This window comes from Eutrema salsugineum, unplaced genomic scaffold (genome assembly GCF_000478725.1).
Source record: "Eutrema salsugineum unplaced genomic scaffold, Eutsalg1_0 scaffold_2, whole genome shotgun sequence".
Classification (NCBI taxonomy): Eukaryota; Viridiplantae; Streptophyta; class Magnoliopsida; order Brassicales; family Brassicaceae; genus Eutrema; species Eutrema salsugineum.
In genome coordinates, this window is record NW_006256829.1 from 8,227,924 (window position 1) to 8,359,300 (window position 131,377).

General features: G+C 36.1%; 32 protein-coding genes, 2 non-coding genes and 2 pseudogenes across 43 annotated transcripts; 18 read left to right on the forward strand and 18 right to left on the reverse strand.

Moving 5' to 3' along the window:
* The first annotated feature begins 7,963 nt into the window (after positions 1-7,963).
* On the forward strand, positions 7,964-9,890 carry LOC18018511 (zinc finger protein CONSTANS-LIKE 3). The gene is made up of 3 exons (XM_006400829.2): positions 7,964-8,388; positions 8,524-8,682; positions 9,662-9,890. Exons 1-3 carry the CDS (start codon positions 7,999-8,001, stop codon positions 9,833-9,835), a joined length of 723 nt encoding a protein of 240 aa, XP_006400892.1. The 5' UTR covers positions 7,964-7,998; the 3' UTR covers positions 9,836-9,890.
* Positions 9,891-11,846: 1,956 nt separating this feature from the next.
* LOC18018512 lies at positions 11,847-14,752 on the reverse strand. 2 transcript variants are annotated; one of them, XM_024156181.1, is made up of 6 exons: positions 14,281-14,752; positions 14,071-14,145; positions 13,882-13,962; positions 13,522-13,715; positions 12,221-13,428; positions 11,847-12,123 (listed from the first exon to the last, which is right to left on the reverse strand). In XM_024156181.1, exons 1-6 carry the CDS (start codon positions 14,713-14,715, stop codon positions 12,005-12,007), a joined length of 2,112 nt encoding a protein of 703 aa, XP_024011949.1. In that variant the 5' UTR covers positions 14,716-14,752; the 3' UTR covers positions 11,847-12,004. The 2 variants fall into 2 exon arrangements, with proteins under 2 accessions (XP_024011949.1, XP_024011950.1); XM_024156182.1 differs by lacking the exon at positions 11,847-12,123 and having other exon boundaries at positions 12,235-12,423; positions 12,500-13,428.
* Positions 14,753-15,145: 393 nt separating this feature from the next.
* On the forward strand, positions 15,146-15,706 carry LOC18018513 (histone H4). The gene has a single exon (XM_006400831.2). The coding sequence runs from the start codon at positions 15,206-15,208 to the stop codon at positions 15,515-15,517; it is 312 nt and encodes a 103-aa protein (XP_006400894.1). The 5' UTR covers positions 15,146-15,205; the 3' UTR covers positions 15,518-15,706.
* Positions 15,707-16,482: 776 nt separating this feature from the next.
* LOC18018514 lies at positions 16,483-19,707 on the forward strand. Its single transcript, XM_006400832.2, has 11 exons — positions 16,483-16,739; positions 17,125-17,209; positions 17,348-17,541; positions 17,675-17,757; positions 17,959-18,004; positions 18,300-18,356; positions 18,435-18,489; positions 18,573-18,673; positions 18,764-18,827; positions 18,906-19,039; positions 19,273-19,707. Exons 1-11 carry the CDS (start codon positions 16,653-16,655, stop codon positions 19,435-19,437), a joined length of 1,071 nt encoding a protein of 356 aa, XP_006400895.1. The 5' UTR covers positions 16,483-16,652; the 3' UTR covers positions 19,438-19,707.
* A 256-nt stretch (positions 19,708-19,963) lies between these two features.
* LOC18018515 (THO complex subunit 4A) lies at positions 19,964-21,745 on the reverse strand. The gene is made up of 5 exons (XM_006400833.2): positions 21,484-21,745; positions 21,112-21,261; positions 20,778-20,846; positions 20,533-20,693; positions 19,964-20,448 (listed from the first exon to the last, which is right to left on the reverse strand). The coding sequence occupies exons 1-5, from the start codon at positions 21,649-21,651 to the stop codon at positions 20,271-20,273; spliced, it is 726 nt and encodes a 241-aa protein (XP_006400896.1). The 5' UTR covers positions 21,652-21,745; the 3' UTR covers positions 19,964-20,270.
* Positions 21,746-21,840: 95 nt separating this feature from the next.
* TRNAV-AAC lies at positions 21,841-21,914 on the forward strand. The gene has a single exon. It is a non-coding gene; the product is annotated as a tRNA-Val (tRNA).
* Positions 21,915-22,193: 279 nt separating this feature from the next.
* Positions 22,194-23,812, reverse strand: LOC18018516 (uncharacterized protein At4g02000). Its single transcript, XM_006400834.2, has 2 exons — positions 22,989-23,812; positions 22,194-22,479 (listed from the first exon to the last, which is right to left on the reverse strand). Exon 1 carries the CDS (start codon positions 23,735-23,737, stop codon positions 23,078-23,080), a length of 660 nt encoding a protein of 219 aa, XP_006400897.1. The 5' UTR covers positions 23,738-23,812; the 3' UTR covers positions 22,194-22,479; positions 22,989-23,077.
* Positions 23,813-24,883: 1,071 nt separating this feature from the next.
* Positions 24,884-25,660, reverse strand: LOC18018517 (histone H2B.11). The gene has a single exon (XM_006400835.2). The coding sequence runs from the start codon at positions 25,568-25,570 to the stop codon at positions 25,118-25,120; it is 453 nt and encodes a 150-aa protein (XP_006400898.1). The 5' UTR covers positions 25,571-25,660; the 3' UTR covers positions 24,884-25,117.
* Positions 25,661-28,365: 2,705 nt separating this feature from the next.
* LOC18018518 (actin-depolymerizing factor 3) lies at positions 28,366-30,174 on the reverse strand. Its single transcript, XM_006400836.2, has 3 exons — positions 30,024-30,174; positions 28,893-29,158; positions 28,366-28,795 (listed from the first exon to the last, which is right to left on the reverse strand). Exons 1-3 carry the CDS (start codon positions 30,024-30,026, stop codon positions 28,645-28,647), a joined length of 420 nt encoding a protein of 139 aa, XP_006400899.1. The 5' UTR covers positions 30,027-30,174; the 3' UTR covers positions 28,366-28,644.
* A 2,490-nt stretch (positions 30,175-32,664) lies between these two features.
* Positions 32,665-33,576, forward strand: LOC18018519 (probable histone H2A.7). Its single transcript, XM_006400837.2, has 2 exons — positions 32,665-33,032; positions 33,123-33,576. The coding sequence occupies exons 1-2, from the start codon at positions 32,823-32,825 to the stop codon at positions 33,360-33,362; spliced, it is 450 nt and encodes a 149-aa protein (XP_006400900.1). The 5' UTR covers positions 32,665-32,822; the 3' UTR covers positions 33,363-33,576.
* Positions 33,577-34,217: 641 nt separating this feature from the next.
* On the reverse strand, positions 34,218-36,958 carry LOC112086822 (nucleolin 2-like). The gene is made up of 7 exons (XM_024156761.1): positions 36,901-36,958; positions 36,761-36,776; positions 36,612-36,653; positions 35,740-35,825; positions 35,443-35,622; positions 35,162-35,328; positions 34,218-35,056 (listed from the first exon to the last, which is right to left on the reverse strand). Exons 1-7 carry the CDS (start codon positions 36,946-36,948, stop codon positions 34,834-34,836), a joined length of 762 nt encoding a protein of 253 aa, XP_024012529.1. The 5' UTR covers positions 36,949-36,958; the 3' UTR covers positions 34,218-34,833.
* Positions 36,959-42,729: 5,771 nt separating this feature from the next.
* On the forward strand, positions 42,730-43,496 carry LOC18018520 (probable histone H2A.7). Its single transcript, XM_006400838.2, has 2 exons — positions 42,730-42,989; positions 43,080-43,496. The coding sequence occupies exons 1-2, from the start codon at positions 42,780-42,782 to the stop codon at positions 43,317-43,319; spliced, it is 450 nt and encodes a 149-aa protein (XP_006400901.1). The 5' UTR covers positions 42,730-42,779; the 3' UTR covers positions 43,320-43,496.
* Positions 43,497-43,541: 45 nt separating this feature from the next.
* On the forward strand, positions 43,542-44,528 carry LOC112086825 (glycine-rich RNA-binding protein 3, mitochondrial). Its single transcript, XM_024156770.1, has 4 exons — positions 43,542-43,721; positions 43,953-44,021; positions 44,122-44,228; positions 44,339-44,528. Exons 1-4 carry the CDS (start codon positions 43,625-43,627, stop codon positions 44,408-44,410), a joined length of 345 nt encoding a protein of 114 aa, XP_024012538.1. The 5' UTR covers positions 43,542-43,624; the 3' UTR covers positions 44,411-44,528.
* LOC18018521 (cold-inducible RNA-binding protein) lies at positions 44,516-45,158 on the reverse strand. The gene is made up of 4 exons (XM_024156771.1): positions 45,123-45,158; positions 44,974-45,043; positions 44,798-44,904; positions 44,516-44,638 (listed from the first exon to the last, which is right to left on the reverse strand). Exons 1-4 carry the CDS (start codon positions 45,156-45,158, stop codon positions 44,516-44,518), a joined length of 336 nt encoding a protein of 111 aa, XP_024012539.1.
* A 669-nt stretch (positions 45,159-45,827) lies between these two features.
* LOC18017300 (40S ribosomal protein S15a-1) lies at positions 45,828-47,416 on the forward strand. Of its 2 annotated transcripts, XM_006400842.2 has the most exons (5): positions 45,862-45,940; positions 46,195-46,249; positions 46,380-46,529; positions 46,624-46,784; positions 46,977-47,416. In XM_006400842.2, exons 3-5 carry the CDS (start codon positions 46,397-46,399, stop codon positions 47,073-47,075), a joined length of 393 nt encoding a protein of 130 aa, XP_006400905.1. In that variant the 5' UTR covers positions 45,862-45,940; positions 46,195-46,249; positions 46,380-46,396; the 3' UTR covers positions 47,076-47,416. The 2 variants fall into 2 exon arrangements, with proteins under 2 accessions (XP_006400906.1, XP_006400905.1); XM_006400843.2 differs by lacking the exon at positions 46,195-46,249 and having other exon boundaries at positions 45,828-45,940.
* Positions 47,417-48,137: 721 nt separating this feature from the next.
* LOC18017301 (gibberellin-regulated protein 10) lies at positions 48,138-48,788 on the reverse strand. Its single transcript, XM_006400844.2, has 2 exons — positions 48,590-48,788; positions 48,138-48,489 (listed from the first exon to the last, which is right to left on the reverse strand). The coding sequence occupies exons 1-2, from the start codon at positions 48,675-48,677 to the stop codon at positions 48,302-48,304; spliced, it is 276 nt and encodes a 91-aa protein (XP_006400907.1). The 5' UTR covers positions 48,678-48,788; the 3' UTR covers positions 48,138-48,301.
* Positions 48,789-50,375: 1,587 nt separating this feature from the next.
* LOC18017302 (ras-related protein RABE1c) lies at positions 50,376-52,775 on the forward strand. The gene is made up of 9 exons (XM_006400846.2): positions 50,376-50,613; positions 50,738-50,815; positions 51,112-51,184; positions 51,291-51,391; positions 51,714-51,779; positions 51,904-52,001; positions 52,095-52,157; positions 52,258-52,350; positions 52,459-52,775. The coding sequence occupies exons 2-9, from the start codon at positions 50,743-50,745 to the stop codon at positions 52,540-52,542; spliced, it is 651 nt and encodes a 216-aa protein (XP_006400909.1). The 5' UTR covers positions 50,376-50,613; positions 50,738-50,742; the 3' UTR covers positions 52,543-52,775.
* LOC18017303 lies at positions 52,763-55,057 on the reverse strand. Of its 3 annotated transcripts, none has more exons than XM_024155857.1 (6): positions 54,924-55,039; positions 54,573-54,676; positions 53,537-54,472; positions 53,376-53,441; positions 53,098-53,296; positions 52,763-53,011 (listed from the first exon to the last, which is right to left on the reverse strand). In XM_024155857.1, exons 2-6 carry the CDS (start codon positions 54,573-54,575, stop codon positions 52,947-52,949), a joined length of 1,269 nt encoding a protein of 422 aa, XP_024011625.1. In that variant the 5' UTR covers positions 54,576-54,676; positions 54,924-55,039; the 3' UTR covers positions 52,763-52,946. The 3 variants fall into 3 exon arrangements, with proteins under 3 accessions (XP_024011625.1, XP_024011624.1, XP_006400911.2); XM_024155856.1 differs by having other exon boundaries at positions 54,573-54,709; positions 54,924-55,024; XM_006400848.2 differs by having other exon boundaries at positions 52,864-53,011; positions 54,573-54,672; positions 54,924-55,057.
* Positions 55,058-56,157: 1,100 nt separating this feature from the next.
* Positions 56,158-56,923, reverse strand: LOC18017304 (zinc finger protein ZAT12). The gene has a single exon (XM_006400849.2). The coding sequence runs from the start codon at positions 56,847-56,849 to the stop codon at positions 56,361-56,363; it is 489 nt and encodes a 162-aa protein (XP_006400912.1). The 5' UTR covers positions 56,850-56,923; the 3' UTR covers positions 56,158-56,360.
* A 2,220-nt stretch (positions 56,924-59,143) lies between these two features.
* LOC18017305 (subtilisin-like protease SBT5.4) lies at positions 59,144-62,787 on the forward strand. Its single transcript, XM_006400850.1, has 8 exons — positions 59,144-59,218; positions 59,313-59,422; positions 60,019-60,116; positions 60,214-60,378; positions 60,688-60,784; positions 60,886-61,423; positions 61,506-61,600; positions 61,680-62,787. Exons 1-8 carry the CDS (start codon positions 59,144-59,146, stop codon positions 62,785-62,787), a joined length of 2,286 nt encoding a protein of 761 aa, XP_006400913.1.
* Positions 62,788-63,076: 289 nt separating this feature from the next.
* Positions 63,077-65,235, forward strand: LOC18017306 (methyl-CpG-binding domain-containing protein 7). Of its 2 annotated transcripts, XM_006400851.2 has the most exons (6): positions 63,077-63,412; positions 63,747-63,899; positions 63,990-64,088; positions 64,306-64,503; positions 64,596-64,730; positions 64,823-65,235. In XM_006400851.2, exons 1-6 carry the CDS (start codon positions 63,209-63,211, stop codon positions 65,015-65,017), a joined length of 984 nt encoding a protein of 327 aa, XP_006400914.1. In that variant the 5' UTR covers positions 63,077-63,208; the 3' UTR covers positions 65,018-65,235. The 2 variants fall into 2 exon arrangements, with proteins under 2 accessions (XP_006400914.1, XP_024012173.1); XM_024156405.1 differs by lacking the exon at positions 63,747-63,899.
* Positions 65,236-67,323: 2,088 nt separating this feature from the next.
* LOC18017307 (protein UPSTREAM OF FLC) lies at positions 67,324-69,615 on the reverse strand. Its single transcript, XM_006400852.2, has 4 exons — positions 69,237-69,615; positions 68,886-68,955; positions 67,944-68,792; positions 67,324-67,664 (listed from the first exon to the last, which is right to left on the reverse strand). The coding sequence occupies exons 1-4, from the start codon at positions 69,469-69,471 to the stop codon at positions 67,550-67,552; spliced, it is 1,269 nt and encodes a 422-aa protein (XP_006400915.1). The 5' UTR covers positions 69,472-69,615; the 3' UTR covers positions 67,324-67,549.
* A 16,334-nt stretch (positions 69,616-85,949) lies between these two features.
* LOC18017308 (transcription factor MYB59) lies at positions 85,950-87,197 on the forward strand. Of its 2 annotated transcripts, none has more exons than XM_006400855.2 (3): positions 85,950-86,135; positions 86,253-86,382; positions 86,493-87,197. In XM_006400855.2, exons 1-3 carry the CDS (start codon positions 86,015-86,017, stop codon positions 86,968-86,970), a joined length of 729 nt encoding a protein of 242 aa, XP_006400918.1. In that variant the 5' UTR covers positions 85,950-86,014; the 3' UTR covers positions 86,971-87,197. The 2 variants fall into 2 exon arrangements, with proteins under 2 accessions (XP_006400918.1, XP_006400917.1); XM_006400854.2 differs by having other exon boundaries at positions 85,968-86,167.
* Positions 87,198-88,515: 1,318 nt separating this feature from the next.
* Positions 88,516-90,655, forward strand: LOC18017309 (very-long-chain (3R)-3-hydroxyacyl-CoA dehydratase 2). The gene is made up of 9 exons (XM_006400856.2): positions 88,516-88,731; positions 88,815-88,900; positions 89,062-89,109; positions 89,208-89,296; positions 89,379-89,432; positions 89,704-89,771; positions 89,873-89,919; positions 90,007-90,104; positions 90,341-90,655. The coding sequence occupies exons 1-9, from the start codon at positions 88,670-88,672 to the stop codon at positions 90,455-90,457; spliced, it is 669 nt and encodes a 222-aa protein (XP_006400919.1). The 5' UTR covers positions 88,516-88,669; the 3' UTR covers positions 90,458-90,655.
* Positions 90,656-92,839: 2,184 nt separating this feature from the next.
* On the forward strand, positions 92,840-93,746 carry LOC18017310. The gene is made up of 2 exons (XM_024156863.1): positions 92,840-92,881; positions 92,976-93,746. The coding sequence occupies exons 1-2, from the start codon at positions 92,840-92,842 to the stop codon at positions 93,642-93,644; spliced, it is 711 nt and encodes a 236-aa protein (XP_024012631.1). The 3' UTR covers positions 93,645-93,746.
* A 90-nt stretch (positions 93,747-93,836) lies between these two features.
* On the reverse strand, positions 93,837-95,136 carry LOC18017311 (annotated as a pseudogene).
* Positions 95,137-95,280: 144 nt separating this feature from the next.
* LOC18017312 (monofunctional riboflavin biosynthesis protein RIBA 3, chloroplastic) lies at positions 95,281-97,711 on the reverse strand. The gene is made up of 7 exons (XM_006400859.2): positions 97,506-97,711; positions 97,146-97,428; positions 96,833-97,054; positions 96,427-96,752; positions 96,204-96,333; positions 95,796-96,092; positions 95,281-95,641 (listed from the first exon to the last, which is right to left on the reverse strand). Exons 1-7 carry the CDS (start codon positions 97,559-97,561, stop codon positions 95,435-95,437), a joined length of 1,521 nt encoding a protein of 506 aa, XP_006400922.1. The 5' UTR covers positions 97,562-97,711; the 3' UTR covers positions 95,281-95,434.
* Positions 97,712-98,024: 313 nt separating this feature from the next.
* LOC18017313 (UDP-galactose/UDP-glucose transporter 5B) lies at positions 98,025-101,078 on the forward strand. 4 transcript variants are annotated; one of them, XM_024156322.1, is made up of 12 exons: positions 98,025-98,240; positions 98,304-98,444; positions 98,552-98,665; positions 98,757-98,849; positions 98,943-99,008; positions 99,090-99,188; positions 99,311-99,390; positions 99,543-99,655; positions 100,012-100,100; positions 100,357-100,443; positions 100,526-100,594; positions 100,728-101,078. In XM_024156322.1, exons 2-12 carry the CDS (start codon positions 98,337-98,339, stop codon positions 100,839-100,841), a joined length of 1,032 nt encoding a protein of 343 aa, XP_024012090.1. In that variant the 5' UTR covers positions 98,025-98,240; positions 98,304-98,336; the 3' UTR covers positions 100,842-101,078. The 4 variants fall into 4 exon arrangements, with proteins under 4 accessions (XP_024012090.1, XP_006400923.1, XP_024012092.1 ...); XM_006400860.2 differs by having other exon boundaries at positions 98,025-98,198; XM_024156324.1 differs by having other exon boundaries at positions 98,025-98,198; positions 98,308-98,444.
* Positions 101,079-103,721: 2,643 nt separating this feature from the next.
* On the forward strand, positions 103,722-105,923 carry LOC18017314 (exocyst complex component EXO70H1). Its single transcript, XM_006400861.2, has one exon. The coding sequence runs from the start codon at positions 103,886-103,888 to the stop codon at positions 105,776-105,778; it is 1,893 nt and encodes a 630-aa protein (XP_006400924.1). The 5' UTR covers positions 103,722-103,885; the 3' UTR covers positions 105,779-105,923.
* Positions 105,924-107,605: 1,682 nt separating this feature from the next.
* Positions 107,606-108,114, reverse strand: LOC18017315 (18.1 kDa class I heat shock protein). Its single transcript, XM_006400862.2, has one exon. The coding sequence runs from the start codon at positions 108,112-108,114 to the stop codon at positions 107,629-107,631; it is 486 nt and encodes a 161-aa protein (XP_006400925.1). The 3' UTR covers positions 107,606-107,628.
* Positions 108,115-108,885: 771 nt separating this feature from the next.
* On the reverse strand, positions 108,886-113,389 carry LOC18019331 (probable NOT transcription complex subunit VIP2). Its single transcript, XM_006400863.2, has 14 exons — positions 113,216-113,389; positions 112,617-112,696; positions 112,406-112,514; positions 112,144-112,319; positions 111,682-112,060; positions 111,021-111,215; positions 110,808-110,906; positions 110,401-110,489; positions 110,214-110,294; positions 109,699-110,109; positions 109,545-109,597; positions 109,411-109,452; positions 109,186-109,324; positions 108,886-109,103 (listed from the first exon to the last, which is right to left on the reverse strand). Exons 2-14 carry the CDS (start codon positions 112,629-112,631, stop codon positions 109,044-109,046), a joined length of 1,848 nt encoding a protein of 615 aa, XP_006400926.1. The 5' UTR covers positions 112,632-112,696; positions 113,216-113,389; the 3' UTR covers positions 108,886-109,043.
* LOC112086998 lies at positions 112,406-112,486 on the forward strand. Its single transcript, XR_002899847.1, has one exon. It is a non-coding gene; the product is annotated as a small nucleolar RNA snoR35 (small nucleolar RNA).
* A 2,367-nt stretch (positions 113,390-115,756) lies between the features above and the next one.
* On the forward strand, positions 115,757-118,962 carry LOC18019332 (probable receptor-like protein kinase At5g59700). The gene is made up of 2 exons (XM_006400864.2): positions 115,757-116,076; positions 116,254-118,962. The coding sequence occupies exon 2, from the start codon at positions 116,265-116,267 to the stop codon at positions 118,764-118,766; it is 2,502 nt and encodes an 833-aa protein (XP_006400927.1). The 5' UTR covers positions 115,757-116,076; positions 116,254-116,264; the 3' UTR covers positions 118,767-118,962.
* A 264-nt stretch (positions 118,963-119,226) lies between these two features.
* On the reverse strand, positions 119,227-119,835 carry LOC18019333 (histone H4). Its single transcript, XM_006400865.2, has one exon. The coding sequence runs from the start codon at positions 119,748-119,750 to the stop codon at positions 119,439-119,441; it is 312 nt and encodes a 103-aa protein (XP_006400928.1). The 5' UTR covers positions 119,751-119,835; the 3' UTR covers positions 119,227-119,438.
* Positions 119,836-121,813: 1,978 nt separating this feature from the next.
* Positions 121,814-125,761, reverse strand: LOC18019334 (probable LRR receptor-like serine/threonine-protein kinase At5g59680). Its single transcript, XM_024156053.1, has 13 exons — positions 125,655-125,761; positions 125,035-125,578; positions 124,383-124,858; positions 124,160-124,307; positions 124,004-124,075; positions 123,831-123,902; positions 123,668-123,730; positions 123,410-123,573; positions 123,057-123,310; positions 122,838-122,964; positions 122,683-122,748; positions 122,418-122,610; positions 121,814-122,318 (listed from the first exon to the last, which is right to left on the reverse strand). Exons 1-13 carry the CDS (start codon positions 125,734-125,736, stop codon positions 121,982-121,984), a joined length of 2,598 nt encoding a protein of 865 aa, XP_024011821.1. The 5' UTR covers positions 125,737-125,761; the 3' UTR covers positions 121,814-121,981.
* Positions 125,762-127,236: 1,475 nt separating this feature from the next.
* On the reverse strand, positions 127,237-131,265 carry LOC112086815 (annotated as a pseudogene).
* Between the last annotated feature and the right edge of the window lie 112 nt (positions 131,266-131,377).

Here is a 131,377-nt window from a genome sequence, read left to right on the forward strand (position 1 = left end):
GTATGGACTATATAATTTGCATATTGCCATTAATATTTTGTAGAATAAAACATTTTGTATTTTTTTTTTCAGATCCACTGACCGAAATCCATACTAATCCTTAAGAAATTCTCCAGTCGAACTGTAAAATACCAATTATAGAATTTGTCTTTCTCCAATAAAACTGCATATGGAACGCTATAATGTAGTTGTTGCATTATTCACAAAAATCTAAAAAAATAATAATATTTTATTGTTATTTTTATTATAATATAAATATTATATTATTTATCAATTGATTTAAACTTTATAATTACAATTAATATACTATTTTTTTTATATTATCATTACTCATAACTTTCATATTATATTATCATTACTTATAATTTTTATATTACTAAGATTACGTATAAAGGTTTATAATATTATTTATAAGAGTTTATAAAATTACTTTTAAGTGTTTAAAAGTTTTTTATAAGGAAAAAAATATAAAATTTTTTTATAAAACTATCATTATTTTGTTATTGTTTTGTCAAAATGTCTATATTGTATTAAAATTATATTTTCATGTAATGTTATAAATAATTAGTTATTAATATTATATGAATAATTAGTAATAATCAAAACTACTAAAAATAAATAAAATTTTAAATTTAATAATATAATAATAAAAATATTTTTTTTAGTGTGAGATTTGGTGTTGTGGTTAGAGATAAAAAAAAACCATTTTTCATCCAAACACCAAATTTAATACTATTCACAACATCAATTGATGTTTTGATGAATAGTGGTTAAAAATGATCTAAACTCCGTAAAAATTTGGATTTTATTGCCACTTAAAACGTTCACATATTCAACCATGATATAAATCAGTGTAAGAAAACTCTGGTCTTTAACTAACATAGTGAACTCTCAACCACAAAACTACCATGAATTTGTCCCGCTGAACCTTTTATTAATTACTCAAGTAATGCAGGACTGTAGATTCGAAATTAGGATTTCTGTGGACTTGCATGTGGTCATAGCCACCAAACTAATATATACTACCTTAGACGTAAAACCCACTCAGTAGGCCAAGACAAAAGGACGTAAAACACACCCAGTAGGCCAAGACAAAAGGACATAAAACATACTCTGATACATGTAAAACACAACAAACACTTAAAGATTCAAAATTTTACTACGATATTTTTGTATATATTCCTGCGAGAAGAAAAATTCAAAAGTCAAGTTTTCAGCATGCGGTGCTGAGAACATGATAATTTGAATAAATCTGAGTAGTCAGTAAAGGCAAAATTTCAGATACCATGGCTATATATAATTTTTTTCCGAACAAAAATGAAGCTTTAAGTGGTGATGAACGTTTTCACTATTAAAGCAGCACATACTTAACTACTAACATATTTAATCATCATTCATAATATTGTGTGCTGTTAGTGATAGAACCGTTTAAAAAGCTTTAGTCTAAGAGCATCTCCAAAAGACACTGTATTTTTAAGGTGTGAGAAACCTTATATTTGAGGTTTGAGGGTGATGCTCTCCAATGATAAACCTTAAAATGATACTTTAACAATATTATACTTTGCATTTTAGTCTTTACTATTTATAATTAATTAACTAATATCATAAAACTTTGATAAATAACTATAAAAATACATATTAAAAATATTGTAGGCAATATTAATTAATACAACTTTAATATAACAGTACATATAAATGATAATAAAATACACAAACTAAATCATATTAGTTTTGTTGTAGTATTTTTATTTGTGTAATATTTATATGTTCATGTAAGTTTATTTTTTGTGTTATTTTAGTTTGTATGAAATTTGCTTTATGTAATATTGTTGTTATGTATTTATTTTTTAATGCTATGTATTATTTTACTATTTGTCATTATTATTTTTATTTTATATTATCTTTTAAAATTTTATATGTATATATATAATTTATTTATAAAAATAAAAAATGGAATATTAATAAGATATTACATTAGGAGAGTTGAAATGATAAAAATAAAAGTTATTATGATTAATTTTAAAGCATATAACTGAAAGGACTGAAATACAAATAAAAAAAATGACACCTCAAATTTGAGGTATTGAACAGTGATACCTCAAATATAAGGTGTAACTGTTCAATACCTCAAAATTTGAGATTTTAAAATATCTCTTGGAAGACATAAAACCTTATATTTGAAGTTAGAAAGTATTTTTGAAAAGTGTGTGTTACCGTGTTACCCCAAATTTTGTGTGGCACACTTGTTGTAACACGTTTGCACCTTTAAATTTAAGTCAACAAATTTGTAAGAAGTTGAACGATTTACTTCCCTTACTATTATTGATTACAAAATTTCATGTAAAACAAAGTATGTTCGATCATTCGAAAGTGTTAAAACCAAATTAGCTACTTAAAATATAGAGGTGTGATTTACACTCTTTTAATGATCATACAAGTGTTTTGAAATGTGTTGTTCCAAACTATCCATATTTGTTATGGTGTTCTACCTTTTTGTACACTTCTTATTCTACTGCCGCCATCTAGCTAGATACATAGATCGCCCTTTCTGCTATAGTATGAGTTAGTTTAGGATGTAATTTTTTCACGCAGGAATTTATTTCAAATACATAATTATACTTTATTTTATTTATCTTTTAACAACTAAAATTATATATAATTTTTCAACAAGTATTATAAGAATAAAAAAAGATATCCCCAATGCTATCGTAATTTACTTGAACCGTTGACCTTGTTAAAACAACAAATAGTTACAAATTTATAAGTGTTGGGAGTTAAATAACCAAAGTGGGTTACTGAAGACAGAAACTTGCCAAAGTAAACCAATAATTTCTCCATAGTGATACAGATACAAAAGATATACATGTATATACAAGAAACTTTCCTATTGGATCGTTAAAACTTGAAAGTTGAAACTAGTTATGAACCAACCATAGCATGAAACGTATAGTTTGGGTACATTATGGAACAAGGTTTACCACCAAATGGAAAAAGTCTTCGTTGCCATCGATTGATTTATAGATTTGCTTTTGCATGACCTTTCCCATCAACTTGTGGCGATTTTGCCCTTAAGGATACACAAAATGTGTTTCTAATAAGTCCCATAGTACATCTATCCACTGTAGGAATCGAGATCCTATGTCCTCGTAACGATTGCGAATTATTATCTATGTGGGGCACCGTATAACTGACTATTTTATACAATAACTGGTAAATTCATACACATATGTGTGTATATATATATAGGGAATGATAGTATTATGTAGGTTGTAAGCTAACAAACGGCGTAAATGGAAAGAATGCTGCAGCCAAAGAATAAAATTGTGAATTAAAATTTATTACATAAATTAAGAACAAACGCCAAATACTAGATTAATACAGTGTCTTTTTGAATCTTGAATATGATGTTGATTAACTTTGATATTCGTAAATTTGCTACGAAATATGTTATCTTATATTTGTCACAAATTTTCAAATTTTTTGTTTGTATGATCATCTGGTTTGGATTTTCTATTAACTTGCTCCAATCTCTTATTTACGAGGATTACATAGTTATGATTGATTATCATCACCATGAAAATCTTATTATCAATTATAGATTCTATAACTACGAAAACTTTTCACTCTTGCTGATTTCTTTTCTTGGTGACTATCCTTATCCATCTTAATTTTCATAGTCGAAAGACTAATCTAGAAACATTGACTCATAATTCACTAAGCTGTAGGTTTTCTTAGTTTAAAGTTAAAAAAACAAAAGCTTCGGACACGTTAACTGCAATTTTAAATCTTTTAGTATAGAAATCCTTTTATTTTCTTTTCGGTTTTTTTTTTTTTTTTTGCACTCAAACTTTGAGTTAGATTTGACGTAATAAAACGTTTGGCTTCCACCATACAAACTCTGAGTAAAATTTCAGCCAAAAAAAAAAAGAATTAGACATATACTTAGGATTCTGATTTTGGATTCTAGGTTTTGAAACGGTTATGACTCATAATACGCGTATACATATATAACAGGAATTAATTAGAGTGAAAATTTAGTGATGACCATATTTTTTATACTGTACGTATAAGCAAGACGAAGCATCTTTATTTAGATGATTCTGATGGACCTACATAGCCGATCTTCTACATGAAAATATGCTTTTGTTGGAGACCTTTTATCCCAGATTTGTAATAAAATGATCTAGTTGACTCATTAAAGGATTATTGAGCTAATTCACTCATTAATATATAGTGATATCGAAGGGACATACATCTCAAAATTCATTTTCTCAACGGACCCATATTATAAATATAAGATGAAATGGAGAAGAACAATGATTTCCCTTAATTCTGGGAAGAATACGTTTCATTGACAAGACTATATCTAAGTTTTTGGTGAAAATTATTGTTTATACTTTGAAAACTAATACTCATATTGGGTTAAGGAAAACATAAACCAAGTGTTCATGGTGATGATGGCCATTCAAATTGTAACTGACGTACATGTTAGCGTAAAATAGTCGAATAATCTATTTATATATATATTGTGAGCAACTAAGCATGTTAAAAATATAACAATCTTAATACTTTACTAATTAAATTTAGTTTTTTTTAGCATTTTATGATTATTCGATATAATAACTCTATTTAAAACCAAAATCATTTTGTTATGATCATCGAGAATAATATATTTAATATTAAAAAATAAACATAATCATTTAAGTTTAAATTGGGTTGGTTCAACTGGGTCGAATTGGATAAAGTTAAATCGATATCATCTAATATATGTACCCTAATTGTGGATCGAGAGTGGCTTTGACCAGAGTACTTTTGATCTTAAATGAGAGATGATATATAATGATAATGATATGCAGGCCGATCTAGTTACTGACTAAAACGTGTTCCTATTACAATATATTGGTATATATGCAGTAATCCTACTATTCGAATGCTATTCTTTGAATGTGATAATTCGTAAAGTAACAAATATTATATAGTTTACATTAGGATTAGGTAAAACATATTGAGATATTTGTTTCGATTTGTAACCTAAATTGATTTTATGCAAGGAGAATCTGGCTAATGTGACTTATTATGGATGGAAACCATGTCAAATTCAATTATACAAACAGCTAGAGCAGAGTGAATTGATACAAAAATCCATACGTATTTTACAGATTTGTTTTAGGTATTAATCTTACTTTAAGAAATTTACTTTTACCATGTTGATGATGTAATTAAGAGAAAATAAAAGCATATTTATTATTTTCCACAGTATGTTCTCCGTTCTCGTACTAATATATATCACTCTAAAAACGATTTTGAATTTTTCAGAAAAAAAGCACAACTGAAGTTTCACTCGGTTAATGATATTTCTTACTTTGGGTCAATGATATATGGGGATGTTCTTTATTTTTATTTTGTCGATATATGTTCACTATACCTGAAGTAATAATATTCTACTTGAAATGTTATATTATTTTAATTTGTTCGAGTATATGTATCGACATGATATACAAATATGAAATATGTATTATATAGCTCGGTTTATTTAACTCTTGAGTTTGAAGAAGTAAATTTGATTCTTTCCGTAGAGAATCCCATTTTATTGGGGGACCAAGTCTCTGACTAAAGTCAATTGCTATAGTGTTTAACATTTAAACAGGTATCATTATAAATAAATAAAATACAAAAAAAAAATACCTCGCAGGGCTTAATTCCTCTGTTTACTCTTAGATACATGCTCCAAGCAACTATACGGACTGTGGAAGAAGAGGAATGCAAGGCGACATGGCGAGCCTTTCTCTCCTCCGATCAAACTGGCGAAACTTCTTGACATAGCAATTCGTAACCGGCTCAGCACCATCAGATTCCAAGAGAACCGAGCATTTGAGGATAGATTCAAGATAGTTTTTTTTTTAATTAAACTCAAACTCAGAAATATTTGATGTAAATCATAATTTGATTGAATATATTTACATTCAATTCAAAAAAAAAAAATACTAAACAAAGAAATTGATACCTTTAAGCATTTAAATTATATTATTTATATCGCTGCAAACACAATAATCCTTACAAATTACATAAACACGATAATGAAAAATAAAAAATTGTAATATGCAATTTAACCAGTACGCTCACTTACAATAATATAACATCCGAGGCTTTAAAGATAGGACCACATACTCTAGTTCCAAAACAATGGATATACGTTTGATTCGAATACATATAGTATAAAACAATTAAAGATAAATGTCGGCTGATGTGTTGAGTATTTTTGGTTTTAGTATGGATCTTTTTTGGTTTTAGAAAAATAGTAATCAGAATGAAATTGATTGTCTGGTTGTTACGATTTTGATTCTGGTTTTGGTTTTAACTTCAACTTTGATCATATAAATGTTTTTCTTTGGTTTGATCAATGTCTCTCATATGTTTAACTTTCATAAAATATAAGTTTCGAATTGTATATATATATATATGTATATATATACCGTATATATTATTTTTTTCAAATTTGGTTAACATTTAATTTAAGTATACCATATATAAAAAAAAAAATTTCAATCCAGTTAAATTTTAATTTGATTTTTATACTCTCGCTGTTGTTTGGTCTGGCTTATTATCTGGACCGGACTAAACACCCATTTAATGTGAACACGATCAAAGCACATCAGTTTTTTTTAGGTTAATAGTGTTGATTAAATACATGATTAATTAGGTGATAAAGTAGATTTGAATGCTGCTCACATGGGTATGCGTGAAATACTGCTTTTTACCATCTTTTTGTCTCTCCTACATTTCGAGCTAAAAAGCTATGTCCTTTTTTTTATTAAAGAAAACAAATTCTGAACATTGTTCTTTTGCCGTTAAGAATGTTGCACGAGGTGTTATTTTATTGTTTATTTGTAAGCTTCCCAGTTCCCACTACGAATTTTTAAGCAGGACACCGCCGTGTATATATCTTAATTTGGAAGAATATATAACTCTTTAAAGATTCTTATAAAAGTTATATATTTCGACTTTTTTGGGCAGGATGATAACCCAACCTCTCAAATGAGAAACGATCATGAATTAGATATGATCGGTTTTAATGCCGATTCTTCCACAGGATCCGTATAAAAATCGTCGAGGGCCGATCAATGGCTTACCTCTTTGGACAACCTGGTGATCAATTGCATGAATTTGTTGCAAAATCATCCAAACAAATCTAACATATATTTGGTAAATTTTGAAGACAACAAAGATGTTCCAACATAAATCAAATTTCCACTCGCGCAAATAATTTAGCGAAGAGAAATGATTCTAGATGATTGGTAATTAAACAAAATGTGCTTTAAGTATGCTGTATGCTACAAGTTAACATACTTTTTTAAAAAAAAAATTCTGATCTAGCATCTTAAAGATAATATTAAGAATTAGAAATGTACTAAGATAAATAAAAGTATCGTAATAAAAAACCATACATTATACAACACCCGTTACCTTTTACTGTTGCAGTTGTTAAATCAGAAATATTTTTTTGCTAAATTTATTCAATTTTGAAATAAAGTATTAGATAGAAAGATAAAAGTATATCGTCTAGACAAAAAACATTTCTAAATGTTACTAAAAAATATAAAAAGATTTAAATATTATTTATAACGTTTAGTTATTTAGTTTCAACCCAATTATCCTTTTTTGACATTTCAGCCCAATTGTATCTAATTTTACTTCAAGTATGCTAAATGCAATAAACTTTTAACCCCAAAAAAAAAATGCTAAATGAAAATAATGACAGGTGAGAAGCTGACCTGAAAACGAGAGGCAATTCTTTCATAACTAAAAGATTCCTTCTATTATAGTCAGTCAAAAGAAGTCAACTGGTTAAGTCAGTTGACCGATGATGACGATTAATGACGTCAGCATCAGCTTCTGTCTTCTCCTTCCTCTGTTTAAATAGAAACCAGATCACTTCCACTTTCACTCACTCATCACACACACACAAAGATACATAAACACAACCAAAAAACGCCCGCCATGTGTGGATACGTCAGCACCTCCATAGCCTCCGGCGATTCGTGTCCATGTCTCCTATACTCCGACGACATAGTGGCTTCTCCTCTGCAGCCGCATGATGATCACCAACCTCAGTTCCTGCCTCCGCCGCCTCTTATGATGAGCCACCACTCGCTTTTCGTGGCAGAGACGGTTTCAGGGTTTGGTTACTTTGATTCCGGCATGAATGGCGGTGGAAGCAGCGGCTGCGACTCGCCGAGCTCGATGGGGAGCGGTGGAGATAGTCTTATTATGCAGAGGAGTGCGAGTAGCCATAATGGCTTTTTCGGTAATTTCGCGACGACGGCCCACGATTTCGTTAATGATCATGATGGGCCAGTGAGAAGGGCCCTTAGCGCCGGAGATCTACCCGTAAGTAATACTATATACTACACACTTGCATGACATATATTGATTCAAACCTATTACTCATTTACTCATGTTATGTAACTTATGTTTGGTAGAAAGACTGAGATTTTAAACGACTCCGTTTTGGTATGTGTGTAGAGGAGTAGCAGAAGAGAGACCAGTGCGGTGTGGAGTGAAAGCAATGCAATAATAGAAGGAATGAGCAAAGCCTATAAGTATAGTCCTGAGGAGAAGAAAGAGAAAATCGAAAAATATCGTAGCAAACGAAACCTTAGGAACTTCAACAAGAGGATTAAGGTAATTTTTTTTCATTTTTACATTTGTTTCTGTGTTTGCTTTAACATGTGTTGTGTGTTTAATTTTCATATGCATTTGAAGAATTTTATTCGCATATAGGAAGAGAAGTTATTGTAGCATATGTTTGGGTTATATGAACGAATTTATCTTTTAATTCATATTGTTCTTCAGCACATAAAGTTGCATGAACAACTTCCTATATATGTATATATATATAACTATATATTCAATATGTATATGTGTCACATGGAAACTTTTTAAGACTTGACATGTAGTTGTATTAAACAGTGACATGCACCTGCACATTTATTGATGCCAATCCTTTTATTTTCTAACCGATCATATATTTTCCTCTAATATTTTCCATTAATCAAGTAATCAACTAATATTGAATTCTATATATCTTAAATACAAGCATTCAGCTTCAGCCATCCGCCTTTTTCCGAATTTATTAGATAAAATTAATTTTCTAAGACACGAATTCACATTTACTACAAAATTAAATGGTTCGTTGACCAAAAAAGGGCTCAATATATCATATCAAGCATTCTTATCACTTCAAAAGTACACTGAGTTATATGAGTATGTGAATGAGAATTAACGTTATGTCACATCATATTTGGTCTTAAGGAATCGTTTGAGATAGACACATCAAACTCCACGGTTGCCAATTCTCCATTAATTATTTTTTATAATGAGAAGGTCCACGTATATCATAAACATTTCCCGGGTTACTTCATCGTGGAAGTTATTAATGTTGGAGATTTATTTCTAACTAGTGATTAAGAGTATTCATATGCGAGTGATTAAGAGTAACCGTTTCTCATATTCAATTAGATGTTTTCTGCAAAATGCTATAATTGTATGAACGATAGGCTATAACTAGTTACATGACTTACATCGAAACTTAATAAACGATGATGTAAATGCCACATTGATTTTGAGGCGGAATTAACAGATATATATTTTTCAAAATTAGTATGAATGCAGGAAGACCTTAGCGGACAGTAGGCCAAGAATAAGAGGAAGATTTGCAAGAAATGATGAGATGTCACAACAAGAACAAGTTGATGTTATTGAAGCCGTCGTTGGAGATGTTGACACGTGGGCATCGTTTCTGGACTCTTTCTCTGCTAATCACTTCCTTAATTAATCTCTTGTAATTATATTTATGTTTTTTTCTTTTCTTATACTTATATGTTTACATATGGCACTTTTAATTTGTTTTGGTTTAAAAGATTGCTCCATGTTGCTAAACTCATGTAGGTTTTTTTTGTAAATAAGAATAAAATATTTTGTATTTTGTTCGGAGATCTTGCTAAATTCTTGATCTTCACTGGCCTGAAAAAATTGGACGAGTGGTATATAAACACTTTGTCAATCTTATAGGCATGGCAAGGAGTTCGACCCTAAGTTCTCCAATTGGGTGGGATGCCTTTTGACAGAAAAAAAAAGTTCTCCAATTGGGATATTAATATATAGGTTAAGGCAAAACAAAACGATATTTATATACCGAATAAAATAAATAAATATACAACCTTTTTAAAATGTCTCTTTAATATTTGTTTCTCTGTTTCATTAAAAAATCGTTTTATTCAGTAATATATATCAAAATTTTGGAGACGACACATATATTAAAACACATATAATATAAACAACATAAAATTTAGAACGAGCATGTGGTTCTTAATCCTTCAAACTCTGATTATATGACATTTTCTGATTTGTATAAAAAATGTGTAGTACTTATGCACTAATTTAAGTATAATTCATGTGATAAAAAAAAAGAGAGGATTTCCAAAACAAAATTGCAGAAAGAATATTAAAATTCAGAGTTTGTAGTGGTGTAATTGTGTTGTTTGTATTATTGTCGCTTTTATATATATCCCACATTTAAATTTAAAAGTCGACATATGTGAGTTGTAGATGATTAAAAAAATCCTTTTTTTTTTCTTGCCAACTAAAGTCTAAAACATATTCTTCGTTTCGTATCATTATTACTTATATGGGACCGTAAATAGTTAATGGATAGTTTATTATGTTCCTTAATGGTTCGAATTTTCTTTTACCAACTTGATTACAAAAATAATCAGAAAGTACAAAGATGATAACTTTTAGCATTGAAAAACATGTAATGAACATGGTCATGTTACTTTGATGATTTCATTACTCTCACGTTGATTACTCATCGTGCTACTAAGTACTAGCTAGCAATCTCCGAAAGCAATCATGCATTATACCTTATAAATTTTTGAGAAACCAAAGAAGGTTCCACTGAAATAAAGTAAATGAAAGTAATCAACCAAATTCGTCGACTAAATAAAAATAATAATTGTATTTGTTCAAATGAACCATGATTAGGAGTGTGTAATATGAATAAACTAAAACGATTACCATAAACTTGATTGTCCAAAACAAAAAAAAAACTACCATAAACTTGACCTAATCGAAAATCAAATTGAATTTTGATACAGGATACACATTTTTTTTTAATAGAACCCCAACCAAAAAAGAAAAAAATATCTGAAAAATAAAAATACCGCTGATACTAGGTTGATTTGTTTTGAAAAATAAGGATATACTGTATGTGATTAAAGCTCCGCAGTCCGCACCCATTCTGTAACTAAACCGATCTATTACTACATCGGTTTAACTTGTTAATATTTTTCTTAAACCAAAAAACTCTTAACCGAAATCCGAAACTGAATACCCCACGTCTACGAAGTATAAATATCATCAATTTAAGGCATCAATAGTGATACAAAAAGAAACGATATTTGTCCTCGAAAATATCATGTGAAAAATCTGTCCTTTTGTTTTGTCGACATGTAAAGATCTTTCTTTAAAATAATAATAATAGACTAGAAGTATTAATTAGTACTTTCGGATAGAAAAACAGAGGAATGATAGTGCTAGACTATTAGTAATAACGTGAAGAATAATGCTTCTTGATTTAGTTTAAGCAAAGTAGTTTTGAAAAAGGAAAGAGAGCAGTCTTTCTTCTTTAGCAAAGGCTATAGAAGGAGATGTAGGCCCTCCGGCGACCATGTCCCCGACATTTGTCGGCCGGCGGTAGATTTACCGACTCTCCACATGTTTTCACTTTTTTTTTCTTTTCCTTTTTATTATTTTAATTAAAAGACATTTTCTGCCGTAAAAAAATAATTAAAAGACATTTTCTTGAACACGAGTACACGAAGAAACTTTAGAAAATAAATTAGAAATTTTCTTTTCCCCCACTTTTTTTAAGATGGGCAATAAAATCACGAGACTTTCGTGTGTTTAAACTAATGCACAAAACTTATCTAGCCTCTAAGAATCATCAAGCTCTTCTATGTTTCCCTCTTTTACTGATTCGTTTAAATAGATATTGAAGTAGAAAAGGCTTGTATAGCCGTAGTTGCGCTAAACGAACTCTACTCTTCTTAGCTCGTGCCTTACCTGCATTGTTCACCAATGGATTGACATAACATAAGAGTCCAAAACTTGCGTGCGCGTAATGTTAAGGTTTCCAAATGATAAAATTTAGATCTCATACCTGAGTTTGTGGCATTGTTTCTTTCAGAGTACTGGACATGAGCTTGATGTTTACTTTCGATTTCTGCCTCGCTTTCCTTCTTGTCTTCCGTTGCTATCTCAAAGGTGTTGTGGTGTTGAACCGATAGCTCTTCCCCAAGCTCTTCTGCCTTATTGGACTCTAACCTTGATACTTGGTCATGTTCTTGCTCAACCACCTCGGTACTGAGAGAGTTACCTGATTCTCTTAGCAAATCGGTAGTCTCAGAGGATAATTTATGAAGATTAATACTACTGTCACCTGTTTCATGCTTCTGGTCTTCCATTGTCACCTCCATGTACCCGTCGTGTTTTGCTTCCGAAGAATCATCAATTTTCATCCCATTATCAGCACCTTCAATGGATGCACAGTGCTCAATATTAGCATGACCAGAAATAGCTCCTTTGCTATCTCTGTCCACGGAGACTTCTTCATCATCAACAACAATAGTTTCAATAGAACTTTGTGGAATCCCGGAAACTTCATCATCAACAACAATAGATTCACTGTTTAAGTTTTCAACAGAACTTTGTGGGACCCCGTGACCGCTTTTTGATGGTGACATTGATTTATCTTCTGAAACCAACTCAGTCTGCATGTTAACATCAGGAGCTGCATTTGACTTTGTACATCTTACCAGTGTAAAGGATGCGGCTGCTTGATTTTGTACCAAAAGCCCCTGTCCCTGGGTGGTACTGCATTTCCTCAGGGGAGTAATTGTTCTAGGTTCCACTTTGTTGTCATCTTCAGATATCAGCATCTTAATTTGGCTAGTGGTTTCAATTTTCCGAAGATTATCCTCACATGAAGCTGAATCAGCCATACATACTTCAGGAACTTGTTTATTACTGTGCACTAGTGCGTCACTCATCTTAGCTGCAGGTGGCTGAGTCAAAGGTTCAGTTCCTACAATATCCTTAACCCGGAAACCATGTGATGGCAAGCCATTAACAACAGAGGTGAAATCAATCGCCTTGGAGGATTTGTGCGCCACAGCACGTGTGGCATCAAAAGCCTTTGCGAGATCAGCCAAAAGCATGTCACCTTCACCACTTGAGAGGGGATCCCATTTCATGCAATCTCCAGACAGAGGCTGTTCGAGGCTAAAGGTTTCACTAGACGACAGTAACTCAACCTTGACAGCTTCTTTGTGAAACCGCTTTTTCTTCAAAACCTTGGCTATCATATTCCTGAAGGCAAACCACATGTTCATACTCAATGACATAAAATTTTAAGCCCTTGTGCATCAGATAACACAATTGCTAGAAGAACTGAATACCTACCTACAGTTTTTTGAAATGGCAGCTTTAGCTCTTTCCGTAGAGAGTCCAAGCAATGACATGAGATTTATAACATCGTTTGGACCTCTAAGTTCTGTGACTGAAGGAAGGACTGAAGAAGCACCTTTAACTTCTGTGACTGAAGGAGCACCACTCGAGATAATCAGATTCTTCCCCTTAGTCCAATCCACCAGTAACTAGTCATGCCATATCACAAGAAAGTGTAAGCATATCAATAGAAAACTCTCACATAATCAACTCAACCACACAAAAAATTTCCACAGAAAGAGTAACACAAAATCATCCCTCACATTACAAATATACAATGTGATAATTGTGGCTTGATGCATCAAAGTTTCTCACCTTAGCATTCGATATAACTTGTCTCCTCTTCTGTGCATCCTTTAAGAGATCAGAGTACATGATCTCAAAGTATATCCCTCGCTGCCGATAAGAAAATTCATCAAGTTGAAGCAAGGAAAAACAATTAGATACACACAGATTCTACTATTAGGAAACAATGTCTAATCTTAGATTGCGAGAATCACAAACCTTAATAGCAGCTTTGACAATGGGATGCATTAATCGGAAAGACATCTTTGAGAAATCAATGGAAATAATATCAACCTACAAGCGGGTTTGAGGAAAACAAACAAGATAAAAGGAGTTATTTTCCAGCTCAAACTAGAAAATCTTCAATTGAGCTTCAAATACTGATTAATTCCACACAAAAATCTCAATCAAAGAGACAGAAATTCAAACCTCGGCACTCTTACAGGCATGATCGAACGTGTACTGATTCATCGGCCTAACTGCAACAATATCATAGCTCTTTAGAACCTGATTCCCAGAATTCAAACCCTGACACTGTGCATTATTCTCCACATTGACCGTGACGCGAGTGTACTGACGAAACGGAGTAGCTCGCGGGACGCCGAGCAAATCGCGATGGAATCCGACAGAAGAAGCTAATCGAGGAGCGGCCTTGACGAGAGAGCCAAGCGTGAGAAGAGGGATCGTACAGCTGTCCTTGTTCGACATCGCGCCTTCGATCGAACGGTTATGTGCGATCCCAACATAGCCCAGTTCCATGGCTTTCATGGCGAGCTTCACGCGCAATTTTTCTCCGACGACGACTTCCTTCCCGCCTGATGATGGCGGGTAACTGTACGGAATGCTTAAGTCGAAGAACCCCATTGCGAGCTTGACGCGCAATTTTTCTCAGAGATATACGGCGGAGAGATTTTCCGATAGGGTTTAAGCAATGGATTATTATTAGTCAAAAACTAACTACGACAGTTCGACGTGTCGACAATTTGTGAAACGGCTGCGTATAGGGAAATCCGAACCAAAAAAATCAATAATTAGAAAAATATACATATTGTTAAAGCGCATATTATCTAAAGCCGCGCACGAAAATCCCGAAGCTGAACTGAAGAAAACACTTGGTTATCACGCGGATCACTCTTTAAAGCCGTCGATTAAAAAGCATCGACGGCTCTTACGCCATCTCAATTTTGACAAGGATTGGGATCAAGAGCCGTTGGATTAAATATTAGATCTGATGGTTCAAAAGAAAACCCCTCTTGTATATAACCAACCGCGGTCCAATCATTTCCTCAGAAAACAATCAATTCTCTCATTTCATAGCAGCGAAAAAGCTAATTTTCTCGAGAAAACAAAAGTCATGTCGGGTCGTGGAAAGGGAGGAAAGGGTTTGGGAAAAGGAGGAGCGAAGCGTCACAGGAAGGTTCTAAGAGACAACATCCAAGGAATCACCAAGCCGGCGATTCGGAGGCTGGCTCGTAGAGGTGGAGTCAAGCGTATCAGTGGTCTGATCTACGAGGAGACACGTGGCGTCCTCAAGATCTTTTTGGAGAACGTTATCCGTGACGCCGTCACATACACCGAGCACGCCAGGAGGAAGACGGTGACTGCCATGGACGTCGTTTACGCGCTCAAGAGGCAAGGCAGGACTCTCTATGGTTTCGGCGGTTGAGGATTTTCTTAGATTGAGGTCGTGTAGATCTGTTTTTACTTTGCAATTTCCTCTGTAAGCTAGGGTTTCAAGAACAGAAATGGGGTATTTTAGTAAATGTAGTTGGAATCGATTTCCTTTTAGCTAATGCCTTTGTATTTCTTTTCGGTTTCTGTGAGGTTTCAACAATGCATTGGTAATTTCGTAAAATTTCTGTTGATTATCCTCAAATTTACAATTCTGAAGATCACTGCGCTTTGAACTGAGAATGTGACAATTTTTGCGAGATGTACACTTGTGAACCGTCAATCTTGCTTTTGCGACCTGTAATCGACGGTTTTTGCAGCAAAAATTTTGCTCCCACTAATGCTTATGCGGCTTAGGCTTACGGCTTACCATTTCGTTAGTTTGAGCGATCATTTAATTTGCATCAAGTCCAGATTATGAGCCCAATAAAATTCACTGGCCCATAAAGAACAATGTGCAGGTCGGATCAGAACAAGACTTCAGGTCAAAACTTTACATGTTTAGCTTTACAAACTTACTCATTGCCGCGTAAACTTTACTTTCCCTCTCGTTTTTTTTAGTTGGGATGATAAATATTTTACACATCCGCTTTTTTGCCGGGAGTGATAATGGAACTTGATCTATGAATAAAAAAGAAAAAAATTTGAAAGGTGATATGGTTTATATTGTCGTAGTGCATAACAAATTTTAAGAAGCTACAAAACGACATTAATCAAACTCATCCGAATAACCCATAGTGACGACGTAATTTTAATTCAGGAGAAAATACAGATAAATGTGTTTTACCATTTAAAAAGAAAACAAATTAATTAACCAGGGGCGTGAGGAGGTTACACGTGTTTATCAGGGTGACACGTCATCTATCGGGACCGGAGTTTAACGACGTCGTTTGAATACTTTCTTTATTGATGGATAAACAATATCCTTTCTATCGAGTTCACAGTGGAAGAAATAAAAAAAGCAACTACTGTTTTCAGAAATTGCTTCACGCCTCATCACGCCTTAAATTTAAATTCAGACCCCAATGATTGATTGATTTTTTGAATAAACTAAACGAAGACTCAATCATAATCGATCTCCTTGTCTCGATTGATCGAAGAGGTAAATTTCTTGGATCATTGTTTCTGGAATGGAGAAAGTTTCATCGCCGTCTTCTTCACGGAGGTCTGCTTATCTGGAAGCTCTTACGCAAGAGATAAAGAAGAAGCTTACACGGGTTAGCTCTCTTTCTTTTCCGCTAGAGATCGCGGTTTTCCAATTGTATTGATCTGTTTTTAATTTACCTTCTTCGAAATCGCTGGCTAGATCTTCGCATATGAAACATGCATTAGAGATTCTCACAGATTTTTGATTGATGATTGCGATTGAAGAAACCGGGTTTCAGAAAATTGGTTTAGTGTTTCAATGTGAATCTGCGGGTTGCGATTCTAGATATAAGTTCATGCAATCCGATAATTGATATCCATTATCGTCATGCAATTCAATTTTTTTTTTGTTCCTTTGATTGCTAGTTTTCAGTTACTCACGCCTGGATTTCTGGATTTGTTCATCTCGAATCGAGAATATAAATTTGGTTTTTGACTGTTAATCTTTTCTCCCAGGCTGTTGTCTCTCCAGCACAAACACGCAACTTGCTTCAGGACTTATTTGCTGATATAGCTCTCGAGGTCGACGAACGAGCCAAAGGTAACACTCTAGAAATGTGGTGAATTGTATCATGAATCAGTCTGCTTTCAGTGTTCTCGTTTCCTTTAGAGATAATGAGGTGAACAATGACCAGTAATTTACAATGGGAACTAACTCTTGAGCTGGAATTTTAAGCAGATGTGATCCTTAGCAAAGAAGAGGATGTAATTTCTGATAAAGCAGATGCTGATGGTCCATTATGTTTTTTCGACGTCCTTGCTGATTATTATGTGAACGTGTCTGAGAGAGGGAAGGATATACTTGACTTGATGGTGCAGCTGTGGAGCCAGTCGTTTGCATCACACATATTCTCTCTTCTGTTCCATAAATGGGTACTTTTTACCTTTACCATTTCGCTTCAGTGTTATTTTCAGTTCCAGAGTTTACTCTATGAAATTTGTATAGTACTCCGTTATTTTATCTACCGTGTTAATAATGTTAACATTTTTCTGTAATTCTTCTCAGCTGTTTGAGGTTCAGCTTGACAATCAAGAAATACTCTTGCGGTATTCTTCTGCCCTGGTGCAGGGAGCAACTAATGTATTCTGGTAAAGTCTTTGATCTTTGGCATCGTAAGATGTTAATCTTCACTCGATATGAATCGCTTGGTTCAATGTGTATACCTCGTTAGGTTCAGTCATGTACTTGTATCTGTAGTAGTTGCATTTGTCTATTATCTTTCCAAGTCTCTTCCTACATTCGATTGGCTCGCCAAGCATTGTGACAATCTCTACCCATTTTAATTACAGGATAGACATCCAGACAAATACAAGACGGTTCCAAACTCTCTTTCGGGTACCTTTTTTTCCTCTGATATATACATATATAGGGAACTTTGATTTATGAACCAAGTGACTATGATACTTAAAGTAGGGCATTTCGAACACTGGTCTTCGTGCTAGAAATGTAAATAACACATGCTAGAGATCATTCACATCCTCTTTCTATTATGTTACCTTGTTTGATGCCTCTGATAGATCTTTTAGGCAAAATATATTTCTTTGTACTTTTCGATCGGGTTGTCACTACCACACGCTCAAGTCGTCATGCCAATTTGCTACTGTAACTAACAGTCTCCGTGTTCTCTTAGTATCTTCTTGAGGAAGTTGCTTTGGAGCCTATCAGATTGAAAAAAATTCCTATTCAGGTAAGTGGTTCCTCTCTTTATTCATGACGGTTTAACTGATTTCAGTTTGGAGATTGACTCTCCCGTACTTAATTTCAGGCTCAGAGGGAACTGTATCTCTTGCTCTCAAGGTTCATTTTCTTTTACAATTCAGGTAGTATACTGTTTTCTAAAAACTTTTTGTTGGAACCAAAGCGTTTCTTCTTGTACCCTGACAGTTTTTTTTCTTTTTTCTAGTGGATAAACTCGACAGCTTCTTGAGGAATTTCCCAGAGTTTCCAAATGCTTTCTTGGTTGGAGGACCAGGAGATTTCCTTGTTATTGAACTTACTGATCAGGTATGAAGCATAGGCTTTGTGACTATATACAAAAATTTCTCTCAAGAATGAACCACATATCACTCATTTAATATGTTATTTGTGGTGCAGCTGCAAAAGCTGAAAGTTGAACCAGTGCTGCTACACTATCTTTCCCAGATGAAGATTCTTCAAGGTACCTTTCTCTCTTCTAGTTAGATGCTGCCTCTAACATGGAGTCAAAACTTAAAGCAATTTTGGATAACATCTGCAGGTATGGAACTGAGAATGACCACTAGCACGAGGTTAAAGGCATGTTTGTACAGTTTTACCTCTCCCGGAGGCCCAATGTACCCAACAAGAGCTGTTCGTCATGCAGCCTGGGATGCTTTGGATTCCCTCTTTCCGGTGAGTATTCCCTCTTTAAACCCACTGTTTTCATTGGAAGATCCAGCGTAGGAGTGCTTGTTCAAAGAAATATCATCTAATAGTTTAGGCCACCTCATAAAAATGTAAAAGCACCCGAAGCTAAGCAAAACAATCCCAAAAAAATTGCACATTCGATGTGCCAACTGTTGCAGTTAGATCACAAATATATATATAGGCTTGGCCTGTAACAATTTGATACTCTTGTCTTGCAGGTCGGGCGTTACCCGAGGCATCTCATTAGTCTATTTTTCAGGCTGCTATATCCGTGGTACTGGCCATCCTCGTGCTGGAACTTTGTGGTTTCTTGTATTAAAGCGGTACTATATTCTCTCGTAAGGCTCATCTTTTCACAGCGAGAAAAGCCAAGGCAGAGCTAAATAGCTTTTATGATGAAGCCTGCAGCAGGAATCCAATCCTTGTGTATATAATGTGTCTTTGGTCATTAGAGGCAAACCAGAGAACTTTACCTTCACCTGTATTGCTTTCTATGGAGAACATAATCCGTTTTGAGAGAGATCCCATAGAATAGCTTTTGACGTGTTCTGTTGTCATTGTTAAATTGTTATTTTGCTATAGAGGATGATGTATTCTGACCAAAACGCCTTTTTTATGTTGAAGGAATGAACATGTCTTCCTTCTGTTTTTAATTGTATTGGATGTGTAATAACCCACTAAAAAATTCACCATCCATCCATGGATGTACCAATTTGACATAGATGAAACAAAAGTGAGAAAGAAAAACTTAAGAAGTTCAACTTAAGACTCGATTAACATACAACGTTGAAGACTGGGTTCTGAAAATCCTCACGGGGAGCAACACTATTCAACAATTTTGTTCCAATGGCTATAAAGCCAAAAAAAAACTCGGTTTCTTTGTCCACCCAAATCAATCAAAACTCTTCGTTAATAATAAAAGTAAAGGGCATGACTTGAATAACTTTTTCCCATAAGAGATAAAATACAACTAAACGATCATAAACGGAGTCTTGTAACCAAACCTAACTAAATGATCCTTCCTCTGCCTTTTACTCGAGGGTATTAAGCTAGAGAACAATTCCAAGCTTTAAACGTAAGATCCGCAGAATCTAAAGAGTCATTCTAATGAAACAAATAAACAACACACGGCCATGAGGCTAAGTGACAAAGCCTCTGGCAAAAGTTTTCTATAGCTTCTCTGCATCTTGCGGTTCGAGAAGAGCAGTCACATTCCTCAGTTGGTCTCCATATCTCCCGCGTGGTACTTATCAAGATCTGCATCAAGATCCTCAGCAGATATCTTCTCTGCAGGTCCCTTACCAGGACGCCCTCCACGACCACCACCTCGGCCACCCCCACGACCTCCACCACGACCACCACTACGCTGTTGACCACCTCTCCCTTGACCTCCTCTGTTAAACCAGCAAGATATACACTTTCAATATACTTAACAAGATTGTATGTATAAATACATAGTGACCAGTGCATAATCTTACCGTCTTGAACCATTAAAGTTTGAATTTCCGGGTCTAGCAGTTTGAAGATTGCCCCCCAAAATCTCTATCTTCATTGGTTTTCCATCCAGCTGAACATCGTTGTACTTCTTCACAGCTGCGAGTGCATCGCCACGCCGAGTGAACACTACTTCAGCAGTTCCCTAATGGTATAAGTAGCTTACAAGATTTAGTCTTCAGGACTCAAATAGGTCAAAGATGTGCAAAGTTGAACAACAAAGGTGTACCTTTGATCTTCCACTCCTGTCAAAATGGACTGTGTAGCGTTTAAGCTCGCCGACTTCAGCAAACAGTTCCTGCATGAAACGAACCGATTCAATATCATTTGAAATATGTTCCCAAATGCACAGAAAGCAAAAAGCTAACGAACAATCGGAATAGATAATGCAAGAAACGGTACATGGAACATAAGAGTAAAAGTTTTGATTGCACTTTGAAGACAGATAAAAGTTTTGATTGCACTTTGAAGACAGATACGATCCTATATTCCAAAAACCCTAAACATGTGATTGCTAATGAGGCAGAGAATCGAAAGAGATGAGAAAAGAAGGAATTTGTCACCTTGATGTCTTCGTTCATGACCCCGTAATCCAAATTGGATATGTAGAGCTTCGTTCCAGTTTCGATTCCAGCGGAAGAACGGCTGGATCGGGGAGGGAAAGCTTCTGACCTATCGGAGTACATGTCGTGTTCCCAGGTGGACTCCGGCGCCTATACAACCAAATGAATCCGTTGTTTGATTTTTTGTTTTTTCCTCTTTGAGAGATTCATCAACACCAAAATCGATTGCTTGTTTTTTTTTTAATATAAAGAAAACGTCAACGAAGAGTCTAATTTCCATTATGAATCGGCAGATCTGAGAAGAAAGACCCGGCGAAACTAGAGAGAAGAAGAAGAAGAAGAAGAGAGAGCAGATGTAGATCGGATTTGGACCTTGGCCGATTGGTATGGAGCAGATCGGTTGGATTTCCGATTAGCGTTGTTGCGGCGAGTTGGACCCGGCCCGGATCCGGATCCAGATCCACGGGCGGGGCCTGATCCACGGGACTTACGGTTCTTGGCGATCATGTCGTCGAGAGACATATCTAATCCAGTCGCCATCTCGGAAGTTCTTCGATCGAAGTTTCCCTTTTGAACGGCGGAGGAGATAGAGAGAAAGGGACGACGAGAAAGAAGGATAAAAAGTCCAGCGAAAGTCTGAAATATTAGCCGACAAGGTAAAAGGGTTTAAATATTAAAATAAATGTTGTTTTTTGTATTTTATTATAGACGGTGATAAAGTGACAAAAAGGTTTCGTGGTGTAGTTGGTTATCACGTCAGTCTAACACACTGAAGGTCTCCGGTTCGAACCCGGGCGAAGCCAATTTGCAGTAAATATTTTATTTTTGTTTTGGTTTTTCTCTCCACGGCTTTGAATTACCTTCCGTGTCGTTTATTGAGATAACTTCCAACGAAATCAGAACTATGCTTCCGTTTTGATTAAACTCTTCTATAAAAAAATTCTTGAGGATATTAATTAGTTTGCTGAGATAGAATTTCGAAGCAACATTTTGGAAATAATGTCAATTAGTTTTTATGATCCAGACGAGCCAAACAAAAGTCTAGTCATGTTACAAAACAAAGTGATAATGTTCTAACAAAATAAACGTCAAATTAAATAGGAACACGAATCAAGCGATACAATAATTAAAAGCCTCTCATCACCCTTAAATTTAAGATCAAACTCATATACTCAAGCAATAGTCGATAAACACTACCAAGAAAATACAGAATATTGGAAGGAATTGGCTATGTTCTCTTGTAATTAAACATGAACGGGAACAGATGTATCCATTGTCTTCTTTTTGCTCCTTTAGGATGATAGAGAACTTGCAACGAGAATGACATATGATGCATAACGGCCGAGTGTTGTGATTGTTAGGAACCACCTTAATATTTGTCAAAAGCCAACGAGCCACCTTAATTACTGAGCTCTGTTCATAACTAATAAGTGGGAAGATAGTGATCATGCTCTCATATAATAATGAATTCGCTTGTGCTCTAATATTTTGCTTATAAATAGACAGTGGAAGAGCATAATGCTGAAGGCTACGTGTGATCTGCCTTCCTAGTGAAGTGGGAAGTCTTATTGCTGAAGAAACAAATGGGTTTGTGTTCTATTCATCTTATACGGTTCAATTTGTCAACCACAAAAGGAAATATATTTTCAAAAGCAATCACAAACCATTCTTAAACGTGATCCAAGTCAAAGAGAGTTATTAACATAGATACTCCTCTATTGTCTCCTTCCAAGATCGCCATACCAACTACTTAATTAACATACGAAATGTTATATCATCCCAAAAAAAACACCTACTACCAACGCATATAATGGTACTAAGCTATATACAGAACATTGCATACAAAGAAACTTATAAAAGACATTCATTAGACTTACTGCAAAACTCCAAATAGGTTCTTGAGGTTCTCCTTCTTGCTGCTCCTTAATTCTTATAATCGATTCCCAAAAACCAAAAGCTTCAATTTTCAGACTCGGTTGGTTCTAGGACGTGGACATAGAGCTTTGTGATGAGTAAGACTCCCACAAGCTTGACAAAACATCTTCAGCTTCTCATAAACAAACCTAACTTCAACAGGCTCAGCATATCTCCCAAAAATGACACGCCTCACAAAATCCAGATCTTTACTAACAACATCGATTCGAATCCGTGCTCTCACGACAGGCCCTTGGTTATCGATCTCCAAAACTTGACCTAAAAGAGAACCAATCTCTTTGATCACCTCAGAGTGTCTGTAATCCCAAGGGATTCCAAACATGTCGACCCAGAAACTGACGAACCGCAAGAAATCAGGGTTTTCCCGCTCGGTAAACCTATCGATCACCAGCATCCAGTCCTTGAACGTCCATGGCCCTTGATCAAGCACCCAGAGAAGGTCCGATTCTGATTCGAATATGAACTTTACCTCGGAGTTATAGACCAGTGTCATGCTTCTCACCGAGCCGGTAAATCGCCAAGCCTTTGGGAGTGCGACGCTAATCTCACGCGATTTCTGGATTTTGGGATTAAGCAGCTTGACGATGAGGCTACGCTGGTTTTCCTCATTAATCGCTTGCAAAACCTCCGGCGGAAACACGAATACGTCATCATCATCATCAGCTCCAGGTTCCATTGCGTGGTTATCCATTGAGAGACAAGTGTGTGAGATTAGAAACCAGATCGGAACAAAGGATCGATCACCAGAGAGAGATTTTCAGTAGAAAGAGTTATAGACGGGATCCATCCAAATTTAGGGTACACGATGAATAGTAAAATCTTTGTTAGAAATGGGCCGATAAGTTTACACATCTGGCTTTATTATCAATGGGCTTATGTTTTTGTTATCACTTATCAGGCACTGTTGAGTGATTAGTGAGGTGAAGCAGCCTGGAGTGTTAAGAGAGACTGAAGAAAATGATGAAGAGAGAACTTGTCTTTGGTTGGATGTTTCACATCTCTTAAGTCAGATGATCATATCAGCTGCAGTGTTTCACACCACAGACTAATTAAAACTTCTAAGTTTTAAGCAAGTAACGAGCACATTATGTCATGTAATATCATATACGGATCAATGATGACAATGAGAAACTTTCCCCGCTCACTCGTGAACATGTTGAAAAGAAGAAAGGCTACTCACTGAGCTTCAATATGGTTTTTTGTATCAAAAATGGGTATTGTATTGGCTTCAAAGTTCAAATTATCTGTTCTACTCGTGTTGCATCAAACAACAGTTAAAAGTTGCAATTTCTAATTCCACAATAAGCACACATCAAAGTCAAAAACATGTTGAATCATCGATGAAACATAAAAAAAAGAATATGACACACGGAACAAACGCGAGAAACCAGTACAAGCATTTCATTTTTCTAACAAGAAGATAAAAAGTTTTTAACAGATAAACAAAAGGCCTTCTCACCTAACCTAACAAATCTCCGAATAAAACACACAGAACAGAGCCAACAATAGACTTGAATTCGACTAAAGAATCCCAAGATTAAGACTAATAGTACAAGGCACAAGCGGAGTTCAGTCAAGAATCATTAGGAAATCGTAACAAGAATAGAAGTTTGATAATCTCTTAAATCAAACACCACTGAAAATTTGTGTAGCTTAGCCAATTGCAAATCTATAGTCATCAACGCCAATCAAATCAAAATGTTCAGCAGAGAAAGGGTTCGATGAACAGACAAATCCAATCGTAGCATCTCAGAAACAATTACTAAATGGGATCAATCATGAGATTATCAACATAAGTAAACACGAACACTCATAAACACACATTGAGCACAATATCTCGAAACCACTTTGATTAAAGAACCATGAAACGCATTACAACTACGATATTGGAGATTCAGACGATAGGATTGTGACTCAAAGGGCAAATATAGATTCCAAACATATCAATGGCAGTACTTACAAAACGTTAATTTCCAAACGAAACGATACTGAAACACTAATTCAGACATTCCAAACTTCATTAAACCTAAAACCAACGTTCCAGATAGATCGAAACCCTAACTCATACAGTTTAAGAGCTGGTGAATTTCGTGACGGCCTTGGTACCTTCCGACACGGCATGCTTCGCCAACTCTCCAGGAAGAACAAGTCTCACGGCGGTCTGAATCTCCCGGGAAGTGATGGTCGGCTTCTTGTTGTACCTCGCAAGCTTCGACGCCTCCTGAGCGAGCTTCTCGAAGATATCGTTGATGAAACTGTTCATGATCCCCATCGCTTTGCTTGAGATCCCGATATCTGGATGAACCTGCTTCAGAACCTTGAAGATGTAGATCTTGTAAGTCTCGATGCTCTTCTTCTTCATCTTCTTCTTCTTGTCACCGCCTGCACCAGCCTCCTTCGGGAGCTTCTTTCCGGCTTTTGGTTTCTTCTCCGCCAGAGCTTTCTCGGCTTTCGATTTCTCCTCCACCGGCTTCTCTGACGCCGGTTTCTTCTCCGCGGGCTTCTTCTCTCCCTTGGGCGCCATGGATTCTCTCTCTCTCTCTCGAGTTCACTAAGCACAAATCTGAGATCGAGTAGATTGAAAAAAATGCTTTTGTTTGCTTGATATCTACAATGGAATCGAGAGATTGCTTTTATATATATCGAAAGGATTTATATGATTGGATGAAATAATTTGACGCGGATCGATGCCTGCATCGTTGGATCGATTGTTTAATGGAAAGATATCGACGGTCTATAAGGAATCTTAAAAAGAAGGGAAAGCTCTCACACGTGACGATTCCTATTGGATACACTTGGTGGCGGGGACTGTTGACGTGTCGAGTTTGGCGCTTTAATCTCGTCCTGAAATTTTTGTTTCCTGCTCCCGCCTTTCTACATCGCCCCATGTAATTTTTTTTTTTTCCGGCAAACTAAATTTTATAATTAGAATAAGTTTACAAAGTCTGAATACAAAGATTGACATAACCATTTTGGTGAGTACAATTTTGAAGACTAGAATACAGAGTTTGACGGTCCACGTCTTGCCAACAAATGAGCTGGAGCATTATTCTTTCTCTTTGTATGATTAAATGAACAAATATCAAATTTTGTCTTCTAATGTAAGATATCGCTGCAAACATTATCTATGGAAAATTCTGAGGACTTATTATGGATAACACCAATCAGAATTTTACAATCTCCGTCAAAGACTAGATTCCTTAATCCTGTACTCCAAAGTTGTTGCATTGCAATTAAAAAAACTTTTGCCTCAGCTTCCAATGGTGAGAAAGTTTTACCAATAGAGGAAGAACCCCAAAAGCAATGAATTCCTTCATGGTCACGTACTATCCAACCAGTAGTAGCAAACTGAGTTACAGAATTAAAACTTGCATCAAAGTTGCATTTAAAACCTCCAGGAGATGGACGATGCCATGGATCTTGGCAATGTTGTTGACATAAAGTTTCACTGTTTTCAACAAGGCTTCTGACTTAATTTTCCGAAATTGACTCATTTGCTTGAATCCATTCATTTACATCAATATTTGCGTAATGGATTACACGTTCAGGTCTCACTCGTTGTTTTTTGAAGATTAAATCACATCTGGATTTCCAAATTCGCTAAATTAACCAAAAAGGTTGAAGTTTTTGGAAAGTTGATGGAGCTTGAGAATCATGAAAATCAATCAGACTTAAGATATTATTATCACAATAATCCTCATCTGTCTCGCTCGGTTGCCATGGACACTGGGACATTCTCCAAATCATTTTGGAGACAGGGCAAGTAAACATAGTGTGATTTATTGATTCTGGAGACGAACAACATCGTTGACATGTTGTATCCATAAAAATCCCTCTGGTATTTAATCTAGTAGATGTTCCAATTGCTCTAGATAAAATACTCCAGAGAAAATGTTTGAGTTTTGGCATAAGTGGTAGTCTCCAGATTTTTTCTTTGATCTCAGTATTACCGTGAGGAGCAACAATTTCCTCCATGTTTTCTTGGAAAGCTAGCCAATAACCACTCTTAACCGTATATTCTCCTGAAGTGTCATGGATCCAAACCGTTTTATCAGACTCTGAATATTGCGGGAGATATAAATCTTTGACAAGTTCCTTATCTTCTTCGTTGAGATAAGCATCCATCATTTCCAAGTTCCATGTACGAGGTGATTCAGTAATTAAAGATTTAACCAGGACATCTTCTTTTCCATGAACATTTGTGGTTGGTTTCGGTGGAATTGTTGGAATCCAATTATCTTCAAAAACACTAGTCGATTCTCCATCGCCAATGAGATGACGAGTTCCTTTCTTTAATAGTTCTAAACCATTAAGAATGGAGCTCCATCCATAGGACTGATTTTCTGACCCTTGGCTTTTAAAATTGAAGTGTCTTTGAAATATCTTGCTTTAAGAAGTTTGGCTAGTAACGTATTAGGATGTGTGAGAATACGCCAAGCTTGTTTAGCGAGTAAAGCGTCATTGAATTTTGTGAGATCACGAAATCCCAAACCTCCGTTCTTTTTTGAAAGCTGAAATCGTTTCCATGCAATCCATGAAATTCCTCGATTTTTATTTCCTTTCTCCCACCAAAATCTCATCAACAAGTTGCTTATTTCATCCGTAATATGCACAGGTAATTTAAAACATGACATAGAAAATACGGGCATTGAGATTCCTACAGATTTTATGAGGATTTCTTTACCCGCTTGTAATAGAAAATTTGCACTCCAATGAGACGTATGTTTCCTCACTTTGTCTATAATGTACTTAAACATTTCTCCTTTTTTACAGCCAAATTGTTCCAGCAACCCCAAATATTTACCGCCTCCATCATGTTTATCAATCCCAAGTATTCTTTTAAGTCGAATTTGAAGATCTCCAGGAATTCTTGAACCAAAAGTGATCACAAATTTGGATGGATTGATTTGTTGACCAGGCATTTGTTCATAGTTCTTGAAAATGTCGTGTATAGCTTTGCAGTTGCGATTGTTAGCTTGGCAGAAGAATAGTGAATCATCCGCAAATAGAAGATGAGTAATGGCTGGAACCCCATTTCCTATCTTTATTCCTCGGATTTTACCCATGTCTGAAGCAGATTTTATCATATGGCTTAGAACATCAGCACAAAGTATATAAAGATACGGCGATAAAGGATCTCCTTGCCGTAGTCCCCTTTCCGGAATGATCCTGCCTTGTGGATTTCCATTTATGAGGACTGAATATTCTACAGAGGTTACTGTCGCCATGATCCAACTGATCCATTGCTCAACAAAACCAAAAGCCCTTAGAACATCTGTCTACTATTATTAAAATTAGAAAATTTGCGAAGATGAAGAGAAGACAAAGTGTGCCAATAGGGTTTCATTTGATAAAGGGCTTTGGTTTCTTACACAATGGTAAAAGAGCACAAGCCAGATCTCTTAAGTTTTAAGACAAAACACTGTAAAGACAAAAAAAAACACATCGAAGACAAAGACCAAAGACCGATAAAATGAAGCTGTTTTGGTTGGTGCCGTCACAGCAAACTTTAAGAAAAAAGTATGTCACTAGGCAATAATAGGAAAAAGTTCGATTTTAACCGATTCTTTTTCATCTTTTTTTTTAAGGATTTCTTCCTCAGTTGGCTCGGCTTTTGAAAACATCAAGATCCATCTCAGTTGGATCAGTTGCTTGAAGCTCGACTTGAATTCCGTCTAATTCTCTCTTGAACCTGTCCTTAGAACTCGCATAGATCATCTTGCTTCTCACTCTTGCTGTGTCCGGAGACCTTGCCCAAAACAACATGAGATTTCTCTAAGAACTTGCAAAGAAGGTGCAGCGAGATAGACAGGTTTTAGATTAGCAGAGAGTAGTAAGTTACATACCATGCGACGAAGAAAATCTTGCTCTTTTGACAGTTCTCTGCAGTGACAAAATCAAAATCGAAAATGGCGTATCGGCATTCATCAGCTGGAAGACTTGCTGCAAAGTCATCATGGGATTGACCAGGCTCGCCGACTTTCTCTACAATCACTTGTTTCTGCTGCTCCTCAATCTTGTAAACGATGAAACGGTATGTTCGTTTCGCTTTCAGTTCCAGAAACTTCAGCTTGCAGTCGTCGTGGACTGCCATTCCTGATGCCGCATTAGCCTGTCACCGACGAGAAAAGAGACATTAAGATGCATCTCTCTTCCAAATCACACACACACACTAGTTTACGCTACATCAATATTTGTGAAACGGAATTTGTGGGTTTTAGATATGTTGTGGAACATTCAATCCAAACTAGCTCCATGCAGAAATTAAACATTTCTAGGAACAACATGTCACTGAGCCATGAACAGATATTGGTAGTGTTAATATCAAAAGGAACGCACATGCAACTTTCACAACATATTTGAAAGATGGTGTAGAGCTATCATAATATCAATTATGACTAGGTTGTAGGATTATGGATTATAATCAAATGACACCGTCCATCAAGAGAATCAAAACACATACGAAATGAACAATCTACACTTCGATAGTAGCAAAAGTAATCTAGAGAAGCGAAAATAATTAATAAGTGATCTATGATAGAATAATTTTCAATACAGTAAGACGATGGATTGTCACTGGAAAAGTGCTCAACAAACGATAGCGTAACCCTAAATTCAAATGAAATTCAACGGAGGAACACATGAAACAGCCAGATTTCTCCTGATTTTAAGATCAATTGGCTTTAACCGAAAACAATCACACTGATAATGCATAGTTTATAGTCCGATTCCTATCATAGATCAGTTCCTCCAGACCATACAACAAACGCAAAATCTCAGAGATCTAAACCAACGAACGAGTCCATCTCCAGATCTAATCGAATAAAACTTTGGGCGAGAACCGAGATACGAAGAATCAAAACCCGAGACGAAACAAAACGAAATGGAGCTCGAATCGATAAGCGCACTCTAAATCAAGTAGCAGAAATCAGAGAAAGAGATATATACGAGAGAAGGGAAAGATAAATCGAGCTCACCATGGCTGAATCAAATTAGTTTCAGAAGAAAAATCTTGCGGAGACGAAGAAGCAGGAGATTATGGAGTCTTTTGTTTTTCTTCGGTGTGCGTCTTTTCTCTTCCTTTTCCTCAGCTTTATGCGGAAGCTATAGACCGAATATATGTGTTTTTTTTTTTTTTTTTGCATCCGCGTTTTTGATTTTTTTTACATCTAATTAATTTACTTTATTTAATACATAGGCAACAAAGCATAATATATCAAAAATACATAATTAAATTAATGGTTAATTATAGAGAATCTTGATTTGATATAATCATATAATAGACAGGCAGATTATATCTTGAACAGATTATATTATAAAATGAAGGTCCAGTAATATATTGAATATAGCACAAATGCCCTAATACTACTCATACTTTTATTCCATTGTGTTTTAACTTATTAGTGGCCATTTTCACTCGGCCTAATGTATACATGACATAGTAAATGTTATGTAATATAGTAGTTTGTATAAGGCTTTGAACTGGTGATCATTACCGATCGAATAGTAAAACAATAATAGGAATGATGCACAGAAACACTAATGACACTCTGTTTTGAATGATAACCAGAGGTACGAGGACTAACATTGACTAATAACATATTATACATTCAATGTTACACCTCATTCTTTGGTCATCATTCAAATTTCTAGTGTCGTTGCTATGTTATTATATTTATTCAAATTCGCTTATGTAACTGATGCACGCAAACAATATATATGGAAACTATATACCAATGTGTTCAACAATTAATTTTATTCACTTTGAGTCGAAAAGAGAGATTATTATATTCACTATAAGAATTGTATGCTTAGTTTTCAAAATTTGTGCTGTTATTCTAAAGTGCTTTTCATGAAACTTAAACTAAACTACAAAATTCAGGTTTAGAAAAAAAAACTATATGCAAAATTAATTTTTTCGGTACTAGTTAAGTATTAAGTTGGAATAGTTCATAATTTATTGTTTATTTATCTTATCGTGGGGAAAATAATTAAAAAAAAAAAGAAAAGCGACCATCTAAAGGAAAGAATAAAATGAAAGGTCGAAGACGCATCTCTTGTCTTGGGGATCTCAGGTGGCTCCACATTCGACTCAACTATCATGATAGCCTGTGATGGAAGCCAGCTGAGTGGAGCTGGAAATATTCCATTCAAGCACTGCCACGTGGAATTTTGCAATTCAACTTCGACGTTGATTTTCCCGGAATAATAGTGTCTATATTTCTAATTTTCTACAATTTGTATGTTTAATGATGCTTACACGCGCTAAAATCACCTTTGTGTTGATTCCTTAAAAAAAATTATTAAAATATCGACTAAACTAGCAAAATGGTTCAAAACTATAAAAAGCAAACCGCGTTAATGTCTCCGTTGGAGTATATGATTAGAAGATACAAGTATACAACATTTTTGACTTCTTGTACTATTGTTTCTCGAGTCTTTCATTTACACTTGTACATTGTGGGTCATTTTGTAGCAACATTTAGGGTCAATGGAAAATTTTCATTTAAAAAAAAAAACATTTTTCGACACAACAAATATTTCCAAAGACATCTATGCGAATGTTGACGAACTTTAAGCAATTTCGATCCAGACATGTATACTTATTGATAGAATGAATCAAAATTTAGAACTAGACTTTGTAAGCGTTCGACCACCAGTTATCGTAGAAACCTAGTGTGTGGGAAAGTTTAATTAGTTTAAAACATTTGCTAGAGTTTCTGGTCGTTGTGATCTTATAGAAACGGTAAGAGTATAGTTTATAGGGTTTCTTAATTAGTTTTGATTTTCTTATTTTTATAAAAATCTAGTTTCATTATAATTGTGTTTGACGTGTTAACACCAAAGCATACTTCCCTTACTATGATCATTACTTATAATAACATAATGGATCTTATAACTTTTTGGATTACGAAAATCCTGACAATAGTACATCTCATTACCAAAGAATTTAGACATTACATTTATGCTAATGAGTCTTCTTTATTCAGCGATATAAGGCCTTTTTCAGCACTAAAAGGTATTCCCCGTCAGCATTAACAAGCTTCCACCAATAGGTCCAATACTGTTAGGAAAATGTATTTCAACATCAATTAAAATTTAGAAGTATCCAGTGATGAGCACTAAAGATTATCCTGACAACATCAAATCTTATTTTTCTTTCATGTCTTTTTTTTAGCATCCGTTGCCTCAAATATCCATATGTTCATACCATATCCGAGAGACTTTGCTATCCTCATTCGGATGTGATTTTGACTATTATGTCAAAACCTTTGTTAGCTCATATCCAAAGCAAAACAAAATTAGTTAAACTTGGATTACAGCTTGTCAATAAGCTAAAATTTCAATGACATAACGAAAACGTCAATATATATTGGTGGTTTACACTTTTCAGTTATCAAAATATAAATGAAATAATTTTGGGCTCCATAAGACAATTACCTCCCAAAGCGCAAATTTTTTAAAACGCAGACCAAACAAAAAACTGGCGCGTTTATAAAAAAAAAAAAAAACACAAAAAAAACTCGCGACGTGTCGAAAAAATATACCTTTTCTCATTGGCTAATCCATAGAGACGAGGATCGCACTTAATTGATTTTCCACCGTCGATAAGACTAGATCCAACAGATAGAAAAATGTGGCCTTTCTTTTTCCCCTATACCTATAAATCACAAGGAAGACCGCGAACGACAAATTACAAATTGCAAATCTCTAATCTCTAAATCTTTCTATATTCTCTGTAAACTTTCAATTAGGAATAGTCTTTGTTCTGTGCAATGGAATCCACCGGAAAAGTGAAGAAGGGTTTCGGAGGAAGAAAAGCCGGCGGCCCAAAGACCAAATCTGTTTCGAAGTCGATCAAAGCCGGTCTCCAGTTTCCGGTGGGGAGAATCACTCGTTTCCTGAAGAAAGGACGATACGCCCAGAGGCTCGGTGGTGGAGCTCCGGTTTACATGGCCGCCGTTCTCGAGTACCTCGCCGCCGAAGTAAGTTTCGCGGTTCTCTGTTAATTTCAGATCTGATTTGTTAAAGCAGCGAAATCATTTTCTGATTCCTAAACTTTGTTTTGATTGCAGGTTCTGGAGCTTGCTGGTAACGCTGCGAGAGACAACAAGAAAACGAGGATCATCCCGAGGCATCTTCTTCTCGCGATCAGGAACGATGAAGAATTGGGGAAACTTCTCAGCGGAGTCACAATCGCTCACGGTGGTGTCTTGCCCAACATTAACGCCGTTCTTCTCCCTAAGAAGTCGTCTGCTAAATCGGCTGAGGATACTGCATCCAAGTCACCAGCCAAATCTCCCAAGAAAGCTTAATTCATCTTCTCCAGTTTACGTTTTCATTCACCAGTTTTTTTTTTTATGTTTTGTATTGGGTATTTTGTTAGTGTTGGGGCTTGGTGAATGTAAAAATGTTGAAAAAGTCGAGCATTTTAGTTTAATCTTTAGGGTTCTACGTATTTCGGTTTCGAAAGTTGTTCAGATCCTCGTATTTCCTAAGTAACAATTAAATGATATTTCCATATTCCAATCCGATTCGTGTTCCCTGATACTACAATCTTAATCTCCTCTCTGTAATTGTCTTTGCCTAACTTAATAATTCAATCAAAGATGGTGTAGACAATCTAATTTGTTTTGATCCGTGACGAAACACATTTGAGTATGTGAAGACCGTGTGCAATTCTTTTGTTCAAGGTGAACGAGTCATTAGTAACACTCAGTTTGAATGATTCATTTCATATTAAGACCATGTACATCAGTGAACTCAGGGGTTCACCAGAATATAATAATATTTTTTTATTTATTTTAGTTTTTATTTTTTTTTAAATTAAAAAATTATAATTTTCGACAAATCAGGATGCTCCATTTCGGGATGAACTGTCTCTTCAGATTCGTCGGTGTCTCTTCAGTATTAAGCTCTTTTGTCTCAAAAACTGTGCCATGAACCCCTCTTGATCCTCTAATGTACATGCTCTAAGCATCTCACGACCATGTATAACGCTTGTCCAAGCTTACGATGGTCTCGATCCTAAACCTTACTCTCTTATCAGTTTTGTTCTACACAGAGAACTTTGGTACTGTGTAATACTCGCCGTGCTTGATTAAACTCATAAATAATTACTCGCCGCGATTTTCCTCTTCCCTTGACAAGAATTCCACCAAAACTGTATCTTGTTATTTCTTACATTGATTCTATTGTAAGTGTAAAGTGTAAACAACGTTAATATTGCATAAACCGAGAATTAATGCCACAGCCACAGATTTGAGGAGGACATTACTTTGGACTTTTATACTAGCAGTCTTGCTTGGGTCATAACTCGCATGATCATATCAGCATTAGTTATGAAATTTGAGTGATTTGTAAGTATGCATGGTGTTTGCAGATACGCGTTCCTAATCAAAGTGAACCAACATTTTATCTTAATTTGCAGATGGTAGGTGAGATTATATGCAATAGTATTTGTCGTTTGCTCGAATCTGCAGGGTGTTAATTGCATGCCGGGAAAAGAAGAGCACAAAAAACCAACAACGACAAACTTGAACCCAACTTATCAGTGAATCTGACTAATTAGGTTACTATATAAAGCTGAAAACAAAGTAGTTTTATGAAAGAAAAATATTTTACAAAAGCATAAATATATCATACGACAAACATGTCATAGACTCATAATGCAAGTTTTGTTGTAAAAACATAAATATGTCCTGGTCGATATATTAGTAAGTAGAGTAGCAACGACCATTACTTTGTTATATTCTGAATCGCATAATCAAGGAAAAAAAAACTTCTTTATGTACCTGCAGGGTCTTTTTGGAATTTAACGGTGAAAGGCTGTAAGCATTTCCCAGCCAAGCGCATGGACCTCTCACGAGAACAATAACCACACTTTGGAGAACAATTGTCTTTGAGTTTCCGCGGAGCATCCTTAACCTCAAGAGTATATCCTCCCAAAGAACTTCCATTGAGTTCTAACGCCTTGTCAACATTATTTTCCAGATCTATGTAAGCATATCTGTAAAATGAGAGAAACAACAACAACAAAAAAAAGAACTAAAATCTCTGCATTTACATTTAACTTGAGCTGTGACGAAGTTGAGGAAGAATTGAAGTCACAAACCCACTGCCACGGGGAACAAAAACACATGTGATATCTCCACATGAACCGAAATGTTTAACCAATGCGCTCTTAATATCATCCCTGGGAAGGTAAGGATCAAATCCATTGACGAAAATGGTTCCCCTATATCTCGATGGATTCACCTTTCCCTTTGAAGTTTCCTTCTCCTATAGAAACAGTTTGAAATAATTAAAGAAATCAACTATATAAAGTGTGAAGCAATCATCTCTCAAGCAACAAAAACAAACTAAAGTAAACACTTAAACAATAAAAACATATACCGGTAGATCAGGCTTTGGCAGTAACGTCTCCGGTACATCAGCATTTGTCAGTAACTTCTCCGGTACATCAGCCTTTGTCAGTAACTTCTCCGGTACATCAGCCTTTGTCAGTAACTTCTCCGGTAGGTTTTTTATTGTTTCAGTCATCTCTTTGATAGAGTCTTTCAACCTTTTGATTTCCTGCCAATAGAAATGTAAATAAGAAAAGCTTGCAAAATTAATCCTATTCATTATACTTTTTTGAAGACTGTTATCTAAATAAACCGTAATGGTGTGATAAGAGAGAATCTTATTCACATCAAGAACATCTTCTATGGTAGATGCCTGTCTATCTATATTAACGTCATGCGTAGCCATTTTCTTGGACGCTGGTACTTCTTTCCCTGAAACAAAACCAAGAGATGTGAGATAAATCCAACAAAAATCAAATGATATAACAAAAAACAACACAGAAAATCTTGAATTCGCAAAAACAAAGTTTCCTGTATAATTATTGATCAGTGCTCTTACAAGAATTCATATGAAAATAAAATCCAAACGTAACGGTTGGTCATTGTAAAAGTGATCGCTGGAACAGAGATGGATATCAAGACTTCTTAATCCGGCGATTATTACACTTTATCGAAAAGGACGATTCAGTTATTATCTGGTTAAAATTACATGTATTCTTATATTTGCAAGATGTGTATTTTCTTTTGAATTGTATGACCTAGTTTATGTTCTGTATTTGTTAATTTTATATTGCAAAAATATAGGAAGAATATTAGAAGTTAACAGTAGGTGCTGAGAAATCAATGGAATCATGGTGCAATATTCCAACCAAAAATGAGGAAAAACATAAAAAAAACTTACAAAAAGCGCAGGAAATTTTGATTCCAAATGAAAACTCCAGAATATATCTCAAATCAATATTATTACAGTTGGGAGTACAGAAAAATAGTCTAAATTTGAGTCTACATTATAGAACCAACTACCATGACTAAGACTTGTTGTAGATTTAATCCGACCAAATAAAAATGAAGTAGTTTGCAAAAAGAAAGATAGCCAAATCGACATAAAATCCAATGGTCGGTAAAAATAAACAAATTCAATGATTTCTCCAAATCACAGATGGTCTAATATGATCTGAGCAAATAAAGAGAGAACACAAAAGACACCCAATTAATTACCTTTTCGCGAATGCTCGGTGGATTTCTTGCGTTTCTTATTTCCTATAAAGATTAATATCCAAAAAAAAAAAACACTTGAGAAGAGATCTTAAACGGATAGCAAAGGAAGAAGGTGCCAACCAAAAAAAAATAATAATCCAATTTCCTACCTTTTGCATGTTCAACCTAAAAACAGGAGATACAAAAAAAGAAACGCATTAGTAAGAAAGTTCTTAAAATTGAGTAAGTAATTAGTAAGAAAGTTCTTAAAATTGAGTAAGTAAGAAGAACATAGAAAGAAGAAAAATACATCGGTGGATGCAGAGCACTTCTTGAGATCCATGCCCACTTTGTCCATGAGGAGTTGAGAAAATAAGAGATGAGCTGCCGCTACGTTAAAAATAGACTGCATATTTATAACTCTTTTTTTTTCCATTCTGGTCTTAGATGAGAATTTTTGGGCTGTGTTTTATGGGCCATGGGATCCTAAACAAATTTGGATAACCCAAAACATTGTCTTCGATATATTTCTATAATTATTCTGTGTGTTTTGTGTTTAAACTAATCGGATCTGTTTTTGCTAAATGAAATGAAACTTGTCGGATCTGTTTCATCGAGTGACGGCATCTTGTTTGTTGAAGGAGGCAAGCTCGCCGTGGGATCTGGAGAAGAATCACGATGCTGACATGTTGATGGTTGCAGAATGAGAAAAAGTATGACATCCCAATTTCTAGTATATATAAAAAATGTTTATAAAATTGATTTGGATACCTATATCATTAAATTGCACTTATATTTTTAAGCATTGGTCTTTTGAGAGAACTTCAGAGTTAAGCGTGTTTATGCTGGATCAATTCGGGTGATCTACTGAAAAGTAGTCTGCGGTACCGTGTTCGTGTGAGTGAGGATAAAGCACAAGAAAATATTATGTGATGATTACAGAGACAGTAGACAAGTCTTATGAGCCTCCCAGATCAAACGATTCCAGACCATTGGAGATGAGTGGGCCAACAGACCTAGAAAAAGGACGTTGGACCCACGGATCTAGAGAGGGCGTTGGGCTCACTGGTAAATGGAGTTGGGGGCGTTAGAGTTGTTAATAGCCAATCCTGATGAAATGCGGGATCAGCGTCTCATGAATTTCATAGCTGGGCCCGTATGTTTCCTGGAAGGGAAGAAGAGAGTGGGGTCTCACAATGTGGTATCAGAGCCTAAATTAGCCAACCGGCTCTGATCCGGGTGTCTCTTGGGATGTAGATAAGGAAATACGAGGAAGAATTTCTTGGAAATCGGGGAGAATGTGACATCCCAATTTCTAGTATATATAAAAAAATGCTTATAAGAATTGATTTGACTATGTATGTCATCAAAATGCAAGCACGCTGAAGCAATCTCATGATGGGTGATTTACAAGGAAGTGGTCTATGGTGCCGTGAGAGTGAGGACAAAGCACGAGAAAATATCATGTGGTGATTGTAAAGACAATAGACAAGTCTTATAAGCCTCCCAGACAAAATGATTCCCGACTGTCGGACAAAGGTGGGCCAACGGGCCTAGAGAGGATGTTGGGCCAACAGGCGTAAATAAAGGACGTTAGACCCATGGGCCTAGAGAGGACGTTGGGCTCAATGGTAAAGGCGGTTGGGGTGTCAGAAATGTTGATAGCCAATCTAGATGAAATGTGGGATCAGATTCTCATAGATTTAATAGCCGGCCCGTCTAGTTACAGAAGGGAAGAACGAAGAGGGGTCTCACAGAAAGATGAAGGCCTGTTCGTTTTTTGATCTAGATTTTGCATCTAAATTTAGCATTTAGATGTTGCATCTAGATATATTATCTAGATATTGTTTTTTTTGGAAATTTATTTTGCATCAAGTTGCAGCGTCTAAATACAAAATTGTTCGTTTCTGAATTTAGAAAAATAGTTGGATGAAAAATATATCAAATGACTATATGGGCATCTCCAAGAGAGACTTGAGAAACTTGAGAAACTTCAAATTTGAAGTTTTAGGTATTTCTCTCCAAGAGTGACACTTCAAAATAAACTTCAAACAAAGTTTATTTTGCATTAAAGTCCTTACTTCTCAACATAATTAGTGAAACTCATTAAATATTATAAATAACTATAAAACATATATTAAAATTTTTTATAGATAATATTGATTAATTAAACATCATTAATATTATAAAAAACCCACAAACATAATCAAAAATAACAAAATAAAATACTAAATTATTCACTGACATTATTTATGTGTGTTTTTAATTTAGTTTTTGTAATGTTTAATGTGATATTTTAATTTGAAGTTGTTTTTTTTAATTTTGTATATGAAAATTACAGTTAAAGATATATATGAAATAATTATCAAACAAATTATAGAATTAAAATGATAAACAAACATAACTAAAAACATTATCTATAAGAGCATCTCCAAGAGAGACTTCATATCTTCAAATTTGAAGTTTTATGCACTCCAAAACAGTGGCGGAGCCAGAAACTTTTTTCATTGGGGGCAAATAAGAGTATATATAATTTTAGAAGTGGGGGCATTGATATTTGGCTTTAATAAACTACACCAAAATTTTAAAATCAATGGGGGCGAATGACCCCATGTTAGACAAAGTGGCTCCGCCACTGCTCCAAAAGAGACTTCAAATCTTCAAATTTTGAAGATCTGAACAGTGACACTCTATATTTGAAGTTTTACTATTCAGATCTTCAAATTTGAAGATTCATCTTTTTTTTGCATTTTGGTCTTTATAATTAACTATATTTATATATTTATGTTCTTTTATCATTTTAATTTTATAACATGTCTGATAATTATTTCATATATATTTTTATAATTGTAATTTCAAATTAACATATCACATAAAAACATTACAAAAAGTAAATTACAAATACATATAAATATAACATAATATTATTATACAGATTTATTAATACAACATAAAGTTTTTTTAGAAAATATTATAAGCACACATAAGTAATACAAAAATTAAAATACTATAACAACACTAATAATCAGACAAATTTGATCCTGAACCTCTAAGATCACCAAAATACTAACCCTATATATTTAGAGTTGGAAGTTGTTGTTGTTCTTGAGTTTTTTTTTTGTATGATTTTTGCTTGTTCTGATCGAATAAACTCACGAGTATTACTATCAACAATAGAGTCTAAATTTGTTTGCAGTATTTTATTTTCTTCTTGCATTTCTTTTAGAGCCAACTTCTTTGCTTGATTTTGCATATGTAATTGAATTGGCAATCAATGAGAATACCCGATTTCAACAACTTTTAGCTCGTTATCTATAGATAAAATATAAAGAAACACATTTATCACTTCGAAAGGCATTGATTGATCATATATGAGAGTTTTACGAAAATAATGTTAATGAATAATTTAGTATTCTATTTTGTTATTTTTTGTTTGTGTGTTTTTATGATATTAATGATGTTTAATTAATTAATATTATATATAATCGTTTTTAATATATGTTTTATAGTTATTTATATTATTTAATGAGTTTAGCTAATTATTTTGAAAAGTAAGGACTATAATGCAAAATAGAAAAATTTTGAAGTTTATTTTTGAAGTATCACTCTTGGAGAGAAACACCTAAAACTTCAAATTTGAAGTTTCTGAATCTTCAAAAATGAAGTCTCTCTTGTAGATGCCTTAAAGACACTTAATTATAAGAATCAAAATGCAAAAAAAAGATGAATCTTCAAATTTGAAGATCTGAATAGTAAAACTTTAAATATAGAGTGTCACTATTTAGATCTTCAAAATTTGAAGATTTAAAGTCTCTTTTGGACTGCATAAAACTTCAAATTTGAAGATATGAAATCTCTCTTTGAGATGCTCTAAGGACATACTTTTGAATAATTTGATATACTTTTGAATAATTATTTTTATTTATAATCAATTTAGTTTTATATTAAATTAACCTAAAATTATTTCAAAGTGATATTTTTATCAAATTAATTTTTAAAATACATAAAAAATAAATTTGCATTTTTTTGTGGGAAAACATGATTTCGTAGATTTGTTAGGGATTTTTTTTTGCGTTTTGGCGAGAAGTTAGAATTTGAGTTTCGGCGAGAAATTAAATTTACGTTTCTTTGGAAATTAAAACCGAGATTTTGCGTATTGTCGCGAAAAAAAAATAATTTTTAGCATTTGTGGTGGAAAACTGAGATTTTGCATATTTGGCGGGAAACCTAGATTTTGTGTTTTTGACGGGAAAACAATATATTTTGCGTTTTTTGGCGGGAAAATGAGAGTTAGCGTTTTTGGGGAGAAAAATGAGACTTTAAGTTTTTGACCAAAATCCTAGATTTTGCATTTTTGACGGGAAAACAAGATTTTGCATTTTTGGCGAAAAAATGAGAGTTAACATTTTGGGCAAGAAAATAAGTTTTTTCACTTTTGGTGTAAAACCGAGATTTTTTATTTTTTACGAGAAACCGAAGATTTGCATATTTACCGGAAAACCAAGATTTTAAGTTTTTGGCGTGAAAATAAGATTTTAGGTTTTAGCGAGAACTTGCGATTTTGCGTTTTTAGCGGGAAATCAAAATTTTGCGTTTTTTATAGGGTAAATGAAATTTTCCGTTTTTGCCAGGAAACCAAAATTTGCTGTTTTGGCTGGCATCGAAGCTTTTCATTTGACGGGAAAATTGAGATTGTGCAAATATGGCTGGAAAACGTGATTTGGCCAAAAGCCGGGATTATACATTTTAGCGATATTTTTTGTTTTTTTGAGAAATGATTTTTTGCTAAAAATGATTTTCCTTATATATATTATGAATATGGTACTATATTGAAGGGTATTTTAGTCTTTTGGTTTTGAGATGCTAGATTTGCAGCTAGACTCTACATTTTTCAGCATCTCAAATATCTAGATTTTTGAGATGTTGTTGAGTTTGCATCTAGATGCAGCATCCAGATGTTGGTTCTAAAGTGTCAAACGAATATTATTTGAACATTTTCATCTAGATACAGCGTCTATATGCAAAAATGAACCGGGCCTAAGAAGATAAGAAGCACCAGGAGTGGTGGCCGAAGGAAAAACTATAGCAGCAGAAGAATGCTAAGAGAGGCGGTGGTGTCGTATGAAGCCGTCGTGAGGCAAAAATTTGATTATTTGAGCAAAAAAATCAAATAAAACAACAATGCATATGTCATGTCAATGAAGGCTAAAGCCCAAAGTCTAATTAGCCCATTTCAGTATATAAAATTATAAATCCAAAAAATATTGAATTGATTTAGTGGATATTTCCGTTTAAGCTTAATCAGTTAATTTTTTTTGGTTGCCAAACATACTTTTATTATAATTTTAAAAAAAAAAAATATTTTAAATCTCAATTGCTCATATTATTTATTTTATTTTTCTGTAATTCCTTATTTTTAAAAGTCATGACTGTAAGACTTTTATTGGTTTAAAGCTAATTTTCTTTGTTTTAACAGAAAAAACATTTTAAGTATTATTTTTAAGTAAAGTCTACAGTAAATACCATATACCAAGCAATATCTTCATTTTTTAAGCCACTTTTTTTTTAAAAAAAAATCAAACTTTAAAATCATTTGCTGTTAAGATAAATATAGAGTAACAACACATACCAAACAAGCCCTATAAATTCTGACTTTTATTTTTGTAAAGTCACAGTTAGTATTAAAAGTTAAAATTTTCAAAGTACTCAAATATAAATTAAAAGTTCCAGTTTTTACCTTTTAAAAGTTGATAATGTTTAAAGCATACTTTTGCTTTCTTTAAGCTTCAAAATCACTAAAATTTCTACAGTTTTTATTTCTCGTTGTTTAAACCAATAGTTTATGATTTTATTTGGCTTGTAGGCTTTGTAGGCTATAACTTTTTATTTTCCAATTGCAATTCCATTTATAAATAGGATTAAAGTAAATCCCACAACCAAACAGGAAAAAAAACTGGCGCCGTATCGAAAATTCGAAATACATGGAAACGTTTCTGATTGGTTAATCCGATCACACGAGGATCGCATCTTATATCATCCTCTACCGTCGATAGGACCAAATCTAACGGATACAGATCTTCTTCCTGCTTTTGTCCCGCTCAACTATAAATGACACTGAGGACCGGGATCTAAAACGACACAAAACTAATACAAATCTTCTTCCTTCTTTCTTCTTCAGAATTCGTGGCAATGGAAACGACAGGAAAAGTGAAGAAGGGTTTCGGAGGAAGAAAAGCCGGTGGCCCAAAGACCAAATCTGTTTCGAAGTCGATTAAAGCCGGTCTCCAGTTTCCGGTGGGGAGAATCACTCGTTTCCTGAAGAAAGGACGATACGCCCAGAGGCTCGGTGGTGGAGCTCCGGTTTACATGGCCGCCGTTCTCGAGTACCTCGCCGCCGAAGTAAGTTTCGCGGTTCTCTGTTAATTTCAGATCTGATTTGTTAAAGCAGCGAAATCATTTTCTGATTCCTAAATTTTGTTTTGATTGCAGGTTCTGGAGCTTGCTGGTAACGCTGCGAGAGACAACAAGAAAACGAGGATCATTCCGAGGCATCTTCTTCTTGCCATCAGGAACGATGAAGAATTGGGGAAACTTCTCAGTGGAGTCACAATCGCTCACGGTGGTGTCTTGCCCAACATTAACGCCGTTCTTCTCCCTAAGAAGTCGTCTGCTAAATCGGCTGAGGATACTGCATCCAAGTCACCAGCCAAATCTCCCAAGAAAGCTTAATTGATCTTCTCCAGTTTACGTTTTCATTCACCAGTTTTTTAGTTATGCTTTGGGTATCTTTTGTGAGCTTTGGTGAATGTATATGTAGAAAATCTAGCTCTTAATTATGTAATTTGGATTTGATTTCTCTTCAGATCCAACTTTTTAAGTAACGATATATAAAAAAATCTTTTGCAATTTTGTTTTAGTCTTCTCAATAACCTATCGCAGCAAAATAAACTATTAAATCTATCTCGTTAAGAGTCATATTTAAATTGTCCTACGCTTCTTCTTTTGTCGCTGTGTTAATTTTTCAAGCGTATCAAATGTTCCTTTCTCAAATGGTTCGTCGTGTTTATTTAGCAACTCCATTACGATATCTATCAACTCGAGGTTCTGGTTCATCCAAATTATTCGTTGGAGGTAATATCCGTCAATGCTTAGCTTAATCGCTTCTTGATTAATATCTTTGGTTAGCTTACAAATTCTCCTTTTTTATGTATGTGGGTGTACATCTGATCGGTTTACATAAGATAAACTATAAGGCCTTCGAAAACATGTTAAATTCTGGTTCCTATCCATGATGAAAACTGCACACTAACTGTTTGATTAAATGCGTGAAAGAACCACTTAAAATTGTAAATATCACTGCAGGGCTTAGCTACGACACTAACGAACCTGTTTTGAAGAATGAGTTTGAAAAGTACGGTCAAGTCTTAAATGGTAAGATCGCCATGAACTCTATTAGTTTTCTTCAAAAATCATCAGAGGATAAACAATGCAATACCTCTGAGTTGCTTTCTTTTGTTGGATGTGAGTTCAGTGAGAGTAATATGTGATCACATGAGCGGGAAATCAAAAGGTTATGGCTTTGTGGTATTTGATTCAGAAGAAGCAGCTGCATGTGCCTTAGCTTCCATGAACAATCAGGTTTCTACTACTTTGTACACCAAAACAAATTCAGAAAAAGACATTCGAACAAAACCTTTACTACTTTATACAGATAAGTGCTGACTTGATTTTGTCTGTCTTTTGTTCAGTTACTCGAAGGCAGAAACATTAGAGTCGAATATGCTCAACCTAAAGGAGGTTTACATCAGAATCAGAATTGAAACTTCATATCTGTCGATGAAAGCACCATAACTCAGGAAACTGCATTCACTCTTTTGAATTGGCAACAGTGTAGAACTCTTGAAAGATTTTAGTGTTGAGAGTCTTTAGTTGTTTTGTAATGACTCTGTCTGTGTGTTCTCTTCAAGCTTTTTGTTATTGTTCATATTTGTTGTTGGTGCTTCTACTTCCTTCGCAGTTTCTACAAATATCAATCGGCCATTAACAATCTGAAACCAAAAAACCAAATGCAGAACTCAGTCCCAGTTTTTGAAGGAAATACACCAATCTTGGATATATTCGTTTGATTGATTTTCTGATTCAAGATCAGTTCAAAAGCCAAGAATGAATACTACATTTCAACAGTGAGTGAAGGATTGGATCATCACCTTCCCATCTAAAGCTTTCATCGCGATCTGTGCATTATCCTCGGACTCATAGGTGATGAAGCCGAAGCCTTTAGGTCTCTGTGTTTGCGAGTCCCTTATAAGACGAGCTAAATAAACACACACACACAACAAAATTAGCTAAGACACCTAATTGGAGAAGAGTTATTAGAGGGTACCTTCTCTAATCTGACCAAAAGGTGAAAATAGTTGCCTTAGCGATTGATCCGTGGTGTAAGCAGAGAGTCTTGCAAGATAACAGATTCAATAAAACAAAAAATGAGAGAATATTTTCCGAGTTAGAGATGAAAAAAAGATTTATCATACTGCTGACGACGAGCTGTGCTGTGAATCTCTTAGCCATCGTAATAAACCTGAATTCGATTCACAGGCGTATGAAACCTACCATGAGCTTTGAAAAAACAAAAAATACGAGCTTGAAACGGCGGCGTTTGCGAAAAAGATGTTCTTGGCTTGACGATTTCTCTGTCTCTTTACCGGCATGTTGCTCTGCCTCGGCAAGAAATTACTCGGCGCCAAATGACTTATTACTTCTGGGCTCCTGGAAAGCCCACAAAATAGGAGTGAAGACGATCCGGTTTAAATTTGATTACGGCTTTTGTGTATTCGGTTCTCTGGTTTTGAAAATACATAAAACACCATTTATTCATCTAACCAGTCGATTTAGATTGATGCATTTTAGTTACTTTTGGATTTGATTAAATTCAAAAGTAACTTCAAATAGATATACAGTATAATGATATGATCATTAGCATAAAAATACTCATAAATTTATTTTCATTCGATTTGGTTAATTAACATTAAAGTTTGTTTATAAATTCTTTTGGTTGGGTTTGACTCGTTTTTTTTTGTTACCTAAGTGCTCCTGAATAAATAACAGAACACAAACTTTACCGTATGATTGCTACATGAATTGACGGTAAAGATGTTAACGAGGTTTTATGAAAGGCCCAATAATGGTCCATTGAATCAAACCCGGATCAAATTAGCCCTTCTAAAAATTTCACAAAGGAGCCCCAATAAAAGCAAAAACCCTAATTCGATGGTTGTATTTAGCTCTCTTATTCAACTTTGTTACTTCGACGTTAGCAGGAGTGTTTGAGCGGCTGCCACTTCGATTTCAAGGTTAGAAAAATCTCCAGAACATCAAGCTTTTTTTCTTGTTTGGATTCTCGGATCTGACTTCGTGTCTGCTCGATCACGACGTGTAATCAGCCTGAAAATTTCCCTGAAAACTCTCTTATCTTGGAAATTTGAGCTTAGTTTATAGGTTGACAATAGTATTGGCTCAAAATGATAATTAGATCTATTGAATTTTTTTTTACCCTTTCCTTACAACATGTTATCTAATTTAATGTTGCAATCAATTCTCGAATTAGATGCCACTATAGATGTGCATTGAAGCGGGTTGTGTAAGAAGTGTTAGATTTGGTGGTAAGTCAAAAACGAATTGCGTATTGGTAATTTTGTGTATTTAGAATCTCTATTGTTGTGATGTCTCTTTAATTTTTTTATTGAAAAGTTTGATTTCAGCTCAGATTGATCGTTTGTTGTTTGGTTTCAGTTTTCGAGTTTTGAAAAATGGTGAGAATCAGTGTGCTGAACGATGCTCTGAAGAGTATGTACAATGCGGAGAAGAGAGGGAAGAGGCAAGTTATGATCAGGCCTTCTTCCAAAGTGATCATCAAGTTTCTCATTGTCATGCAGAAACACGGTATAGTGATCTTCATTGTCAAGCTTATTCGTTTTACTAAGTCATGCTTGTTCTGTTCATGCTCTTTAACAGTAGTATTTTCATGAAACTGCAGGTTACATTGGTGAGTTCGAGTACGTTGATGACCACAGGTCTGGTAAGATCGTGGTTGAGCTTAATGGAAGACTGAACAAATGTGGAGTCATCAGTCCTCGTTTTGATGTTGGAGTTAAGGAGATTGAAGGTTGGACTGCTCGTCTTCTTCCTTCCAGACAGGTTGGTCTTTAAGTCTTGTTCTCTATGCTCCGTATCATATGATTTTGGTCTCTAAATGAGAGCATTTACCGATAGTGTTTATTCTCTTTTATTCATTCTGTCAGTATATCATTATACAGTCACTTGTATCCTATATGTTTTAAGCAATCTTAAAACTTGAGTGATCTTACGTTGAAATCTTGAATTGTGCAGTTTGGTTACATTGTTCTTACAACCTCTGCGGGTATTATGGACCACGAAGAAGCCAGGAGAAAGAATGTTGGTGGCAAGGTTCTTGGTTTCTTTTACTGAAGGCAATGGCTTTGAGAGAATCTTCTTGTCGGTTTATACTTTGCTTCTCCTTTTGGTGAGATGAGGAATTCGATTGAGCTCAAAGTTAAGGGTAGTAGAGTTTTGGATGCGTTCTTCTATTTGTCTTATTTTTAGATAATATGCCATTTTGTTCGTTTTGGGTTTTGCGCAACAGTTGTTAAAGACTTGCCAAGTAGACAGTAAATTTCAATTTCTGTTTTCTTAAAAAAAAAAACTTGCTTTCCTTGAGCTAATCATCTATCTGAGGCGTTTCAATATCATTGTTAGAGGTTTCTGCCTCATTTTGTTCCATTTTATCCAAGGATGAGAGATCAATATCATTGTTCCAATTAGCTTGTGTAGCATATTTCAGTACACTGATCTTCTAGTACAATTTCAGATTATTGAATTGTATGTAAGTTGAGCTATGTAATAATTGGGCTGATTACATTATATAATTTTGATTCTTTTATGTTCCTTTTTGACTGCGCACCCAGAGAATTTAAACTCTTGGATAGATTACATTTATTTTGGTGATTTTTTTTCTCCCTCTTTGACTAGAAAATACTAAACACAAACAAAGTTAGTCAAATTTCGTTTAATGTCATTACAATTGTTTTGAATATAAGGAGGAGAGGTCAGTCAAAATTTAAAACATCTTAGCTGGATTGAGTTAGTCTCGCTTCTTCCAAATATTATGCGTGAACCATATCTTCTTCTTTTGGAACTTAAAATGCGTGAACCATACATATAAAGAAACCGAACATTTACGGCGATAAGGAAATTACCATTTTGCGATCTACTGTAGATATAAGAGGCCCATACAGCAATTTACTACTCGATCGAGTTCGCACATTCTACCCGCAAGATGATACATTAAGAGTCGAGACCACAGCATAAAGATCTTCATCATACTGTTTCGTTTGTTCAAGAATCATAATCAACTTTTCAAATCTGATATTGTCAAGTTAATAGACGTTTGATAGATTAGATTGTTGAATAATTATCTTTCTAACTAACATAATGTGTATACTCCATACATACATATATAAACTTCATCCTTAATATCTTTTATAAGAAATGTTACATTTTGTTTTATTGTCAACATCTTTCACATTTTCAATACATAGAATATCTCAAGCTCATTATTTCATGTATCAACCACAATGGTAATATTTATATCATCTTCAAAACATGTTCAAGGATATATAATCTTCAAAACATGTTCAAGGACATTTGGGCTGGCCTTTGGAGTTCTTCATATCGCGGTAACAAGGGCATTCATCTTTGTTTCCATAAGTGCCTGAGGGAACACAATTGTTACACTTCTCGCAACATATATTGCAATACTTGAGACACCGATCTTGTCTTCCCGCCTTTGAACATCTCATATTGCATTTTCCGCCGCATGGTGCTAATATGATATATCATTGCATATATAAATTGATTAGTTTAGACAGGAGATTCAAATAAAAACATTATCTGAAATAATTATCTGAATTATGTATCCTTACATGAATCGGCGGTTGATAGCATGAACAAAGAAGATGTGAGGAGAAGAGAGATAATGAAGAATTGTACCACCACGAATTTCATCTTCATTCTTAGTGAGTTTGAAGTTCTTTTAGTTTGCTTCGATCAGGTTTATTACTTTGGGAAGATGAAGACAAATAAACTCAAAGTTTGAAAACAATGCAAAAGAAGTGATGGTTTGGGAGGAGCAAAATGAGGCTACAAAAAGGAGTTATTTATAGTGAAAAAACTTGAAGTAGGTGAAACGTTTCTTAACGATTGTGTATTTAAATGAATCAACTCCAAATTTATTACTTATTGACTTATTGTATCGTATACATTTTATTTTAACATAATACAACTATCAAGATGTGTAATCAAACCATATATATGATATATCAACACCCTGTTCTTTTGTTTTACCAGTATGTCAAAATATGTTTAAAATGTATAATGAAAGCATTTATGTGATTATGGTTAATTGTACTCTATAATATATTTTATCTCGCATTACATAAAGAACCAAATTATAAACTATACATTAGCTTATTTATCTTGTTTACCTTTTATTATGTACGTATAGAAATTATGTTTTTCGCTGTTCTCAAATCATATTTCCCAAACTTCTTTACTAAAAGAAATGTTAGAAAGATAAAATTTGCTTTGAAGAGCCTATTAATTTCATTGTTTGCGTGCCGTTGTGTAATTGTCTTACACATATGTATTACTGTCGTTATTATGAAAATAGATATATGTATATACATCAAATGATTATTTTTTTTTCTTAATGAGAAATACGAAGGCACAATGTCGTTCACGTTGAGCGACCATCGCGTTAAAGCTATAACAAGAGTATCACACGTAATCGGAACCTAAAGGCAGGGGAACTTCTAGAGCTTTTTCTTACTTATTAGATTTCAACTAATATTTATTATTATATATATATCTTTTGTAAAATAATGTCCACAGAAAAGTTGGAAGAAAAACAGTACATATAATAATGTATTGGTTGTTTAACAACGCAATGCATTATGCATCTATATATTCTTATCTCAAAGTTATAAGGATGTAAATCAAAACAAAAGTTATAGATCAGATCCGAATAAGGTGAGTTCGACTAAATACAATGGACTACCCACTTTTTATCACTATTAATGAAGTATTGAAGTGTGTTTTTGTCAAGACAGTTTTAATTAAACTAGATCTCGTCTTTATACGAATCTTGTCCAATCGGCTGACAAATGGGATGGATTCAAACTTCACTCTGTTTTTCTTAAGTCCTTCAGCAATGGTTTTTGTCTGCTTGCTTCATAATGGTATGCAAAATTAAGATTATTAGAATTCTCGCTATATTTGCATTTTTTATTTACTTGTTCATAGTGAAATCTCTTTATATTGTATCTACCTTTCATGTTTTTTTTCCTTCTTTTTTATTTAAATCTTCTCTTTAATAATTCACATAATAAGTTGTATGTGTGTGTAAATGTGTGTGAAAATCGGGAAAAATATTTTAGCTTTCACAAAATTCATTAATATTTTAATTCTCTTTCCAATTAGGTCATTGTAGTTCTAGAAATTAGTGGATTTGTTGGCAAAGAGTAGCTTATAAGCATATCTATACTTCACCCAAGTTGCCTCTTCTATCACTTTGTATCTTGACTTTTATTGTGTAGCTCCCTTCACAATTTATGGAATTATCAAGATTTCTGCCACGTGTCTATTTTTGATTAGGCCAGCTGATTTGAATAACCGTGTTTATAAAAAGGCCCATAAGGCTTCATGCTTTCTGGGCCAGACCTATGCTCTCTTTTTCCTCCTTCTCTTCGCGGTTTTGGGTGCTAACTTACGCCGGAGGTAATATCGTGCACGCGAAGAAGAAGGGCGTATAATAATAAAGAAGCAGGAGAAAAACAAAAGAGAAGTTAAATCAGGATAGGCGTATTTTAGCCGTCCGCCATTTTCATCGCTCTCGTTCTTCTCAGCTCATTACTACAACCACGGTCTCTTCTCTGCTTCATTTGATCTGGTACGCATTCGTCTGTGATCATATCCATTCGTCGTTGATTTCTTAGGTTATGCGTTTTTTGATCTCCTTTCGTCTTAGATGAAACAAAGCTAATTTGGTTTGATCTCTGAGTTTTCCCATTTAGATTCGATGGCTGCTCCACCTGCTAGGGCTAGAGCCGATTACGATTACCTCATTAAGCTTCTTCTCATCGGTGATAGCGGTACGTTGTCCCTCACCCGTTTCCTCTTGCTTGTTTTTTTTTTTTTGTTTCTCGGGATCCAAGCGATACAATCGATAAATTTGAATTCACTAGATTTATTTGATTTCAATTACTCTGTCTAAACCGATCTAATCACTGGGATACATTCCGAAATCTTCCAGATTGTTGAGTGGCAAATTTGATTCCTTGCTCGATCCCTCTTCTGTGTTTGATTTGAAGATCATTACGAGTTTGAATTGTTTCTTCATGTGTTTTAGATCTCTGACAGTTAAGGATTCACACAATTTTTGTTGCAGGTGTGGGTAAGAGTTGTTTGCTTTTAAGGTTCTCTGATGGCTCCTTTACCACTAGCTTCATCACCACTATTGGGTTTGTATTTTCTTCAACCATGTTAAGAGATTGGAGACTGTGATGCATGTTTCTCTCTTTTGCTATATGCCTCACTGAGTCTATTCTCTTTTGGCTTTTGATGCAGCATTGATTTTAAGATAAGAACTATTGAGCTTGATGGCAAACGCATCAAACTCCAGATTTGGGATACGGCTGGTCAAGAACGTTTTCGGACCATCACCACTGGTTAGTGACAACCTTCTTGCTCTAATAGTGTCTTTAGCATACATTGTCCCACTGGAAACTGGAGCGAAAGGTCTTCGAGAACGTTAGTGACTGATCAAATATGTTGATGGGTAGCTTTAAGAGTAAACTATTGTGATGCTCTGATCTCTTGTGAAAGGGCTGAGGGATAAACTTATAGATATTCTCCATAAATTTGTTTGGGCATTGTACTTCACATAATTGCTGATGTTTTTGGAATATGTAGTTGATTAAGCTTCTTTAAATGCAGTAGTAGTTTAAAGATTTTATGTTCACCTCTTTCTTCCGTTTGACATGTTTGCAGCTTATTACCGCGGAGCAATGGGCATTTTGCTGGTGTATGATGTCACAGACGAGTCGTCCTTCAACAGTAAATTTTCGTCTGTCTCATATGAATGAAATCCACCTAAATTGTCAAATCTTTCTATACATTAAATCTTTGGTTTCACGCTTCCGCTTTGATCTGGACCTACTCTATTGACCTTATTTTGCAGACATTAGAAACTGGATTCGTAATATCGAACAGCATGCTTCAGATAATGTCAACAAAATCTTGGTAGGGAACAAAGCCGACATGGACGAGAGCAAGAGGGTACAATACGAGCTACTTCATTCACACCGACATTACCAGACTTCATGATTCACAGCTAATATCGTTTGTGGTCCAACACATTTTTTTTTTCAGGCTGTGCCAAGATCAAGGGGTCAAGCACTTGCTGATGAATATGGAATCAAGTTCTTCGAAACAGTAAGTCAAACATCCTCTCAAAACTTTGGTCTCATGAGAACAATTTAACCTACATTTGTCGTTTACATTGCTTACATAGTTATGCCATTTTACATCTCAGAGTGCCAAAACAAATCTAAATGTGGAAGAAGTTTTCTTCTCGATAGCAAAGGACATTAAGCAGAGACTCGCAGATACTGACGCGAGAGCAGAGGTTATTAATTACTAGTTACATTCTTGAGCATTTCCTTAACTTCACAATTCTTTGTGCAAAATAGTTAAAAACGAAGTTTTTGTGTCACAATTGCATCGTTCATTGCAGCCTGCAACGATCAGGATCAGCCAAACAGACCAGGCGGCTGGAGCCGGACAGGCGACGCAGAAATCTGCATGCTGTGGAACTTAAGAAAAGCCCAAAAGTTCTGAAGTAGAACTGAAGCGAGAAAAACAGATTTGTCTTGGTTGCTTTTGTAATTTTTTTTCTTTTGATGATTTGTTCTTAATTGGCAATTTTAGTTTGTTCATGAGGGTAATAGAATCTTGAAGAAACCGTTCGTTCTCTGATAGAATCAATATCCCTGAAGCTGACTCTGAGGATAAATTGTTAAACATTTGCTCATAACTCCAATTCTATTCTTATCGTTGGCTTTCTCTGTTACATCATCACTTCTTTCATCTTTTCCTGTTTAGCACAATTACTAAAGGTTCTCTATATACACAGTTAAGCAAAAAAAAAAGATAAGTTTTTACACTAAGATCCAGCAAAATGTTGCAATCTTACAATTTTCAACAGAATATAATATTATACATTCAAAAGGAACGCTCTTCTTTGCCATAGATACGCTGAAGTTCCCGAGTCGCTGCTTGAAATGATTCTGAACGAAAACGAAAACGAAAACAGGACATTAGAAACTCGGAAGAAAATGCAAATCCATGACGAAGAAGAAGAAGAAGATTGAACCTTTCCAAATGCGAAATGCTTTCTGGTTGATAGGAGAACCAAACACAGTCTGAATCACATCAAACAACATAGTTTCTGGAGTGTTCCTAAGTTCCTGAACTATCTGATAAATCGTCTTCCCGTTTTCAAAGTAAATATGATTGTTTGGATGCTTCGTTTTACATCCGGCGTGTCTCTCAAATGCATACGCGTTAAGCACCTTGAAACGTTTAGAGTCGAACCAAATTATTAATCAGCCAGCATTTCCTCAAAAATACAGAACTTTTCTATTGACTCACCTTTGTGAAATCGCAAGCTTGACATCCACAGAGATATCCCGATCCTTTGATGACTCCTCGAAGCTCCTGATTTCAGATGTTTTCCGATGTAATCACAAATTTCAAGACTTTAGGAAAATGGTAAGCTTAAAATAAGTTGAGCTGAGCACTTAGGCTTTTACCTCACGCGAGAGAGAAACATATTTCACAGGAACGCCATCGAGCATACCAGTTGATATCAAGCTTCTGACGTTTGAAGGAAAGCTTGTGGAAGCTTCCTTCTTTGAAGTCTTGGTCTCTCCTTTGTTCTTTGGAAGAGATTCCAAGCTCGGTTTAGCCGCTAGTTGTTCACCTAAAGCTCCGCTGCTGGCCTGTGCGGTTTCTTGGCCATAAACCATATCAGATGTTCCAATAGGGTCTTGGACATAAGACTGATAGTTTCCAACAACATTGGAAGTAGAGCCAACACCATGTTCGTCGTTAATTTCACCAAACGTGATTCCATGAGAATCTTCATTGCCATAAGGATGACCCACCAGTGCAAAATTCACAAAACTAGTCCCCTCATTATCCCTACCACAAGCTTGGATCGAAGATGAATCGATTTTCCTATGACTATGACCGTCTAAACCACCATGTGTACTCATTGTTTCCTTAACCCTACTAACTTGAAGTTTTCTAATTCCATCACCACCACCAAAACAACTTCCAGCAACCTCAACGCCATTAGATATCGACAGTTCAACAGATCTGTCTTCCAAGTAACTCCCTCCTATGCTCTTAGGTTGGTGATGACTACCAACTTCTGTTCTGTCTCTATCACCAAACAAAAGGGGTCTTGGCATTTCTGTCCCTAGAAGCCTATCCATGAACTGGTTCGAGACGGATTGAAAAACCGATGAGCTTTCCCACAAAGGAAGACCTACATTCGATTTCCCTAACCCTACTGGATCTTGCACTGCTTGCTTCTTGTTTGGGAACATCTCTGAGCGGGAAGAGTCCACAAACCAAGGATGAGGACGCTTTGCATCGTCTCTTGTTGAGTGATCATAAACTGAGTCTTCCTCGCTTGTATGCTCATTGTTCTTCAGAACCCAGAAACCTTTGCTTTCATAAGACTGAAAACAACACAATCAGAAGAGATTGCGATTTAAAACCCAGGAAAAGAAAAAGGAATCTCAAGAAACATTAACCCTAATGCAAAGTTCGGAGGCGCACCATTGTTTTGCCCTTTTCTGCTTTCGGATTTGAGCGAAACGTTGATTCAATCTCTCAAGCTTCCCTCTTTAATTGCGTCGACCAAGAGCAAGTGCGAGTTCTATCTTCCCCAGAAACGAGTTTCACAAAAATCAATCCTTTAAAACGAATTCGAAGCAGAAAAGAAAAAGTTTGTTTTTTTATACAGAAATAGAAGACCGAAAGCTATAAATCTATAAGAAATTGAAACCTAATTTGGTCAGTCGAGAGTGTTGAGATTCTGAAAGCGAGAGAAAGATTGAACGAAAAAAAAAGCGCCCTAGAGGTGACGTCGGAATGGCTGAAAATCGGAGAAATCAAAAGTCTAGTTACCTGAGTTGATCGCCGGAAACAAGATCGCCGGTTAGGAAGAGCGTAATTTCGCCGGCGAAGAAAGAAATCGATGATACGGTGGGCGAGAAGCACCCGATTTTTGCTTCAGCTTTTCTTGTTTTTTTCTTTCTAATGCATAAAAGCAAAAATCGCATGATCTGATGTTATGGTTACCACGAAGCTTATCTTACGCGTATTAAGTGACGGCTAATCTTGACCGTTCATCTCTCAAAACTTGTCGACCCAAACTTCATTTTAATTTTAATTTTTTTTAGTGCTTTCTATTTGATATCAGAAATAGATGGAGCCCTTGACGCTCAACTCTTGCAATGTGATTGATCCACTCTCTCTCTGTACTCTGTAGCCTTAAGAGTTTGTTTTTTTTTTTTTTACTAATAATAAATAAAGTTTTGATGGATTGAATGAGCTAAACCCAAATTACTAGCTATAGAACCAAAACTCCCATAGTTCTTAGTTCGTATTTCTTACTGAAAGTGCGTCTCAGCATCACAAGTTTCATTTGATGATTTTGATGATTTTAATTGACTCAATTAAACAAATCTCAACATGTCCCTCAATTTCTCTATTCGGATTTGCTGCAATCAATCATCTCATGTCTTCATCTCCATCTTCGTTTTGTAATCTGAATGTGCCCTCACTTAAAACAAAAACAAATGTCCTTGTTATAAACTTTCAACTATTACTTTGTGGGGGGGGGGGGGGGAATGGAATTTATACACTTTTAAAAAAATGCATTTTATACATATTGGGATGAAGCAACATGCATAAACTGTATTATGTATATGTTTTCTTTAGTTAGCACCAAGTGCTGGAGTTTCGCAAACCCACTTTAAAGTAATTCATTTGCCTGAATTTCGTGACCGAGAAGTTCGAATGGATTGTTCGCACAACGTTGAGGATACGATTCTAAAGAATTGTCGAACAACAAAATGCTATAAAATTTTCAACAAACTTTACTGTATTTTCTTCATCCACGGAAATGTAATGAAAAGTTCATTTGTGAATTGTGATCCATTAATAATTAGAAGCATGTTATATATATATATTCTTTTGTTTTGTCGTAAGTAATGGTTCAGATTGAGCTACTGTCTATAATTCGAGTTGTTTTAAGTTATTTGTGGTGGGGGGAAAATAGCAACATAATAGGATTATTTGATAAGTAATCAAAATTAAATAGTAGTATGATATATTTTAAGATGACCCAAAGTAAAAATTAAAACATAAAAGCTGAAAGATAATCATATGACAAATCTCAAATGCCAAGTAAAATATATTTCTACAGAAAGAAAAGATTACACCTATGAAAGTTTCCTAAATCTGCAGATATATATGTATAATCTAAAAATATGAAGAAAAATTCAAAGAATGAGAGTAACAAATATATCCAGAAAATAAAGAGAGTTTAAAAAAAAAAAATCAACAAACAGTTCTTCCAAGCTCCAGCTTGAGGTTCAAATTCTCAACCATCCCCAAACTCAGATCCAGACAAGCCACCCTCTTCCCACTGCTGGATTTCTTCAACGTCGTCACCGTCGGCTCAGGCAACAACGCGCGTGTAACCAACGCGCCACCGCCGCCGCCACTCTCGTTCCTGTGTCTCCTCATGTGTCCTCCAAGAGCCTGTCCCATGGGGAACTCCACTCCGCATATCGGACAAGGATGCGAAGAAGACGCTTTAGCCTTCTTAATCAGTCCAGACAGACTCTCGTTGTTAGGCTTCTTGTGGCTCGCACGGTGACCTCCTAACGCTTGAAACGAATGAAACTCCTTTAAACACGTTTTACATGTGAAAACGCGTTTTTGATCTCCACCGTCGACGTTTTCTTGTCCGACTCTTGATAAAAGCATCAAACAATTCGCCGCCGTTGTCTCCACCGTCGACTTTATCTCCGATATTGCTACCATTTTCTTGATTTTTGGTGTTTGTGTTGTGTGTATTTTTGTTCGTGGTTTGGTTTGATGATTGTTGATGTTGTTGTTGTGATGTGTTTGTGTCAGTTTGGGATGTATTTATAGATATCGAGTTGTGTGGACTGAAGACGTGTGAGAGAATGACGAAAGTAGCCTTGTGACTTGGTGGGTAAGGAAGTGGCAGCGAAGGAGTGTGGTATTATGGTAATTACGTGGAAGGGACAAGGGTAAAGAATAAAGGTGCAGGTTATGTGGTCACGATTTGCGACACCGCGTAGCTTAGATATGACTAATACAAAACTGAAAGAGTCGTTTGGATGAGAATCTTCCTCGTGCTTTCTCGAAACCATTTCTTTTCATTATTATTTTTAGATATTTTCTTCTTTATCTCTTAACTAAAAACTCTTTTCAGTTTGTGTTGTTGATCTGTTATCTTACTTTCACTACTCTTGGCGCGTGAGTTTCTTAGCCGTCTTCTAGATTATTTGTAAAATCAACGCCTTCTAGATATACATTTATACTTATAGAAAAAGTGTTGTACTTTACAAAAAAATAACATAACATGATATGCTTCTTATTTAAAATTTATGTTAGATGGATACATCTATTTTAAAAATATAAATACAATTAAAAATGACGTCAAGAAAAAATACAACTATAAACAGAGAAAAGATTAGTAACTACGATATTATTCGGTTTAGTTTAGTTTGATTACATTAAATTGGTTGTTTTGTTTTGTTTTTATGAGTTTTAAAACAAACCAGTTATTTGGCTTGGTTTTAATTTAAATATTTTGGTTTGCTTTCAGTTCAGTTTTGTATAGAAAGTACTTTCAGATGTACTGTATTATGTAAATTGGAATATCTGTTAGAATAAAACGAGCTCGTGTTTTTTCTGAGAGAAAACAATTGTTTTAGAATGTTCTTTCGAAACTAACGTCAGCAATGAGAGCATTTTACAATCACAGCGAAGGCATGACAAAATTTAAGGCGTGAAAAGTACGCGTTGAAAGATCGCGTGTAGAGTAAGTGAGAGTAAAACTATTAACAATTTTGAGGATATGTACGGAAAACTTGATGGAAACGTGAGAAGCAAGTAGAAGAAATAAGAAATAAGAAATAAGAAATAAGAAGAGCAAACAAACCAAAATAGAAAGAGAGAGTGACGTGGTTCTTCTAGTTCCTTTTCCACGCGGTCCAATCTTCGTTATATGATAAACAACTCTTCATAATATACCCTTAAGATTCTTGTTTTCACACTCCCTCTCCTAACTTGTCCATTTACTGGTAGTTTCATAACCAGTCGATATAGATCAGGTCAATATTAAAAGTCTATTTAAGTAATCACTTATATGATTGGACAAGTAATCAAGTATATATGATTTTTGGTTGGTTTACAGGATTACCAACCAACGTATAAATATATGACCGACTTGCTTTGTTTGACTGACTCTATCTATTCCCGTTGTGCTTTGTACGCCAATTAAATATATATTATCATATGTATCCATTCATACAGTCATACTTCTAGAGTATATGACCAATCAAAAGACATTTATCCCTTTTTGAAAAAAAATAAAGATTTGTTTTTTTTTAAAAGAATTTTGACGCATTTCGCCTCTGGGATAATCGACAGTTGATTGATTTTTGCATTGGAATGAATACAAATTTTAATTACCTGACAGTCGCCATTAAAAAACAAAAATTACCTGACATAAATTTAATTAAGAAATTATTTTAACCGGCTTAGAAAGGTACGTATCGAACCGGTACAAGTCCCTGACCGATATAGCCACGTATGTATTTATCCGTCCTATCCTCTTGTTGCCATGATTTTCTTATAAAGAAATGTCGATCGATTTGAATGATATGGTTTCAGATTCTTCGTATCATCGTCGTTACGAAAGAGTTGTATGATTCTTTTTTTTTTTTTAATTAAAAACAGTAATATTCATTTCTTGTGTATTATATTTTTGGTAACAAAGATTGTGAAGAAAATCTTTGGCGAACGTAATTCCAAGAAATGAGGAGATAAAAATGGAAAGAATATAAGGAAGATCCTCCTCCTTTATTTCTGTTTGACTTACATGTACAACTACACAGTTGAAAAGGAGAGAGAAGAGTTAAGCTAAAATCACTCAACTGATCACTTTGATCGTAAGTTGTTATTGTGCGTGATTCTATCCATCTACCAAATATAGACAGAGAGAAAGAGAGAAATATGGAAAAGTTTTTGTATATGAGAGTGTGATGAGAAGAAATGTGAGTTACATTTAGCCATAATACAGAATGTGCCTCCAAAGTTTATCTCTTCTTCTTCTCATCTTCACTCTCTTCTTCTCTCCTGCCTTTGCTCATAAAAAGGTCCTCTCCATCTCTTTCTCTTTCTCTCTCTCTCTACTTATATTGCTTTTACGATATGCACTTATGCTATTTTATTTATTTATTGTCTGAGCAGTCCTATATAGTGTACTTGGGTTCTCACGCTCATCCTCCTCACCTCTCTTCTGCACATCTCAATGGTGTAGCTCACGCACATCGCACTTTTCTTGCCTCTTTCTTGGGGAGGTATCATTTCTCCAATTTATCTCTTGCGCGACAAGACTAGAACCAATGTGTTTTTTATAATTAATATCAGACCGAACGCCAAATCGAAAACTTTGTTGGGTCATCGGTTCAATCCAGCCTGACGCTGGTTTATAAGTTGTAAATTTCATACATTATCCCCGCAAAACAAATGTCTGGTTTATAAGTTGGCATGTTAAAAATAAGGCATATCTTAGGACAATTATGAAATCCCTAGATATTTTAATCGAAAATTAACATCAAAATACAACAAATTCTCAAAATTGTTAGCTAGCATTTTTTTTTTTCAAAATTATTTGGTTTGAGCTATTATGAAGTATGACATCTCTCTCTCTCTTTTTTTTTTTTTTGTGTGTGTAAATACGAGTAAGTTAACTAAAACAATCAAACTGAGTTTAGTGAAACTATAACATGAAAACCAAACACAAATAACATGTTGAATTGTAAATATTCAAACATTGATTCGCAAACCATTGTATCATGGGTTTTATTTTTCCATGTTATTCTAAGTTAAAGTAGGTCAGTGAATTTACGTTTTAAAACACTGCAAGAAACTAACAACCTTCCCAATATTGCAGCCATAAAAGAGCGAACGATGCCATATTTTATTCATTCAAGAGACATATCAATGGCTTTGCCGCTGTTCTTCACGAAAATGAAGCTGCGGAAATAGCAAGTGAGATCATCAATCCCTCTAATTCGCAATTTTCTCCTCAATCCCTCTAACTGGTTCACCAAACGAATTTTTTAAAAATAATCATTGATAAATGCAGAGCATCCTGATGTAGTCTCCGTATTTTTAAACAAAGGAAGAAAACTGCATACCACTCATTCATGGAATTTCATGCTCCTTGAGAAAAACGGCGTCGTTCACAAGTCTTCTCTATGGCATAAAGCAGGATTCGGAGAGGACACAATCATCGCGAATCTTGACACAGGTAATTCCCAAACAAAGGGTGTGCTTTGCTCATCATAGATATACACAAGTCGTTACTCGTTAGGGGTCGATCCATTACGTTCATGCTTCATTTGGTATATTCATCAAGGCCGTTGTAAGCTCTACACAAATTATTACTAAACGTATGGTATATATTTATTTTCTTGTTTTTCTAAATAGGGTCACCAATTTTGGATTGAGATCTTTGTTAGAGTGTTCTACTTACCACATCATAAAAGATGGTCATGAACATATTTCTATGTTTACCTTTTTAATATTTTGAAGATCTAATATATGTGTATTGGTGAAGGTGTGTGGCCGGAGTCAAAAAGCTTCACCGATGAAGGGTATGGAAGTGTTCCGGCTAGGTGGAAAGGTAGTTGCCACAAGGATGTTTCTTGCAACAGGTTCGAACCTTAAATAATCTCAATTCTTTCTTTAGCTATAATTGATTAATTATGTCTCTTTACGAAAATTGATTATTTGTTCATCACATGTATATAACCAGGAAACTCATTGGAGCTAAATACTTCAACAAAGGTTACTTAGCCTACACAGGCTTTCCCTCCAACGCCTCCTTCGAAACCCCTCGTGACCACGATGGTCACGGTAGCCACACTCTTTCCACAGCGGCCGGAAACTTTGTTCCCGGAGCCAATGTGTTTGGCCTCGGAAACGGGACAGCCAGTGGCGGTTCTCCTAACGCAAGAACCGCAGCTTACAAAGTGTGTTGGCCGCCTGCGAATGGCGCAGAGTGCTTTGATGCTGATATGTTGGCAGCGTTTGATGAAGCCATCGGAGACGGTGTTGATGTTATCTCGGTTTCAGTGGGCGGAGATGCCGGAGATTACATGAACGATGGCATAGCCATTGGATCTTTCCACGCCGTCAAAAACGGTGTGACGGTTGTGTGTTCCGCTGGTAATTCGGGTCCTAAACCTGGATCTGTCTCAAACGTAGCACCATGGATTATAACAGTCGGAGCTAGCTCCATGGATCGGGAGTTTCAAGCCTTTGTTGAGCTCAAGAACGGGCAACGCTTCAAGGTTTTGATCTTTACCTTTTTCACTTTATTATTCGTTTCTTTGATTCTTTCTTGCGTTACAAGTAATTGATTTTGGAACGCAGGGAACGAGCCTCTCGAAGCCTTTACCCGAAGAGAAGATGTATGACCTGATCAATGCAGGAGACGCTAAAGCAGCCAATGCGTCCACGAAAGAAGCGTAAGTACAAGCTAGCTATATCCATTTTTGGGGATGTGTAATGTTTTGAGAGTACTAACTAGTGTTTGGATATACATAGATTGCTATGCAAGAAAGATAGCCTAGATCCGGAGAAGGTGAAAGGGAAGATTGTGGTGTGTCTAAGAGGAGACAACGCACGTGTAGACAAAGGACAGCAAGCAGCCACTGCAGGAGCTGTAGGAATGATACTATGCAACGACAAGGCGAGCGGAAACGAGATTCTTTCAGACGCTCACGTACTTCCTGCTTCTCAGATTGATTACGAAGATGGTGAAGCTGTGTTTTCCTACCTAAACTCCACGAAAGAGCCCAAGGGTTACATAAGTCCACCTGCTAGTAAGCTGAACACAAAGCCTGCTCCTTTCATGGCCTCATTCTCTTCCAGAGGTCCCAACACCGTCACACCGGGAATCCTCAAGCCTGACATAACAGCGCCTGGTGTTAACGTCATAGCCGCCTTCACGGAAGCCACGAGCCCTACGGATTTAGATTCTGACAATCGTAGAACTCCTTACAACACCGAATCAGGGACTTCCATGTCTTGTCCTCACATCTCTGGCATCGTTGGTCTTTTGAAAACTCTTCACCCTCAATGGAGCCCTGCTGCAATCCGCTCTGCCATCATGACTAGTTCAAGAACAAGAGACAACAGGAGAAAACCTATGGTCGATCAATCTTTCAACAAATCAACTCCCTTTAGCTACGGTTCAGGCCATGTCCAACCCAATAAAGCTTCCCACCCTGGCCTTGTCTATGATCTAACCACTGGAGACTACTTGGACTTCCTCTGCGCCATTGGCTACAACAACACCATAGTTCAACTCTTTGCCGAAGACCGACACTACATTTGCCGCCAGGGAGCCAATCTTTTAGACTTCAACTACCCTTCAATCACTGTACCTAACCTCACGGACTCCGTCACCGTCACTCGCAAACTCAAGAACGTAGGACCGCCTTCAACCTATAATGCGCATTTCCGAGAGCCTCTTGGAGTAAGCGTCTCCGTTGAGCCCAAACAGCTCAAGTTCAACGAGATTGGGGAGGTGAAGATGTTTCAGATGACTCTCCGTCCCAAGTCATCGAAGTCTTTAGGCTACGTGTTTGGAGAGCTTAAGTGGACTGATTCCAAACATTACGTTAGGAGTCCTATTGTCGTTAAACTTTGAACCTAGCCTCTAAGCACTTATAATGTCTTTTATTAATCAATTCTGCTTCATATTTTCCTCTTTAATTATATTCCTTTTAGTTTTGGTAATATTTCAATGTTAACTAAGCTAGCTCATTAACAAAGAAAAAAATTGACATCATTTACTAAACTAAAAACATGCAATTTTTATTAGAGGCATTAATATACTTTTAGAGGGATACTAAATTACTAACATTAATGTAATTTCTCATAATCATTAAAGTTGAGTAAATTAATATTTTGCCAAGTGGAAGTGTGAGTGAGCGAGAACTGGATGGTGCTTCATGCGTGTCCAGTGAGAAGGGTAGTGCATAAAATGTGGTGGCTTTGGCTCTTGAAACCAAAATTGCTTGAAACCCATTCTCACTCGGGTTTTTGGGTTAAACCCGCCAACGAAAGAGATGCAGACGAGATCTTCATCCTCAGCCTCGGCGAGCCTAATCCCTTTTGACACGTTTCCGGCGGGCCACGGCCGCCTCAGCCGCGAAACTCAGCTGCAGATCGTGGACCCCACTTTGTCTCGCCGGAAACTTTTTCCGGGCTGGACCGTCGTGAATCGGCCGGGATCGTCGTCTCCTCGTAGTAGCAACGGCAGTGTCGATACGGTAAGCGCAAGTGACCAAAGTCGAGATTTTTCAGTTTTCGATTGTTCTTCAAGCAAATGTGAAACGAGTATTGTCACAAGGCGAACAAATTTCTGATTGTTATTGCACTGAAATTTCCTTAAGAATTAGAATTGATATGGAGGCGTGTGTTAGATTTGTCACGTTTTGTGTGCAATGGATATGTATGATTGGGATCAATTAGTGATTTTGTGTCACTAAGAGGGTCTTTGATTCATTTCTTTCTTTGGTACATGCATGAGTTGAAGGATAGATCTAAGGTTTATCTTCTGAAAAAATCTCATCTTTCCTTTTTTTTTCTTACTTCGTGGTAAAGTACTATATCGAGGCAGGGACTGGTAGAGAGTTTCCATCTCTAGAATCTGTTCAAAGACACTTGGCTGGATTAGTAGATGAAAGACGCTTGACTCGAACAGGATCCTTCTTGAATGAAAATTCAAGGATTTATGAAGGATCTAGAACCAAACAGGTCCCTTGATCTAGATTTGAAATTGCATAAGCATGTGGTTCTTGGATCAAAAACAAAAAAAACTTTAATCAGTTTGTTATGCTTCTGCAGAATCATCGCAGCGTAGAATATGCCTCCAAGGGTTTCCGTTTGCCTAGAGGATGGACTGTTGAGGAGGTTCCCAGGAAAAATGCCTACCATATTGATAAGGTACTTCTGTATTTCTTATGAGAGCTATATAGAGCATAAGTTGATTCGCATAAAAACAACCTAGTCCAGTTGTTGAGGCATTACACACAATAGAGCAGAATCTGATAAGGATATCTGAAAATTGTTTGGTGGTCTTAGTGTTGAGAGTTGAGCTTCTCTTGCTGATTAGACCAATGAATAATGAAGAGTTTGCTGATTTGGTGATTGTTCATTGCAGTATTATACTGAGCGAAAAACGGGGAAACGGTTCCGTTCCCTTGTTTCCGTTGAGAGATACTTACAAGAATCCAGGAACTGTACAGATCAGCAGCTTATGGTTTTACAAAGTCACCGTGGCTTGTCCAAAGGTTTCAGTTTACCTGAAGGATGGATCGTCGAGGAGAAACCACGGAGATATTCAAGCCATATAGACAGGGTACACATCTGTGACTTTGGTTAAGCTTGGTTTGTTTTGTTGTGTTCCCAATTGCTCCGGGTTTTCAAAGCTGGTACTACTGTTGTTTGCAGTCATACATTGAGCCAGTTACGGGGAAGAAATTCCGTTCACTGCCTGCTGTTGAGAGATACCTGAGAGCAGTTGGGAGCGGTAGAGTTGACTCGGCTTCTATGGTGGGTTCTTTGCTGCATTCCGAGATGCTTTTGGTAAGTTTATTAAGCTTTAACATCATTTAGAGGTACAGAAGATGAACCGGTTCTATACAAGGTTGTTTCTTTATGTACCATATTTTTTTCAGCTTTTGGCGAACCGGAATGGTACCGGATTTCAGACCGAGGTTCTTGACCCAAACCCACCAGGGAGAGTTAAGTGGATCTTTACCGGTCCAGGCGGAAACAAGTTTAGTGCGCATGTGAACGGTTCAGACGTTTCTGGTTCGGTCAAACAGACATGGTCTGAGGCTTTTGTTTCATTGATCCATGACCGATCTTAACCAAAAATCTGAATCCTAGGTTTGACCCTTTTGTGGCCGGTTTTTGCACTTTGATTTACCGTTAACAAAACTACTAGGTAGCCTCGCCAAGTTGTTCATACTTCGTCTAATTTTCAACTGACTCGAATAACCGGTTTTTGGTAGATTTGTCCTTTTCTGATCTCGGTAGTTCGTGTAGGTATGTTAGTGCTACATTAAATCGGATGTTTTTGTTGTTAGGTGTACTGGTTAAAAAGAAGTCAAATCTTTGAAATGTGTTTTTGAAAAATGATTTATGTGTTCTCCTTAAAAATATAATCGCCAAATATTAAAACTGGAGGTCACACGGATATTTCGTAGCCTGAATCTAATTATAAATAGAAAAATCAACTTTTTGGGTACGATTATGATCCCCACGTGCACACTTCATGTATCTAACGAACTGTAATATTGAAATTTACGGGATTGTTTCGAGTCTGGGAGTAGATCGTTATCACCAACAGTTAAAGCTAGTACCTCTGAAGTTAGAGGGGTTGTTTTGATTTTTTCTCTGACAATTTTATCGTATTCCATGGAGAATTAATTATCTTTCTTTAACCGGTTTATACAGTGAACTTGTTAAAAAATGAAAAATAAAAACTGTAATTTTAAAATATAAAAATAAGAAAATTGTGAAGTACAACGTGTACACGCAAAAACAGCTCTTTTTACCAAAATATGAATTCACTTCAGTGAAGTCAGTCACCTAGGCTACTGCAAGATCTGATGTATTTATATCATCTCTATCTATTGTTCTTGAAGGGATGCACAACCAAGAAGTCTGACTCTTTAATAGACTAGTTATGTCGGATTAATAAATTTTAAATTTGATCTAAACCTTTTTCTTTCTTTTTTTTGTCAATTCTACAATGACAAACAATGTATGCGTTGAAAATTATTTAGCAAAGATACATGTCTAGAATGGGTGTCTTAAGTTTTACGGATTTCTGATTCAAAATCGAGAAAAAGTAGATTGGTTCATATCCTACATATGGCAATATATAAATATTTGGTAACCGGATTATAATACCAGGTTCATAGGTTCTAATTCAAAAATCAATTATGAATTAGCTCATGTTTTTTTTTTTTAGCTCATGTTCCTAATGTATAACTCTATATTCCATCTTATTTTAGACGTGGGGATGTATAAACAAAAAAAAAGCTATTCACCCTAACTAATTATTTCTTGATGTCTGTTCATATATGATAATCATTAAGGTATTGATATATCAGGCTTTATTTCGTTATTTGATAAGATGGTTAAACAACTAAAAGCTTATCGGTTGAATCCGGTTCTCCTCATATCACTAGTGCCAATAACACTGGTTCTCCTTTATGGACAATCTTATGGCATTCAGGCTAATATAGCCAAGTGTGCCATTTTATTTGATGCTTCAAATTTATTCCAAAATGTATTAGCTGACTTTAAGCAAACAAACCATACATTCATACGAGGCTGAACGTGTTTAAAATAATAAAACTAGAAGTTTGAACAAAAATAAAAAGTACTAATGGATGTCCACTCTAATAAATGCTGTTGTGGGATTCTATAATGCATTTCTTCTTTGGCATAGAATTTTATGAAGTATATGAACGAAGACTTTGAATAGCAGTGCTATTTAACACTTCTAGAAATGGGTAAGTGGAAACTTCTATGTTTTCAAAGTCAAAAAGACATCATTGTTGGTTATTGAAATTTCTTTTAGTTTTGAGTTATTATAATATATAGTGTACGTGCTACAAATTGAAATTGGAGTTGACGCCAAAAGTTACAAATAGGCCAAAACTAAAGGGCATGTAGACTTTTTCTGAGTTAAAAATTTATAACCTCAAGGCACCACCCAAACATTGACTCTACGCTATTTATAATTTCAAGGACAAATATCACTTTACCACATTTCAATGGCATTTGTTTGGTAGTATAATATAATGTTTTCGATGTAATTTCCAGTAACAAATATTTACTATTTCTCTAAACTAATCACTCCAAACTAGGGTCAATTTGTAAAATACAGGAAAACTTAACAAACTTGACCCGGGTGGTTTCTTTCCTGCAAAATAAGCCATAGGATTATAATTATAGGAATATCTGCAACCTCAACTTTATAATTATAATCATGTTACTACTATTAGACATAGATATGCTATAAATAAAATGAAGCTTCCTATAATCATTCAGTATTACTTCAATGTGAATAGCGGTTATCAATGGAAACTAACTGAAAATTGCTAGTGAGATTCCCAATAACAATAAGTTAATATTAGGGTTATAAATAAAACGAGACTGAAATGAACCTCAAAAGACACCTAGGCTCAAACTACAACATTTTTATATACTCATCACGTTTTACGCTTTAACTTTTTAGCATGCATAGGATATTTTTAGCAATTACCTACACAATTCACAACGCTTACAACTCATCATTCCCCTATTCTTTGTTACTTAAAGCCAAAATAAGCTTGTTAGACTCCGTGGCGTTTACATCCATTTCCTCGAAAAATCGTGCCCTTTTGCTACTGCTGGCCACCATTGTTCCTTATAGCCACCGACTTTGGTTTTCTCGGTATGCACTTAGCTCGAACCGCCTCTTCCTCATCCTTCTCCATCGTTGGTCCCATTCTTGAACTCCTAATAAAATTATCAAATATTCAATTGTTATAAAGCTATATAACCTTCCAAAATATGTTACATAAAAAAAGTCTATTATGAAGAGACGTTTGAAAGACATACCAAAATGTACTCCTACACTTTATACCATTTTCAGCTATTCAATCAACTCACTCCATACCCAATTATTGGGTTTGTACGGGAAATAAAGTAAAACAAAACCAAACAGAACTACGTGCCGTTTCACATAAAGGTAAGCGAAGTGCATGACAGTTTCAAACACCATTAATTGTTTTTTACCTGTCAGCATTGTAAGATGAAGATCTTTTCAAAGCTGGAACTAGTTCCTTCTTGGTCTCAATCAAGCTGCCGCTAAAATACTCCTTATCTTCCAATTTTACCCTTCCAAAACTCTGCAACTCCTTCTCTGCCCTATCGAGGCTGTTATCAGCTGCTCCCCTCGTTACCGTACACCCGCTACGCCCAGTCAACGACAGCCCTTGATCTTTCAACAAAACGGGCCCACATTCTTTAAACGACATCGAACCGCACGATATCAGCTGCAATAACACAGCCGAAGCTCTCATTCTCCCGCTCGATAAGCTCTCGACCGTCCGATGATCGACACTAGTCTCGTTGGGACGCAGTATCAGCCGTCCATCTGCTTTAATCAGATTCTCTAACGTCTCAGGACTCGAATCCGACGGTGGAGGAGAAATCTCGTCTCTGCTCAGCTCAGTGCTCTGATTCTCGTACCTCGCCGGCCTTTTCACCTCCTCTATCTCCTCTTTCGCCGGTTTTCTCCGCCGACGTCGATCGTCCGTCTGCGTTGAGGCGTCTGCCGCGAGTCTTCGAGTCGACTCGGCGCTTGGCTCGGTTGCTTTGTACACCTTGTATTCGCTGAGATCGATAGAGCTCCACGATTGATTTCTCCGGCGATTCACCGCCCGGAGATCATCGCCGGAGTGTTTCTCTGGGTTTAGAGATCTCGGATCTCTAAACGAAGTCGTTTCGAGGAGGCTCCTAGAGTTTGAGATAAGACAAGAATCAAGAACCTCAGAGCCTTTGAGTACATACTCTTGACCTTGAACGGGGAAGATGAAATCGTCCTCCGATAAATCGTGCCAGACAAATCCATTTTTGTAGCTCCTGAAGAAAAACAATCAGAAGAGCGGACGGTTGAGATTTAAAGGAAGAGAGGATTTACGGATCCGACGGTGGAGGGGACGAGAATCGTTTTACCTTTTGGAGGACCAAGAGTAGAGATTTGCCATGCCTTTCCCTCTAAGATCATTCAAGCGGTTTATCACATCTGAGAAATTGGGAGAAAATAAAGTTGAATCTTTTTGAACTGCCGAGAAAATCCCAACAAAGTTGCAGATTTTTGAAGCTACATTTCGAAAATTTGCCGCCTTTTTCACTGTTATGCTCAGTTGTAATAAAGAGTAAAAAGCCAAAGAAAAAAGAGAGAACCTTTTGAATTCAAAAAGCAAACTTTCTTGATTATTTTTAAAAAGAATGGCTTTTTTCAGTTAAAGATCAAAAAATCAAAAGGGTTCAACCCCAAAATTTTAAAAAGTAAAGATTCATTACCTTTGAGATAGAGACCATCGTGGGAAGAGAGAGTGACTTCCATGAAATGAGGATGGTCAAGCTGACCATTCCGACAGAGGTAATAGACGACGGGGACTTTACGGTTACCGACCGGTTTATGACGAGGCTCTGACCAGATCCGGTTACGGTCCGGACTGGTGTCTTGTTGGTCTTTCGATCTCCTAGGGACCAAATAGTTGCTATCTGGTGTTGCTCTGAACGCTCTAGAACTCATCCTTTTTGTGTGTTTGTTTCTTTGCTTGTTGGAAGTGAAAGAAAGAAAATAGAACACGAAGAAGAACACGAGGAAGTTAATGAGAAGTGTGAGAGTTATGAGAAAGTGATGTTTGATGGAAAGACAAAATCTTTTGTTTATGAGTTTGGATTTTATAGAGCGTAAATAAAGAAGCGATAGTTTAGACTTTAGAGAGAGGAGAGAGAGAAGTTTTTTTTGAAAGTTGGGATGCGAGAGACAAAAGGCTACACAACAAATGAAACTTTGCTCTCTATCTCTCTCTCTTCTGCCTTTTCTGATATAACCATATCGGCTCTCTCTTACTTACGCCACTAGAAGAGCATTTTCTAAAAGTCAATATACTTTAAATTTCCTGTCATGTAATTTCAGCGGAGTATATTATTTTCAAATTTGAAAGTTAATTAGTAGAGGAAACTGATTCAAAAAAAAAAAAAAAATCTGTATACTTGTGTATATCAGTTGGAAATTTGTGTATATTCATCGTTTTATTTGGATCAAAAGATGTGTGTTAAATCCAGTATCTCGTTTATGTATTTGCATGATACTTAAGACAACAAAAGAAAAACTATATGTGAACAAACCAGACTAATTTGAATCTTTCATAGTACGCATAGGCGCATAGCTTATAGCTACATTACATGAAGTGAACTGATATAATAAGATTGTAGGATATATCGAGTCAAGCGGCGCTGTTTAGAGTGTTTTTTAAATGCAGTTATAAGAGTTTTAAAAATGCTAATGAAGTTGACTAAAGGAGACCACTTAGAGTCCTCTTCATACCTAACTTTGACTACAAATATGAAACCGATGATTTTAAAATGTGGTGTCCGTTTCAAAGACTTGGTTTCCGTGGGGTACCTGCCAGGTGTCACGCCATTGTAAGCTTTAAGCTGTGATAAGAAAATGAAAACGGAAGGTAAAAACACTACTAACATATTTTTGGGACAAAATTTAGAGACTGAAGGCAAAAACTTAAAGACCAGCGTTGTTATTAGTACTATTATTTTTGAATGATAAGATAACGTATGTTATGCTAGTTTGTTTGTTTATACACATTTTTTTACCAAAACATCTTATTTCAACTTGACCCCAAGAGCAACGACTACGTAACTTTAAAACGTTGTGGTCACACATTCACAATTGATATTAATGCAACATCATCCACGACCACGGCGAGTGATTGTTCTACCTACGTGCTACAGGTCACCACAATAAAATTATAATTTCAGGTTTTTGTTATTATTGTGCGGGCCACAACGAATTAAATCTATGACTTGTTGACCCAATTCATTTTGTTTTTTGAAATCCATTTTTCTTTTTGTTATTTGAAAATCATAGAATCTCTTTTCATTTAAATGATTATATACTCTAGTATATGTCTTAAGGAAAGGAGAAAAGGTTATACTTTGACTTTTGTTTTTCTTACATGACAGGAATTCACGGACAAATGGATCAAAGTGGTCCCTTGAAGAGATTTTGTGATGAACGGTTGAGATGGATTTAAGATGTTTCTTTCATCAGCTGTTGCATTATGTAAATTGTATTATACGGTCAGTCACTGGACATATATAGAGATACGCTCATAAAATCCAAATATCCTCTTCCACTCATCGAACCGCTTACCGCTCTCATACTCTGAGTCTCTGACCCAAGATTTATCAATACGCCGCTTGTTAATACTTTGTCAATTGTACATAAACATCTCACATTTGCTGTTTTTTTTTTTTCTTCATATCTTGTGTCTCCTATTTTTGGTGTTGTTGTTGTTGTCGTATATCCCTTCTTCGATGAATTTGGATTATAAGTACAGTTCTATGATTTCAAATGGTGATATGTTCGGTCAAAAAAATAACCTAAATAATGAATAGAGACACTGTTGCATCATCTGTGATCAAATCTACAAATTCAACAGTTTTTTTTTTCTGTCGGTTTTTGTTTTATGTTAGTTGTTTGTATTATTCCATTGTTTTTTTTTTTCGTTGATTTGCTTAATTAGGTAAGAACAAAATCAAACATTAATATTTAACTAATCTCAGAATTTGTATACATGTTGGATTTTCATTAATAAGAATAACACATTAAACTGTAACGAGGAGAATCAGACTATTGACCGGAATTCACGATGTTCTATGTGAGAGAGATTCCTCCAACTTAAACAATTCGTAGTGAATTCTTACGACATGCACATGTATAGCAGACATCATCGCATAAAATGCTGTTGTGTTACCTGTGTATAGTGTTTTTTTGTTCTTATAGATTCCAGTGTATAGTGAAATCAGTTAAAAGCAATAGGCATCGCTTAAGTAGATGACAGAATATCGAAGCTGATATAACATAGCAAACTAACAAAGTCCCATAATGGCCAACCAAAAATGAAATAAAAAACAAAATTGCGGTCGGTCGTCCAACTTAGCGGCCTAATATTCAAAGTCACCCATTCCATTTTATTTTCACGTGTGGACTCAAAAACAAACAGTATGTTCTTTTTTAAAAAAAAAAATTTACGAATAAGTTATCATCCACATTGATTGTTTTTTTGATACATCCAAGACATTCTTTTTTTTCTTCCATTTATTGTTGCTGCAGCCTAAATACGAGTTTATTGGAGATGGAGTATCAAGCAAGATATCAAGCTTTCTTCCAACCGAGAAGTTATTTACATTTGGAATTATATTTTGTAAACGTGATTATAATGGGTACGAAATATTTACCCTAGATTTATCCTTAAAAATCTGACCAATTGGACTATTCCATTTAGAAATAAAAACACGAAAACATGTGAATTTAAATTGAATATATTGAATTCGCAGTATTACAATAGAAAATTAACAGTAAGCAGGTAATGCAGATAGTTAAAAAGACCAGTAAAGCAGATAATGCAGATTTTTTTTAAAAAGTACAGTTAAAGTGTTGGATGATGAAATCACACATTCTTTATTACATCAAAAAGAAAAAAGAAGAAGCACTCGTGTGGATGTGTATAGATTTGTGTTCAGATAGGGATTTATTGAAATTGGTATGTGAGCGTGGAAAACATTGGAAAACCGAAAACATAATAATAAAATTGTAGCGATCTCTAGAGACACAGATGCATAGCTTTCGCACCAAGTCTGTGTCGCATAGCAACTGAGTTTGATGCATATCACATTATCACTATATCAGGCACATTTGATTTCGGATTCATTCAGCTTTACATTTTTATTTCCCCTCAAAAAAAAAAGAGAGACTTATATAATAATAATAAATATTACTTTCTGAAAATCTTTCAAAATTGTTTTTAAAAAATTTACTTAAAATGCAAGTGCAAAATTTGGATTATGAGTTATGGCTAAACAAAATAATGGGCTACTAAGCCCATAACAACCTTTTATCTCATGGGCTTGATAAGCATCGACGTGGCATGGGTAGTGTTTTATGGATACCTACATAGGATTTTTTTTAATATCCAACCATAACCCAGTTAATATAGTTCATTAGATTATAATATTAGATAGTAATTTAAATTGATATTTATATATAATTTTTTATCATTTATTTATATAATATTTTGCATCCTATAAAACAATTTTCTGGGTCCGCCGCTGATAGCAATTAAGGGTAAAAATGTGCAATAGTGATCTAACATTATGTCGGATGAAAATTAAACCCAAATGACTATACAAATGAGTGCCTACCACTAGCAGAAATGATTATCTATTTATCTATATAATAAAATAAAAAGGGCTTATCAATATGATAGACTTGATTATTCGTTTGATATACGACGTCTCAAATTATAAGTAACGATTAGAATAAGGCTGACGAATATATATATATATATATATATATATATATATATATATATATATATGCTAAGGCAGATATTCCAGACAACACACTTTTTATATATGTATTATCATTTTGTTCCCGATTTTATTTCGTCTTTGCTACATTCTGACTATGTAAGTTCTTTCGATTAATCTAATTCAAGAAGATAAAAAAAGGCTGATGAAAGCCTTATCTCTCTAGCCGATCAGGAAAGGTAGAGCTAGTGCTTAATTGGGCAACACTTTTTCTAAGAAATTATTGTTAATGTAAATAATTAATTTAAGAAAAAGAATAAATAAATATATTTGGATATTTTAATGAGCAAAGAACATTTATTTATGGCAAAGTGACGATGGCGTGAATCGTGATTCGGCTTAATTCCAAAGTAAGGAATCATCCAAGGTCGACTTAACGATGTGCAATTTCTCATGTTTTTTTTTGGTTAATTTTTTTCTCATTAATGTGTTTATTCTTGTGTAGGTTTCCAGAGACTCCCAATTAGCTCAATAGTGATAATAGAAAACTGGTTAATTTTTATTTAAGCACTGCAAATTCAACCCATCTGAACATTTCTAGACAGATAATTTTGTTACATAAGGACTAGACATCAGAGTCTCATAGATAGCGGTGGCAAGGTTTTAGGAATAAATAATCTTATCTCTTAAACAAACCAAAAAAACAAATGAATATTGTTATTTAATTTCCTAATACACTAGCATTATTTTATTGTTGAAGTAATATTATTCCCATTATCCCATATATGGATCATAAATCATGGCGTACGTAACTCTAAGAGAGAATATGCAGAGTCCTCGATGCTCTTAACAAAGGTTCGCGTCATCGGTAAACTGTAAAGAAGCCATGCTTATTCACATACGTAAAAAATAAAAATAAAGAAACTCTTTTTCAAATAAAGAAAGTGCGCCTAAATAATATTTTATGTACGAGTAAAACCAAAATAATAGATTAATTTAAGGTACGAGTCTCTCTGCTAGGGAAGGGGCTAACTAACCTGCGATCTGGTTCCGGCCCGATGAGGTCACCAGCCTTGCACTTGATTACAAAATAAAATAAGATAAATAAAAAATATGTATTTAATATTTCTATACACACATTGTCGTCAATTTGTTGAAACATGAATAGATGCTAGATGCATGCGCACGAGTGCATGGTGGGAAACGAGTAATCCGAGTGTTTGAATGGTTATGTGGATGTATGTTCTTTTTTACTCAAACCAGTGAGACAAACCAAATCATACGTTTTGGAAGAAATTTGTAGAGGAGAAACTGCGATCACTACGTTACTAGCTCCCAAATGATGATGTGACGGGTTAATTATGGGCTGGTTTTGATAAGCCCTGTAGGTCGGTTTAGATTTAATTCTATTTGTTTAGTTAATTCTTGTTGAGAATAAGCTTAAAATACCTTGAGATAGAAGCTATCCTAATCCTACCGAGATATTGTGTCTAAAGAGATTAGGATTAAAATATATTAGGAATTATCTAATTAAAAGAAATTGTTATAAATCTCTCTATATAATGGAGTTACCGAGTTTGTGGTAAACACTTAAGAGATTAGAGAGATTGAGAGAGCTTTAGTTTTGTGAAGTTTCTAAGGCAATAAAACGAGTGTTATTCGTTATTTTTCTTGATTCAATAATTCTTTGTTTATATGTTTAATTTGGTAACTGGTCTGCGATTAACTGTCAAATACTTTAGGGTTAAATCACGCCCATGCATGCTTTTTGTTTTTAGGCTGAGGCAACAACTTTACTTATAGAAATTTGAGATAAAAAATAAATAGCCGGTTGGAAATATATATGCCACATTTAACCTAAAATGAAACTTTAAACAATCCACTCATTGTTTATGATTTAGAGTTGAAAGATGACATATATAAGTAACACATGTGCATGTATGATCAAACCGTAAACAACTCCTAGCCAAAGTATAGACATAATGGAATCAACCATTAGGGCTAAAACATTTGGTTAACATGTTTTCAACTGTGGCAGTGGAAGAACATGATTAAGAAGATTACTTATCAAAACTAATCCCTAGTGCATGTAGATATGTATGCATGGCAAATTTACATTTAGAGTTAAGACACATGCAATGCAATCAAGTAAATATCATAGGATTCTGAAGTTATGTCATGATGTAAGAAAATTAAAGAATAAAGATATAGTGTGGGACCAAAAGGGTCTTATCTTAATTGTTAAGTGCGTATGCCTTCGCAAGTCACGAGCCAAGGGAAATGAAGAGGAACAAAAAATCTTACTACTTAGTGGAGTGGCCACAGAGGAAGTGGTGGCGTCCACGTAACTCAGTCTTATATCTGTCTCTGCTTACTTCACTCTAATCTCTTCAGAACTTTGGGTCCTCCATTACAAAGACAACTTCAAAAAGAAGGAGGGCCAATTCTTGAATTCTACAATTTTACGCAAATTAAAACTCTTATAAGAATTATTTATTTTTTATAATATTTATCATAAACGAAAATATGTGACAAATGTTTTAAATTAAATCGGCTGCATAGGTGTCTAAGCTGTCAAATTACCCAAATGCTCTGATTCTAACGAAGTCGATAAACACCGGTTAATAAGAAGTTTAAAAAGATGTAGATATGCCTAGGCGCGTCCATTAACTATATTTAGAAATAGTAATAGTAGAAATTTTAAAAATATAAAAACTTATTAAATTAACCTTTTTAAATCTTCTAAAACTAATCAACATTTAGACAGTTGATTAGGCGTCCCCAAACGCCCGCGTAACATTAACATTTGATATGATGACCAAACCCAACTAACAAAAAGAATAGTCACTATATATAATCTTCTTGCTTCAATCATCTACTAATCATATTCTTCCAACTGTATCAATCTAATGGACTCTCACTATTTACCGCTTAATTTAAGTGATCAAATCCAACTACTTATTAATTGATGGCTCAGATAAGTATGACAATATATAGTAGCTTTCGGATTGTGGTGGTGTAGAATTTTATAATAGCTATTGGACAATGGACAATTCGAGAATCTGAAAGCAACAGGCAAAAAAACCAGAGCCCCGAATCTCTCTCACTGTTATTTTAAAGCATTACAAGCACAAGTGCACAATCACATAAATTTTACGGGGAAAAAAACAAAAACAAGTGAAGAAAACCACAGTAACAGTTTTAATAACCAAATCTTGTTACTCAATGGTTTTTTAAAAGAATTAACGGTACCTCTCGACCATGTAACTTTTTCCTAATGAGTTGATGAATTATTGCGAATCAAATCCGTATGTAAGTTCCTATTCGAAAAATAAGAGAATTAGTTCTTGCTCTCTAGTTTCTCTACCAAAATATGATAAATAAAACAGAAATATAATATAATATTTCAATAACCAAATAATTCATGTTAGACTATATGTATGTTTCACATTCAATTATTTGCACTCCGATGTTCAAAAGTTTTATTTGATAGATATTTTTTTACATATGTCGAAATCTGATATATTTACTGACACATATTGAAATCATGTTAATAATTAAGTTTGAGATCAAGTTTTACATGATTCTAAAAAAAGTTAATTAATTCAATACCAAAGGATAACTAAAAATTAACTAAATACAATTAAAAACAAAAAACAACCAAAAATATACACAAATGACATTTGTTTGAGATTTTTGTTTTCCGGCAAGATATGTCGGTAATACTGTTCATCGCTAGCTTCTAATGATATTATTCATCACCTATTTTTTATCGACGGATATTGTTCATTATCAAAAAATTACATACAGTTTGAAAATATGGTGGTTAACTATTTGTTTAACATAATAACTACTATATCGCGATAAATTTATATGATTGATATGATAACAATTATATATACATGTGATATACAATAATACAACAACGAGCTTACATTTAGATAAGATGTTAACTTTTAATAGATAACTATTTGTTAATATGTTAACACTAATATCTGATACTTATAACGTGTTAACGATAATATATGAGATTTGTTAACGTGATAATAATAAGATATGATGCTTGTTAACGTGTTAACAATATTATTTGTTATTTGTTAACGTGCTAATAAATAATATATGATATTTTTAACATGCTAACAATGAAATTAATACCTGTTAACATGGTAATAAAAATAATATTTGCTAATAACAAAAACCAATACTTTATACCGATACGGTGACTATCGTGTCATCATCAATGTCACCGACACTGCACCATCACCATCGTTTACCAGCATAACCAATATGATGGTGGAGTCATTTTCGTCGCCGTTGTTTCACTATAGTCGTCGTCGTTATAGCCGTTACCACATTCACCATGGACCATTGTTTTCACTGTCAATATCATCAATTTACACTTCAACATTTCCTATCCTCCATTGTCCTTCTTTTGCTTTCCTTTCTTTTTTTTTTTTTTAGTTTTTTTTCATCAGAAAATAATTAAAGAAAAAGAAGGAGAGATATGTAATTTAGATAAAAAAGAAAATGGTTAAATAGGGTTTTCCATATGAATAGTGAAGGAGAAACAGTGTTTAAGAGAGAAAACTAATTATTGTTGTGAAAACTTAGAAACTTTATTAATCACTGGAATGTATATATAGAGTACATAGGGAATCTAGGTTAAGTACAATGCCCTGATGGGCCTAATGGGCCGGTATAAGAGTCCATATATGATATGTGTTATAACACTCCCCCTTGGACGAGTGAACCGGGTCAGCTACTCAATCGGGATCTCGATAATGCGCTGGGGAATGTTGCCTCATTAAAACCTTACCAGGAAAAACCCAGTGGGACAAAACCATGGTGAAGGAAAAAGAGTACAACACGCATTACTCCCCCTGATTGTAGCATCACTGCAGATCTCTAAGTCTATACATTCCTATCTGTTTGACGAGCTTCCGGTGTGTTGAAGTAGGCAATGATTTGGTGAAGAGGTCAGCTGAATTCTCACTGGATCGGACCTGCTGAACGCTGAGAGTGCCGTCCTTCTGCCAGTCTGAGGTTGAGAAGAACTTCGGTAGAATGTGCTTCGTCCGATCTCCTTTGATATATCCTTCCTTGAGCTGAGCTATGCATGCCGCGTTGTCTTCATACATCACCGTGGGCTGTGTGTCTTCGTCCATACCACAATCTCTGCGGATGTGCTGAGTCATGGAGCGCAGCCAGACGCATTCCCTACTAGCCTCATGAATGGCTAGGATTTCAGCATGGTTTGATGAAGTGGCAGTGAGTGTCTGCTTCATTGATCTCCAAGAGATGGCTGTTCCTCCATGCGTAAAAACGTAGCCAGTTTGAGACTTGGCAGTGTGCGGATCTGATAGATATCCTGCATCGGCGAAGCCGACTAACCCATCTTTATTTTGGTTAGTATAGAAGAGTCCTAAGTCTTGAGTACCTCGAAGGTATCTTAGGAGATGTTTTATACCGTTCCAGTGCCTCTGAGTTGGAGATGAACTATATCGAGCGAGGAGGTTCACGGCGAAACATATGTCTGGTCTAGTGTGACTAGCCAGGTACATTAACGCTCCTACAGCACTAAGGTATGGCTTTTCAGGACCAAGGATTTCTTCATCATCCTTTTTGGGACCAAGAGGGTCATCACTTAAGCTTCTAACTACCATTGGGCTGGTCAATGGGTGAGCTTGGTCCATATTAAATCGCTTGAGTACCTTTTCGATATAAGCCGATTGATGCACAAGGATTCCTCCTTTGATGTACTCAAGTTGTAATCCCAAACAGTACTTTGTTTTGCCTAGGTCTTTCATTTCGAATTCTGCTTTTAAGCAGTCGACTGTTTGGGAGATCTCACCAGATGTTCCGAGGATGTTTAGATCATCCACGTATACTGCTATGATTACAAATCCTTTGTTTGAGTACTTCTTGATGAAGATGCATGGACTGATGGGGTCATTTTTGTAGCCTTCTTTGATGAGGTAATCGCTGAGGCGGTTGTACCACATACGCCCACTTTGTTTCAGTCCATACAAGGATTTGTTCAGCCTGATGCAGTATTGATCTCGAGATGCATTTTTGTCTTTTAGTTCAATGCCATCTGGGAGTCTCATATATATTTCGTTGTCCAGGGGCCCATAGAGATATGCGGTTACAACATCCATTAACCGCAGATCAAGATTTTCTCTTATGGCCAGACTTATGAGGAATCAGAATGTTGTTGCATCCACCACTGGAGAATAAGTCTCCTCATAATCGATTCCGAGTCTCTGTGAGAATCCTTGTGCTACAAGCCGTGCTTTGTATCGAACGACTTCACCGAGTTCGTTCCTTTTGCGCACAAAGACCCATTTGTGGCCCACTGGCTTGATGTGTGATGGGGTCCGGATGATCGGACCGAACACGTTTCTGAGTTTGAGACTCTTTAACTCCACGTTTATGGCTTCTTTCCATTTTAGCCAATCTGTTCGATGTGTACACTGTGTTATTGACGTGGGTTCTAGATCCTCTTGCATGAGCGCAACATCAAGTGCTACTTTGTATGCAAAGAGTGCATTTAAGTCGACTTCTTTTCGATTCCATTGTATTCCGGACATATTGTAATTGATGGAGATCTCATTGTTATCTTCTGAACCTGGAGATTCGGCGTCCCGAACTTCCATTGAGGGTTCATTAGATTGAGTCTCAGCCGCGGCTATGTCTGATATTGCAGGAATCCCGGTTTCGGTTATTGCACCTTTCTTTGATTTCCGGGGATTCTTATCTTTGGAACCGAGAGGTCTGCCCCGTTTGAGACGTGGTGCAGACTCTGTAGCGACTTGGGTCTGTCCCGTTGGGACAGCTATTCGTACTGGTGCATTACAAGCTGGGATGTACGATTTGGTTACTTTGGTCGAGTCAGCAAAGGAATCTGGCAATTGATTAGCTAGCTTTTGATAATGAATAATCTTTTGGATCTCTGAATCACATTCTAGAGTCCGAGGATCTTGCCAATTTAATGATGTTTGATTCCATGAAAGATCTTTGACCAGCTTGTTTGTCTCACCACCTAAAGAGGGATATACCGATTCATCGAATTGGCAATCCGCATATCTGGCCTTGAAGAGATCTCCAGTGGTCGGCTCGAGATATCTTATGATGGTGGGAGAGTCAAAACCAACATATATTCCCATCCTTCTTTGAGGTCCCATTTTGGTTCGATGTGGTGGAGCAATGGGTACATATACTGAACAGCCAAATGTTTTGAGATGGGAGATGTCTGGCTCATGACCCGAGAGTAGTTGGGATGGGGAATATTTGTGTTCACTAGATGGCCGGATGCGTATGAGTTCAGCAGCATGTAATACTGTATGTCCCCATGCTGAGGCCGGGAGCTTTGATCTCATGAGTAATGGTCGGGCTATCCATTGAATGCGTTTAATGAATGATTCAGCCAATCCATTTTGAGTATGGACATGTGCTACAGGATGTTCCACGGTTATCCCCATGGCCATACAGTAGTCATTAAACGCTTGTGAGGTAAATTCACCAGCATTGTCAAGGCAGATAGTTTTTAGTGGGAAGTCAGGGAAATGGGCCCGCAATTTTATGATTTGGGTCAAGAACCTAGCGAAGGCTTGGTTCCGAGAGGACAAGAGACAAACATATGACCAACGGGTCGATGCGTCTATAAGGACCATGAAGTACCGGAATGGTCCGGAAGATGGATGTATAGGTCCACAGATATCGCCCTGGATTCTTTCTAGGAAATGAAGTGTTTGTTTAGAGATTTTAACTGGTGAAGGCCGAGTGATCAATTTGCCTTGAGAACAAGCTGTGCACATGAGGTGTTGAGGATAAGCTCGGTTTTCTTTGAGGGTATGCCCTTGAGAGTTTTGAATTAGTTTACGCATCATATTTGCACCGGGATGACCAAGCCGGTCGTGCCAAATAGTATAATCAGTAAACCGGGCTTTGAGAGTGGTATTAGCTTCAATCATACTGACTTTAGCATGGTAAAGTCTAGTAGAGAGCGCGGGTATGGTTTCGAGGATTTGTTTATGGCCGTCTACGGTTTTAGTGACTAGGAGGGATTCTTTGTTCCCTTGACCTTGGGTTTCTATGTGGAAACCATTCTGTCTTATATCCTTGAAGCTCAGAAGATTTCTCTTCGAACTAGGAGAATATAGAGCATCTGGTATTTCAAGTTGTGTGCCATTTGATAGCAACACATAGGCATGGCCATATCCTTCGATAAGGTTTGAGGGACCCGCGATGGTGCTAATATTTGCGGTTTGATAGGTTATGTTTATGAAGTAACTTTTATTTCTTAAGATAGTGTGGCTGGATCCACTATCTACGACTATGGTTTCCATTTGCTGGTGTGCTTCATTATGAATAGAAGATAGAATCCAGTATTGAGGAATTCAGAAAATGTGATAAATCATAAAGTAAAGCAGTGTCTGAGAATAAAGGCAAATGGAAAAAAAAAAAAAAATGAAACAAATCCCAAAATGAAAAAAAAAAAATAAAGAACAAAATCAAATTGTATCAGAGTTTCAGATGATTGAATTAATCGAGGAGATCAGCTGTTTCATAGTCCATGGGGTCGGTCTGCTCGTTTGTGGTGTTCTCATCATCAAGGAGGTCGTCACCTTCCAGGTTAGCAACATCGACTGGCTGAGTCATGTTGGCTTCAGCAGGAGCTTTTCCGTACTTCTGGTATAGATCGCAGTGGATCTTGGGGGTGCGACATTGCTTTGTTGGGTGGTTGAACATCCCACATCTGGTACAAGCAGAGTGATCGGGGTTGGTGTGGCGGGTCGGCTTGGTGATGCCTCGACTACGACCAGGACCATAACTGAGGTTAGGTCGGTTGCCGCGACCATGTCCGCGTCCACGTCTTCCACGTCCATGTCCTCGGCCATTACCACGTCCATTACCACGTCCACGGCGGTGATCTGAGGATCTATCGGGTTGAACATGGTAGGACTCTTGACGAGAAGCTGGGACAGGAGCCGATCCCGGGGGCCTCATAGCGCTGTTCCTCATAAGCAGCTGGTTATTCTTCTCAGCGAGGAGAAGACAGGACAACAAGTCTTCGTACAATGTGTGTTTCATTGCACGGTATTGTTGTTGGAGCACAACATTCTCTGTGCTGAATGTGGATAATGTTTTCTCGAGGAGATCATTATCTGTCACATCCTCGCCACAGAGTTTCCGGATGGCAACAATACGAAAGAGTTCGTTGTTGTAATCATCTACGGATTTGTAGTCCTGGAACCGAAGGTTCTTCCAGTCGAAATCTGCCTGAGGCAACTGGACCATTTTCTGATGGTCATATCGCTTTTTCAGCGCTTGCCACAATTCAAGTGGATTCTCAAGAGTGAGATATTGCTGCTTAAGGCTCGAGGCCAGATGATGGCGTATGTGACATATCGCCTGAGACTGTCCCTTACGGGATGCGGTGTTACCGTCGGTAATACACGCATCGAGTTCTTTCGATGCAAGGAACAAGCGCATGTCTAGGGCCCACTCGAGGTAGTTATCCCCGGAGACGTGAAGGGCCTCGAATTCACATTTCTGAATGTTTGACATCTGAAACATGAGATTGATTTTGTTAGGGATTGTTTTGAGAAAATTTTGAATGCTGATGATGAAACTTTCTATTTTGAGAATATTTCTATTTTAGGAAAGTTTCTAAATTTGGAAAGTTTCTAATTTGGATAATTTTCTAAATGAGGAAAGTTTCTATGTCGGGAAAATTTCTATATGAGGAAAGTTTTTATATGAGAAAACTTTCTATTAGAGGGAACTTTCTCGGAAATAGTAAATTTTAAAGGGTATGGTTTTAGTTACCCCGAACATGATGTCGGTTTAATAGCTGTGATTTAATCGGTTAAAGCCGAATATAATTTCGGTTAATGAGAACCAGGTTTAGCCGGTTTTAGGCGGTTTAGGAGGAACCCTAGGGGAGCCGAATATGATTAGGGTTTTATCTAGGGTTTTAACGGTTTGGAAAACATATTTTGGATGTGATTTCGAGATCTATAGGATCTGTGGTCGATGGTTTTAATAATTTCACAAGGACAACAAAGAAATCACGTGAAAAGGACTAGGATTTAAGCATTATGACTTACGATTTTGAAGATTACAAAATCGTGAATCAAGCTTAGGATTTAGGGTTGATTTTCTTAGTTTATTCAATCAAGTGTTTCAAGCAAGAGAATCAACAATCAAAATAAGCTGCAACAAGCTTATTAAACATGAAGAAAATCGAATAGGTTTATGCCATAAACATGGCCAAAAACGGTTGTTAGGTTTTTGTAGATTAGGGTTTTATAAAACGAGTTTAAAACCTTTGAACATGCATAAACTTGTAATTTAAACAATCAATCAACAAGTTATCAATCAATCATCAGAGTATCAAACACTTTCAATCAATTAGAGATCGATTTTTTTTTTTTTTTTTTTTTTTTTTTTTTTTGAAGTGTTTAAACAACAGGTTCTATGGCTCTCAGTTTTAGAAGATACCTTTTCCACCTTTGGATTTCTGACAGGCTAATAAAACTGGGAGCTAATAGACCTCAGTTAGCCGCTACAAATTCCAAGGATTGATCACCAAAACTGGAGAAGCTGTTGGTTGAAGAAGGAAAAACTCGGATCTGGTTTTTTTTTTTTTTTTCGGTTGAACGTCGTGTACTGTAAGTGTGCGTGAGGGCGCGTCCGACGTTGGATCGACAAACGGTTTTCACCAGTAGATTCGTCTCGTCGAGGGCTTCGATTTGATATGTAGATCGTCTTCTGGTTCCTCACGGTTTGGAAGATATGCGTCTTTTAAGTTTCGATTTGCTTTTAGGGTTTTGGTGATGGCCGGATTTATTAGGGTTTTTCGCTCAGAGAGTCTTATCGTGCTGATAACGTGTTGTGAAAACTTAGAAACTTTATTAATCACTGGAATGTATATATAGAGTACATAAGGAATCTAGGTTAAGTACAATGCCCTGATGGGCCTAATGGGCCGGTATAAGAGTCCATATATGATATGTGTTATAACAATTATACAATTATCTGTGAGTATATATTGCTATTAATTACATTTTGAAACCTCCTTTTTTTGAGGTTTTATTAAAAGATTTTGCAAACGCAAAGAGGATGTTTCAAAATACTTAAGTTTTGAGTTATGTAAGAAGAAAAACACAGTAAATGTAAACAGCTAAACGCCAACGCAAACAAACAACTGAGATAATTTTATTTTTAAAAATCGAGCTCTAGCTTAGTCAGAGGTATAGGATCAAACCGGGACTTACTATAAGGTTTTCCATATTTATGTACCTAAACCGGAATCTTTGTAGCGTTTCGGTATATGTTTGCTTAATCGTAAAGACTATGCAGCATCAACCTGAGTATAATTCTCGCAGATTTCTCTAGGTCATTTTCAGAGTTTTCCACAACTAAACACTTTGAAGAATCTTGGGAACTCTTTGCCAATTAGAGATATATACAGAGAAAAGAAGAGAATATATATATATATATATCTATATATAACTCTTTATCCTCTGCTTTTATGGACCAGCACACCAGGTGCTTACACTGACACACAGAGTCAGAAGTCGGAACCTTCTCTACTCTTCTTTAATTCATGCATCTAGAAGATGTTAGCCACAGAAATTGCGCACGTGGGCATATATGTAAGGTTAATAAAATTCCAATAAGCCATTCGATAATAAACAGATATCTTGAAAAACAAGTATTACCAACGGCTGATCTTTGGTTTTGAAAGATTAAAAGCCGAAATTTTCCTAGACATGAAAACAGAGCACCAAGAGGCAAATCACAAAGCCAAGCTAAATCAAATTGGCCTTTCTCATCTAAATAGATAATTTAATTGGTGTTTAAAAACGGATTCAATATCCTAAAAACAATATCTAAGTATCGAACTTTTAATCTCAAGTGCTGCTGCTAGATACAAAAGGCCACTTATCAGACACCCAAAAACAATTCGACCCCTTTTGCTATTATGCTTTTTGAAAATTTCTCATTTTTTAAATATCTGTCTTTGCGATTTATAAGCTTCTACAGTGGTATCGATATTACCCTTTAATAAAGTCAAGGGACAAACTGCAATCATAACCTCACCAAAGTAGTAGAAAAAAACGTCTTGAGCCTTCTTTTGGCTCACACAGAGAAAATTGATTCCATATTGTCAAAACCGTGAGATAAAAGAAAACTAAATTTCTGTGTATTATTTTTTTTTTAAATGAATACTTCGTTGTTTTTTTATAACAAGTATTATATAGTTTACCTTATTTATTCCCCTGTTTGGTTTGCTATGCTGCTGATGTTTTACTGACACGCGAGCGAGATAGTGCAATTGAATCAATTGGGACCTGCCAAAAGAAAATATAAGAAAGTGTTCTTATTGCAAGACACAAAAAGACAAAGAAAAGGCAGAATTAATTGGAGTGTTACATCAATCGCCTATTAACGATTATTTCCTTTTTTAATTTATATATATATGCTATAATGGCTTGATGGCATCACAAAACAACGGACCCCACATTATCAACAGCATAATCTCTCACCATATGGACGGTAAAGATTAGAAAAACAAAATCATTAGAGAATTTTAATAATGTGAGTGTTATATCGCGTAGACACAACACCGTGTTCAAGTTGGCTTATATAAATATTGGTATAGAGTATGCCAAAGGTTCCCATAAACAAGCAACTTTAGTTTTCTACTTCAGAGAGAAAGAGAGAGAGAGATGAAAAATGTGCAAGATCAATACCGTAAAGGACCGTGGACAGAACAGGAGGACATCCTCTTGGTCAACTTTGTCCACTTGTTCGGAGATCGAAGATGGGATTTTGTAGCGAAAGTTTCAGGTTTGAAGGTGGAGGGAGAAACATAAGAATAGGTATAGGTTATAGGGTTGTCTTGGAAAAATGGGCGGTCTTTGGAAAGGACCTTCCATTAAAAGTATGACCTGGTTTTGGTTGTAGGTTTAAACAGAACAGGAAAGAGTTGCAGGTTAAGGTGGGTTAATTACCTGCATCCTGGTCTCAAACGTGGTAAGATGTCTCCTCAAGAAGAGCGTCTTGTCCTTGAGCTTCACGCCAAATGGGGTAACAGGTCAGAATCATTTCCAAGAAACAGAGAAAACCCACAAATAAATGTTTTTTTAATATAAAATCCTCTTTCTTTTTGTTTTGTATGAACTTTTTGAAATAATTCATATGCAGATGGTCAAAAATCGCCCGGAAATTGCCGGGGAGAACAGATAATGAGATAAAGAACTACTGGAGGACTCATATGAGGAAGAAAGCTCAGGAGAAGAAGCGACCTATGTCTCCAACTTCCTCATCTTCTAACTGCTGCTCATCATCTATGACCACTGCAACTACTGATCAAGACACTGGAGGATCCAATGGGAACATGAATCAAGAATGTGAAGACGGATACTACTCCATGGATGACATATGGAGAGAGATTGATCAGTCTGGAGCAAACATTATCAAACCTGTAAAAGACATCTACTACTCAGAGCAAAGCTGTTACTTGAACTTCACTCCTCCTCTGACTTCTCCAACATGGGAAAGTTCCTTGGAGTCTATATGGAACATGGACGCAGCAGATGAAAGTAAGATGTCTTCTTTTGCCATTGACCAGTTTCCCCTCAGTTTTCAACATGGTAGATCATCGTGGTCGTCTTTAGTCTAGGATTTGATTCATTGGAATGTTTAGTTGTGCAGCCTATATATATATATATATATTATCAAACGACTCTAGTAGTTTTTCATGACTTAAACAAAAACAAAAACACCACCCACTGTACTAATTTCATGTGTAGTCATCATATCCTCTGCCTTTTCCATGGACACCAGTGTTGTAATACAAAGTCAGAACTCTATTTTCAAAATCAATAAGACTTTCAAGTTTCTGTGAAAGTTTTTTTTGTAAGAAATCATAATTAGAAATTGATGTTGATCAATCAAAAAGTGATGGATGAGAGTCTGTGAGTATCCATTATTAAAAACGCTAAAGAGAGTGAAGGAAGAAAAATGGAATAAGCAAGTAGCAACATGACTGAACAAGGCATATTCATCATCTAAATAATCAAAGAGAATAGGTTTGACTTGTAAAGCTTAAGCCAACTTTGTGAAAGGAAAAAAAAAAAGAAGAATGTATTCTTCTGCTTTATCATCTAATTGATCAAATCGAGTACGTGTTGTTTTTTTCTGTTTAAGCAATTGCTACATGATAAAAGATCAGTTCCCACTCTTTAGTCTTTATGGTAAGATATCCTTTTTATTTCTTTATTATATGAACCACTACTACACCTTCAAACTTTTCCTATTAATATTTGTTGAAAATTTCAATGTAAAAAAGAAAACAAAAAGAAGAAAAGGATGGCTGCTTAAAAGTAAGAACAACTATATTATCAATATAAATAAAATTGGACACGGGAGCCTAATTGATAAATATCTTCAATAAACAAAAGAGGTGAATTGAAAAAAGCATTTGGATTGGCTGATTCTCACCAAAAGGCATCTGAATCTTTTAATAAGCATATGATAATTTGTAGAAAAAAATAAGCACATATCTTTCATAATCTGATTTTACGTGCCTATATATATATATATCTTGCTCCGCCAAGAACAAGAACAAATGGAGGGATATAATAAGATCCACAAATTGATAAAAGTAATCACAATCATTTAAAGTCATAAATTTTACCACAAAAACTTTCAAAAATATTTTAGGCAAGCACCCACTAAGATTATCTCCTTTTCACCCAAAGTTATTGGAAGAGTATGTAAAAAAATGGTATTGGATATATGAATCCAGGAATATTTTAAATCAGCAAAGAGATTATCAAATACTGATTCAGTTCATTGCAAATTTCCTTGAAAGAAACTCAAAAAAAAAAAAAAAAAAAAACACAGAGAACTAGCAAAACTTTAACAAGAAAACTAACTACTCTAGGCTGATTATTTTTATGATTAAATGCAGTCACATGCATATTAAGCGTCGTTATCATAATATACCCAACTGTGAGCTTTCGCGCGCATCGAAAAATCTAAACACAGCAAGGACGAAGTTATTAATTGGAATCAATATGTAATAAGTGGGATGTGTTAATTCAATTTTATATAACTTTGAGGTTTATTTGAACTAAATGAATACTTCAGGGGTAAATCAGTGTAAAATACAAAAAATATTGAAGCTAAGCTGAAATTTTAATTCGCCTCACACCAGTTTACTGTACGAAGTGAGTCAGTCAGGGCCACAGAAACATGTGAGTGACGTCACTCGAGAATCTTAATCCTCCGCCGTCAAAAATGCTATCCAGACGAGCAGCCACTATTCGAGCCTCCGCGGGATTCCCACATCGCCGATCGGTTCTCTGTAATAGAAAATGTCTTCTCCGTTCGTCAAGACTTATCTTTTTGCTTACAATTTCCTCCAAGCTTCTTCATGGTATATATATCTCTCTCTTTCCCTCCGTCTTCTCGTTTTTCACTCTCTTGCCTTTTACTCATGAGATTTGTGTTCTTCGCCAGGACGATTTCGCTTCTCAGTATCTTCAGCGGCTGTTTATCGAGCAAGGCGATCAATGGCGCTTACGCTTCTGCTGGACACTTGATAAGTAAGAAGGAATTTCGTCTTCTCTATCGCTTACGATTTTTCGAATGTTATCGTTGCTTGATTTTGTGAGACTGATCTGTCAAGTATGGCCAAATCCAATCCAAAGCTGGATTGATGGGTTTCTGAAAAATGATATCTTTTGTTGGTTTTTGATTCGTTCAGGTGTGATGCAATTTGCTTCTGTTGTTGAAGTTCTTCATGGAGCCATGGGTAATGTTGGAATGATTTGATGTTTGTGAAGTTTATTTTTTTTCCCTTTTTTCAATGATTATGAATTGAAAGACTGATTGATCCTCTTTGAATTTTAGGAATAGTCCCGAGTGGATTCTTGTCTCCGCTGATGCAATGGAGTGGAAGAACCCACTTCATATTGGCCATTGTTGGACAGATCAACGAGGTTTGTGTGGTTTTACTCGTTAGCGATACAAAGTTTCTGCAAAGCTAGCAGTGTAATTCCAATTTCATATTCATCGTTTTAGGTCCAGGATTCGCCATGGCTGTCAATAACGCTTGTAGCTTGGTGTCTCGGCGAGGTGAGTTTTGTTGATCTTCACATGTCTTTCAATATCTTACAACAATAAGACAGAGAGATGCCAATGACAAGTTTGTGACACTTGAAAAAGAAACATGTTATCTCAATGTTCTGGTCTGAGAGAACGTTAGCGAGACCTTTGAGCATTAGCAGTGATTAGAGTAGATTGAGAAAGAGTTTTAAAGCTTAATCTAGGTGTAACAATGATGTTATATACAAATGGTTGTATTAAATTACTCGATGTGTTAGCTGAGTGATGGATTTGGATGCAGATGATCAGATATCCTCACTATGCTTTAACATGTCTCGGTAGATGTCCCTATTGGCTAACTTATCTCAGGTAATATATCGTACTTTATAAATTGTTTTGATCTTGAAACGATCCCTATCACAGAAATGTTTTCGAGTTGAACGGATTGCATAATATTTTTTACCATCCAGGTATACAGGATTCATCATGATCTATCCAACGGGGCTAATGGGTGAACGTGAGTACTTTAAAGCGTATATGTATTTCTCTGAAGCCAGAATTCTTATTTCATTTCTTCTTATCGACTTTGACCATGTTTCTGCAGTGTTGATCATGTACAAAGCGCTTCCATATGTTAAAGAAAGGAACCTCTACGCAAATTTCTTCTCTGTTTTCCCCTTCAGTTACTATGAATTCCTTTGGGTATGTTCATCTTTTCCTTCTTCTTCTCCTTCAACGAAACCCTTTTGGCTTAAGTATCGTTTATGGAGTTATGTTTTAAGTAGCGTTTTTATATTCTAATTCAAGAAACATCTATTGTTTTTTTCCTTGATCTTTTTGGTCTCAGATAATCGTGATTTCTTTTTTAGATATTATCGTCGTCAAGATTAGCTTTTCCAGTAACCATTTAGATATGTCTTGGGCTCTTTTTTATTCAGGCCGTGCTCTTGGTCTACCCGTTCCTTTGGTTGAAGCTTTATCTCCAGCTGTTCAAACAAAGAAAGTCCAAGCTTGGAAAAGCAGAGAAACATCACGGCAAGAGAAAGAGAATGTGAAAGTGCATTCAGTCATCTCCTCAGATATGTATCTTATCTTTGAATTTGTGCACTGATTTGTCCCCAAAACGCAGTTTCAGACTTGAAGTACTTACTGTTTTGAATTATGAACTACGTCCTTAAAAAACAAAAGAAAAACCAGAAAGAGTTTCATCTTCAGTCAAACTAATTAATGAATTTAGTTTTTGGTCGATCGAACCAATAATGTTCCTTGTATTTTCAAATTTAATGGAACGAAGTGCTTTCCTCTGCTGCAGCTTTGATTACCAGTCAGTCAACTACTCGTGCACCTGAAGGCATGTGTTCGCAATTAATTTTGAAAAAGTGCACAATCTTAAGATTTTAAATAGACTAGAAATTTTAGAGAAACAACTATTCAAACCTTTGGACCGACTTTAATCCTTGAGTTGTTATCAGAAAAGGTTCTTATTTATTGGCCGGAACCACCGATGAACATAACTAAATTTGTTATTATTGTTCAAAAAGTAAATCATCCTAGACTATCTCCATTATGATTGTTTTTTTCCACATTTGATTCCTTGTAACACTTATTTAATTAAATTTCAAAAATTAGCAAAATAAATTAAAATAGGTAGAAAGTTAAGATTCTCGTTTGGCCCCTGCCAAAGAGAGTATGAGCTGATAGTCTTTAACCTTTAAATGGCAGTAAGCAGTCCAAAAGAATGGCGGTAATCCGTCAGAATATACTAGTATATGTCTTTTTTTGGGGGTAAAAATATACTTCATAGACTACTACTAGTAACATTTTTTAATTTGTCTATTGTCGATCAAAACTTATAGACGAAATCGGAAAAATAAGATCGAACATGATTTTTGGTAATAAAATCATTCTAATTCTAATGGGATTTTTGGTATATTTTAAGTCAAACAAATATGGTTGAAGGTGAACCATCCGACAGCAAAAAATGGTTGAGATAGAAAGCAAATTATGCCAACTGTTGTGGACCATGACAATTCTAAAAACGGAACGAATTGATCGTTGGGAGGGTCAGAATTTATATATTTTGTGACAAACCTTTGAAGATCATTTCAGATTGATTGGGCTTTGGCAGTCAAAGCATTTAGTATCGTCAAGTCGACTTTTTTAGACGAATCATTCAATAGGGAAGACACGTGTATAATAGTTTTCAGTTTCGGTCCAAGTCATGAAAGATGAGTTTTGTCTATATATGACTTGTACCTGTTGCTATGTGCCGACCAAGAAAATGCCAAGATCACGAGTTCCATAAGCTTGATAGGCCAACTAAAAAATTATTGTTGAATAATCACGTATAGCTCACAGAAAAAAAATTGTAAAAATTGCAATATAGTTTATTAGTTGGGTTTTGTATATGGATTAGGATTTAGGAGCCTCAAGGTCTTTTCTCCTTGTCATTTTATGGTTTGTGTTTTATTCACTTATCTATAATTTGGATTGATATAATGATTTATTCGATTTTTTTTATATCAAAACAGAATTTTTAATTAGGCTTTCAAGTCTTTTTTTATTATTATTATGGAATACTAATGTAAATTTCTTGCATATGGTTAGATTTTCCTTTCTTTGTTTACCAATGAAGTTTGTTTTCTAGTTGTATATATCATATTTTGTTTAACTCATATAAGGTATTGAGCAAACTAAATACTGTAGATGCTTTAAGAAGACTAGCAAATTGTGAGCCGTTTAAGTGAAAAATTATAATATTTGAAAGTAGTGCGACATTAAGAATTTCATACCACGAAGCTCGATAAAAAAATGTTTTGTATAATAGTGGTTTTGAGTATTCTGTGCGTAAAGAATATTTTGCATAATAATGAAATAGAGTGTACGATCCAAATTAAAGCTAGCTAACGTAAGGAATATCTAAGATATATAGTAAAGGTATACATTTATCGTTAGGAAAAACAATCAACAGTGCCACATTAAATTATCAGATATTTTCTTGGGCAGTCCACAAGCCAATCTAGTACAAGTATTTAATATGCTTACATCAGTGGTTTACATACAAAAATGATATATTACAAAACTATACTGCGACCTAAATTGGACCTTTCTGAATTTACATATCTTTTTGTAAGTTTGTTCACGAGAATCCGCTGCAATTATTGGGTAATTAAATGGAAATTGGAAAATAAGTCAATTCAGTTTATTATTACCATAGGCAACTTCTCACATTTTTTAATTGTAATTACTATTAACCATTTCCAAGCCTTATTGTAACCATGTTATTTGTCTCACAAAAGAAATTTGAATTTTATTAATTTATTTGGTTTTAATAAAAGAAGACTCCTTTTGACGTCTAATACATGTCCGAAACAATCATTATAAAGGGTCACTCTAGTTCTTAACAGAGTATTATAACAAAACACAGACACTGATCAATGGAGGATTTATATTCTTCTATCTGGCATCATCATCATGAGGTACTTATAAATCACATGTTTTTTTTTTGGGAGTTCGTCGTTTATCTTTGATCTTTTTGAATATAAATTGTTGTTTATAATATTGTAGATGCAGAGCATTGATGAGATGAGGCAGAATCTACAGAACACTCTGTGCGAACTAGAGACACTGAAAATGGAAGCCAATGAGAAATCAAGAACACACGCGGAAGAAATCAACCAACTTCTCACTCTCCTCAAATCCACTCAACAAGAACGAGACGAAGCTAGACAACACTTATCTCAATTCCTTAATTCAAGAAGCAGCACTGAATCAAACAGCTTCTCTCGTGACGAATCTTCTTCTTCTCCTTCTTCCTCAGAACTCTCCAGTTTCCTCAACATTCATCACTCTCAGCCGTCGATGATACACGAAGATCCAACGGCTCATAATCATCATCAGCTCGATCCTCTGGACGCTCTCGTGATGGGTAAAGCATTTCCCGAAACGGGAAAGCTTTTGAAAGCGGTGGTGGAAGCTGGACCGCTTCTTCAAACGCTTCTCGTGGCGGGACCGCTGCCAAAATGGGTAAACCCACCGCCTCAAACGCAATCGCAGCGTTTTGAATTACCTCTTTCGACTCCTCCTCTCTCATTTAGAGGGTTTGATGTTAATAGTAGCGGCGCGTCGGGACGATGTGATTCTCTGACGTGTTCTGGTTCGGTTATGAGATTTGGTTTCGGTTCGAGTTCGGTTCTCGATCAAACGATGTTAACCGGAAAGAGGCCGAGATTAGAAGAGTAGTCAATCGATCATTTTACGAGATTTTATCAGAGCAGTATTGTAAGTTGGGTGATTATTTTGTCCCTTCTTTATGATTCTATCTTTGGTTCGACCGGTTCGGTTATTATGTAAAATCTGGTTCCGGAGAATGTTTTGTTTTCGGGTATCAGTCTCAGTTTCGCTTTCATTACCACTTTTAAGACATTCTTGGAGTCCATCAATTTGTATTCCTGAAACAGTAATAAGTACAAGTTTTAATACTGTGTGTCTAAAAATCCAAAACATGTATTTTTTGACAAATCATAAGGAATATATTACAAAATCAACTAATTAAGAACCGGAAAAGTAAAAAGTAACAATTAAGAAAAAAGATTTAGAAGAGATCGTCTAGAAAAGAAAAAAAAAACACCAAGAAGACAAGAGTCTAGATGATTCCGATCTTGTTAGCCACATCCAGTGCATCGTAATCCGGTGTCAATCTCACGTATGCCTTCTTCGTTCCATCAGGTCTGCAAAAATGAGGAGCAAACAAAAGTGTTCTTCTTGAATTCTTGTTGGTGTGTTTAATACCAGAGTGTGTTTGTTCTATCTCTTACCTGATAAGAGTATTCACTTTCTTGGTCTGGATATCATACATCTTTTTGATAGCATCCTTAATCTTATTCTTGTCGGCTCTTATATCGACAGTGAACACAAGCGTGTTGTTGTCTTCAATCTTCTTCATGGCAGACTCGGTGGTGAGAGGGAACTTGAGGATTTGGGAATGGTCAAGCTTGTTTCTTGGAGCAGCGCTGTTGCGTGGGTATTTAGGGTTCCTCTGCTTCGTCAAGGTCTTGGCTCTGTGGAATGTGACCTTGGTTCTGATCTTCTTGGCCTTCTTCTTCAAGGCTGTACCTGATTAATATTTCACTGCTTTTGCAGCCTTCACGGCTTGAGCCTTAGGATCGGTCTTCTTCTCAGCTGAATTTGCATATCAATTATCAAAGCTTAATCAATCAATATTCAAATAACTGATTTACAAGATATATATAACTCATATAACTTCAGTGTTTCAGCTAGACTAAGAACATTACTCTAAAGCAAGAAAGACAACTGAAGAAACTACGGTTTAATCAGAAACGAAAAGTGGCATATTGTGATATTCGATATGATTATTCACTAATTCAAATCAAAGAAAATTATCAGAAGAGTCCATAATCAAAAAACAAATACTAATACATGATACAATTCTGGCTAAATGAATAATTGAAAGGTTTACTGTTCTAATTAGGCCAATTGACGAGAAGATCGAAAAATTTCTATTGGGACTAACCAAGTACACGAAATGGTACGAGGAATACTAACTGATCGAATTAAGAATGGATAAACGAATTATATCTCTATCGAAACGAAAATGATTTCAAAACAGTGACAAACTATAGCGCAATTACACTACCAAGCCAGATGATGTAAAGGTTAGTGAAAGAGAGGGAGAGGAAACTGAGCAAAGATAGAACGTACCCTTAGGATCCATTGTCTGCGCAAAGGGGATTCAAGGTTTTATTTTTCAGCGTTGAAGCAAGAAGACGTGGTAAAATTGTCAAAATTGTATTTATACACTGAAAACTAAAATAAATTACTGGGCCGGGCCGGGTACTCAAAGCCCAAAATGGAAGTATTTTAGCAAAAACCTGAGAACAGATTTCTCGAATTTACACAAGAGTCTAAGACAATGTTACGCATGCGTAAGATTGTTTTGTATTGGAGGAGATTTCACTCTACTGTAAAAGAGGTGTTTCTCTGCCACTCTAAGCTTTATCAATAGCTTCTGGTCAAGCCAAAGGCTGATCGATATCAGAGATATAAACGTGACCCATCTTATTGCGTTTAGTCTCCATGTATCTTCTGTTCTCCTTGGTGATTGGTGTCACCACCGGTACACGCCCAACTACGGCCAGTCCGTACCCTTTCAGTCCGGTGAACTTCGCCGGATTGTTCGTCATCAGCTTCATTGTTCTCACTCCTATGTCCCGGAGCATCTACACATGTAGACCATTCCAAAACCAATAAAATTGAGATGATATATTATTTAAAAATCAATGTGTAACTGTGTAGGTTACTTTTCCATCGAATAACCGAAAACATAAGCGAAAACTTTATAAACCGAAACTGAACCGATATTATATGGCTGACCTGAGCACCAATACCGTATTCACGAGCATCAATGGCTAGGCCAAGTTCAACATTGGCCTGAACAGTGTCGTGTCCTTGGTCTTGCAAGTTGTAAGCTCTAAGCTTGTGACCAAGGCCAATGCCTCTTCCTTCGTGGCCACGGAGATACACAACGACTCCTCTTCCCTCTTTCTCAATTAGCTCCATCGCTAACTCCAACTGTTTACCACAGTCACACCTTCCTGAACCGAAAATGTCTCCGGTTAAGCACTCTGAATGTACTCGTACTAGAATATCCTGACCGTCTCCGATGTTTCCCTGGTTAAGATTCAGACAGAAACAAAACAAGAATGGTCCTTATCCAAGTTTTGATCAAGTTGTGATCTAACGCTCTTTTACATATTTAGAAGCAAGTGATGTTTGCTTTACCTTGACGAGGGCAATATTTTCGGCTCCATCGAGTTTAGAACGATAACAATAAGCTTGGAAAAGACCCCATTTGGTAGGCAACCGAGACACCGTGATTCTCTCCACAAGCTTCTCTCTCTTTCTTCGATATCTACGTGTATATAAAACTAGCCATAGTTTAGCAATTTACTTGTTTCCAAATTACTCTTTCTTCTCCATACATTTTTCTGTCTTATTCTCTAACCTGATTAGATCAGTCAAGGATACAATGGCGATATCGTGTTCCGAAGCAAGCTTTTTCATATACGGAAGCGAGGCCATAGATCCATCTTCTTGATCAAGAATAGCTGAAAGAACAGAGACAGGACGTAAACCAGCCAATATCATTAGATCAACTGACGCTTCAGTGTGACCAGCTCTCCTCAAAACTCCACCGTCTCTGTACTTGAGAGGGAACACATGACCAGGCCTCCTGAAATCATCTGGTTTAGCTTCGACAGACGAAAGCATAAGAACTGTCCTCGCCCTGTCCGAAGCTGATACTCCTGTTGATGTTCCTGATTTTGCATCCTGTAACCAATAACTTTATCAGGAACTAGAGAAGGAATGAAACCATCTTGAGAATTGTAACTGATTCTGCAAATCGTTACCACGGTGATGGTGAAAGTTGGTGCCGAGGAATCTTCGTCTTCCATTTCAGGTGACATCAGTGTAAGGTTTAATCTTTCGAGGTCTTCTTTCTTCATCCCAACTGAGACAATCCCAGAACCATTCTTAATCAGAAACGCTATGTCTTTGGGACTCGTTAGAGTTGCCGCCATGATCAGATTCCCTTCAACATCCCCGTTTTCATCGTCAACAACAATCACAAACTGAAATTTTAAGAAAGAAATGTAGTAAAACCGAATCTATACAACTGAAAAAAAAAACAGAGAAAAAATCCAATGGTCTTCAAGAACAAACCTTTCCTTGGCGTAGAGCTTGAAGAGCAAATTCGATAGAGGAATAGCCTTGAGTAGGACAATCTGGATCACCCTCTGCGTCACTCACGAAGAACTCAACAGTTTCATGCGTGCTTCCCGCGTCAACTTTCTCGAATGAAGCAGGATCATCAAACAAAGACCCATCATCGGTTCCTCTAAGAGGACTTTCATCGAACACGTTGCGATCACTATTCTCACTAGCCTTGATCTCCCAACACGAAACATTAGCCAATCTCCAGCAAGTAGAAGCAAACCTAGGCCACCTATACGAGACATTTTTTTCAGCGAGACGACACCAAGAAACCATATTACAAAGGGGAAGATAATTCTCATCACACACCTTGAATTAATGAATCTGTGAGCGAAAAAGGTACGAGGAGATAAAACAGAATCCATCTATTGGATGAAATACAGAGGATAAGGACATGAAAAGAAACAATGAAACATATATACAATATATCTCTCTCTCTTCGTACGATCGATTCGCTGCTTCTCGTCTTCGTACCCAAATTCTGCAAGTGTAGAAATACAAAATCAGACATTTTCCAAGGATGTAACGAAAAGTAAAAAAGTCACGACCACGAATTTTAAATTAGGACTTATCTTCTTTCTTTTTGTTTTGTCATATTACCCAATCAATCTTCATCATCGTACTGACTTACTTGGAGTGGAGTTTCTCAGGGGCCACATGAGTCAAATCTTCGAACTCCTTTAAACAGAAACCTCTAACTAAACAGGAAGGTTTTGACCTTTGACCCATTTGGTTTCAAGCATGCGTATTTTCGAGTGCTGACGTGGCGGATCCTTAGAAAACCCCAACGAACTGAACTTAAAAAAAAAGGTAAAAGACTACAAGGAAAGGAGAGGACGGTGGAGCAAACCGGATCTTGTCGGAGAGTCGCCGGGGAATTTCTTCCGGCGATCTTGTTTTCAGAGTTAGAGAGATATTTCTTCGATTCCACTAGATCGGCCCTTTTTTCATATACGTTTCTCGATTGAGATTGTGAAATCTCTGAGCTTCGTCGCCTCGTAGGTGTAGTTACCGTAGTTTCGCACGCTTACACAAACGAATCGGGTTCGGAGCTTTGTGTTTTGTGATTCGTCTGGTTAATTTGAGCTAAGGTTTGATCTTTCGCAGACAGAAGCGAAGATATTGAGAGGTGGATGAGCCATGTCTGAGACGGAAACAGTAAACGGAGTGAAGGAGAACAAATTATGGAAAGGTGTATTCGCCGTTTCCGGCATTATGTCTACTCTTGTCATCTATGGTGTTCTTCAGGTCTGTTTTCTTTTCGTGGTACATTCAATTTCTGTTTATTTTATTTGGAACTTTGGTTAAAGATTAGAAATTTCTTTTCTTTTTTATATTTTGGTTGTAATTTGCAGGAGAAGATAATGAGAGTTCCTTATGGATTGAACAAGGAGTTCTTTAAGCATTCTTTGTTTCTGGTTTTCTGCAATCGGCTCACTACATCAGCTGTCTCTGCTTGTGCTTTACTGGTAAACCAGCAAAAACCACAACTTGTGTTTGTATTCATACTTGGTGATTTAAGAACCCTATTTGTTTTTTTTTTTTTTTTTTAATTTGTAGGCAAGCAAGAAAGTTTTGGATCCTGTAGCTCCGGTTTACAAATATTGCCTTATATCCGTGACTAACATCTTAACCACTACATGCCAATATGAGGTAGGGTTTCATCTTTCACCTCCACTCTTAATTTACGAACTTAGTATGTCTGCTTTCCTAACTACTGATTTCAACATCTGTAAATGCCTCCAGGCTCTCAAGTATGTGAGCTTCCCAGTCCAAACACTTGCAAAATGTGCAAAAATGATACCAGTAATGGTAAGTTGCAACATTCTTTTTTTGGTAATAGATGCATTTGAGTTTAGCATCGCCGTGTTCAAATCTCTGTGCTCTGTATAGGTATGGGGAACACTCATTATGCAGAAGAAGTATAAAGGCTTTGACTATTTAGTTGCTTTTCTTGTGACCCTTGGCTGCTCTGTGTTTATTCTTTTTCCGGTATAAAACTGCTCTATACTCTTACCCAATCATTTAAGTTTTTGGTTAGTTAGAATATCACAATTACCATGAGCACCAATGTAAGATTTACTGATGTTTGTTTCTGTAAATCTGAGCTGTAGGCAGGAGATGATATTAGTCCATACAATAAAGGAAGGGAAAATACTGTTTGGGGTGTTTCCCTTATGGCTGGGTATCTTGGGTATGTGTATCTGTATTTCTAGTTTCACTGTTTTTTCCTATTATACTGAGATTTTTTTGTTTGGTTTTAAGATATGAATCTCGATACGTTGTTGTTACTACTCCACGAGTCATGAATCATGATTGTGTATTTGGTAATTGACTATCTAATAGGTTTGATGGATTTACAAGCACATTCCAAGACAAACTTTTTAAAGGATATAATATGGAGATACATAACCAAATATTCTACACAACACTTTGTTCTTGTGTCCTGAGTTTCACTGGTGAGAATCTTACTTGTTGCTGCTATCTTTACTGTAAAAATTGCATCTTTTTTTTGTGTGTGGTTATAATAGATGAGCTCTATTTATTTTGACTGTTAGACCTCTGCAACGACACCTCATTTAAGCTTAAGCTGATGATTACTAGGCTGGAGCTGTGTCCTATGTTAGTAATATTAACATGTAATTAGTCGCAGCTTTTTTCTAAGCTTCCTCTGTTTCTGACCGTATTCCGTGTTTCTTTTATTTAGAATTCATTTTTAAGCATAAACCTCAGTGCTTAGACCCTCAAAAAGAAGATTATATTCTAGTCAGTCATTCTCTTTGCTTATCATATTCTGTGAATCTTATATCTGTAGGACTTATATTGCAAGGCCATTTACTACTAGCTGTAGATTTTGTTACTCGCCATAGAGATTGTTTACTCGACATCGCTCTGCTTTCCACAGTAAGTTTAAGTTCCCTCTAATCTTCTGCTTAAGTTATTACAATATCATGTTTCGTCCAAATTAGTCTTATTACGTTTTTGTAGTCTCAGGGGTCCACAAGACAACATAATTCATGAAAATAAATTTGAGTCTAGTATGTACAAACATATCCATGATCCTAATGATTTAGAAAAGCTTCGATGACGACATCTCATAATACAATTTTCCTTTCTTGTCTCTTAAATTCGCGCGACCTTACCAGAGACTAATGTGCAGGTTGCAACAGCGAGCCAGTTCTTCATTTCTTACACCATTAGGACATTTGGTGCTCTAACATTCGCTGCAATCATGACGACGAGACAGGTAAAACAACAAGCCCGATCTATATCCGGTCTCAATAACTAACACAATCCGTTTCTAACCCGAATAATCGGTCTTACTGAAGCTTGCAAGCATCATGCTCTCGTGCATTTGGTTCTCTCATCCTCTTAGCTGGGAGCAATGCATCGGATCGGTATATCTTCGATCCTTATACATCTTTTTTTTTGAGCTTGAACCATTGAAATCCGTGAAAAAACCTTAGGCACTCCAAGAACTATACGTCATACTTTTGATTCTTTTGACTAACACCAAGTTCATTCCATCAGGTCATCGTTTTCGGGTCTTTATACGCGAAAAACTTACTGAACAACAACAAAAAATCACAAATGCAACCGCCGCCTCCAGAACTTCCGCAGTTTGAAAAGCCTGAGGGCTCTTAAGAGTTAACCTTTAAAACCATTTAGAGGTTTTGTTTTCTTCCTCTTGATATAACCCTCAAAACAAAAACAAAAACAAAAACGAGTCGTTAGGGAATTGAGATTAGGATTTATATAGACTCTCTGTATTTTTTTTTTTCATCATTTGTTTATTTGATTTTGTTGGATCTCTTGTAAGATTATATATACATATGTATTTCGATGACATCTGATGTAGCAATGTGATCATATCAGACTGATTCCCAACAGCCAGACCTTTTTTTGGAAATTTTTTTTTTTTTGCTTCTAAGATTACATATTTTGTATTTCTAGATTTGGACATTTTAATATTCTTCAAAGTTAAATTCGAAATATAGCAGTAAGAAAATATACCTGGTCATCATCAGAAGAATGATTCAGAGACGAAAGGGAGAAGAGTTGATCTAGTAAACAACTAGACAAGCAGACATCATTAATAAGGTCTTCTCTCTTAAATGTTTTTAAAGACGATGACGCCGATGAGTACTCTCAGTCTTATATAAATATTAGGTGGAGTATTCCTGATTTCTACAGATACGTGAATACTTCAAACGAAGAGATGATCTTTGAGAAGTTTCCTTTCACAATTTTGCTGTCAAGGGTAATCAGTCATACGTTAGCTGGTTAAACTGTTTATAATTTTATTGTTCAAAACTGTCTATAATTTTTTGCCTGGAACTGACAAAATAATAATCAACGTGTGCAATCGAAATGTATACGACTACTTTTTTCTTATCATAACCGAAAATGAAACAAAAACAGTGTTTTTAAAACACTAAAAGACCGACGACGTTCTTTTTTTTTGTTGGATAAAAGACCGAGAACACAGTTTCCTAATGAAGTTATTGATTCGTAAACATAAGAAGACGTCAAAACGAAAGGTTCAAAATTCACACCTTGGACCAATATCCAATTCGATGGACTTATCCAACATCCACAACAAGTTATTTGGATGGATCTGTAAATAAGCGGTCAACTTTGGAAGGTCAAAAACTCAATTTTATGGTGGTACTATAATTTATAATTTGATCAACGACAAAAAGGGAAACTAAGTGCTCTAAAAAGAAAGAAAGCAAGTGTGTCGGCTCTCGAGTCGTGTCTACTCCGAATCCCTAGGGGCCATGGAGAATGAGGACCATACGTAATTGTTTTTGAAATGCATGCATGGGAACTTTAGCTTTTTTCATTCGTCTGTAAGTTCCACTTGGCTCACTTGTTAGTTGTTACCTACTTATTGAATCAACTTTAGATTCTCCTACCTTTTTCACCGTCTTTTACTGTTTTTTGAATTATTTTAAATTTCCACGACAAGAGAAAATTAAAGTATTTGTGTTTGACGATTTTCCCATTAGCTGGTAACTAACTCAGAAATATAAAATAATGGGCATGAATACTTCAAACATATAATTACATATGTATAGATCACACTGACTTGTTTAACTTCTGTTTCATTCGATTGTCGGTTGATTTCTTTTTTAGTTAAAAGGATTGTCGGTTGATTAGTACTGTCATTTTATATCATTTCATGAAATTTCTTAGACATATGTGTATATATCTGAAAAAGTTATAAGACAACTCCTTCCACTGCGCTGATAATCCCCAAATCGGAAAATATTGAGTTAAATCTCCATAATAATTTTCAGATCATGTAAAAAGAATAAAACATTCATGTTGTTATTTGAAACATTAACAATGACTAGCCATAGTTAAAATTATAACGTAGAAGAATTTGAACTCTGGCAATAGCATATATTAAAATGTTGAAGCTATATATTCTTAATTTCGAAATAAAGGTCTCTTAATCAAGAGTATTTATTGAGTTTAATACAATATTTAATTAGTAAGATTTATATTTGACATTTGACGAAAAATGTATACTCAAATGGTTTTGGGTGGACAATTTTGTATTGTATTCTATCTTGACCCAATCAATTATAAGCATGATTTAGAAATGGAGAAAACTGTTGTTTCATAGTAGTCGTATTCTGGCAATTTTAGGATCTTTGAACATCTTTTGAAAACTGTGGATTTCATTTTTGTGGCGGCAGGACGCAAACGCAAACTTCAACTCAAAGAAAGCGGGAAAGGGAACCTTCCTCACAATCTTGGTTTCCCAAAATATCAAACCACTAGTTGTTTGATAGAACTAACAGGTGTATTGTTATAAAGCTAATTAACAGTTGCATTTTCTTTTCAAATAAATCGTTTTCGGTTCGTTATAGTCGTTAACAAAATTAATTACCTTACCAAATAAAAAACAGACGGACCAACATTAATATAATATAGCTCGTATCCTACCAAATTTTGCTGTCCCTCTGATTTAGTTTCCAAGAATTGGCAATCACCACTTATGATATGTTTTATAACCTGCCGACGTCAGTGTTAAAATGGAATCTAGCTAGTTTTATTTTATATTCCTCGAATTCAACTACTAGTTGTTTATTGTTTTTACTGAGAAAAAGGAGCCACGAATTTCAGTTAATAAACATTTTGAATTGACATCTTTCGTACTCCTAACATTCATTAATACAAATCCATAAAATTGTAATGCATTCATTTTTGTGTGATCTTTTTCGGTGCATTCAATGAATAAAATTACGAGTTAATATTTAGTAGTCCTATTTGGAAACGGTAAATAAGCAAAATTAACAGCTGCAGATGAAAGGCAATAAATGTAATACTTCGTCAGGATTTGACTAAACTAACCCTATTGGTCTGACTTTACCAATGTCACGTCGTATTTGACACCGCGTTTGACTAATGAACATTTCTCCTCCACATGTCTATACGTACGTATATACATACACATACATGTCATTTGAATAATACTTTATATATATAGCTCTTCCTCTACCCTCGTCCTCTTATCCGCTTCTCGCCATTATTACAAACAAAACAAAACAAACCAGAAGCTTTTAATTTCATTTTTTGTTACTCAACAAAAAACAAAAGTACCTTCTTCACACAAATATTTAGCAAACACAGAAAACAGAGAGCAAACACAGAACAGAGTTTGGAAATTAAAAAAAATGGGGAAGCATTTGTTCCGATCATCTCCTCCTCCGCCGGAGAAACAACCAGCTCACCAATCTCTCGCCGAATCAGCTGTTCAGGAATGTATGAGCAACATCAACACCGTCATATCCAAATGGACTTCTTCTTCTTCTTCTTCTTCCGACGAATTCCTCTTTTCCACCAACAGCCGTCGTGAAGCGGAGGAGTTCGTTCTAGCCGTTAAACATCTACAGAGCACGATGCACCGTCTGGTTTCCGTTAATCCGTCGTCTGAGAAGCTCGTCTTCGCGCAGAATCTGATGCAATCGGCGATGAAGCTTCTCGAATCCGAGTTTCACCGCGTGTTGAATGCGAACCGGGAGTATCTGGATCCGGAGTCCGTCTCCGTACGGTCTTACCGATCTTCCAGATTCAGTACTTCCACCGCGACAAGCGTCTCCGACTCGGAAGACGAAAGCACTTACGAGGAGAACGCCGACGATCATAGATTCTCCGGCGGAGATAGCGACGCCATGGACGATCTCAAGATGATTGCGGATTGTATGATTTCCACGGGATACGCAAAGGAATGCGTCACGGTTTACAAATCCGTACGGAGATCGATTGTGGACGAGACGCTTCACAATTTGGCGGTGGAGAGATTTACTCTGCACCAGATTCAGAAGATGGATTGGGAGGTTCTCGAATCGAAGATCAAATCGTGGCTACGAGCTGTGAAATTAGCGGTTCGGTCTCTCTTCTTCGGCGAGAGGATTCTCGCTGACCATGTTTTCTCCTCCTCCACTAACATAGTCGAATCCTCTTTCACCGATATCACTCAAGAAGGAGCTTTAACCCTCTTTGCTTTCCCGGAAAACGCCGGGAAGATCAAGAAATTAACACCGGAGAAGATGTTCCGGTTCCTGGACATGTACGAGTCTCTCGCGAATCTCTTCGTGGAGATCGAATCGATTTTCTACTTCGATTCAGCCGCCGCCGTTAGGTCTCAGGTGATCAACTCGCTAGCCAGGCTCGGCGAGGCGGCGAGGTCGATGATGACGGATTTCGAGTCGGCGATTCAGAAAGAAACCTCCAAAACGCCGATAATCGGCGGCGGCGTTCACCCTCTCACGCGTTACGTCATGAATTACCTCTCCTTCCTCGCCGATTACAGCGAATCGATCGCCGCCATCTTCGAGAACTGGAAGCTAAGTGTGCCGTCTCCGTTGCCGGATTCCTTGTTCATCAGCGGCGGCGACGAAGCTCATCCGCAGGATTTGTACTCGTCTCCGGTCTCCGTACGAATCGCATGGGTGATTCTCCTCACGCTCTGCAAAATCGACGGCAAAGCTCAGCCGTACAAAGACGTCGCTCTTTCTTACCTCTTCCTCACCAACAATCTTCAATACGTCGTCGTTAAGGTCCGATCGTCGAACCTGAAGCTCCTTCTCGGCGACGATTGGCTGGCGAGGCACGAGGCGAAGGTGAACCAGTACGCGGATAAGTTCGAGAAGCTCGCATGGGGGAAAGTGCTGACGTCATTACCGGAAAACCCGGCGGAGGAAATCTCGCCGGAGGAGGCTAGAGAGTTATTCACCCGATTCAACGATGAGTTCGAGGCGTCGTACCGGAAACAGATATCGTGGGTCATACCCGACCCGAAACTAAGGGACCAGATCAAAATCTCGTTGAGTCAGAAACTCATGCTGGTTTGCACCGAGTTCTACGAGATAAACCGGGTCGGTTTGGTAGGAGATACGTTTAACGGGTTTAGTGTCAGATATACCCCTGAAGATATAGGAAATTACCTCTCAGATCTTTACTTTGGAAGCAGAGGGTCAGGGAGTGTATCGACAAAAGGATCCGGTTCCGGATCCGGAACCGGTTCGACGACTACGGGTAAATCTCGGGGAGGACGTAGCCATTGAATGAGAATCTCGTGATATTTAGTTTTTTTTTTAATGGTGGTGTGTGGGGTTAAAGTGCCTACAGTGATGCATGATCGTATCGTATCTCTTTCTCTGTTACGTGTACAGATATGTTAAATTATTGATTGAATTCTCCCTTGTTTTATTCGATTCTTTTTGGAACTTTAATTATCAACGACAAATGAAAATACGATGATTATTTCCAACGATTGAAGATTTTATATACCACAAAGACACATACGCAAAAGACAAATAGAAGTAACTATCAGTCTTGTGAGAAATGTGATTTTGGTGGTATATAACTCCAACGTTGGTAAGAGAGTTCACACAATTATGATACAATCAAAATAACAAATTCAAAGGCAATTTGCTTACCGAATAATTAAATACGAAGCTTTATTACAATAATTTTTTTAACAAACTGAAAGGTTGAAAACGATATCGAATCTTACCATGTACTCATTAATGCTTTTTATTAGGTGATTTGGGATACGCAACCTCACGTTATAATTGTAAACAAACATAAAAGAATCTAATCTCCTCATAATGTGGCATGTTTAAAATTATTTGTGTTGCGTTTATTACGCCTACTTTTTATAGCTTTATCTCACATAAATTTTCTGCCTAGACCTTAGGAATATCACATTGGCACATTACTAGTCGATTAAAAACCAATCTGATTTTTGATAAATCTTTACTGTTGAAATGGTTTAGATGGTTCAAAAACTGATCATTTTGGTTTAGTGACTAAAACTTTGAAAAAGAGTAGTCGTTTGGTTTACCAAACAATCTTGGCTTAACAACTAACGATCCTCAAATGACACCAAATCTTGATAGAAATCCACAATACATCTCCCTTATTGTTTGATGTGATAAGGAGTTGTCACATTAAACAATAATCAAACGCGTTAAAACTTGCAACATGATTTTACATTTTCAGTTTATTCAATCTTTAACATGCTTCGTTTTATTCAACTAAGGTTAGAAAAGGCGGCAAAGTGCTCGATCATTATGGAATACCCATAAAATATAGAACAGCCTCAAAATTTCAAACATTTACTAATCCAAGAAAATTATATTGCTAGAAAGTTAACTTATAAAAGTATAAGATTTATAGATTACCGTTTAGAACAAACTCACAATATTGGTTCATATCTCCTTGTGGGGTTATTGGTACTCTTATTTGTGGTGTTGGAAGCTAAACCGCTTTCTCAGTCACCATACCAATCCGACGTTCGTTTCAGCCATCTTCTTTCTTATCATCTAGTCGCTTCATTTCTAAACCATATATGGTCACCATATTGGTACTCATATATATTTTCTGAAAATAAAATTGTATGTTTAGTAACTATGGAAGCTAAAGGACTCATAAATATTCAGCGTGCCTAATACTAAATTTTTCAGCATCTTACATTTGCTTTATGAGCCCATCTTAACTTTAAGCCTATTCCATTAGGCTGATGATTTTCTGAAATTTAGCAAGGAAAATAAGTCAAATGACCATATCAAGGCTTATACATCTTCTGCTGCTGCTTTTTTTGGTCATATCTTTTACATCTTCTTTATTCCAGTTTCTTAAAAAGGAACATTAATAAGGTTCTGATGCAGTGCCAGGTACTCTCGTTTTGATCGTTTCTCTTGATCTTTAAGAATTGATAATGTGATGGATTATAGAAACATTCGTTTATTCATTACAATAAGATCTTACATTCATGATTTCAAAGGAAAAGCCACAATTTCACAACACAACAAAGACCAAACCAAATGATACACAAACTTTTAAGCAAACAAGCTTTTTATTGCATAAACACACACACCAAATAGAAGACTTGACCTTCATCGACAATGAATTAGCCAGAGATATCAATGGACTTGACTTCAGGTTTCTTCTCCGGCGCTTTTGGAACCATAATCGTAAGCACACCGTTCTCCATTGTCGCCTTCACTTCTTCCATCTTCGCATTCTCCGGCAACCTAAACCTCCTCATAAACTTGCCACTAGACCTCTCCACACGGTGCCACGTGTCGTTCTTCTCTTCGTTCTCTCTGCTCCTCTCTCCGCTAATCTGAAGTATGTTCTTGTCTTCAACCTCGACCTTCACTTCTTCCTTCTTAAGCCCCGGTAGATCCGCTTTGAACACGTGTGTCTCCGGCGTCTCCTTCCAGTCCACTCTAGCGTTTGTAAACGCTGCCACGTCACGAGCGGTTGAAGCGGATGCGTTTGCTAACGCAGAAGAAGGCGTGAAGAATCCTTCCAATGGATCCCACGCGTCTAGCGAGAAAGGATCGAAAACGTTTGATCTTCTTCCTCCGAAAATGCTTGGAATGAGAGACATCTTTACTGCTTTTCTAAGTGATCACTTGAACGTTTGCTTCGCTTTGATTCTTGATTTTCTTGCTGCTTTGATCTGATTTTGAGGTCATATGGAGTCCTATATATATAAGGAAGTAGAGGATGAAGAGAGAACGTTCTTCGAGTTTCTTGAATTATAGAGACTGCTCTTTTTCTAAAAAAGACTAAAACCTTCGTTTCTTTTCTAGAGTCTTTAAAGTGACCAGGTTTTTCTTGGCATTTCAAGAAGTTTCGGTTGTTGCAACGAGACGACGTGCAGTCCTGGGTTGACACATAAACGACGTGCCGTTTTTTGTTAGTTCTCTCCCTTTTTATACGGGCTCAGTGAAGATAATCTTCAATGATAAAGGCCCATTTGGCTTAGTGTACTAATGCGTCTAATGTTTACCATTTGGCTTAGACCATTAGATCTCTTACCATTTGTTAACAACAATAAAAAAAAGTTTTACATTCTTGTATCACCATTGGAATACAACATTAAAGGTGCTAAATGCTAATGTGATTATCGAAAATAATGTTGAACATTTTGATTACAAAAAAAAATTGCCAAAAAGAAAAATCAAAGTAGTTCGTAGCATACTTTACACTAAACAATATTTTCATGGATTTCGTCTGAAAATATACCAGAACTAAGCCACGTTTTGGTTTACAGACACCAATTACTAAACCAGGATGCTAAAAAAGGAAACCTAAATTAATCAAAAGATCACAGAAATAAAGATCATTTATCAAAAGACAAAGGAAAAGAACAAGAAATTTAACTTAAGTTACCTTTTATGGCGGAAATTTGAGGTTAAAAATTGAAATTGTAAGATGGTTTGGTTTCTAAACAATGGAGCTTGCATGAAGAAAAAGAGAAAGAAAAAGCTTTACACTGTAAAGATGCTACTAATTGAACAAACCTACGTGAAGTCAATGCTGCATCAAGCTTGGTCTCTTTTCCATGTGCTCGTACTGGACAACCAAATGCTCCTGCAATAAGCATCACCATTCATACACTGCAAATTCAAGTATCAAAAACTACATATGTTCCTGCATTAATCGTTTGATTTACCTTTCTGACTGTTTTGAACGAGTTTGGGTCGAGGCATTCGTATGTTCCTCTTTCATATACAGCTGTCCTGACCAAAGGTTCCCCAACTCTGAAGAACCATAATCTATGTTCCTTGTGGTAAAACCAACCTCGTTCGTAACTGCAAGATATCAAACTCAAAAACCTCAGCCAACGAGAGCAAAGTAAACGAATGATCAAGATCGTGGTAGAGAAGGAAAAACATACAGTTCATCTGCTGCGTGTAGCTGTGCTTCGTCTTTTGGCATACTGGAACAATAAATTAAAGTAATGTGTTAAATTGGACAAAGATGATTCATGAGTTGGCAAAAGGGATGTTCAATGATGTTCTCTTTACAGACCTGTAAAATGTGTAGAACAATAACTCGTAGGAGAACCTTTTGAAAATTGCTCGCTGCAACCAAGGGAAATAATAACACATGTTTTAACAAAATCGAGAAAACGGCTGAGAGAGTACACTGGTCGTGCTACATCAAAATATCAGAGGAAACTTACAGTTAGAGGCGGAGGTGGTGTGGCGTAGTAACAATTGGGTACTGTGAACTCGACATCAGTCTTTGCCGGTTCATTGGTCCAAGGGGAAGCAAATGTCTTGTAGAGATTACCAGTTGAATTCAAATCTAACCCTAGCGTTGTTAAGTCGATGCCAAGAGCAAGAGAGGCCAATTCAGGGTTGTTCCTGTTTAGTACGTCTAACAAGCCAAGCAAGCAAAATGGATCTGCCTCTGACTGTGCCGATTTCATCTCAGAATCTCTAAACTGGTTGATCGATGACATTTGTTGCACAGGAAACTGGGATTGATTTTGATGCTGCTGATACTGCTGAATAAGCTGGTCATAACTGTTACTGGAAACAGCACTGGGAGAGCTTAGAGGTCTCAAGCCAAGACCCTGTAGTCCACCAGTCTGGTATCAAAATAAGGGTTCATGATAAGTATAGATTTGAGATATGCAAATTGAGGAACGTCCTGGTTTAATAACAGATACGGATACGAGAGACTGCCACTCACAGATGAAGTATGTTGTGGCTGTTGTTGTGGGCGATGTGATGGATATGTTCCCCCCAGGTTGAAACCACCAGATCTAGCCATCTACAAATTTGAAGTATCAAAACATAAATTACCCCATCAAATATCCAAATCAATAGAAAAAGCGGACTAACATTTTCTTAATTACGAAACAGTCAAAAAAGCTTACAGAAAAGTTTTGAGAGTGCATCATTGACATAGCATTGTCATGGAGTTGTTCTTTCTGATGCAAATCCATCGGATAATCAGAATTACCACCTGCAAAAAATCTACTACGCTTGTGAATGATCCAGCAGGTTTAGCTTATAGCATTTAGATATACATATGTAGGAAACATCTTATCATCTTTCTTCTGCAATAAGATATAATTTGAAGGCAGTTAAGAAATATCTAAGCTTCCTAGTATTTAGAACATCTAGAAATGCGCTTTCATGATTTTGGAGAATAGCAAAGGAGGAAACTTTTCACAATAGGGGAAACTAGAGAAGATATACCTCACTTTGCGCACACAACATATGCAGCACACAACTTTATGCACGATACAATACAAAGTTATAGACAATAACTGACCAGCACCTTTATATCCAGGTAGAGCTGGAAAGTCTTCATTTTGGATGCTGAACTCCTGGTTTTGTTGGACAATTGGAACTCCTAAGCCTTGTTTTCTCAAAGAGCCTACAAAACCCACAACAAGAGTATGAGGGAACAAGACATGAAAATGGATTAATTTTCCAAATACGTCTTTTATAATTACACAAATTTAAAAAGATCATCAGATAAATTGACTACCCAGTTGTCCTTGAGTGCCACCAGCAGAACCAGGGCGGCTTGTCAGCTGGGGAAAATCGTTGTTGATGTCAAAAAGAGAGCTGTCGTTAGAATGATCACTGAGCATCATATTGTTAACTGACTGAACATGGTTCTGCGAAAGTGGGCCGCCACCACTATGATAGGAGTTCCCCAGCATAGACATGACTTGAGATCCTATACCATATAGTTTTACAATCAGATTTTTACTTCTATATCCACATACAGCATCTGCTAGCTTATTGCATGTTTACATAAATGAGATTGTAAAGTGAAACGTAAACAAGCTCGTCTTAAAAGCTCCATACAATCCCATAGTATGTGAGCTGAAAACAATGTCTGCTTTCTCTATATTTAATCGTACCCACATGAGTCTGCAAAACAGGTTTAACTACTGATATAATACTTCCTTAAACAACAACTTATTTTAAGTTGTTATTAAGAAAACTAATTTGTATACTTAATTTCAACAGCACTTCCTAAATACTATACGGAAGACCCCATAATCACAAAAGTAAAAAACTATGTCCTCCATGTAGCTAAATTTATGTTCTGTTTCACAGACAATGATATATTGTATCAACTTATGGGCAAAAGAACCACAAAGACAGAAAATGGAAACAACTAGATAAATCATATATACCTTGAGGAAGTACTCCACCCAGCATTCGGTTCTGTCCCTGAACATTTAATCCTGATCCGCTATTAGCTGCCAAATTTAGTCGTGAAGAAAGACCAGGAATCGACAATCCACCAGAGCTAATATTCCTTCCCAAGTTACCTCCACCAACCATATTTCCCATTGAATTTGTTATTCGAGGACCTGCATTTCCCAACAACTGGGAGAGATTTCCCATCCCTGGAACACTATTCCGATTACTGAGTCCTGCAGATGTGGAGAGAATCCCAGGAATAGAACCGCCAACTCCATTTGCGTTACTACTAAACCCAGGGTTGCCAACAACATTAATACCTCCTCTATTTGGGATTCCCGAATGCCCATGAGAGCTGCCATGAGACAACTACAAAACAATAGTCGCATAATGTGAGACATAGATTAAAAACAAGAGAAGTTGTTTTCAAAAAAATTTCACACCACATGCACCTGAGAGAGAGCAGGTAGATTATTTGAAGCAAATCTTCCACTGGAAAAACTCCCATTAGGTTGTTGAACCCCAGCAGATGGTATACTATTCATACTTGAGTTTCTTGATGTAAGTGTACCTTGCATGTTCCCGACGTTATAGCTCCCATGTATATTATGAAGCCCCTGAAGGTTTCCTGCATGAAGAAAAACGAAGAACCTTCTTCATAGGTGCAGAACAGAGCAAAATATACATAGGTGTCATGATAAGTATCACACCCACCAGTGTGATGAAAAGCGGGAGACGGTGCACCAGATTGTCCAGAATAGGAAGCAGCAAAAGATCTGCCCGACCCATCAGGTAAATTCGAAGCTGAACCATTGAGAGATGACTGCATACACATGAGTTCATATAAGAATACACAGTTAAGCAAACGATGTCCTAAGGACATCAAAACTATATAAATGATTAGGGAGAAAAGGGGTTACGATACATGAAGGTTTGACATTGCACGAACTGACAATCACGTGAGACAATATATCATTCGGAGACAAGACGCGAAACGCCTACAATCTGAGAGGGAATACACAAGCACACGAATTAATAGCCTAAGAAGGAAAAGTTCAACAAAGCAGACAAAATTCAAACAAACAAAAAGATAACTAACACAGGAAACAAAACTAAACATAAATCTTAACAAGCATGGTGGAGCACCAGAGGAATTTATTGTATGACTACATACTGTTCATCAAGAGATAAGAAGATCGGCTACACACGCGCATGTAAATACATCCACGGGGAGATAATAAATTAGCAAACATGAAATAAACATCAAGCAGGAAATCAGAAGTAGGGGAAAAGATTCAGAACCATAAACAAATGTCAAACTATAAAAAATCACGAGGATCCAATAAATTAATCAATCAATCGCAAGCGTAATTCCACTGCTGTAGAACAGACCGAGCAAAACCAGACCCTAAATTAAACTAGCGCGATGTAATTTCAATAGTAGAATAACAAAACTGAGCTCCGAAAACCCTAAAATCGCGAGCTTTGTGTTCACACTGACAGTAAGAGGAGAAGGGTGCGTACAGAGGAGGAAGAGGATAGCACTGCCCAATTCGCAAAACCCTGATATCAATCAAAGAGAAGATTGAGAATCCGAAGGGGAGGAAGAAGAAGATTTATGGAGTTTTCGTGCGGAGATTTTGATTTTAATTGTTTCAGAGGTTGGTGCCCTAAATCGAAAACGGATATAGGAACGAGAACGAGCAAGATTTAGAAATGGGATCGAAAAATATTTATAAAATAAAAGAAAAAAAAGAATTATTTTTTGGGCCGAATGATTGGTGTTGGAGGGAACTATCAGAAGGTCACGACGGGTCCCACGAGACCCTCTATATAAGTAAGAGTGTTTCTGTAAGAGAAGCTCGAATCCTTAATTTCGGACCAATGTTTGGGCCCAGTTGAACAAGCCATTTTTTTTGTTAAACTTTCAAGTTAGTTAAGAATCTTAAGTTCTCAACTTTAAGATCATAAACAGATTATTCCGTTAGGTGGCTAGGTGCATTTACATAATTTGTATTGTTGTTCGTTTGGCAAATTGATAATTTACCTTTGGATATCCAAACTAATTGCATCCAAATTTGATCCCAAAAGAAAACCAAAATATTCTCACAAAATTAGCAATATTTGAATATTTAAAAGGAAGCACATATCATTTTTTTTGTGGATTCATAATTCTAATTCAAAATTATAAATTTACGATTTCATGCCGGAACTGTGAAATACAAAAAATCATATGAATTGTTGATGACTTGATGTTGAGTGCGTTTAATAAAAGTGAAGTACGTTAAATCCAAGCGTTAATGCAAACCGCGGTGTTAGATATAAAACAAAAGTACAAACGACGAGATGTGTGTTACTCGATTAAACGAAGGTTTAAATATTTGCTAAAGATATTACAATCATAATTAGGACTGTCGTTTTTGAATGCTAATAGCATATGTATGTTATATTTAGTAAACAAACCAACTCATCCACCTATATGAAAAAGACGTTAGATGTTTAAGGATAATGAAAATTACGTCCATTCAATGCAATTCAATCATACTAGACAAAGCTTATCAAAGTTTGCCAAAACCCAACAGTATTTTTCAAGATAATTTGTTTTTTGGGACCAGAATTATCATTTATATTTAGACGAAATGTTTAGTGTCATGTCTAACTTAGCTCAGACACTTGTTTTTTTAAAAAAAAAATCAACATTACTTCAAACCATTTTAAAAAGGTTTTTTTTTTTTTTGGTAAAAGATTTTTTTTTTTTTGATCAAATATTAGAAATACCCAATTAACTCGATGATAAAACTATCTTCATCCTGGGTATTCTGCATTGCGTTTTAGATTACATGCATGGTTATATGACAACACAGCCAAATACGAAATAACGGTTGACACTCCAGTCCTCTTAAATCACTGTCTAATTCCAGATCAAAACTTGGGTCTTGTAACTCATCTTTACAAAAAAATTAACAAACAAAAAAAAAGCCATCAAATTAGCCAGGCCTTTCAAGTTGAAACAAATCTGTAATATTGTTGTGTCCACTTTCCAGTGTCCGAACTAAAGGTATCTTTTTTTTCGTCGGCAAAACAGGTCCACCACAGGTGTGTTTTTAGGTTGATATTTAAGATTTGTATTATAAATTCCCAACTCGCAAGGAAAATATTTGGTGGGATCATTTTATCGGTGTTTGGATCAATATAGTGGGATCTTATCATTCTTTTCAAATTAACTATATTTGATGTCATGTTCCACGTAGATGAATAGTGGGGTGGTTAATGACTTAATGTCGTCATTCCATTTATTGTTTATCGAGAAGGTTTTAGATCTTTGACATATGAGTTTTTCTAATTAACACAAAAACTTGAGATGAACGTTATCCATTTCTTTTCTTTTTTTCTGTTAAAGAACGTTATCCATTTCCAACAGAAGAAACATAGAATATAGAGTATTTTCATGAGAATCTATTACTGAAGCATGAACAGAAACCGATCATGTGCTTACATCATATTTCATAAATACAGTCGGCAGTTTGGTACTACATATTCTTCAGAATATTAACAAAATATGCCGACTTTCGTTCAACTGTTCAAGCATCCACTACCTTTATTTTTGTTTTTCTAAAAACAAAATAATATAAATGCTTGATATGAACACATTTAATCTTTATTAATACTAAGAGAAACATTTCTATAAGTCTAGGCTAAACTTAAAAAAAAAAAGATAGAGAGAGAACAGAAAATATATTAAATCTTAGATAAATATGGAAGATATCATATCATATATCGTACGTAATATAAAGTATATTATATCATATGAAATATGTCATAATTCTGTGAACTTTATCGTAAAGTGTTGACTTATAGGGTGACTATGCAGACAAAACGATATGTAATCAACATAAATAGTATTGTTGTGGAGGAGAAAAAGTTAAAAGTAATGTTTTCTTGAGACATTAAATGCGGTAATGTAACATACCCACTCACTTACTGACTTACGTTTTCTGCAACTTTTTTTTCTGGTAAAAACTTTTATGGCAAATATCGTCTTCTTCCATACTTTCTTAGCCATCATAAAAATCATACTGACAATTCAATTCAATTTCTTCGTCTTCTTTTTAGGCAACTTCAATTCCTTCGTAACTATACAACTACGTAAATTATAATAAAATATATTCTTTTTTATTTTATATATACAGCTTCATGTTTGCTGAGTTCACAAGAAAATCTATCTCTTGTTATCAGTCTCTTCTCTATTGGAACATGTGTTAAGCTCCAAACACAGTTTCTAAGAAACCAAAACCCAAAAATCTGGAGATCAATCCATCAGCTGATGCTCAGCTACTTTTACCTTCCATGAAACAATTATTTTTCTTGGATTTCTTGTCTTAAAGGTAAATATTGTTCTTTTGCTGTTCAATTTTATCAGTCCGTTACGGAAAAATTCTCCCTGTTGATTTGAGAAAGTTGTCATCTTTGCTTAAACAAAGCCCTAACTTTGCTCATACCGTACCCCTTGAATCTAGCTAATAGATTATCTGTTTTTCCGCGGAATTGTTTAAAATTTCCAGGTTTTTTGAGGATGGGTGGTGAAAAGTTTGGATTTTTTACATGGGTTTCATCGATTTCTTGCTTAATCTGCCTCTGCCATGGATACGTACCTGTGAACAATTACCTCATCAACTGTGGATCGCCCACCAATGTCACTGTAACTGGTCGAGTATTCATCTCTGATAAGCTTACCTCAAACCTCCTTAAATCTCCCAGTGAAATCCTCGCCGCGAGCAATCGCAATTCGGTTTCAGATATTTACCAGACGGCGAGAATCTTCACCGGAATCTCCAAGTACACATTCTCCGTCGCTCGAGGCCGACACTGGATTCGTCTCCATTTCAGTCCATTTCAATACCTAAACTTCGAAATGGGGTCAGCCAAATTCTCAGTTTCTTCGCAGACACATGTTCTCTTGAGTGACTTCACTACGAAGTCAAGAGTTATGAAGGAATACTCTCTAAATGTAGCCACGGATATTCTCGAGCTCACGTTTACTCCCTCGGGCAATTCGTTTGCCTTTGTGAACGCCCTCGAGGTTGTATCGGTTCCTGATACATTGCTCAATGGTGATCCTTCACTCGCAGGTCGTCCCGGGAGGTTTCAAGGATTGTCATTGCAAGCTCTTGAGACGGTTCATAGAGTCAACATGGGCGGTCCGCGTGTTACGCCTTCTAACGATACTCTTTCGAGAATTTGGGAGCCCGATTCGGAGTTTCTAGTCGAGAAGAATCTAGTTAAGAGTGTGTCTAAGATTGCAAGTGTTGATTATGTTCCCGGTTTTGCTACAGAGGATACTGCTCCAAGAACTGTTTATGGTACTTGCACCGAGATGAATTCTGCGGATAATCCGTCTAGCAATTTCAACGTGACGTGGGAATTCGACGTTGACACGGGCTTTCAGTACTTTCTCCGGTTTCATTTCTGCGATATTGTGAGCAAAGCTCTAAACCAGCTCTACTTCAATCTTTATGTCGACTCAATGATGGGTGTCGAGAATCTTGATCTGAGCTCTTATTTATCCAACACTTTGGCTGGTGCATACGTGATGGATTATGTCACGGGATCAGCAAAAAGCACTAATAGAATCCGTGTGAGCATTGGTCCATCGACTGTTCACTCGGATTACCCTACTGCGATTCTAAACGGATTAGAGATCATGAAGATGAATAACTCCAAGGGTCAGCTTAGTACCGGGACGTTTTTGCCAGCTGGTGTTTCGAGTTCAACGACAAAGAAGAATGTTGGTATGATCGTTGGTGCAACGGTTGGTTCTTTGCTTGCTTTAGTTGTTTTTGGAGGTTTCTTTTTGCTGTTCAAGAAACGAGGACGAGGCCAAGATGGTGACTCAAAGACTTGGATTCCTTTGTGTACCAGTGGAACAGCTTCAGACTCAAATGGAACTACAATAACTAGCATAGCTTCCAATTCCAGCTACCGAATCCCTTTGGTAGCGGTTAAAGAGGCCACGAATAGCTTTGATCAGAGCCGCGAGATCGGAGTCGGCGGTTTTGGTAAAGTGTACAGAGGAGAGCTTCAAGATGGCACTAAAGTCGCTGTTAAAAGAGGGAACCCCAAGTCTCAGCAAGGACTTGCAGAGTTCAGGACAGAAATCGAGATGCTGTCTCAGTTTCGTCATCGACATTTGGTTTCTCTGATCGGTTACTGCGACGAGAACAACGAGATGATTCTGATTTACGAATACATGGAGAAGGGAACGTTGAGGAGTCATCTCTACGGCTCTGGTCTTCCTAGCTTGAGTTGGAAAGAACGGCTTGAGATATGTATTGGAGCAGCTAGAGGATTGCATTATCTCCACACAGGTGACTCGAAACCCGTGATTCACAGAGACGTGAAATCCGCTAACATATTGCTGGACGCGAGTCTCATGGCTAAAGTTGCAGACTTTGGGCTGTCTAAGACCGGACCAGAGATCGATCAGACTCATGTGAGTACTGCTGTCAAAGGAAGCTTTGGCTATCTCGATCCTGAATACTTCAGAAGGCAACAGCTCACAGAGAAATCAGACGTTTACTCATTCGGAGTCGTGATGTTCGAGGTTCTCTGCGCGAGACCCGTTATAGACCCGACGCTTCCTAGAGAGATGGTGAATCTAGCGGAGTGGTCGATGAAATGGCAGAAGAAAGGACAGCTGGAACATGTCATCGATGAGTCGTTGCGGGGTAAAATCAGACCTGATTCGCTCAGGAAGTTTGGTGAAACAGGGGAGAAATGTTTAGCTGATTATGGAGTGGATAGGCCATCGATGGGAGATGTGTTGTGGAATCTTGAGTATGCTTTGCAGCTGCAAGAAACAGTCGTTGATGGTGATACAGAAGAAGATAACAGCACGAACATGATCGGTGAGTTACCTTTACGGTTCAGTGATTACAACAACCAGGGAGACACGAGCGTTAACGTTGGTGTAGACAGAGAGGGACGGTTTGAAGATGAAGAGTCGAGTGTTGATGATCTTTCAGGTGTTTCCATGAGTAAAGTTTTCTCGCAGCTGGTGAAATCGGAAGGACGGTAAGAGATGATTAATTTCCAGAAAAACGAAAAGATTACTAATTAGAAGCTGATTAACGATTAGCTGGTGAAGCTTTTCTTCTGTACATGATTAACGATTAGACTGGGATTTTCATTAAGTAAACAATCAAAGAAAGTCCAGATTTATGAACTCGAATAGCTTCATAGGGTTTGAGACTAGATTCTGAAGTTGTCACAAACTTGCTTAATCAGTTTTCGACCAAAAAAAAAAAAAAATTTGCTTAATCAGTCTCTTAAGCGAAATATGTACTGGTTCGTTTCGGTTTAATTTTATTTTCCATCAGCTGCTACGTCGTTGAACCAATCACTACATACAACGATAGTGACCTGATTTATCTCATTTAGGCAACCAGGCGCAAAATTCCCAATCGTAAATGGAGAAAACAATCTAAATTAGGTCAAATAAGAGTAAATCTGGACTAATGGATGAAACACAAAGCTGATTACTGAAATGAGATTCGATTATACTTCTCCAGAAACTTGTACTTAATCGTGGATTACAATGACAACAAATCACTAAAACAAAAGATAAGGCGTAATTACATATAACGAAAACGCTAAGTAGAACATGATTTGATCAGAAATTTCTAGAATAATACGCCTAATTCAGAGAACCCAGAAAAGGAGAAACACAAACTCGAAGCAGAACAGATTCTTAACCGCCGAAACCGTAGAGAGTCCTGCCTTGCCTCTTGAGCGCGTAAACGACGTCCATGGCAGTCACCGTCTTCCTCCTGGCGTGCTCGGTGTATGTGACGGCGTCACGGATAACGTTCTCCAAAAAGATCTTGAGGACGCCACGTGTCTCCTCGTAGATCAGACCACTGATACGCTTGACTCCACCTCTACGAGCCAGCCTCCGAATCGCCGGCTTGGTGATTCCTTGGATGTTGTCTCTCAGAACCTTCCTGTGACGCTTCGCTCCTCCTTTCCCCAAACCCTTTCCTCCCTTTCCACGACCCGACATTTTTTCCGATGTAAATTGGATTTGCTCGTGAAAATTAAATGATGAAGAAGAATCTCAATTAGAGTGGGATTGTGATGAGAAATGAGGATGTGATTTTTATAAGTAAGTCGGGGGACCTTATCATTTGAGCAATCAGATCGCATAGTCGATCTAACGGCTGAGATATCGATCCGTGTCTACAGCGAAAAGATGTAAGAACCGTCGATCTATTTTAATCAACGGTGTATTGAGCGATCCGTGTGGTGGCAGAGTTAGCCAATAAGAATACTTTTTTTGTTTACATGAGGCGCCACGAATTATGGCAATGAAGCGCCAATTTTTTTAAACTCGTATATTTGAAATTTTCATATGCGTTCATTAACAACAACGAATTACGAGTTACATATTTGGTTCTTACTAAACTAATGGATTGTGAGTGATTTAGCTTTGTTTGAGTACCTATTATAGATTGATGAGGATATATATATTAGAATTGAGATAATTTGTCATTGACTCTCATAATTTGATATGCGAACTGGGGCGTAATGGATCTGAGAAGGGGAGCTAAATATCGATTGACAATCTTATTTGACAATATTATTATATTACTCCAAAAACCTATCATGCTCAGTATATATTGAAAAAAGGAGAAAGACTCGGCACAGCTTATTCTGACAATTCCTCAGTTACACGCTAACCTATTTCTAGATACACAAAATCTTGGAATCAAACGATGTTCCAAACACAGACGTGTGTTCCAACAAATAAATCCGACTCGCCTAAATCTATAATTTGAGCTAATCATAAATTTTAACAAAGTTACAACTTACAAGAAGAAATATATCCTCTTCCAATTGAAAGGAATGAGTCTTAAAACGATTATTCTCCAAATATATCTTGAACTCCACATTTTTACTTATGTAAATGTTTCTAATTTATTTATATTTAACCTCAACCCACTATGCCATGTTATCATCAAATGATTTCCAACAACTTATGCACTTTCATTAATAATTATATTTTAGTTCTAAACTTCTAAAACATATTTGGCAATATTACTTTATTTGTACTATAAATGTCACCATATTTACATGATAACTTTTTTTTACATGATCAACTGAAGATGGAACCCAACATTTTCCTCTATAAAACTACGCTTTACCACATGAAACACATTTTTAACCAATAAGTAACCACTCAACATATTTTCTATTATTATTTGAGAATGACACTTAAAAAAGAACATTTATGTCATGTGTTATTAAAAGACACTTAAAAAAGAACATTTATGTCATGTGTTATTAACAACTTTGTAATGCTGATGTGTCAATCTCAGAAAACTTCTCAAATATTTATTAAAATTAAACTCAACTTACTAGATTAATTACATTATATGTCATTAACATTAATTTGGTTAAAGATTAGTTTATATCAAATGTATATTTAATACTCAAACATTTAATTTATAAAGATATTTTCTCTTTTTTTCTATTATTTATCAACACATTTATAAAAATTTAATACATAATATTACTTATATTACTAAACATTATTTTTTATCTCATTTTTTTTAATCTTAATTTTGTTAAAAATAATCATATTATCTATTTAATAATAGAAGAATCTAAATATTTTAATAAATATTATAATTCTCATTTTTTTATATCAAAGCAAAATATATTAGTCTGATGTTAGACCGGTTCGATAGAACATATTAATTTAATTTAATATGTTTAATATGTAATTTTATTCATATAAATAATATTACTAAAATTAATTATAAAATCAATAATTATCTAGCATTTATGCAATTGTATTACAAAATAAATATAATTTTGATCATTATTTATAATTACATAATCATAATTATAAATATCAGCTAACATTTTTTAGAACTATATTTATATATATTATATTTGTATATTCGAATAAAAGAATTGTGATTAATATTTATCTCGCACTTACGGGTAATCAACTACTAAGTCTTAATCTTAAAACTAACATAAAAATATATAATTCTGACACTTTAATACAAACACGGGACGTTTTTCTCAAAAAAAAAAACACAAACATGGGACGTCACAAATAAACAGCCACAATAACGTTAATAAATTATGCAATTGCATGCCTGACCAAAAAAAAAAAAAAGAATTGCATGGTAACGTGACTTGCAACACAAGCTATTATTAAGCTCATCTTCACTTCGGCGTAACTCAGAGAGTCCACGCAAATTTTTGAGACACAATTTCACTTCAGAGTAACTCAGAGGATGCACGCAAGTTTTCGATACACTCTTTTAGTTTGCTAACAACTTGAGACATGGTTGGTCGTTTCGTTGATGAAGGATCTGCGCATGAAACTGCTAGTGCAAGAGCACTCCAAACAGATGGAGAGTTGTAATCCACACACAGGTTTGGATCCATGATTTTAGTAATCTCTCCCTGGTTAAGCTCAAACCTCACCCATTGTGCTATGTTAGAGTTTTCACGGGTTCCATCAATCACTGGTTTGTTCGTAATCATTTCCAACAGCACAATTCCGAAGCTATAGACATCACTTTTCTCAGACAACCGACCTGTATCGTGATATCTGCAAGAGGGAAGAGAACATGATACAGACTTCATCCATTGAAGAAAGAAACCAAAGAAGAAATTTCAGTGCATTTATGTGTTTACTTATAAGCCTTACTCTGGATCAAGGTATCCAGGAGTACCAGCAACCACCGATGCTGAAACATGAGTTTCCCCTGCAACTGGGGAAGATCTCGAAAGCCCAAAATCTGCAAGCTTGGCTTGGAAATGCTCACCCAATAAGATGTTTGCAGTTTTGACATCTCTATGAATCATTGACGGCTTGCATCCACTGTGTAAATACTCCAATCCTATGCAATTGACTCTTCTCTATTAACTGCTTATCAATCAAAACAATTCTTATTGTATGAATTAGTACAAACCTAGTGCGGAGTCCACAGCTATTCTTAACCGCATACCCCAGTTGATGATAGGTCTGCCATGTTTTCCTGTGTATTCGATCATTAGATCCTTACGAGATCCTTGAGTTTCATGATATATATATATATATATATATATATTCATTAGCCAATGTTACCTGACATATGTTCTTTTAAGTCGCCATTTGGTACAAACTCGTAGATGAGGGCCAAGCGATCTCCTTCATCACAATATCCGACGAGGTTTACTAAATTTGTATGGTGAACCCTAAGAAGAAGATCAACCTAATTCACCAATGTGGAATAAAGAAAACAAAAGGTTCATAACCTTTTGATGCTAAAACATATATATAGTTACGTTACAATAATACGTATACCTCTGCCTTAAACTGTTTAACGAATTGAGTTGATGATTCATTACATACTTTGACGGCCACCTGTTCAGAATCATTTAGATTACCGTGATACACAATACCGAACCCTCCTTTACCTAAAGCTCTTTGGAAGTTGTTCGTCATTGTAATAACTTCTGAATAAGTAAATCTTTTCGTTTTGAGTTCAATTAATGGTTTTGGTGAATCAGATCTTGTAATGTTCACCATTGGTGACATAATCTGTCGTAGTAGTGGAGCTGGCCAGATAAGAGAAACATTAGGGGTTGTAAACAAGACTATGCGCGATGAGACTTCAAATAATTTATCGATTAGGCGAGAATTGCCTTGCATATTACCTTGCACAGTCGATACCTTTTTCTTTTTGAGAACAAGAAAAACAATCAAAGTAGCAATGACAATGACCACAGATGCAAGTGCAACGATTGCGACAAGAAGTTTCTTGCTACGTGGTTTTGAGCATGATGAACCAAAATGACAAAGCCTCGGGTTTCCATGAAGACTACAAGATAACGAGGGTGTACTATTTAAGGTTTAGGTTTTAAAATTGGTTCTGACAGTAAAAAACGGTTGTGGATAATGTGAAAAGTTCTTACAGTACGCCTCTCCTCTCAAGAGTTTGAGGTATTAAACCGTTGAGATTGTTCCCACTTAAGTTTCTGTTTTAAAACGAGAACTTATTTCACATGCGCGAAAAACATGATTAATTCGAAGTGTTATTTGAAAAGCATTAGCAAGTACATGTTGAAAGAAACTTACATGAACAACAACGATTTTATGTTCCCTAGAAATTCTGGCAACTCTCCAGTCAACTTATTATTCGACAAGTCCCTGAAATTTGCACGACAAGAAGAAAAAAAAAAACAGAGATTCCTCCAACATAATTATTACCATCCACCATATAGCTAGAGGTATTCAATGAACTTACTTACAGATTTTCAAGCTGCGTAAGATTTTGGATAGCAGCTGCTATGGTTCCAGTTAAACCGATGGAAGACAAGTTTCTGGTGGTATTGTTCAAATCCACATTCAAAATGGTAATGATCAAATGATTACTACAGATTTTGAAGAATGACGTTAGGACTTACAAAGAAGTGACTCTTGGTGGTGATGTGGAGATAATCGTGTCGCTGCAGTTTAAACCATCCCACATAAGGTGTTGAGGGACACATGGATCACCTTGCCAGTTGATTCTGCTCAATTTATAGGTGTCTTGGATACTTTTTAAAGCAAAGACTGATATAAAAATCATGAGTGAGTTAAAGCTAACGCAGAAATTGTTGGGATTTGTTGAAACATACCAAAACGTACCTTCGTCTTCATTAGTCTCGGGTTGCATAAATTGGATGACACTATAAATTTCATAAGCGTTAAGTAGAGGTGGAAGGGTTGATCTCTCGGTTCTTGTCAGTTGCAAACTGCATTCCCCTCCTTGGCACGTCCTCGGGGTCACACTTTGAATAGTTTTTATTTCTAATATTTTAGGAGTTATAGGGTCAGTAATACTATTTCCGTTCCAGAACTCGATGAATTCCCTGGTTTCATTGGCCTGCAAGTCTTGGATCTCAGCATTGTGTTCATACGTGTAATATTCGTCATTAGGATTTTCTGAAGTCCAAGTAATCCTCAAGGGGTCACTAACATTAGTAGGAATGGCAGCATTTTGTCGCACGGCTTCTGGTAGATTGTAGTTACCACCATTAGAGACATCTTTAGTGGTGGATATGTGGGTCAACCACGACCGAGAACGCGGATTCCATATCCGATCATATGCATCGCCCGGGTACCTAAGTGGAGGGAACGATATTCTTTAGTAAAAATAACAATTGTCTTATTATGTTTGCTCACTGTTGAGGATTGAATAGTCCCTTCTTTGACAGAGGAGAACAGAGGAACAAGAAAAATAGCATAACAGAGGCACCTAAAAACAGAGCATTTAAACGTTTGGCTAGAGTTAGGTTACCTTATGTAAGCATCAGACTTGGTATAATATATTCGACGCAAAAGCTTTAGGGAGCCATAAGTAGTGATATAAGACTTATTCCCCATCGGCCGTAATTCCAAAGAGGATATGAACGGTGTAGTTGTCCCTGTCTTAACAAGACAAATCTGCAACGAGTCTGATGTTGGGATGTGTAACATCTCTTCACGTGTATCATTGTTCCCTGGTTTTTGCATATCCATCGTGGTCCATAGATTTGGTCCAAGATACAGATCAAATTTGGGATTAATGTCAAGACCATCATAATTTCCATATAAAAACCAAGCCCTGATCAAATACATCCTTCCCTTGTCCACGGGTATATTGTAGCAGTTCCGTGTGCCTTCTCGAAAATATCTCAACGTCTTGTATGGCTTGAAGTAGTCACTCTCCATATATTTTTGGATTCTACCAGTTTCTCCGCTTTTGATGAACTCCGCGTCTGAAGAGAACTGTAATCCGGTGGACGTCTCATTATAAGGAGACACTTCATTCGCGGGTAGTCCGCAGTCCAAACTAATAAACCCTGTAAGCATAGACCGTTTTAAAACGGATTAGATCAAGTAGCAAAGCTTTGAGAAGAGTAAGAAGAAGAAAACTACCTCGTTGGTCTTGAGCTTGAACAAGATGAATGATGGCCACAGTTGCAATGAGCACCAACAAAAGCCTAAGAGAACTCTCCATCTTCTCTCAACTCCCACGGAAAAATCAAGAAAACCACTAGCTAGGCTATGGGAGATAAAGAGCGGTAAAAAGAAAACGCGTCCATGTGACAAAAGCCGTAGATTGTGGAAACTAAAAAGAAAGGGAAATTGAGCCGCCTAGGCTAGCAATTATTCAGTTGGACCAATGAAGTGACAAATTCATATACAGTATATAGCAAACTTACTTTTCGTTCTTGCTGATGCCAGCATTTTTTATTTTTTTATTTTTAACGTCTATATTTTATTAAGAAGAGCAAATAGCCAAATATAGACACAATGTAATACATTGGTTATTACAGGGGTATTAAAGAATGAAAAACATAGATGCCAGCATTTTTCTATAGGAAAAAAAAACTCATCAAACCATTAAAAATTACTTAAAAAAAATTAACGGATGGTCAAGATCGATGAAGAAGAAAGTGTGCTTGCATTTAGGCGAAGAGGTATCTTGGTTAATTCTTCTATAGCTTAGCTCTTCTCTTTATAGCTTCCACTTTCTTGTATAATCTATGTTATATTCTATTTGAGCAATTTCTCTTAACTATTATTGTTTATGACATTAAAGTCATATCCTTGTAATATTTTTCCTGCATTTTTTTCCGACAAACATTTACTTTATTACTGTATAATACTTGACAAATTACATAGTCATTGTGAAGTGAAGGATTTAACCAACAAGGAATATAAGTACAATTGGAATAGTAAATATTTTTTAAAGGGACCATTTTTCCTGCATTTTAATTGGAAAATTTTGTCAACAAAAGATTCCAATGACGATATACATTACACATCCTTCCATATCCTAGAATCGGTTCACAAGAGTTGACCAAGGAAAAAACGGTTCATTAAACACAATACAGTAGTCTAAAATATAACGGTTCATATAATTTTTTTCATTAATCTACGGTTATGATTAAATTCTCTTATGTTACTAAAGTAAATAGTACCTTTTTCTTCAAACAAAACCAAACCGTCTTTTCAACATCAAAACTTCTCATACTTATAAATTCCCAGTTAATGATCCTCTCCATCTGCCTCCATAAACAACTTTAACACTTTGATCTTAGTTCTAAATCATTACTTTATTTTTTATTATAAATATCACCAAATATACATGACAAATTTTGTATATCAACTGAAAATGGGATCCCAACATTTTTATTTATATATATGTTATAATATGCATTACCACAATAGAACACATTTTAACCATTTAAGAAAACCAATCATTTAATTTCAACCAATAAAGATACCACTCCACATATAAGTCTTAAAACCACAGTAAAATACATAAAGTTGACATTGAGACGTCACAACAAATAAAAAGCCACAAGAACGTTAATAAACTAAGCAATGGCATGGTACCGTGACTTGAAACACAAGCCATCTTACCCTGGGAGTCATCCCATTATTACTAAGCTCATCTGCACTCTAGCATAACTCAAAGAGTCCACGCAAGTTTTTGAGACGCTCTTTCACTTCAGAGTAACTCAGAGGCTGCACGCAAGTTTTCGAGGCATTCTTTTAGTTTGCTAACAACCTGAGACATGGTTGGTCGTTTCGTTGAGGAAGGATCTGCGCATGAAATTGCTAGTTCAAGAGCATTCCAAACAGAAGGAGAGTTGTAATCCACACAAATGTTTGGATCCACGATTCTAGTAATCTCTCCCTGGTTTAGCTCAAACCTCACCCATTGTGCTATGTTAGGCATTTCACGGGTCTCATCAATCACTGGTTTGTTCGTGATCATTTCCAACAGCACAATTCCGAAACTATAGACATCGCTCTTCTCAGACAACCGACATGTATCGTGATATCTGCAAAAGGGAAGAACATGATGCACACTCTTCATCCATTGAAGAAGGAAACCAAAGAACAGATTTTCGTGCATATAATTGTTGTTAGCTAACTACACTTACTCTGGATCAAGGTATCCATAAGTACCAGCAACCACCGACGTAGAAACATGAGTTTCCCCTGCAACTGGGGAGGATCTTGAGAGCCCAAAATCTGCAAGCTTTGCTTGGAAATACTCACCCAATAATATGTTTGTAGTTTTGACATCTCTGTGAATCATTGATGGTGTGCATCCAATGTGTAAATACTCCAATCCTATATACATGCAATTGAGTCTTCTGTATTAACTACTTATCCCAATTGAATCAACTCTTATTGTATGACTTAATTAGTACAAACCTAGTGCGGCCTCCACCGCTATTCTCAGACGCATATCCCAGTTCATTATAGGTCTACCTTGTTTTCCTGTATATTAGATCATTAGATCATAATTAACGAGATAATTGAGCTTCATGATGTGATACATGCATACTCATTAGAAAATGTTACCTGATAGATGTTCTTTTAGGTCTCCATTGGGTACAAATTCGTAGATGAGGGCCAAATGATCTCCTTCATCGCAATATCCAACGAGGCTTACCAAATTTGTATGGTGAACTCTAAGAAGAAGATCAACCTAATTTACCAAAACAACACGCGTCCATAATCTATGGTGATGATAAAAAAATGTCATAGTTTAGTTGGGAAGGTTTTTTAAAGTGTACAATAAAATACGTATATACCTGCTTTGAACTGTTTAAAGCCATGAGTTGATGATGCAAAGCATAATTTAACGGCCACCTGTTCAGAATCATTTAGAGTACCGTGATAGACTTCACCGAACCCTCCTTTCCCTAAAAATCTTTGGAAGTTATTCGTCATTTCAATAACCTCTGCATAAGTAAACCTCTTCTTTTTCATTTCAATTATTTCGTTTGGTGAATCAGATTTTGTAACGTTCACCGTTGGTGACATGTGTTGTGGAGCTGTGGATAAGAGAAACATAGGAGTTGTAAACAAGAGTATATATTCACGATAAGATTTTTTAAAAAGTATTATTGATTTGGGTGAGAGTTGCCTTGCAAATTATACCTAGTTCCACAGTACATAGCTTTTTCTTTCTGAGAACAAGAAAAAGAACCAAAGCAGCAATGAGAACGGCCACAGAAGCAACGGATGCAACAATCGCCACTGGAAATTTCTTGCTGCATGAACCAGAGTGACAAAGCTTTGGGTTTCCATGATAACTACAAGATGACGAGGGTTTTACTGTTTTAGAGTGGTTCATTCTAACAGTGAAAAAAAAGGATTGTGGATAATGTGAAAAGTTCTTACATTAACTTTATGCCTTTCCTTTTAAGAGATTGAGGTATTGAACCATTGAGATTGTTCCCGCTAATGTTTCTGTTTAAAAACGAAAAAGTATTTAAGATGTGCAAACATGATTCCAAGTGGAGTTTGAAATGCATTAGAATATATGTTGAGAGAAACTTACATGACCGACAACGATTTCATGTTGCCTAGAAACTCGGGCACTTCTCCAGTCAAGTTGTTATTGGATAAATCCCTAATTTCAAAAAGAGATAATTAAGACATAAAGGTTCATCAAATTTTATTCCCATCCATATAATAACGGTTTCTCGCCTTCAATTAACAATGGTAATACTTACAAAATTTTTAGTTGGGCAAGATTTTGGATGTCAGCTGCTATGGTTCCGTTTAAACCACTGGAAGACAAATTTCTAGGGAAATGTTCAAAACGACATGCATTCAAAGTATTAATGATCTAATTGCTACTAAAGATCTTGAATAATGGGTGTGTCATGTGTGTGTACTACTAAATTTTCAACTTACAAGGTAGTGATTCTTGGCGGTATGGACATATTCGTATTGGTACAGTTTAAACCGTCCCAACTATGATTTTTAGGGACGCATGGATCACCTTGCCAGTTGATTCTACTCAATGAATAGGTGGCTGCGATGCTTTTAATTGCACCCACTGAGATAAAAAAGGTTTTGATGTATTCCATTTTATTTATGATTTATTTCTTTACTAATATGCGTAACCTGGAAAAGAAAGTCATATACCGGAAGCTGAATAACTTTGTAAACTTCAAAAGCATTAAGTAGAGGTGGGAGAGTTGATCTGTTGGTTCTTTTCAGCTGGAAGCTGCATTCACCTCCTTTGCAAGTTCCCGGTGACGTGCCAACGAGAGTAGTTACTGCTAGCTTGTGTGGAATTAGAGTCCCATAACTATCTCCATTTAGAAGGATATCGAATTCCCTGGATTCATTTGCCTGCAGCACCTGGATGTCAGCAAAGTGTGCGTACAAGTAATTTTGGTCATCAGGATCTTCCGAATCCCATTCAATGGTCAATGGCGCACTAGCATTAGTAGGCGTGGCAGCAGTTTTGAGGGCGGCTTCCGGTGGATTGTATTTGTTTGGTATTGGCCACTTCGAGAGCGGTGGAAATCTGTGTCCATTCATTCTCGAAGTACGGTTCCCATAAGCGATCATAGATATCGCTCGGGTACCTGTGGGGGTGGGAGCAATATTTGTTTAGCAATAGAATTCTAGTGCTAACTAACTACGATTATCATATTGACTATGTCTTAAAAAGTTAAAACCAATGCATGAATTTTTTCATTGTCTTTCATCATCTTCTACAAAGCTCTTGTGGTGAAAAGTGTAAACAGACAAAAGACCGAAGATAGATTACAGAAGAAAAACAGAGGAACAGAACAAAACAGAGCAGAAAGTAGAGATTCAGTGCGGGTTCAGTGGAAGTTGACTTACCGTAGATCAGGTCCTGACTTGTTATAGTATCTACGGAAGACAGGCTTCAGGGAGCCAGACTTAGTTATATAAAGACCCTTTATCACCGGCCGTAATTCCAGAGTGGAGATTATCGGGGTAAGAATTATACTTTGTGTAATCTCTTCAAAATCTATATGGCTCCTAGGTCATATTTTGCTGTAACTGATCATCATCAATAAAAAGTTCTTCGTAAAAAAAAAAAAATTATCGGGGTAGTTTTCCCAGTCTTAACAAGACATATCTGCAACAAGTCTGATATTGGGGTGTGTAAGATCTCTTCCCATGTACCATTCACACTTGAATACAAATCAATCTTGGCCCAGTGATTAGGTCCAAGAGAAATATTAAACACCGGGGGTTTGTTAAAACCGTCGTAGTTCCCATACACAAAGAAAGCCTTGATAAAATATTCACGTCCTTTATCCACAGTCAGATTGTAACAGTTCCGCATTCCCTCTGGAAAAGATCTCAGCGTCTTGTATGGCTCGACGAGTTCCTTAGGAATTTCTTGGATTCGACCAGTTTTTCCGCTCTGTATATAAGTTTTATCTGATTCGAACCACAGTCCAGTATCAGTTCCATCATAACGAGACGGTTCATCAAATGCAGGTTGCCCGCAGTCCAAGCTTATGAACCCTGTTAACAGACATGGTAAACATTAAAACATTAATACCAGTGCACTTGTAAGAACCAAAACGTTTGTAAGAGAATTTGTCAAGCAAAAACTTTTTTATAAGGAGGAGGAAGGATGTATATAAAACAAATTAAGATATCTTTGGTCTTGAGCTTGAACAATATGAATGATGGGCAAAGTTGCGATGAGCACCAACAAAAGCCCAAGAGAACTCTCCATATTCTCTCAACTCCCAAGAAAAAAAACCAAGAAAACCAGTGCCTAAGCTGTGGTAGATGAGTAGTGAATAAATAAGCAAAACCCAAAACGCACAGTAAAAGAAAAGACTCAA

What these genes read in the sequence shown, in the direction of transcription:
- LOC18018511 (XM_006400829.2), top strand. Translation starts at nt 7,999, where the DNA reads ATGTGTGGATACGTCAGCACCTCCATAGCCTCCGGCGATTCGTGTCCA. An exon ending in TTAGCGCCGGAGATCTACCC is followed by an intron (nt 8,389 to 8,523) that starts GTAAGTAATACT and finishes GTATGTGTGTAG; the next exon opens with AGGAGTAGCAGAAGAGAGAC. An exon ending in ACTTCAACAAGAGGATTAAG is followed by an intron (nt 8,683 to 9,661) that starts GTAATTTTTTTT and finishes TTTCAAAATTAG; the next exon opens with TATGAATGCAGGAAGACCTT.
- LOC18018512 (XM_024156181.1), bottom strand. Translation starts at nt 14,715, where the DNA reads ATGGGGTTCTTCGACTTAAGCATTCCGTACAGTTACCCGCCATCATCA. An exon ending in AAGTTATATCGAATGCTAAG is followed by an intron (nt 13,716 to 13,881) that starts GTGAGAAACTTT and finishes TGGCATGACTAG; the next exon opens with TTACTGGTGGATTGGACTAA. An exon ending in AAACAATGCCACAAACTCAG is followed by an intron (nt 12,124 to 12,220) that starts GTATGAGATCTA and finishes TGAACAATGCAG; the next exon opens with GTAAGGCACGAGCTAAGAAG.
- LOC18018513 (XM_006400831.2), top strand. Translation starts at nt 15,206, where the DNA reads ATGTCGGGTCGTGGAAAGGGAGGAAAGGGTTTGGGAAAAGGAGGAGCG.
- LOC18018514 (XM_006400832.2), top strand. Translation starts at nt 16,653, where the DNA reads ATGGAGAAAGTTTCATCGCCGTCTTCTTCACGGAGGTCTGCTTATCTG. An exon ending in TAAAGAAGAAGCTTACACGG is followed by an intron (nt 16,740 to 17,124) that starts GTTAGCTCTCTT and finishes CTTTTCTCCCAG; the next exon opens with GCTGTTGTCTCTCCAGCACA. An exon ending in CATTTTCTTTTACAATTCAG is followed by an intron (nt 18,490 to 18,572) that starts GTAGTATACTGT and finishes TCTTTTTTCTAG; the next exon opens with TGGATAAACTCGACAGCTTC.
- LOC18018515 (XM_006400833.2), bottom strand. Translation starts at nt 21,651, where the DNA reads ATGGCGACTGGATTAGATATGTCTCTCGACGACATGATCGCCAAGAAC. An exon ending in CTCCATACCAATCGGCCAAG is followed by an intron (nt 21,262 to 21,483) that starts GTCCAAATCCGA and finishes TTGGTTGTATAG; the next exon opens with GCGCCGGAGTCCACCTGGGA. An exon ending in TCATGAACGAAGACATCAAG is followed by an intron (nt 20,847 to 21,111) that starts GTGACAAATTCC and finishes CGTTTCATGCAG; the next exon opens with GAACTGTTTGCTGAAGTCGG.
- LOC18018516 (XM_006400834.2), bottom strand. Translation starts at nt 23,737, where the DNA reads ATGGATAACCACGCAATGGAACCTGGAGCTGATGATGATGATGACGTA.
- LOC18018517 (XM_006400835.2), bottom strand. Translation starts at nt 25,570, where the DNA reads ATGGCGCCCAAGGGAGAGAAGAAGCCCGCGGAGAAGAAACCGGCGTCA.
- LOC18018518 (XM_006400836.2), bottom strand. An exon ending in AAGATTTTCTTCGTCGCATG is followed by an intron (nt 28,796 to 28,892) that starts GTATGTAACTTA and finishes GTTTTGGGCAAG; the next exon opens with GTCTCCGGACACAGCAAGAG.
- LOC18018519 (XM_006400837.2), top strand. Translation starts at nt 32,823, where the DNA reads ATGGAATCCACCGGAAAAGTGAAGAAGGGTTTCGGAGGAAGAAAAGCC. An exon ending in TCGAGTACCTCGCCGCCGAA is followed by an intron (nt 33,033 to 33,122) that starts GTAAGTTTCGCG and finishes TTTTGATTGCAG; the next exon opens with GTTCTGGAGCTTGCTGGTAA.
- LOC112086822 (XM_024156761.1), bottom strand. Translation starts at nt 36,948, where the DNA reads ATGGACAAAGTGGGCATGGATCTCAAGAAGTGCTCTGCATCCACCGAT. An exon ending in CCATAGAAGATGTTCTTGAT is followed by an intron (nt 35,623 to 35,739) that starts GTGAATAAGATT and finishes TTCTATTGGCAG; the next exon opens with GAAATCAAAAGGTTGAAAGA. An exon ending in TTTGTTCCCCGTGGCAGTGG is followed by an intron (nt 35,057 to 35,161) that starts GTTTGTGACTTC and finishes CTCATTTTACAG; the next exon opens with ATATGCTTACATAGATCTGG.
- LOC18018520 (XM_006400838.2), top strand. Translation starts at nt 42,780, where the DNA reads ATGGAAACGACAGGAAAAGTGAAGAAGGGTTTCGGAGGAAGAAAAGCC. An exon ending in TCGAGTACCTCGCCGCCGAA is followed by an intron (nt 42,990 to 43,079) that starts GTAAGTTTCGCG and finishes TTTTGATTGCAG; the next exon opens with GTTCTGGAGCTTGCTGGTAA.
- LOC112086825 (XM_024156770.1), top strand. Translation starts at nt 43,625, where the DNA reads ATGTTCCTTTCTCAAATGGTTCGTCGTGTTTATTTAGCAACTCCATTA. An exon ending in ATCCAAATTATTCGTTGGAG is followed by an intron (nt 43,722 to 43,952) that starts GTAATATCCGTC and finishes ATATCACTGCAG; the next exon opens with GGCTTAGCTACGACACTAAC. An exon ending in TAGCTTCCATGAACAATCAG is followed by an intron (nt 44,229 to 44,338) that starts GTTTCTACTACT and finishes TCTTTTGTTCAG; the next exon opens with TTACTCGAAGGCAGAAACAT.
- LOC18018521 (XM_024156771.1), bottom strand. Translation starts at nt 45,158, where the DNA reads ATGGCTAAGAGATTCACAGCACAGCTCGTCGTCAGC. An exon ending in CAGCACAGCTCGTCGTCAGC is followed by an intron (nt 45,044 to 45,122) that starts AGTATGATAAAT and finishes TGTTATCTTGCA; the next exon opens with AGACTCTCTGCTTACACCAC. An exon ending in TTTTGGTCAGATTAGAGAAG is followed by an intron (nt 44,905 to 44,973) that starts GTACCCTCTAAT and finishes GTGTTTATTTAG; the next exon opens with CTCGTCTTATAAGGGACTCG.
- LOC18017300 (XM_006400843.2), top strand. Translation starts at nt 46,397, where the DNA reads ATGGTGAGAATCAGTGTGCTGAACGATGCTCTGAAGAGTATGTACAAT. An exon ending in CATTGTCATGCAGAAACACG is followed by an intron (nt 46,530 to 46,623) that starts GTATAGTGATCT and finishes ATGAAACTGCAG; the next exon opens with GTTACATTGGTGAGTTCGAG. An exon ending in GTCTTCTTCCTTCCAGACAG is followed by an intron (nt 46,785 to 46,976) that starts GTTGGTCTTTAA and finishes TGAATTGTGCAG; the next exon opens with TTTGGTTACATTGTTCTTAC.
- LOC18017301 (XM_006400844.2), bottom strand. Translation starts at nt 48,677, where the DNA reads ATGAAGATGAAATTCGTGGTGGTACAATTCTTCATTATCTCTCTTCTC. An exon ending in GCTATCAACCGCCGATTCAT is followed by an intron (nt 48,490 to 48,589) that starts GTAAGGATACAT and finishes ATATCATATTAG; the next exon opens with CACCATGCGGCGGAAAATGC.
- LOC18017302 (XM_006400846.2), top strand. Translation starts at nt 50,743, where the DNA reads ATGGCTGCTCCACCTGCTAGGGCTAGAGCCGATTACGATTACCTCATT. An exon ending in AGCTTCATCACCACTATTGG is followed by an intron (nt 51,185 to 51,290) that starts GTTTGTATTTTC and finishes CTTTTGATGCAG; the next exon opens with CATTGATTTTAAGATAAGAA. An exon ending in AGACGAGTCGTCCTTCAACA is followed by an intron (nt 51,780 to 51,903) that starts GTAAATTTTCGT and finishes CTTATTTTGCAG; the next exon opens with ACATTAGAAACTGGATTCGT.
- LOC18017303 (XM_024155857.1), bottom strand. An exon ending in ATGTTTCTCTCTCGCGTGAG is followed by an intron (nt 53,442 to 53,536) that starts GTAAAAGCCTAA and finishes ATCTGAAATCAG; the next exon opens with GAGCTTCGAGGAGTCATCAA. An exon ending in AGCATTTCGCATTTGGAAAG is followed by an intron (nt 53,012 to 53,097) that starts GTTCAATCTTCT and finishes GTTTTCGTTCAG; the next exon opens with AATCATTTCAAGCAGCGACT.
- LOC18017304 (XM_006400849.2), bottom strand. Translation starts at nt 56,849, where the DNA reads ATGGTAGCAATATCGGAGATAAAGTCGACGGTGGAGACAACGGCGGCG.
- LOC18017305 (XM_006400850.1), top strand. Translation starts at nt 59,144, where the DNA reads ATGTGCCTCCAAAGTTTATCTCTTCTTCTTCTCATCTTCACTCTCTTC. An exon ending in CTTGCCTCTTTCTTGGGGAG is followed by an intron (nt 59,423 to 60,018) that starts GTATCATTTCTC and finishes CCAATATTGCAG; the next exon opens with CCATAAAAGAGCGAACGATG. An exon ending in AAGGATGTTTCTTGCAACAG is followed by an intron (nt 60,785 to 60,885) that starts GTTCGAACCTTA and finishes GTATATAACCAG; the next exon opens with GAAACTCATTGGAGCTAAAT.
- LOC18017306 (XM_006400851.2), top strand. Translation starts at nt 63,209, where the DNA reads ATGCAGACGAGATCTTCATCCTCAGCCTCGGCGAGCCTAATCCCTTTT. An exon ending in ATTCAAGCCATATAGACAGG is followed by an intron (nt 64,504 to 64,595) that starts GTACACATCTGT and finishes TGTTGTTTGCAG; the next exon opens with TCATACATTGAGCCAGTTAC. An exon ending in TGCATTCCGAGATGCTTTTG is followed by an intron (nt 64,731 to 64,822) that starts GTAAGTTTATTA and finishes TATTTTTTTCAG; the next exon opens with CTTTTGGCGAACCGGAATGG.
- LOC18017307 (XM_006400852.2), bottom strand. Translation starts at nt 69,471, where the DNA reads ATGAGTTCTAGAGCGTTCAGAGCAACACCAGATAGCAACTATTTGGTC. An exon ending in CGATGGTCTCTATCTCAAAG is followed by an intron (nt 68,956 to 69,236) that starts GTAATGAATCTT and finishes CCAATTTCTCAG; the next exon opens with ATGTGATAAACCGCTTGAAT. An exon ending in TCATCTTACAATGCTGACAG is followed by an intron (nt 67,665 to 67,943) that starts GTAAAAAACAAT and finishes TAATTTTATTAG; the next exon opens with GAGTTCAAGAATGGGACCAA.
- LOC18017308 (XM_006400855.2), top strand. Translation starts at nt 86,015, where the DNA reads ATGAAAAATGTGCAAGATCAATACCGTAAAGGACCGTGGACAGAACAG. An exon ending in TTTTGTAGCGAAAGTTTCAG is followed by an intron (nt 86,136 to 86,252) that starts GTTTGAAGGTGG and finishes TTTTGGTTGTAG; the next exon opens with GTTTAAACAGAACAGGAAAG. An exon ending in CACGCCAAATGGGGTAACAG is followed by an intron (nt 86,383 to 86,492) that starts GTCAGAATCATT and finishes ATTCATATGCAG; the next exon opens with ATGGTCAAAAATCGCCCGGA.
- LOC18017309 (XM_006400856.2), top strand. Translation starts at nt 88,670, where the DNA reads ATGTCTTCTCCGTTCGTCAAGACTTATCTTTTTGCTTACAATTTCCTC. An exon ending in TATTGGCTAACTTATCTCAG is followed by an intron (nt 89,772 to 89,872) that starts GTAATATATCGT and finishes TTTACCATCCAG; the next exon opens with GTATACAGGATTCATCATGA. An exon ending in GTTACTATGAATTCCTTTGG is followed by an intron (nt 90,105 to 90,340) that starts GTATGTTCATCT and finishes TTTTTTATTCAG; the next exon opens with GCCGTGCTCTTGGTCTACCC.
- LOC18017310 (XM_024156863.1), top strand. Translation starts at nt 92,840, where the DNA reads ATGGAGGATTTATATTCTTCTATCTGGCATCATCATCATGAG. An exon ending in TCTGGCATCATCATCATGAG is followed by an intron (nt 92,882 to 92,975) that starts GTACTTATAAAT and finishes TTGTAGATGCAG; the next exon opens with AGCATTGATGAGATGAGGCA.
- LOC18017312 (XM_006400859.2), bottom strand. Translation starts at nt 97,561, where the DNA reads ATGGATTCTGTTTTATCTCCTCGTACCTTTTTCGCTCACAGATTCATT. An exon ending in CACAGATTCATTAATTCAAG is followed by an intron (nt 97,429 to 97,505) that starts GTGTGTGATGAG and finishes TGTCTCGTATAG; the next exon opens with GTGGCCTAGGTTTGCTTCTA. An exon ending in AAAATATTGCCCTCGTCAAG is followed by an intron (nt 96,093 to 96,203) that starts GTAAAGCAAACA and finishes AATCTTAACCAG; the next exon opens with GGAAACATCGGAGACGGTCA.
- LOC18017313 (XM_024156322.1), top strand. Translation starts at nt 98,337, where the DNA reads ATGTCTGAGACGGAAACAGTAAACGGAGTGAAGGAGAACAAATTATGG. An exon ending in TCATCTATGGTGTTCTTCAG is followed by an intron (nt 98,445 to 98,551) that starts GTCTGTTTTCTT and finishes TGTAATTTGCAG; the next exon opens with GAGAAGATAATGAGAGTTCC. An exon ending in CAAAAATGATACCAGTAATG is followed by an intron (nt 99,009 to 99,089) that starts GTAAGTTGCAAC and finishes TGCTCTGTATAG; the next exon opens with GTATGGGGAACACTCATTAT.
- LOC18017314 (XM_006400861.2), top strand. Translation starts at nt 103,886, where the DNA reads ATGGGGAAGCATTTGTTCCGATCATCTCCTCCTCCGCCGGAGAAACAA.
- LOC18017315 (XM_006400862.2), bottom strand. Translation starts at nt 108,114, where the DNA reads ATGTCTCTCATTCCAAGCATTTTCGGAGGAAGAAGATCAAACGTTTTC.
- LOC18019331 (XM_006400863.2), bottom strand. An exon ending in ATCTACCTGCTCTCTCTCAG is followed by an intron (nt 112,061 to 112,143) that starts GTGCATGTGGTG and finishes ATTGTTTTGTAG; the next exon opens with TTGTCTCATGGCAGCTCTCA. An exon ending in TTGTTCTACACATTTTACAG is followed by an intron (nt 109,453 to 109,544) that starts GTCTGTAAAGAG and finishes TTATTGTTCCAG; the next exon opens with TATGCCAAAAGACGAAGCAC.
- LOC18019332 (XM_006400864.2), top strand. Translation starts at nt 116,265, where the DNA reads ATGGGTGGTGAAAAGTTTGGATTTTTTACATGGGTTTCATCGATTTCT.
- LOC18019333 (XM_006400865.2), bottom strand. Translation starts at nt 119,750, where the DNA reads ATGTCGGGTCGTGGAAAGGGAGGAAAGGGTTTGGGGAAAGGAGGAGCG.
- LOC18019334 (XM_024156053.1), bottom strand. Translation starts at nt 125,736, where the DNA reads ATGGAGAGTTCTCTTAGGCTTTTGTTGGTGCTCATTGCAACTGTGGCC. An exon ending in CCACCAAGAGTCACTTCTTT is followed by an intron (nt 124,076 to 124,159) that starts GTAAGTCCTAAC and finishes CAATACCACCAG; the next exon opens with AAACTTGTCTTCCATCGGTT. An exon ending in CTTGAGAGGAGAGGCGTACT is followed by an intron (nt 123,574 to 123,667) that starts GTAAGAACTTTT and finishes GTTATCTTGTAG; the next exon opens with TCTTCATGGAAACCCGAGGC.